We start from the raw sequence: 144,179 nt of genomic DNA, 5'->3' as shown, positions 1-144,179 counted from the left end.
AAGATACATTTTCTGGCTTCAGTAGCAAAATCTATTGGTAATACATACGGTAAGTAATAAACAAATAACAAAAATGACACCTGAACAAAACCATGACAAAAACAAGTGAAAAGGGGCGTAAAGCTTGGGGGACACATGGTGGCACAGTCACTGAATGTTATTAACTAGTGTTGAGCGCGAATATTCGAATTACGAATATTTATCGCGAATATCGCAACCTGAGCTGCGGCAGAAAGGACGCGTCCCCTGAGCTTCAGCAAAAAGGACACGTCCCCTGAGCTGCCTGCTTGATTCAAATCTAGCAGAACAATTGGAGCAATGTATGGAGAGATCTCTGGATCCATCTGAGGTACAGGGCTGGTTTTTTTTTGTGTTTTTTTTTTTACATCAATCATGGGATAACCCCTTTAGGCCTATTTCAAACGGGCGTGTGTGCCCCGTGGTCGTGCTGCGGGCCGCAAAATGCGGCCCGCAATGCACGAGCACAGTCCGTGGGGCAGCCACAGCGGATCGCGGACCCATTCACTTGAATGGGTCCGCAATCCGGCCGTTCCGCAAAAAGATAGGACATGTTCTATCTTTTTGCGGAACGGAAGTACGGAACGAAACCCCACGGAAGCACTCCGTAGTGCTTCCGTAGAGTTCTGTTCCGCATCTCCGGATTTGCGGACCCATTTGAAGTGAATAGGTCCGCATCCGTGATGCGGAATGCCCACTGAACGGCACCAGTGTATTGCGGATCCGCAAACGCGCCCGTGTGAAAGAGGCCATAAAGTGAGGATAGTGTGGTTTGTGACTTGGTATGGTCTTTCCTCTCCATTTACCCCCCCATCCCCCGCCTTTTGTCTTTTAGATTTACTCACCTGGAAGGGATGATGGTCAGCGGGTCCAGTTTCAACCAGTCTGGGACAGTCTTCTGCCCAGCAATGTACTCAAGCAGCGGTCATCTTCAATTGGTTTTCCTGGATGTCCGGATTGGTTATTGCCAGCCTAGGAAGGAAAAGATTAGATTAGGGTGGGTTCACATCATGTTTTTCCCATCCGTTTAACATATACAAAAAACGTACATGTTAAACAGATGCCTCAGACTGATGCCATACAGTGGTATCCGTTCACCATACAGTTTTATCGTAAACAAAAAAAAAAAGATTTGTTTTTTTACTGTACTATGCCGGATACAAGAACGTGGTGTGCTGCGTTTTTGTATCCTTTGGCAGGGAGCAGCGTCCTGGCATTACCTGAAGATACCGTGTTTCCGTCTGGCCCCATTAATTATATTGGTAAACGGTGGAGATCCGGCCGCAAGCCGGCAAATATGCAGAGAATTGGCTGGACAAAAATTCGCTGGGTTGCGGCCAGATCTCCTTCAGGCCCTATTACAGTCAATGGGGCCGGCGGCCATGGGCGTCCGCAGAAATTTTTCCGGGGGGGGGGGGGCATAATTTTATTGACATCCATGCTCTGCTTGTTTCTGAGAATGTAATGAAGGGGAGAGGCATATTCATTATCACAAAGTATAATAACGCATGAGCTGTGCAGTGGCGGATCCAGAGCCTGGTCTCAGGAGGGGCACTTCCAGATTATTTTCTGTCCGCCGCCACAAAACAATGGTGCTTATAGAACAGACTCCACAGTGTAGAGGTATACTGTATATTGTGGGGCACAGTGTGTGCTATATGTGTATAACATAAACATATTTCACATGAAAACTTACAATTATTTGGCCCTTGGGGATCTCGGACACTTCAGCACTTTGGCCGGGGGCTCGGCAGAGCTGATGTTGTGTTTTATCCTAATGAGAAAGATTTCATAGGGGGAGAGGGATAGCAGAGCAGGGAGAGGCTGGTGCTGCTACTAGGGGGTCATACCATGGGGGAGTAATAAAGCCCACCATAATGCCCCCCCTCCCAGTAGTAATAATTCTCCTTATAATGTGACAGTGCAAAAAAATACCCCCTTGTAATGCCCCCAGTTGAGCTAATGTCCCCATAGTGCCCCCATAATGTGCCAGTATAAAATACCCCTATATAGTGCCCCCAGTAAATGTCTCCATAGTGCTCCTCTCCCCCCTTCCTTCTAGTGCCCCCCATAATGTACCAGTATAAAATGCCCCAGTAGATGCCCTCAGTGTCCCCCATAATTTGCAAGTATAAAATACCCCTTCTTAGTGCCCCGCCGTAGATGACCCCATAGTACTCCTCTCCTCCCTTCCTCATAGTACCCACCATAATGTGTCCCAGTATAAAATTCTACTGTACAGAGCCCCCCATATAAAACACCCCTTCTTTGTGGCCTCAGTAGATGCCCTATAGTGCCCCCAATAATGTGCCAGTATTAACAGCCCTCCCATCATGTGCCAGTAATAACAGCCCCCCATCATGTGCCAGTAATAACAGCCCCCTATCATGTGCCAGTAATGACAGCCCCCCATCATGTGCCAGTAATGACAGCCCCCCCATTATGTGCCAGTAGCCAGAGACCCCCATTATGTGCCAGTAATGACAGCCCCCCATTATGTGCCAGTAATGACAGCCCCCCCCCATTATGTGTCAGTAGCCAGAGACCCTCATTATGTGCCAGTAGCCAGAGCCCCCCATTATGTGCCAGTAGCCAGAGATCCTCATTATGTGCCAGTAGCCAGAGCCCCCCATTATGTGCCAGTAGCCAGAGACCCCCATTATGTACCAGTAGCCACCAGTATTTTACACAAAAAAAAATAAACGCTTATACTTACCTCCATGTCAGCTATGCGATGCAGGCCTCTTCCGGCCTGTGTCCCGCGCTGTATGGCTCAGGCGGTGTGATGACATCATCGCGCCGCCTGCGCCGGCCTCTAATAGGCTGCCGGCCTAGTGCCTGCAGCCCATTAGAGGAAAGGGACACGCCTCTCCCTCCCCTGCCTCAGCACAGTCATCTGTATCGCTGTCCTGAAGACGGCGATACAGATGACTATGGAGATGAACGCTTCCACAATGGAAGCGTTCATCTCCCTGTGCCCCGCCGCCGCCCCCCCCCCCCCCCCCTCCACTTTTGAGCAGCTCAGGGGGGGGGGCAATTGCCCCCCTTCCTGGATCCGCCAGTGCTGCAGAGCAGAGGCAGAACTCAGTTCACAGATTTCCAGGGCCCCCCCTGCGGACGCCCATGGGCCGGCCGGTATCAGGTAGCCGGAGACTGGTGATGGTTTATTTAAATCTTTAGCTATTATATGGTTATTATTTATCAAATTATTTAAAAATATTTATTGTGGTTTACTTAGATTTATTTGTAAGGCTAGGTCTACACGGCGACATTTTGTTGCACCAATGTTGCGCGACAATTTTTATAATGGTACTCTATGGTGTCACACTGCAACATGCAACATACTGCGACGCGACAGTCGCAAAAAATCTATTCGAGATGGATTTTTCTGCGACTGTCGCAGTCGCAGCATGTCGCATTGCGACAACATAGACTACCGTTAAAAAAATTGTCGTGTGACATTGGTGCAACAAAATGTCGCACGACAAATGTTGCGGTGTAGTTGTGCCCTATCTGTCGCGCGACTTATTGTCGCGCAACACATGTCGTCGTGTCGACCTAGCCTTAACCCTTAATAAAGCAACAATTTTCATCCAATTCAGGAATGTTTTATTACATCTATTATAACAGTTTTTACGAGGAGTGACTTGTACCAACATGTAAGGCTACTTTCACACTTGCTTTTTTTAATTCCAGTATTGAGATCCTGCAAAGGATCTAAAAAAAACCGGAATTATGCTACTTTCACACACGCGGCAGCAGGGTCCGAGAGGCGGCCAGACAAAAGCCGCAGCGTGCTGTAGTTTTTGTCCTACCACCTCTCGGCATGTTTGCCGTGCTGCTGCCGGACCTCTGGCCCGACCCCATTATAGATCGGGGATAAGCTGTTGTAATGGGACTACCCCTTAATGGACTTTAATCGAGGGCGTCTATAAGATGACTATAAAGGGTTAAACTAGTAGACAGGAAATGACCAGGCTGCTTCCTCTGAACAGCTGTAATGGGTTATAACATCGGTTCTGAGTCATGACTGCCACAGGTTAGATGTAATCGGAGCCCTGCACGGCCGGATCACTGTGATATCAGTCAGCAGGCGATGATTCTGCGGCCGCCAGAGACGCCCTTTGCTGGTTTGGGTTGTGTAATGTATGCAGTGTAACGCTCCGTAAGAGCACATTCACACGACAGTGAAATACAGCGGTCGTAAAAAACGGACAAGTTTCATTGGCATTTTTTTGTTTAAATCCCAAACCCTGCAGTGCCGTCAATATGCGTAATGTCCCCCATAGTGGCACCTATTGTAAATAATGTCCCCCCTTGTAAATAATGTGCACCACAGTGGCCCCCCATTAAAAATAATGTCCCCAACAGTGGCCTCCATTGTAAATAATGTCCCCAACACTGTCCCTCATTTTAAATAATGATACCCACATTGGCCTTCATTGTAAATAATTGTAATGACCCGGAGTGCCATTACCACTCCCGCACCCAGCTACTGTCTCCTATGGTCTAATATAATGTCAACTTCTGTATTTATTTCAGGTCCGTCACAATGTGCATATCTATTTCTTGAAACTGTTATGTTCAGATGTAATATACCTGGTTCACCACAGGTGGCAGCAAACATGGCAGTGCTACTTTTACAGAGGATGGAACCCTTCTTTCCATTCTAACCCTCTCTCTAAAGAGAGGAGGAGACTAGTTAGTTAGAGTGAGATGAGAGTCACCGTCTGCCAAGGGAGGAAGCAGGTCCACGTCCCTGCTGGATGTGTCCTGCCCATGCCAGCTAGATTACCTTCAGCTCTGCTGGATATGGAGGCCACAGCTTGGAGCCTCGTCAGCCAGGAGGAAAAGTTCCCTAGAGTCAGACTACAGAGAGAGAAGTTACAGCCTGAAGCAGAAAGCAAAGATTCCATTTGAGCCTGTCAGCACAGCAGAGCCAGAGAGCAACAGATGTAGCAGAGTTGAGTTTGTTCGCCTGCCACAGTTAATGCTAATGCCTGCTGGAGCCAAGATAAAGTCTGTAATCCGTTTGGAGAAACGTTTATCCCAAGTAAAGCTACTATTGAATTTCACACAAGGTCTGGACTTTATTACTTTTATTTACAAACACCAGGGCACCTTAACAAAAACCCATTCCACTCAGGGCACCTCAAACACTATCTGGCGGGATTCCCTGGACAAACAGAGAGTGCCCCGAAGGAACTGGTGCTGTCCTTCCTATAACTGCATGATGGCCCAGGGAGGCTCTGCTAACCATGAGTAAATTAACTACTACCCCCATCGGCCCACCGTGCCTCACGTGTTGCCCCTGCGCACCTGGTCGCTGCATAATGACACCCACAGTGGCCTCCATTGTAAATAATGACACCCACAGTAGCCTCCATTCTAAATAATGACACCCTCAGTGGCCTCCATTCTAAATAATGACACCCGCAGTGGCCTCCATTCTAAATAAGGTCTCCTATTCTGCTGCTGGCAACAAAAAAACAAAAACAAACCTCATCCACTTTCACATGATGGGATACATGATCCGCACTGGAAGCAACAGGACCTGGTGCACACAGAGTGATCATGTGACATCACTACGCTGTATGCGTCAGGTCTTGCTGCTTCCAGTTCAGAGCAGGCATCCCTAGTGTGCAAGTGGGTGAAGTTTTTATTTTTTATTTTAACCCCTGAGAGGCCCTTTTGTACCCATTTCTAACGGCCAGTAGACGGGTGGACTTTTCACGCGAAATTCCATTCTAGAGAACCTGAAGCGTTTACGCCTCGTGTGGCTATACCTCATTCAGACAGTCCACTAGGATATGCCACCAATGTCTGATAGGTACAGGTCCCACCTCTGGCTCGGCTATTTCTGGAGCCCCCATTAGAGGTGAATGGAGTGGTGACCGAGCTTGCGCAGCGCGCTCCCCTTTCATTTCTATGGGACTTCCGAAAACATGAGGTAACCAACTATGAGGAACCTCTGTGCATATATTGACTGAAGTTCATGCCCTCTCCACTTTAATTTAACCACCTCCGGACCGCCTAACGCAGGATCGCGTTCCGGAGGTGGCAGCCCTGCGCACAGTCACGCATATACGCGTCATCTCACGAGACGCGAGACTTCCTGTGAACGCGCACACACAGGCGCGCGCGCTCACAGGAACGGAAGGTAAGAGAGTTGATCTCCAGCCTGCCAGCGGCGATCGTTCGCTGGCAGGCTGGAGATGTGTTTTTTTTAACCCCTAACAGGTATATTAGACGCTGTTTTGATAACAGCGTCTAATATACCTGCTACCTGGTCCTCTGGTGGTCCCCTTTGTTTGGATCGACCACCAGAGGACACAGGTAGCTCAGTAAAGTAGCACCACTACACTACACTACACCCCCCCCCCCGTCACTTATTAACCCCTTATTAGCCCCTAATCACCCCTGATCACCCCATATAGACTCCCTGATCACCCCCCTGTCATTGATTACCCCCCTGTCATTGATCAACCCCCTGTAAAGCTCCATTCAGACGTCCGCATGATTTTTACGGATCCACTGATAGATGGATCGGATCCGCAAAACGCATCCGGACGTCTGAATGAAGCCTTACAGGGGCGTGATCAATGACTGTGGTGATCACCCCATATAGACTCCCTGATCACCCCCTGTCATTGATTACCCCCCTGTAAAGCTCCATTCAGACGTCCGCATGATTTTTACGGATCCACTGATAGATGGATCGGATCCGCAAAACGCATCCGGACGTCTGAATGAAGCCTTACAGGGGCATGATCAATGACTGTGGTGATCACCCCATATAGACTCCCTGATCACCCCCCTGTAAAGCTCCATTCAGATGTCCGCATGATTTTTACGGATGCACTGATACATGGATCGGATCCGCAAAACGCATCCGGTCGTCTGAATGAAGCCTTACAGGGGCATGATCAATGACTGTGGTGATCACCCCCCTGTCATTGATTACCCCCCTGTAAAGCTCCATTCAGATGTCCGCATGATTTTTACGGATGCACTGATAGATGGATCGGATCCGCAAAACGCATCCGGACGTCTGAATGAAGCCTTACAGGGGCGTGATCAATGACTGTGGTTATCACCCCATATAGACTCCCTGATCACCCCCCTGTCATTGATCACCCCCCTGTCATTGATCACCCTCTGTAAGGCTCCATTCAGATATTTTTTTGGCCCAAGTTAGCGGAATTTATTATTTTTTTTCTTACAAAGTCTCATATTCCACTAACTTGTGTCAAAAAATAAAATCTCACATGAACTCACCATACCCCTCACGGAATCCAAATGTGTAAAATTTTTTAGACATTTATATTCCAGACTTCTTCTCACGCTTTAGGGCCCCTAGAATGCCAGGGCAGTATAAATACCCCAGATGTGACCCCATTTCGGAAAGAAGACACCCCCAGGTATTCCGTGAGGGGCATATTGAGTCCATGAAAGATTGAAATTTTTGTCCCAAGTTAGCGGAAAGGGAGACTTTGTGAGAAAAAACAAAAGTAAAAAAATATATTTCCGCTAACTTGTGCCCAAAAAAAAATATTTCTATGAACTCGCCATGCCCCTCATTGAATACCTTGGGGTGTCTTCTTTCCAAAATGGGGTCACATGTGGGGTATTTATACTGCCCTGGCATTCTAGGGGCCCCAAAGCGTGAGAAGAAGTCTGGTATCCAAATGTCTAAAAATGCCCTCCTAAAAGGAATTTGGGCACCTTTGCGCATCTAGGCTGCAAAAAAGTGTCACACATCTGGTATCGCCGTACTCAGGAGAAGTTGGGGAATGTGTTTTGGGGTGTCATTTTACATATACCCATGCTGGGTGAGAGAAATATCTTGGTCAAATGACAACTTTGTATAAAAAAATGGGAAAAGTTGTCTTTTGCCAAGATATTTCTCTCACCCAGCATGGGTATATGTAAAATGACACCCCAAAACACATTCCCCAACTTCTCCTGAATACGGCGATACCACATGTGTGACACTTTTTTGCAGCCTAGGTGGGCAAAGGGGCCCATATTCCAAAGAGCACCTTTAGGATTTCACAGGTCATTTACCTACTTACCACACATTAGGGCCCCTGGAAAATGCCAGGGCAGTATAACTACCCCACAAGTGACCCCATTTTGGAAAGAAGACACCCCAAGGTATTCCGTGAGGGGCATGGCGAGTTCCTAGAATTTTTTATTTTTTGTCACAAGTTAGTGGAAAATGCTTATTTTTTTATTTATTTTTTTTTTCATACAAAGTCTCATATTCCACTAACTTGTGACAAAAAATAAAAAGTTCCATGAACTCACTATGCCCATCAGCGAATACCTTGGGGTCTCTTCTTTCCAAAATGGGGTCACTTGTGGGGTAGTTATACTGCCCTGGCATTCTAGGGGCCCAAATGTGTGGTAAGGAGTTTGAAATCAAATTCTGTAAAAAATGACCTGTGAAATCCGAAAGGTGCTCTTTTGAATATGGGCCCCTTTGCCCACCTAGGCTGCAAAAAAGTGTCACACATCTGGTATCTCCGTAATCGGGAGAAGTTGGGGAATGTGTTTTGGGGTGTCATTTTACATATACCCATGCTGGGTGAGAGAAATATCTTGGCAAAAGACAACTTTTCCCATTTTTTTATACAAAGTTGGCATTTGACCAAGATATTTATCTCACCCAGCATGGGTATATGTAAAAAGACACCCCAAAACACATTCCTCAACTTCTCCTGAATACAGAGATACCAGATGTGTGACACTTTTTTGCAGCCTAGGTGGGCAAAGGGGCCCACATTCCAAAGAGCACCTTTCGGATTTCACAGGTCATTTACCTACTTACCACACATTTGGGCCCCTAGAATGCCAGGGCAGTATAACTACCCCACAAGTGACCCCATTTTGGAAAGAAGAGACCCCAAGGTATTCGCTGATGGGCATAGTGAGTTCATGGAAGTTTTTATTTTTTGTCACAAGTTTGTGGAATATGAGACTTTGTATGAAAAAAAAAAAAAAAAAAATCATTTTCCACTAACTTGTGACAAAAAATAAAAAATTCTAGGAACTCGCCATGCCCCTCACGGAATACCTTGGGGTGTCTTCTTTCCAAAATGGGGTCACTTGTGGGGTAGTTATACTGCCCTGGTATTCTAGGGGCCCAAATGTGTGGTAAGGAGTTTGAAATCAAATTCAGGAAAAAATGAGGAGTGAAATCCGAAAGGTGCTCTTTGGAATATGGGCCCCTTTGCCCACCTAGGCTGCAAAAAAGTGTCACACATCTGGTATCCCCGTACTCAGGAGAAGTTGAGGAATGTGTTTTGGGGTGTCTTTTTACATATACCCATGCTGGGTGAGATAAATATCTTGGTCAAATGACAACTTTGTATAAAAAAATGGGAAAAGTTGTCTTTTGCCAAGATATTTCTCTCACCCAGCATGGGTATATATAAAATGACACCCCAAAACACATTCCCCACCTTCTCCTGAGTACGGAGATACCAGATGTGTGACACTTTTTTGCAGCCTAGGTGGGCAAAGGGGCCCATATTCCAAAGAGCACCTTTCGGATTTCACAGGTCATTTTTTACAGAATTTGATTTCAAACTCCTTACCACACATTTGGGCCCCTAGAATGCCAGGGCAGTATAACTACCCCACAAGTGACCCCATTTTGGAAAGAAGAGACCCCAAGGTATTCGCTGATGGGCATAGTGAGTTCATAGAACTTTTTATTTTTTGTCACAAGTCAGTGGAATATGAGACTTTGTAATAAAAAAAAAAAAAAATCATCATTTTCCGCTAACTTATGACAAAAAATAAAAAGTTCTATGAACTCACTATGCCCATCAGCGAATACCTTAGGGTGTGTACTTTCAGAAATGGGGTCATTTGTGGGGTGTTTGTACTGTCTGGGCATTGTAGAACCTCAGGAAACATGACAGGTGCTCAGAAAGTCAGAGCTGCTTCAAAAAGCGGAAATTCACATTTTTGTACCATAGTTTGTAAACGCTATAACTTTTACCCAAACCATTTTTTTTTTACCCAAACATTTTTTTTTTATCAAAGACATGTAGAACAATAAATTTAGAGCAAAATTTATATATGGATGTTGTTTTTTTTTTTGCATAATTTTACAACTGAAAGTGAAAAATTTCATTTTTTTGCAAAAAAATCGTTAAATTTCGATTAATAACAAAAAAAGTAAAAATGTCAGCAGCAATGAAATACCACCAAATGAAAGCTCTATTAGTGAGAAGAAAAGGAGGTAAAATTCATTTGGGTGGTAAGTTGCATGACCGAGCAATAAACGGTGAAAGTAGTGTAGGTCAGAAGTGTAAAAAGTGGCCTGGTCATTTAGGGTGTTTAAGCACTGGGGGCTGAGGTGGTTAAAAGAGACAGGCAGTCAACAAATGACAGGCAGTCTGCTGATCACCACAGAAAAAAGATTGTCAGCAGATGAAATGTTATGCCTATGGTATAGCAGCCTCACAGCTGTTTGTTACAGGAAATGTGTCACCAAAAATGTTGTTTGCCAGTTAAAACCAGATAGCGGCACATCTCCTTTTTTCTAAACTGTTTTTATTTTCTGATTTCAGATTTTTTTAAATTCTATTTTCTGAACATGATTCTGGGGGCGGCCATGAAATAGCCTGAGCCTTAACAGCAATTAGAATTTTTTTTACAGAAGGATCACAAGACACAAGGATCAGGGGTTGGACCTCAGTGACTTCTATGGGAGAGTTTTCTAGGCATGCTCTGTGACCTGTGAAGAGGTCATTCTACAAGGAAAAAAAATCGATAAGTAGGGATGAGCGGACCCGTGGATGTTCGGGTTCACCGGGTTCGGCTGAACTTCGGGTCAAATTTCGGGTTCGGGACCCGAACTCGAACCCGAACCCCATTGAAGTCAATGGGGACCCGAACTTTGGTGCACTAAAATGGCTGTAAAATAGTCATAGTAAGGGCTAGAGGGCTGCAAGAGGAAGCAAAATGGGGGTAAGAGCCAGAAAATTGCCCTGCAAACAAATGTAGATAGGGAAATTACTTAAAATAACATAGAATAGAAAAAAATGAAAAAATAATAATCTTGAACTAGGAGGCGGAGGTCAAAGTGGAGTAGGAGGTTGAGGAGGCAGTAGACGTGGCAGTGTAGGTGGAAGCGGCGGTGGAGGAGGAGGAGATAGCCAAGACTGGTTTTGTTTTTTTGTTTTTTATTTTTCCTTTATTTTTATTTTGTTTATAAATTTGGGAAGGCTCCAAAACATTGGGAAATTGAAAAGAGAATGCGAAGAGAAAGCGCACTGGAGTATAACAATTGCTGGGTAAGGCTGGTATACTTGTCTATTCAGAACAAGGTACGGAGAAGTCCTGTGGGATCCATGCCTGGTTCATTTTAATGAACGTGAGCTTGTCCACGTTGGCTGTGGCCAGGCGGCTGCGCTTGTCTGTGATCACCCCCCTTGCCGTGCTAAACACACGTTCGGACAATACACTGGACGCAGGGCAGGCCAGCACCTCCAAGGCGTAAAGGGCAAGCTCAGGCCATGTACTCTTGCACCATGTTGCTGAAATGCAGCCCTCTGCTAAGACGTTCCATATCAGCTGGTGGTGCTGGTTGTTGTGGCGTGCTGACAAGCTTTTCCACATTTTGGCATGCTAACCCTCCCTTCTGAGGTGCTGGCGGTGCCCCAGCTGCGTTGGAGACTTCTTCCTCCTCCTCTGCTGTCCACTGTGCTTCCATTGAGCCACCGCTGTCAGGTGGGAATGCCATCAGCAGCGCGTCTACCAGCGTGCGCTTGTACTCACGCATCTTGCGATTACGCTCCAGTGATGGAATTAAGGACGGCATGTTGTCCTTGTAGCTGAGATCCAGCAGGGTGGCCACCCAGTAATCAGCACTGGTTAGAATGTGGGCAACTCGGCGGTCGTTGCGCAGGCACTGCAGCATATAGTCACCCATGTGTGCCAGGCTGCCCCGAGGCAACGACAAGCTGGAGTGGGCCTGCTGTGTAACCTACACTCCCTGAAGTGTATGGTAGCCGTCATGGCACCTAACAGGTAAAATTATCGTAGGTATGTGGAACCTCACTCCCTGAAGTGTATGGTAGCCGTCATGGCACCTAACAGGTAGAATTTAGCGTAGGAACCCGTCTAACAGAGATCGCCTTGACGCTCAGCAGACGGGCTCAAATAATTTTGTACAAAACGATTTGCCAAGTATCTCGCACTTATAGTGTAGCACTTGTTATTATTATGCAATTTTGTACTCTATATTGCAGTTAATTGTCGCATTGCATGTTTCTGTCTTTCAATGTTGTTCCCTGCCTTAGCAATGTGCTTCTGCGGTTTGGTATGTGCTGACTGACCCCCTTTTTTGGTTTTTCTTTGCAGTTTGTACTGGAGGTGTGGCTGCCTCCTCAGTCATGCACTCCTAACCACCCTGTCTGCCCTATAGGCTGATTTTAATTAGTGTTAGCACATAGTCAGGCCTGCTCCCCTTCACTCACTGAAGCCATGGCACCAGGAGTGGGATAGTTTGTGGACTCTCACTGCAGTCCTTGGTAGCCATTTGGCGCCGGTGATGTCGTGGAGTGGGCCTGCTGTGTAACCTACACTCCCTGAAGTGTATGGTAGCCGTCATGGCACCTAACAGGTAAAATTATCGTAGGTATGTGGAACCTCACTCCCTGAAGTGTATGGTAGCCGTCATGGCACCTAACAGGTAGAATTTAGCGTAGGAACCCGTCTAACAGAGATCGCCTTGACGCTCGGCAGACGGGCTCAAATAATTTTGTACAAAACGATTTGCCAAGTATCTCGCACTTATAGTGTAGCACTTGTTATTATTATGCAATTTTGTACTCTATATTGCAGTTAATTGTCGCATTGCATGTTTCTGTCTTTCAATGTTGTCCTCTGTGGGAGGTGTATCATCTGTGTCCTCTGTATCCCCCCAGCCACGCTTCAGTGATGCCCATGAGCTGCTTTGGGTGCCACCCTGCTGTGAACATGGTTCCTCCTCCTCATCATCCTCCAGAACTGTGTCCTGGCTGGACAGTTGTGTACCTGGCCTCTGTTGGTGCAGGAACCCACCCTCCGAGCCACTTGTGAATGACTGGCCTGATAACTGTGGAAATGATCCCTCTTCCTCCTGTGCCACATCCTCTTCCATCATCGCCCGAAGCGTTTTTTCAAGGAGACACTGAAGTGGGATAGTAACGCTGAGGACCGCGTCATCGGCACTGGCCATGTTGGTGGAGTACTCGAAACAGTGCAACGTGGCACACACGTCCCAAATGGAGGCCCACTCGTTGGTGGTGAAGTGGTGCTGTTCCGCAGAGCGTGCTGCAGCTGAAAAGCCACTATCGCCTGCTGCTACTTGCACAGTCTCTACAGCATGTTCAAGGTGGAGTTCCACCTTGAGAGTACATCGCATATGTGTCACGGATTGGTGGTAGTTTGCTGTTACACTTTCTCTGCGCATGATGGTTGCCGGTGGCAACGTGTTGTATTGCATGCGTGTGTGCTTTCCCTTGAAGGCTGTTGCCCTTCCTTTCTGGTGTGCATAGGGTTAAGGTGTGACCAAGGTGGAGCTGGGTGTGGTCTCAGGTCTCTTCATATACTGTTTCTATGAGACTGAGATCATTGTTATGTCTGCCTGGTATGAGAAGGAGCTTGCTCCTCTCTTGGATGCTTCTGAGGGCCTTCCTAGTTTGACATCTATGTCATCTGCGATGTCATCCCTTGGTCTCCTCCTTGTCCTTTCCCTACCTTATCTGTTGTTATGTTTGGTGTGGGTTTGATTTGGAGATTTGTTGTTATGTCTAGTTTGTAGTTACATGTCTGGTCTGTTTGTTGTTGTCCAGCATGTATGCTAGACATTCCCTTGTTTGTCTATACCTCCGGAAGGGGGTCCCTGGGGTTCCTCGGAGGGGGAACTACAACTCAGTTAAGTAGCGCTGTCTAGGTCCGCCATGCATCTTGCCGCATTGTGGTCCAGGCAGTTACTACTGCTCATGTGTTTGGTGTTGGTACTAAGTTCTTATTTGTGTGTTTGGGCTTCAGTGCTTTTCACAGGATCCAATGGTTGTGGTGCGGACGACTCGTTCCTTTTAGTTGTTGTGGGCAGGTAAGTGACATTGTGGTCCTATGGTCTGTTGTCATGCTGCCACATCCTCTGTTTGCGGGGTGGCAGGTGCCACTGTCACTCCAGAGGGGGAGGAAGAGGCCCAGACTGCAGCAGAAGAGGGAGCAGGAGGAGTCAGATCTTTCATGGTTTTTGAGGTGTGTACTCCACTGCAGCTCGTGCTTTGTATTTAAATGCCTGGTCATGCAGGTGGTACTCAGGTTTAGAACCCTTATACCTCGCTTCAGGCTCCGATTGCACAGAGTGCAAACCACTCGCATCTTGTCGCCAGCACATTGTCTGAAGAACTGCCACGCCAGGGAACTCCTTGGAGCTGGCTTTGGTGTGCTCAGTCCCTGGGTGCGGTGGGCAATAGCAGGCATACTGGCCAGGGTGTAAGCCGTGTACTGGGGTGGGCTCCTCAGGATACAGCGAAGTCACGAACAAGGGAAAACAACTCCACCACCAGCTTTTGCCAAAACAGAATTTTACTTAAATGTGGTAATGACCACAACCACAAATGCTGGGAACATACAATAAATTTACATACACCCAGCCTGAAGGCTGAGACCGTTGTGCTGCACAGCAAGGCGCCCTCCGATGGATGCAGGATGAAAGCGTGGTAATTTACCTACTGGCGGGCACAAGTAAACTGCGACACCTTACCTGTTATTACCCTAAAAAAAACAAGAATAACTGTATGGGTGTGTGGTACGGGCTAGCCTGCGGTGCAGCACAACAACTTACAAACTTACAAAGCTCTACAGGAATCCCCCTCCCATAACTGGTGTTGTAGCACGTGCCTGAGTATTCCTTCTGAGCAAAACGCCAGCCTGGCTTGACTTTGTGGGAAAGTTTATTAGCTCTCCGGTGTGAAATGTCCCTTTAAATTATGGAGTCCTTGCAATGAACAATAGCAACACTTGTGACCTGACACAAACAGAGACCCTATCTAACTAACTACATGCCTGGTCTCAGTCTCTAGGCGCCAACACTGTAATAAGGTGCGTGTACGATCTTACTGACCCGGGTCTGCTCTGCCTCCGCTGGTGACTCTGAACAGAAAAAATGCCTCTCTAACAAGCATGCGGTCCCGCAGTGTATGTCGCTTTGCTCCTCAGCTCTCATCAGTGTTCCTGAAAGCAATCCTCCTTCCTCTGGACAGGATCAGGGTATTGGATACAATCAGCTTCACTTAGCTGCTGCTCTAGTCACTGAGGTATGCTCCCACACCTGGATGCCGTCGGATCCTCTGCTGACACAGTTCCTCAGTCTCACCTCCCTCTAAGATGGTTCCTTCCTTTCCCTTCCTCTCCAGGCTCTGTAACTCAACCTCTCATGAATATGGAAATATAAGCAAGCTGTAGCTGTGTTTAGGAAACTGCCGCATCTTGTGGCCAAACAGCAGAATGTCAGTCCAGATCATTTAATTTAATCTTCACAAATAGTGTTCAGACAAGGAGAGCGGTTTCCCCATCTCACAAGGGAACGGCCACTCTGTGTCACAGATGTAGTAGGGGAGAACACCGAAAGACAACAAGGAAGGGGAAAGATACTAGGCCTCACTGCTAGGGAAGGAAAAGGGTCACCACCTATAAAACCCTTCTCCTGGCCCTAACTCATATCCGTATGGGCACCTCTCGATGGTAGAGATACCCATACACAGGAACCTAGAAAACCCTGGTGACCCTCAGATGCCCTAAAGATAATGACAGGGCAGAGACCACCCGTTCCAAGACCAAATGAAGCTATCCCAAGCAAGGAGTGATGGGAAAAGTCAGACTAAATAGGGCGATGTAAAGGTCACATGATCCACACCTGAACAGGAGGTGTGGACATACCAGCAACATACAGACAAAGTGAAACCGAAAGAGGCTGTCAGATCACTAATGCGTAGATAATCTTTCAGACCTTCTGAGACCTGTCACAGATGTGACACTCTGCTTTTGCTGTGTGACCACCACCTCTTCCTCCGAACTGCACACGTCACTTGCATGATCTTGATTCCATGTGGGGTCTAGGACCTTATCATCCTCCACATCATCTCCCACCCACTCCTCACCCCTGCCTTCCTTGCTGGTCTGCACACTGCAGAAAGCCGCAGCAGTAGGCACCTGTGTTTCGTCATCATCAGAGACTTGCTGCGGTGGTCCTCCCATGTCCACATCCTGAAACATAAGTGGTTGGGCATCAGTGTACTCAATCTCTTCCACTTCTGGGGCAGAGTCATCAAAAAGCATAAGTGACTGCTGCATGACTTGGGGCTCAGACTGCTTGCCTGATTTGCAAGGGGGTGAGGAGAAAGACAGATGCCCATGGGCTGCAAGTGTCAACTCTGCGCTTTCAGCAGGGGACCGGGTGGGAGACAATGTGAAGGAACTGGAGGCACCCACCAAACTAACAGATAAATTAACTATTATATTTTTGTGTCAGCAGCCACAAAAGATCGCTATAGGTCACCCACAGAATTAACAGCCGGATTAATTATTATATTTCTGTGTCAGTGCCCACAGCTTAAAAGCTTGTTGATTGGCTGCCCTGCAGCCTTTCAAAAAGCTTTATTAATTAGCTGAACACTGAACTCGAACGCAAACTTTTGCTGCAAAGTTCGGGTCCGGGTACCCGAACTCACAAAGTTCGGTACGGACCCAAACTTTACAGTTCGGGTTCGCTCAACAGTATCGATAATGTTTTACAATCACTTATTGTGAATTGTGGATCCTGTCTTATCTAAACACATAAGTGATATCCTTACAGGAAGGATTAGAATGACAGATAAGCAGATAACTGCAGTAAAGTGATCTGTACAAACCAAGAAGTGGCGTCTATTATTAGGCTTCATGGCCGTTGGGAAAACTTCAGGATTTTATGTTTTTTGTTTAAATATAGATATTGACATGGAAAAAAAAATTAACAAAAATTTGTTAAATATATGTTAAACATAAAAAATGTGACTTAAACATTACAACAGTTAAAATAAACTGTCAGGTGAAATGCAGAATGTAAAAGTATATTCTCCATTAAAAGTGCCCTGTCTGACCCAGGAAGAAGTACAGCGGCGTCTTAAAAAGATTAAAATAGACAAATCGTTGGGACCAGATGGCATACACCCCCCGTATCCTAAGAGAATCATAGCCAGACCCACATTGTTTAAAGGGAGTCTGTCACCAAAATATGATGTTATACACCACTTACATGGCTCTCTAGCACACCTATCCATGATTCAAATGGTAGCTTTGTAATTTTCTTCCGACTTTCACAGCAGGAAAAACTTAGTTTAATCCATATGCAAATGAGGGCTCGCAAGTGCCCAGGGGCGGCATTCAATGTGTAGGTACCCAGGCTGCCCTGCCTTCTTTTTGTATTAGTCCTTCCCAGTCTCTTCCTCAGCCCGCCCTGCAAGTCCCTTGCATCATCTACAGGACCGGCCGATATCCCTGGCATGCGCAGTGCACCGCCGGCGCGGGCATGTGCACTGTGATGCCTATTGTGGGCACGGCATTGCTACATGTAGTGTGCATGCACCAGCAAATGGCTTGAAACTAGGGGGCGGACCAGAAGCAAACAGGAGGACTGGAGGCCAGCGCAGAATAACAATAACTTATATTGTAGACTTGAATTCTGCTCTAAGTTTACTATGAACGTACAGCTGACCTAGGAAAAGGTACGGAAATGGAACAACACTACAGGTACAAGATCAAAATAAAAGTTTTGAAATGAGGTGTCCTACTTAGTAGCTCAATTATTTCTGCTGATGAAATCAAGTAGTCCCTCAAGTCTACAGTGTTTCTTTTATCTCTAGTGCTAATCGCATTAATCTAGTCAACGCCTGAATAATTTAAAGCGCACATAATTAAAACATGCCCCTGTGCTGCCAACTTTCCATTTGTATAAGTACAGTATCTCGTTTTTTTCCCCCCCTTTGCAGATAATTTGTGCTTTCTTGCAGTTTATGACAATGCATCCCTTGTCAGTTGTTTTATTCTTGGCTCCTTTCATACTGTATCCAAGTACGCCTTTTTTAGATCTCTTTTTAGCTGAGCAGAACTCACAGTTACATGAGATGATGAATATCAGGTAGAAACCACAGCGGAGAGATAGATCACAACAAACCACATATTGGGGCCTGCGGCTGGGTGAGAGTCCAAAATAACATGTACCAGTGGCATGTAGCGCTCTGCAGCAAGATTTTTATTTCTAACAATAAGCAACGACTCTAATCGCACCCAATCCCCTGTAGGGCCCCAACACAATAAGAATGTCCCCTTGGTGCTCCCAGACCGTAATGATGCCCCTTTAGTGCCCCCACAGAGTATGATGCCTCCATAGTGCCTCCCCTTAAAGTATGATGCCCCCTTAGTGTCCCCATGTAGTATGATGCTCCTATGTGGCCCGCTTACAGTAGAATATCCCTTAAGTGCCCCCAAAAAGAATGAGGCCAACATAAATTGTCCCCCACACAAAGTGATGCCCTCTTAGTGCCTGTCACAGAGTTTTATGTCCTCTTAAATGGCTTTTACACACAGCGATGCCCCCTTGAATGCCTCCCTCACAGAATGATGCCCTCTTCAGTGCCCCCTCAAAATAATGACCTCTCAAGTGCCCCCTGACAGTGGGGCCCTCCACACAATTTGATGCCCTCTTAAATGCCCCCTCACAGAGATGCCCTCTCAAGGGCCCCCCGACAGTGGTGCCCCCTTAAGTGGCCCCCCACACAATATGATTCCCTCTTAGATGCCACCTGACAGTGGTGCCACCTTAAGTGCCACCGGCAGAGTCTCCATAGGAACCTATATGCGGCAGCCTTTGATCATTGAGGAGGACCGAGGCTGCCGCACACACTATCCCGATCTCACTAGAGGGAGCCGGTGCACACATTTGACCACAGCATCTGAGGGATTACATGTGTGGAATCGATGTTATCGTCTATCGCATACGTTAGCCCTAGGTGTCTGCTGTTTAAAACAGCAGGCACCTAGCAGCTATGGCGCACAATCTTTAAAGACCAACCCTGCACCATACATGTATGGCACTGGGCGGGAAGGGGTTAATATTCCCTACAATGTATTGGGAAGCATAAAAAAAATATTAATTGGATGGAATTGGAAAAAATACAATTGTCCCAGTACTTTGTGCGGTAATAATGACATGTTATTCAGTTGGCTAGTACTATAGTGCAACAGATGGGGAACTACCAGGGGTCCCTTAAAGTGAAAGAGTTTTGTCGTGACGCCAGTTGCATTTCAGCAACAGGGAATGGGGTCCCCTTAAGTAGATGGTGTTGGTGATAGGTGGTACCCAGATGTAGAAATGCCAGAGTGTGGCAAGGGTAGCCTATAATGTCCCTTTAGGTGTTGTGGCTGTGCACGTGTCACTGTGCTCCTACTTGGATATCCTGGAACCCCAGGCGTTGCCGTCCGAAGCAGTGCAAACAGGGAGAATAGGTGAGGGATTTGTAGAAATGATTGAGTCCAGACTTTGTATTAACGTTGAAAACAGCTTTACCTGAATAAATTTGCATCAGAGAACAAACTTCCAACTTTATCTTGGTCACCAGCAAGCTTTGGCAATAAATTCTGGCAGGCAAACACATTTGGCTCTGCTACATCTGTACTCTTTAGCTCTGCTGTGCTATCAGGATTAAATATAAACTTTTCCTTTATGCTGAACTTAGCTTGGTAGTCTGACTCTGTCTTTATCTTCATTTCTCTTTCTCTTTTTATCTTTATCCAGGGAACCTTTCTTCCTGGCTTGTGAGGCTTGCAGCTTGGGCCTCTATACCCAGCAGGGCTGAAAGTGTGCTCTGCTGGCTTGCACATACCCTTCCCCTTGCAGGGGGTACTCTGAACTCGACCTCTCCCCAAGAAGAGGTAGGTTAGACTGACCTTAACTAACTAAAATTCCTCCCTCTCTAGAGAGGGCTAGAATGGAAAGACAAATTTCATTCTATGTAGGATAGCTCTGCCATAAGTGCCGCCATCTGCTGGTGAACCAGGTTCATTACACTTAAACATCCTAAAATAAGAAATATAATGACACATTATGCAGGACCTGGAAATAAATACACACAATGACGTTACATCAATCATAAAAGATAGTTGAGAGATGTAAAAGGTGGTAATGCACCAATATGGCGTTACAATAGCAGTGATATATACTTTTTGTTAGGCCCCTTTCACACGGGCGAGTATTCCGCACGGATGCGATGCGTGAGTTGAACGCATTGCAGCCGCACTGAATCCTGACCCATTCATTTCTAGGGGGCTGTGCACACGAGCGGTGATTTTCACGCATCACGTATGCGTTGCGTTAAAAATCGCAGCATGCTCCTCTTTGTGCTTTTTTCACGTAACGCAGGCCCCATAGAAATGAATGGGGCTGCGTGAAAATTGCAAGCATCCGCAAGCAAGTGCGAATGCGGTCCGATTTTCACGCACGGTTGCTAGGTGACTATTGGGATGGGGACCCGATCATTATTATTTCCCCTTATAACATGGTTATAAGGGAAAATAATAGCATTCTGAATACAGAATGCATAGTACAATAGCGCTGGAGGGGTTAAAGAAAAAATAAAAATAATTTAACTCACCTTAATCCACTTGATCGCGCAGCCCGGCTTCTCTTCTGTCTTCTTCTTTGCTGTGTGCAGGAAAAGAACCTGTGGTGACGTCACTCCGGTCATCACATGATCCATCACCATGGTAAAAGATCATGTGACGGACCATGTGATGACCGGAGTGACGTCACCACAGGTCCTTTTCCTGCACACAGCAAAGAAGAAGACAGAAGAGAAGCCGGGCTGGGCGATCAAGTGCATTAAGGTGAGTTAAATTTTTTATTTAATTTTTTTTAACCCCTTCCAGCGCTATTGTACTATCCATTCTGTATTCAGAATGCTATTATTTTCCCTTATAACCATGTTATAAGGGAAAATAATACAATCTACAGAATACCGATCCCAAGCCTGAACTTCTGTGAAGAAGTTCGGGTTTGGGTCCCAAACATGCAGATTTTTCTCACGCGCGTGCAAAACGCATTACAATGTTTTGCACTCACGCGGAAAAATCGCGCATGTTCCCGCAAAGCACCTGCACCTTTTCCCGCAACGCCCGTGTGAAAGAGGCCTCATGTTTTAATACTTAAAAATAAAAACTCTGAAAAATTATTTTTTTTTCTTTGCATTGCTATATTCTGACACTCATAACTTTTTATTTTTCTGTCTAGCTGTTTAAGGCCTCTTTCACACGAGCTTGACGGATTGGCTCCGGATGCGTTCAGGGTGCATTCAGTAAAACTTGCACCATTTTGCAAGCAAGTTCTGTCAGTTTCGTCTGAGATTGCGTTCAGTTGTTCAGTTTTTTTTCCGAGCGGGTGCAATGCGTTTTGATGCGTTTTTCACGTGCATGATAAAAAATTTAAGGTTTACAAGCAACATCTCTTAGTAATCATCAGTGAAAAACGCACTGCATCTGCACTTGCTTGCGGATGCAATGCGTTTTTCACTGAAGCCCTATTCACTTCTATGGGGCATGGGCTGCGTGAAAAACGCATAATATAGAACATGCTGCATTTTTCACGCAACGCAGAACTGATGCGTGAAAAAAACGCTCATGTACACAGACCTATTGAAATGAATGAGTCAGGATTCAGTGCGGGTGCTATGCGTTCACATCACGCATTGCACCCGCGTGGAAAACTCGCTAGGGCTCTATTTTGTGAGGCATAGTTTTTACTGACACCATTTTGGGGTATGTATGACTTTTTGATGACATATTAGTCAATTCTTTGTTGGTGGAGGTGAAGTGACCAAAAAATTGAAATGTATCCATTTTGATCTTTTTTTCTGGTTTTGGTATTCACTGAACTGGATAAATACTTGTCACCGCCAGCTCTCTGAGAAGGTCTGACAGACGTTTTTCTGTACCTCTTGCATGATGTTCTTTGTTTTGGTTTCACTTTGTCATCTCATTTCCTTCTCCCAGCTGTCACCTATTTACACTGATTGCCTCCCTTTATATTCCCTCCCATACTGCCTCACTTTGCGGTTTATGCTACTTCCTGGATTGTGTTCACTGCTGGAGGCTGCAACTACTGATTCCTCAGATAAGTCTTTTTCCTTTATTTGTGTTTCCGTGCTGGCTTGATTCTAGGTGACCCTGACTCCCTCCGTATTTAGTGCAGGGAGCCGGTGGTCGTGTCCCCTCACTATTATAGGGTTTTCAGGTGTCACACAGTCTAGGTACGAGGGCATGCCATCGTCTATCATAAAGACCTTTGCATGGGCATAGCAGTCAGGGAGAGCTCTATGTTCCTTAGTTTGGGATCAAGTCAGTCGGATGTTTATTTATAACTTCCAGTTTTCTGCAACACCATCCGTGACATTATAAACCGCCATTACCGTCTTAAGCATGGATCCGGTTTCAGCCTTGATTGACCGCATGCAGGGTCTTTCACTGGAGGTAGCAGATCTCCGTAAAACTGTGTCTCAGTTTCAGGTGACCGGTTCTGCTTGCGTTCATGGAGTTTGTTCCGAGCCTAAGATCTCGCTTCCGGATACGTTCTCCGGGGGTAGTGAGAATTTTGTTCGCTTTAGAGAGGCTTGCAAACTCCATTTTCGCCTACTTCCCCATTCCTCTGGTGATGAGGAGCAGAGGGTGGGGATCATCATCTCGCTGCTCAGGAATAACGCTCAGTCTTGGGCCTTTTCGCTGCCGTTGTGGGCACGGCCCCTCCAATCGGAGGATGAATTTTTTGTAGCCCTGGGGCAGATATATGATGACCCGGATCGTATTGCTTTAGCTGAATCTAAGGATAGTCCAGCAGGGGTACCCTGTTTATTCATAAAGTAACTAAATTTAATAGGTAATTACAGAATTTACATATACACAGACAATACAGTACCATGCAGATGATCCATGTGGAGGCCAGAGTATTTAAACCTAAGATGCCGGTATGCACGGCGGGGGGCCGGGGAAGATTATCCCTAGCAATGATTCCCTGAACTGGTCCTCTGCCCAGGGACGTCTCCAAATGGTGGGGGCGCCCTGTCCCCGTACCTAGACTCAAACTCCTAGATATCCCTGGTGAGGTGAGTGGTGGATAGGGACGGCATACGTGGTGTCTAGCATGGAAAACAGGCACAGAAGAAAGAATAAGTTTAAAAGGTGTCCACTGTATACTGCCCTCGTGGTATAACCAGGAGGTACAGGGCACACCTAGAAGATAAAATACACAAACAAAACGCACAATTGGATATAGATATATTTAAGATAGGTATAAATGACCTACAGACCCCGACGCGTTTCGCCCATACGGAAGGTTCATCAGGGGGTTACGTGTAGTAGGCATGTAAAGATAACGGGACCGTTGCCAATGGTTATGGCCGCCCCGGTTCAGTGATGCGTGTGTGCATATATAACAGGAAAAAACAATCCTTAATGACACTGCAGACCCACAATAATAGACCGATTGCCAAATGGCAGTTTACATACGGTTATGGCAGCGTGATGAGAGAACTCGGCTGCCAACATGCACACTGAAAAAAATAAAAATAAATAGATAGGACCCAGGTTAGTTCAGGTGGGAAAACAAACGATAAGTGCCCATAGCGCTAAGTATTGAATGTAAATAGATACCTGAGGTAGGCAGTAAAATATTGCACAATAGGTCATTCCTAAGGAGGCTCATAGATAAGAGCATACGTAACTGGCTGAAGTGCAGCACGAAAGGTATGCGTGCCCCAGTTTAATCACCCAGTATGCCGGGCTAACCCACCAGCGGATACCTAAAAAAATATATATTGTATGTACCTCAACAAACACTCAGGGCTAAACATGCATTACAGATAATCAAGAGACATGGTCTGCTACTTACATGGTATGGTCAGTGGTGTGAAATAATGGGTCTGAGGTGGTGATCCTCAGTTTAGCCCTCCCGAATGCCCATGCACAGGTGGATAACTAATTAATTAAGGTGTGGCCAAGCGGGGTGGGGCATGCCGGGGGGAGGCATGCTAATGAATGAGATAGTGTAGTTAGTCATGACCGGCAGGCACAAGTTGGAGATACCCCATCCTATACTAAGTTGTTTGTAATCAGGCGTGCTTAGCCCGTACGTCGGTGTGCGTGTCAGTATGGACCGCATACCGGAAGTGACATACCATCGGACCGGAAATGCGGTGTGTGCGTGTCAGCTTGACACGCACACTCACGCTGATGACTAACATGTAATAATACGCCGGAAGCTAGGCCGTCCTGATGTATAGAGACAGTGGGGTGAACATGTCGAAATGGAGATGCCCCATGCTAACCTTCGTTGTTAATAATCGGCCAGCATGTATGTTTGGCCCGCACGCCGGTATGCGTGTCAGCGTGGACCGCATATCGGAAGTGACGTACATGAAGTCACCATCAGACCGGAAGTGCGGGGTGTGCGTGTCAGCTTGACACGCACACTCCCGCTGATGCCTGCCAGATGATGATGCGCCGGAATTGAAGCTGTCCTGGTATATGGAAACAGTGAGGTAAACCTGTATGATTGGTCAACCAGGGCACCTATATGGTTGAGAATAAACCATGGTCCGGTAAGGCCAGGCCACACAGGTTAAAGGTGATGGGCAGAGATATGGGACATAAAAAGAGTGGGGCATGAGGAATTCCGTGCCAGGAGAGATGCACACTGAGCTGTTACTGTATATGTATATAACTACTGAAAAACAAAAAGATATATACCCTGGGCTCCCCTAAAGATAACAAGGAAGCCCCTTACAGGGTATGTCACTGTAAATAGACATCCCATTAAATGTAACATTCGGGTACTTTACGTACCCAGGCTATATGCCAAGGAATAAAAGATATTACTGAGGTCAGAATTGCAGGGGGGATGACCACCTGATAAGAGAGATTCCACTACGGAGACCAGAGCAGCGAAGCAAAGGGAAGTAAATGACAGAATGGAGCTCACCATTCAGTTTGTTGAGGTACATACAATATATATTTTTTTAGGTATCCGCTGGTGGGTTAGCCCGGCATACTGGGTGATTAAACTGGGGCACGCATACCTTTCGTGCTGCACTTCAGCCAGTTACGTATGCTCTTATCTATGAGCCTCCTTAGGAATGACCTATTGTGCAATATTTTACTGCCTACCTCAGGTATCTATTTACATTCAATACTTAGCGCTATGGGCACTTATCGTTTGTTTTCCCACCTGAACTAACCTGGGTCCTATCTATTTATTTTTATTTTTTTCAGTGTGCATGTTGGCAGCCGAGTTCTCTCATCACGCTGCCATAACCGTATGTAAACTGCCATTTGGCAATCGGTCTATTATTGTGGGTCTGCAGTGTCATTAAGGATTGTTTTTTCCTGTTATATATGCACACACGCATCACTGAACCGGGGCGGCCATAACCATTGGCAACGGTCCCGTTATCTTTACATGCCTACTACACGTAACCCCCTGATGAACCTTCCGTATGGGCGAAACGCGTCGGGGTCTGTAGGTCATTTATACCTATCTTAAATATATCTATATCCAATTGTGCGTTTTGTTTGTGTATTTTATCTTCTAGGTGTGCCCTGTACCTCCTGGTTATACCACGAGGGCAGTATACAGTGGACACCTTTTAAACTTATTCTTTCTTCTGTGCCTGTTTTCCATGCTAGACACCACGTATGCCGTCCCTATCCACCACTCACCTCACCAGGGATATCTAGGAGTTTGAGTCTAGGTACGGGGACAGGGCGCCCCCACCATTTGGAGACGTCCCTGGGCAGAGGACCAGTTCAGGGAATCATTGCTAGGGATAATCTTCCCCGGCCCCCCGCCGTGCATACCGGCATCTTAGGTTTAAATACTCTGGCCTCCACATGGATCATCTGCATGGTACTGTATTGTCTGTGTATATGTAAATTCTGTAATTACCTATTAAATTTAGTTACTTTATGAATAAACAGGGTACCCCTGCTGGACTATCTATTGATACATATTGAAACCCTGTCCTAGTATAAGCTCGCTATCTGTATTGCTGGACTTCTTAGCTGAATCTAAACTGCGTCTTATGCCAGGGTAAACAGTCCGCAGAGATATATTGTTCAGAATTTCGGAGATGGGCAGCTGATACTGGTTGGAATGATGCTGCACTCCGAAATCAATTTTGCCATGGGCTTTCGGAGGGATTGAAAGATGCATTTGCCTTTCATGAGAGACCTGCCTCGTTGGAGTCTGCCATGTCTCTAGCTGTTCGTATTGACAGGCGTCTTAGAGAGAGAGGAGACCACTCCTTCCTGTCATATTCAGTCCAAGGACAGTGGGGCGGTCTCATTCAGTGTGCAGGGGCCTCAGTCTCTCTCAATCCCCTCTGAGGAGAAGGCCATGCAGCTGGGTTTGCTTGCTTCTGATAGTAGAGGATTCAGCTCTCAGAGGAGGGTTTGTTTCTGTTGTGGGGGTATAAATCATTTGGCAAATGTTTGCCCCTCTAGGTGATTCAGGGAGTTTTCTGAGGGTAATAAAGAAACAAAAAGAAAAAAACCCTCTAAAAACTTTCCATCTGTTACTATTAGCAAGGTTGATGCGGAAATTGAAGGTTTGCCGTTTGCTTGTAATTCCCGTTTTGTCCTACCTACCAGGGTGGCGCTAGATAGCAAGAACATTGTTTGTGAGATTTTTGTAGATAGTGGAGCAGCTGTCAATCTCATTGATAATCAATTTGCTATAACACATGTTTTTGCTATCGATTCCGCTCGTTAAAGGGCATAGTTCACAATATCCGTTTGACTGTGGCTGATGCTCATGTTGAGGATATGTCATGTTTCGTCCTAAGTGGATTACCTACTGCTCTAGTGTTAGGGCTACCCTGGCTCACTAAACATAACCCCACCATTGATTGGCAAGCAAGGCAAATAAATGGTTGGAGTGACTTTTGCAGTGAGAATTGCCTCACGGCGTCTCTTTCAGAGCTTTCTACCAAGACTGTACCATCTTTTCTCTCTGAATTTTCTGATGTGTTTTCCGAGAATGGTGTCCAGGAGCTGCCCCCTCACCGGGAGTACGACTGCCCTATTAATCTCATCCCAGGCGCCAAGCTGCCAAAATCACATTTATGCAATCTCTCCTAACCTGAAAGAGTCGCTATGCGTACTTATATCTCTGAGAGCCTGAGAAAGGGACACATCCGACCCTCGAAGTCACCTGTTGCCGCTGTTTTTTTTTTTTTGTTAAGAAAAAAGATGGTTCTTTAAGACCATGTCTGGATTTCAGGGAGCTGAACTGTATCACAATTCGTGACCCTTATCCGCTTCCTCTGATCCCGGACCTGTTTAACCAGATTGTTGGGGCTAAAGTTTTTTCTAAGTTGGATTTAAGAGGGGCATGCAACCTAGTCAGGGTCAGGGAAGGGGACGAATGGAAGACGGCCTTCAATACCCCTGAGGGTCATTTCGAGAATTTGGTTATGCCCTTTGGTTTGATGAATGCTCCAGCCGTCTTCCAAGATTTTGTGAACAGCATTTTTTATCATGTAATGGGGAAATTTGTACTGGTGTATCTAGATGACATTTTGATTTTTTCTCCTGATTTCAAAACTCATAGGGACCACCTACGTCAGGTCTTGCTCATTCTGCGGGAGAATAAATTGTGTGTTTGCAGTTCCGGAGATTAAATTTCTGGGTTTTCTTCTCTCCGCTTATGGTTTTCGCATGGACCCTAAAAAGGTCCGCGCTGTGCTTGATTGGGAGCTTCCTGAGAATCAGAAGGTGCTGATGCGGTTTTTGGGTTTTGCCAATTATTACAGGAAGTTCATTTTGAATTATTCCTCTGTTGTTAAGCCACTCACTAATATGACTAAAAAGGGGGTAGATTTTTCCTCCTGGTCGGTAGAAGCGCTTAAGGCCTTTTCTAGTATCAAAGAGAGTTTTGCTTCCGCTCCCATCTTGGTACAACCTGATGTCTCTCTGCCTTTCATTGTTGAGGTGAACGCTTCTGAGGTGGGTGTGGGTGCGGTCTTGTCTCAGGGTCCCTCTCCTGCCAAATGGTGACCGTGTGCCTTTTTCTCAAGGAAACTCTCCTCCGCAGAGAGAAATTACGATGTGGGAGATAGGGAGTTGTTGGCCATCAAATTAGCTTTTGAGGAATGGCGCCATTGGCTAGAGGGAGCCAGACACCCTATTACCGTGTTTACCGACCATAAGAATCTGGCCTACTTGGAGTCAGCCAAGCGTCTGAACCCGAGACAAGCCAGATGGTCTTTGTTCTTTTCTAGGTTTAATTTTGTTGTCACGTTCCGCCCTGGGGTTAAAAATGTGAAGGCTGATGCCCTGTCACGTTGTTTTCCGGGAGCGGGGAACTTTGAAGACCCGGGTCCCATTTTGGCTGAAGGGGTGGTCGTCTATGCTCTTTATCCTGATTTGGAGGCAGAGGTTCAGGCAGCCCAGGCAGAGGCTCCTGATCTTTGTCCTCCTGGGAGGTTGTTTGTGCCTCTCGCTTTACGACACAAAGTTTTTAAGGAGCACCACAATACGGTCCTTGCTGGGCACAGTGGATCTCATTGCTCGGAGATTCTGGTGGCCGGCTCTTCGTAAGACGGTTGAGGGTTTTGTGGCAGCCTGTGAGACCTGCGCTCGTGCCAAGGTCCCTCATTCACGGCCATCGGGTTCTCTCCTCCCATTACCCATTCCTTCCCGTCCTTGGACGCATCTGTCCATGGACTTCATTACGGACCTGCCTCGTTCCTCGGGGAAGACTGTGATTCTGGTAGTAGTGGACCGTTTTAGCAAAATGGCGCATTTCATTCCCTTTCCTGGGTTACCCAATGCTAAGACGCTGGCGCAAGCATTTGTTGATCACATTGTCAAATTGCATGGCATTCCTTCAGACATAGTTTCTGATAGGGGCACGCAGTTTGTTTCCAGATTCTGGAAGGCCTTCTGTTCTCGCTTGGGGGTTCAGTTGTCGTTCTCTTCTGCTTTTCACCCGCAGTCGAATGGCCAGACTGAACGCGTCAATCAGAATCTGGAGACATATCTGCGCTGTTTTGTGGCAGAGAATCAGGAGGATTGGTGTTCTTTTTTGTCCCTTGCGGAGTTTGCTTTAAATAACCGTCGCCAGGAGTCCTCTGATAAGTCACCATATTTTGGTGCATATGGGTTTCATCCGCAGTTTGGGACATTCTCTGGAGAGGGGTCTTCTGGTTTACCTGATGAGGAGAGATTTTCCTCGTCTTTGTGATTTATTTGGCAAAATATTCAGGGTAATCTAAAGAGGATGAGTGAGAGATATACAGTCATGTGAAAAAATTAGGACACCCTTTGAAAGCATGTGGTTTTTTGTAACATTTTTAATAAATGGTTATTTCATCTCCGTTTCAACAATACAGAGAGATTAAAGTAATCCGACTAAACAAAGAAAACTGAAGAAAAGTCTTTTCAAGATCTTCTGTAAATGTCATTCTACAAAAATGCCTATTCTAACTGAGGAAAAAGATAGGACACCCTTGCCCCTAATAGCGAGTGTTACCTCCTTTGGCTGAAATAACTGCAGTGAGACGGTTCTTGTAGCCATCTACCAGTCTTCGACATCGGTCTGAGGAAATTTTACCCCACTCCTCAATGCAGAACTTTTTCAGCTGTGAGATGTTTGAGGGGTTTCTTGCACGTACAGCCCTTTTCAAGTCACCCCACAGCATCTCAATGGGATTCAAATCTGGACTTTGACTTGGCCATTCCAGGACTCTCCATTTCTTCTTTTTCAGCCAATCTTTGGTTGATTTACTAGTATGTTTTGGGTCATTGTCATGTTGCATGGTCCAGTTCCGCTTCAGCTTTAATTTTCTAACTGATGGTCTCACATGTTCTTCAAGCACCTTCTGATACACAGTAGAATTCATCGTGGATTCTATGATGGTGAGCTGACCAGGTCCTGCTGCAGCAAAGCAGCCCCAAACCATGACACTTCCACCTCCATGCTTCACAGTTGGTATGAGGTTCTTTTCTTGGAATGCTGTGTTTGGTTTACGCCAAACATGTCCTCTGCTGTTGTGTCCAAATAATTCAATTTTGGACTCATCTGTCCAAAGAACATTATTCCAGAAGTCCTGGTCTTTGTCAACTTTATCTCTGGCAAATGTCAGTCTGGCCTCGATGTTTCTCTTGGAAAGCAAAGGTTTCCTCCTTGCACACCTCCCATGCAAGTTAAACTTGTACAGTCTCTTTCTGATTGTAGAGGCATGTACTTCTACATCAACAGTAGCCAGAGCCTGCTGTAGTTCTCGAGATGACACTTTAGGGTTTTTGGAGACCTCTTTTAGCATCTTGCGGTCTGCTCTTGGGGTGAACTTGCTGGGGCGACCAGTCCTGGGCATGTTGGCAGTTGTTTTGAAAGCCCTCCACTTGTAGACTATCTTCCGGACAGTGGAATGGCTGATTTCAAAATCTTTTGAGATCTTTTTAAATCCCTTCCCAGACTCATAGGCTGCTACAATCTTTTTTCTGAAGTCCTCTGACAGCTCTTTTGCTCTCACCATGGTGCTCACTCTCACTTCAACAGTCAGGAGCACACCAAACTAAATGTCTGAGGTTTAAATAGGGCAAGCCTCATTCAACATGCAGAGTAACGATCTACTAATTATGTGCACCTGGTGTGATATACCTGTGTGAGATCTGAGCCAATTTAAGAGGGAATACATGTGAGGGTGTCCTATCTTTTTCCTCAGTTAGAATAGGCATTTTTGTAGAATGACATTTACAGAAGATCTTGAAAAGACTTTTCTTCAGTTTTCTTTGTTTAGTCGGATTACTTTAATCTCTCTGTATTGTTGAAACGGAGATGAAATAACCATTTATTAAAAATGTTACAAAAAACCACATGCTTTCAAAGGGTGTCCTAATTTTTTCACATGACTGTAAGTGTGTGGCGGATAAGAGACGTGTGCCTGGTCCGGACCTGAATGTGGGTGATCTGGTGTGGTTGTCTACAAAGAATATCAAACTGAAGGTTCCCTCCTGGAAGTTGGGTCCTAAGTTTTTTGGGCCTTACAAGATCTTGTCCGTCATCAATCCCGTTGCCTTTCGTCTTGATCTTCCTTTAGACTTGGAAGATCCATAATGTTTTTCACAAATCCCTATTAAAACCGTATGTCCAACCCACTGTACCTTCCTCTTTGCCTCCTCCTCCGATTGTTGTTGATGGTAATCTTGAATTTCAGGTCTCTAGGATTGTGGATTCTCGCATTATCCGCGGTTCTCTCCAGTACCTCGTTCATTGGGAGGGTTATGGTCCTGAGGAGAGGATGTGGGTCCCAGTGGCGGACATTAAGGCCACTCGTCTCATCAGGGCTTTCCATAAGTCCCACCCTGAGAAGATGGGCTCTGAGTGTCCGGAGTCCACTCGTAGAGGGAGGGATACTGTCACCGCCAGCTCTCTGAGAAGGTCTGACAGACGATCTTCTGTACCTCTTGCATGATGTTCTTTGTTTTGGTTTCACTTTGTCATCTCATTTCCTTCTCCCAGCTGTCACCTATTTACACTGATTGCCTCTCTTTATATTCCCTCCCATACTGCCTCACTTTGCGGTTTATACTACTTCCTGGATTGTGTTCACTGCTGGAGGCTGCAACTACTGATTCCTAAGAAGTCTTTTTCCTTTATTTGTTTTTCTGTGCTGGCTTGATTCTAGGTGACCCTGACTCCCTCCATATTTAGTGCAGGGAGCTGGTGGTCGTGTCCCCTCACTATTATAGTGTTTTCAGGTGTCACACAGTCTAGGTACGAGGGCATGCCATCGTCTATCATAAAGACCTTTGCATCGGCATAGCAGTCAGGGAGAGCTCTAGGGGTTTTATAGGGCTCACCCATATGTTCATTAGTTTGGGATCAAGTCAGTCGGATGTTTATTTATAACTTCCAGTTTTCTGCAACACCATCCGTGACAATACTTTTACATTTTATTAGTTTGGACATATTTGGATGGGCCTGTACCAAAAATGTTTATTTTTTATACATTTTTTAAGTAATTTGGGGAAAGGGGGTGTGATTTTTTAAATTCTTTTTTAGAATCTTTTAAAACCTGGGTTTTTTTAAACTTGTTTTTTTAAGGTTCTGTTCAACATTACTTTTAGCCTCCCTAAGGGACTCGACCATGCAGTTGTTAGATTGTTTGTACCATAGACTGCACTGGCTTACCATTTCAGTCTATGGGAAAATCTAGGAGTTGTCTCCGATCATGGACACTGCTGGCAGGTAAAGTTACCGGATCGCTGATTAAAAAGCAAGACACAACTTGTTAGCGAACTGAGCTTACGATATTTAATATTTTATGGGTAGGGATAAGCTCCAATCCAGGAAGGGGGGGGGGGGGATTAACCACAACATAAATACAAATAAAACTGCCCTCTAAAAATTCCAATAAAATCCATATCAGTGTGTGAGCCTAATTCATAATAAGTATTGTGGGGATTCGCTCTGGTAGACAGGACAAGCGGACGCAGTTTAGAGGCAAAGACCAGTTTGTAACTTTTAAAAACGTCAGTGTTTTATTCACACCTATGGCAACAAAACAGTACGACAGTCCATTAGCAGTTTTGGTGTTCGTTCACACCTAGACAGTTCATACAGCAACACAGTCACCTGTTATCCTAGGTGTTAGTTCACACCCGATCAGCATTTGCTCAGGACAGAGCAGACCTCCCAAACTCAGGCCTCCAGCCTAGCACAAGGCTCAGATCCCAATCCAGCGATTGCCAGAGCTCCTCTGTCAGAGAGAGAGGTAATCACTCACAGCTGACACTGCTGGCTGGGTTTTTTATAGGCCAGTCAAGACCCGGCCTGGAATGTGGGTGCGGCACCTGAGGGGTTAACTGCCGCTGATCTGCCAGTACCCGCCTCCTGTATTAAGGGGTAAGTATCATTGGTGGCGCAGTGCATGGAATTGCAGACATCATAAAAATGGGTGTGTATACTTAACATGGACAACCAATCCACACAACCCCAAGGGGCATACAAGCCACCTTACCTCCAATCACAATGCCTCTGAGTCTGGCTCTTATGACGTTCTGCGCGGGGCGCCGATGCGCCGGAAACTTAGTAACCAGTGATAATGGACCCACTGAGGCTGTGCGAGAACTCCAGAGTTTATCTCCTTAGCTTGCCATCTAGTGCGCATACCATGCGCTATTTGCAGATGCGCCGGGACTTAACCCGGTTACAATCTTACAAACTCCTGCGCATTGGTGGCAGTGGCCACAGGGTCCACTCCGCTCCTCTTTATTGGTGGCAGTGGCAGCTTTTGATCGGAGCACCAGCAGTGTAATCCTGGGGCTCCGATCGGTTACCATGGCAGCCAGGACGCTACTGATGCTGTGTGCACAGGGCAGCAGGGACAGTGTGAAGTCCTATTCACCCTAATAGAGCTCTATCAGGGTGAATAGGACAAGGGATGAAAAAAATCCCAGGTTCTGGTCCCTAAGGGGAAAAATAGTTATTAAATAAAAAGTATTAAAAAAAAGGTAAAAAAAACCCACCAAAATATTAAGTATGAATCACCCCCTTTCCCAATTTCACATATACACTGCGTGCAGAATTATTAGGCAAATGAGTATTTTGACCACATCATCCTCTTTATGCATGTTGTCTTACTACAAGCTGTATAGGCTCGAAAGCCTACTACCAATTAAGCATATTAGGTGATGTGCATCTCTGTAATGAGAAGGGGTGTGGTCTAATGACATCAACACCCTATATTAGGTGTGCATAATTATTAGGCAACTTCCTTTCCTTTGGCAAAATGGGTCAAAAGAAGGACTTGACAGGCTCAGAAAAGTCAAAAATAGTGAGATATCTTGCAGAGGGATGCAGCACTCTTAAAATTGCAAAGCTTCTGAAGCGTGATCATCGAACAATCAAACGTTTCATTCAAAATAGTCAACAGGGTCGCAAGAAGCGTGTGGAAAAACCAAGGCGCAAAATAACTGCCCATGAACTGAGAAAAGTCAAGCACGCAGCTGCCAAGATGCCACTTGCCACCAGTTTGGCCATATTTCAGAGCTGCAACATCACTGGAGTGCCCAAAAGCACAAGGTGTGCAATACTCAGAGACATGGCCAAGGTAAGAAAGGCTGAAAGACGACCACCACTGAACAAGACACACAAGCTGAAACGTCAAGACTGGGCCAAGAAATATCTCAAGACTGATTTTTCTAAGGTTTTATGGACTGATGAAATGAGAGTGAGTCTTGATGGGCCAGATGGATGGGCCCGTGGCTGGATTGGTAAAGGGCAGAGAGCTCCAGTCCGACTCAGACGCCAGCAAGGTGGAGGTGGAGTACTGGTTTGGGCTGATATCATCAAAGATGAGCTTGTGGGGCCTTTTCGGGTTGAGGATGGAGTCAAGCTCAACTCCCAGTCCTACTGCCAGTTTCTGAAAGACACCTTCTTCAAGCAGTGGTACAGGAAGAAGTCTGCATCCTTCAAGAAAAACATGATTTTCATGCAGGACAATGCTCCATCACACGCGTCCAAGTACTCCACAGCGTGGCTGGCAAAGGGTATAAAAGAAGAAAATCTAATGACATGGCCTCCTTGTTCACCTGATCTGAACCCCATTGAGAACCTGTGGTCCATCATCAAATGTGAGATTTACAAGGAGGGAAAACAGTACACCTCTCTGAACAGTGTCTGGAAGGCTGTGGTTGCTGCTGCACGCAATGTTGATGGTGAACAGATCAAAACACTGACAGAATCCATGGATGGCAGGCTTTTGAGTGTCCTTGCAAAGAAAGGTGGCTATATTGGTCACTGATTTGTTTTTGTTTTGTTTTTGAATGTCAGAAATGTATATTTGTGAATGTTGAGATGTTATATTGGTTTCACTGGTAAAAATAAATAATTGAAATGGGTATATACAGGGAGTGCAGAATTATTAGGCAAGTTGTATTTTTGAGGATTAATTTTATTATTGAACAACAACCATGTTCTCAATGAACCCAAAAAACTCATTAATATCAAAGCTGAATATTTTTGGAAGTAGTTTTTAGTTTGTTTTTAGTTTTAGCTATTTTAGGGGGATATCTGTGTGTGCAGGTGACTATTACTGTGCATAATTATTAGGCAACTTAACAAAAAACAAATATATACCCATTTCAATTATTTATTTTTACCAGTGAAACCAATATAACATCTCAACATTCACAAATATACATTTCTGACATTCAAAAACAAAACAAAAACAAATCAGTGACCAATATAGCCACCTTTCTTTGCAAGGACACTCAAAAGCCTGCCATCCATGGATTCTGTCAGTGTTTTGATCTGTTCACCATCAACATTGCGTGCAGCAGCAACCACAGCCTCCCAGACACTGTTCAGAGAGGTGTACTGTTTTCCCTCCTTGTAAATCTCACATTTGATGATGGACCACAGGTTCTCAATGGGGTTCAGATCAGGTGAACAAGGAGGCCATGTCATTAGATTTTCTTCTTTTATACCCTTTCTTGCCAGCCACGCTGTGGAGTACTTGGACGCGTGTGATGGAGCATTGTCCTGCATGAAAATCATGTTTTTCTTGAAGGATGCAGACTTCTTCCTGTACCACTGCTTGAAGAAGGTGTCTTCCAGAAACTGGCAGTAGGACTGGGAGTTGAGCTTGACTCCATCCTCAACCCGAAAAGGCCCCACAAGCTCATCTTTGATGATACCAGCCCAAACCAGTACTCCACCTCCACCTTGCTGGCGTCTGAGTCGGACTGGAGCTCTCTGCCCTTTACCAATCCAGCCACGGGCCCATCCATCTGGCCCATCAAGACTCACTCTCATTTCATCAGTCCATAAAACCTTAGAAAAATCAGTCTTGAGATATTTCTTGGCCCAGTCTTGACGTTTCAGCTTGTGTGTCTTGTTCAGTGGTGGTCGTCTTTCAGCCTTTCTTACCTTGGCCATGTCTCTGAGTATTGCACACCTTGTGCTTTTGGGCACTCCAGTGATGTTGCAGCTCTGAAATATGGCCAAACTGGTGGCAAGTGGCATCTTGGCAGCTGCACGCTTGACTTTTCTCAGTTCATGGGCAGTTATTTTGCGCCTTGGTTTTTCCACACGCTTCTTGCGACCCTGTTGACTATTTTGAATGAAACGCTTGATTGTTCGATGATCACGCTTCAGAAGCTTTTCAATTTTAAGAGTGCTGCATCCCTCTGCAAGATATCTCACTATTTTTGACTTTTCTGAGCCTGTCAAGCCCTTCTTTTGACCCATTTTGCCAAAGGAAAGGAAGTTGCCTAATAATTATGCACACCTAATATAGGGTGTTGATGTCATTAGACCACACCCCTTCTCATTACAGAGATGCACATCACCTAATATGCTTAATTGGTAGTAGGCTTTCGAGCCTATACAGCTTGGAGTAAGACAACATGCATAAAGAGGATGATGTGGTCAAAATACTCATTTGCCTAATAATTCTGCACGCAGTGTATTAGTTTTTTGTTAAATTGCCTAATAATTATGCACAGTAATAGTCACCTGCACACACAGATATCCCCCTAAAATAGCTAAAACTAAAAACAAACTAAAAACTACTTCCAAAAATATTCAGCTTTGATATTAATGAGTTTTTTGGGTTCATTGAGAACATGGTTGTTGTTCAATAATAAAATTAATCCTCAAAAATACAACTTGCCTAATAATTCTGCACTCCCTGTAAAATGTATAAACAATAAATAAACATATTACATATCACCACGTCAGAAAAGTCCAAACTATTAAAATCTAAAGGGGTATTCCCATCACAATGATCACTGTTAAATCTGTTAATGATTTGACATTGATAATTTTTCTAAATACATTTTATTACCCAATTCCAACCCTTTTTAAGAAAATAAGTCCCCTCTTAGGGTACTTTCACACTTGCGGCAGGACGGATCCGACATGCTGTTCCCCATGTCGGATCCGTCCTTCCGCTATTTCGCCGTGCCGCCGGACCGCCGCTCCGTCCACATTGACTATAATGGGGACAGGGGCGGAGCTCCGGCGCAGCACGGCGGTGCACGGCGAAAGCCGCCGGACTAAAAAGTCGGACATGCAGGACTTTTTAGTCCGGTGGCTTTTGCCGTGCACCGCTGTGCTGCGCCAGAGCTCCGCCCCCCTCCCCATTATAGTCAATGGGGACGGAGCAGCGGTCCGGCGGCACGGCAAAATAGCGGAAGGACGGATCCGACATGGTGAACAGCATGTCGGATCCGTCCTGCCGCAAGTGTGAAAGTATACCTGATTGTTGTCTTTCGTCTCCCCTGGTTACGGACACCTCTCCTATCGAATCCCGCCGGGCCGTGCTTGCGCAGAAGCTTGAAGATTCTCTCCCGGCCGGGCCGCGCAATGTCCTGAACGCGCACGACGCCGCGCATGCGCCATGATGACTTCTTCCTGGCCAGTATAGTACAGTGCCGCCGCGGCGTGTGCGTTCATGATATTGCGTGGCCCGGCCGGGAGAAAAACTTCAGTCTTCTGCGCAAGCGTGGCCCGGCTGGCAGAAGACGTCAATCAAGCCCAGCCGAATCCAGGAAGTGAACGTCGCGCTGAACTAAGCTAAGTATGAAAACTAAAGATGGGAATACCCCTTTAACTAGCATATTTTTTTTAAATTGCACCAGAAGGAATGTTAAGCCCACTGTCTGTTCAGGCATCAAGGATCACTCTCACACTCTCCCGGAGTATTGCTAGGCTCCTGGGGATGCTAAAACAGAACAACGGGACCGCACATGCGCCCGCCACCCCTGTATGCTACTGATACTTGGTGCACTCTAGTGTGCAGTTCCATAATGTGTAATATATTTTTTTTACATAAACATCCCTTATCAGAAATCCATCCAGAATAGGTAATAAATGTATCCTGACTAGGTGTCCGACTACCGGGACCTACAGCAATCACGAGAATGGAGTCGCCTGTGTGAATGGAGCAGTGGTGAGCAAGCTGTTTACACAGGCAGGGTCACATGCACTACAGCAGCCAATAACTGGCCTCAGTGGTGACGTGTCCCCAAGTAGTACATCACTGCTGGGTCAAGTGTTGCTTGAGGACATATCACTGCTGAGGCCAGTCATTGGCTACTGCAAGCATGGGACCACATCTTCCGAGGTTCACAAGCAAGGACCAGAACTGCAGTCAAAACAGCTGAGGAGCAAAGGGGCCGGAATGGAGCGGTGGGGAGCAGAAAAGTAGATATCTTCAAAGGTACTGTACCACTGGGTGAAGGTGGGATTTAAAAAAATTCTGGACAATCCCTGTAAGGCCTCTTTCACACGGGCGTTGCGGGAAAATGTGCGGGTGCGTTACAGGAACACCCGCGATTTTTCCGCGCGAGTGCAAAACATTGTAATGCGTTTTGCACTCGCGTGAGAAAAATCGCGCATGTTTGGTACCCAAACCCGAACTTCTTCACAGGAGTTCGGGCTTGGGATCGGTGTTCTGTAGATTGTATTATTTCCCCTTATAACATAGTTATAAGGGAAAATAATAGCATTCTGAATACAGAATGCATAGTAAAATAGCGCTGGAGGGGTTAAAAAAAAATATAAAAAAATTTAACTCACCTTAGTCCACTTGATCACGATGCCGGCATCTCCTTCTGTCTCCTTTGCTGAACAGGACCTGTGGTGAGCATTCATTACAGGTAAAGGACCTGTGGTGACGTCACTCCGGTCATCACATGATCCATCACCATGGTAAAAGATCATGTGATGACCGGAGTTGCGTTGCGTGAAAAACGCAGAATATAGAGCATGCTGCGATTTTCACTCAATGCACAAGTGATGCGTGAAAATCACCGCTCATGTGAACAGCCCCATAGAAATGAATGGGTCGGTATTCAGTGCGGGTGCAATGCGCTCACCTCACGCATCGCATCCGCGCGGAATACTCGCCCGTCTGAAAGGGGCCTAAGAGCTCATGCACACGAACATATTTTTTTTGTCCGCATCCGATCTGCATTTTTTGCAGGTCCGATGCGGACCCATTCACTTCAATGGGGCCCACAAAAGATCCGGACAGCTGTGTCCATTCCATGGTATCCGCAAAAACATTACGGACAAGAATAGGAATGTTCATTTATGGGCCAGATGTTCCATTCCACAAAATGCGCCAGACATGCGGCCGGGATCCGTTTTTTGCTGATCCGCAATTTGCGGACAGCTAAAATGGCAGTGGCCGTGTGCCTGAGCCCTTAGCGTGTAAGGGTGGTGTTACACATAGGTTTTCTTGGCGTTTTGCTGTTTTTGTTTTTTGCTGACATTTTTTGCTGCCAGCTCCAGATGATGCATGGAAGTCTATAGCAAATATTAAACGTGGGACAAACAGGAGTTGTTGTTTTTTTTTGTTTGTTTTTTCAAAAAACCTCCATTTATTTTATTTATTTTTTTGCTGCTTAAAAAAAAAAGCATGTGCAAAGTGTGTTAGGGCCAGTTCACACGTGTTTTCACATAAAAATCTGCTCCAAACAAATGCCTCAAAACAGTCTTCCATTTGTTTTAATGAGAAGCAGCACAACAAAAGGTGAGTGGAAAAAAAGAAGTAGCATGCCCTGTTTTGGGGCCGAATCAGCGCTGAATCTCCCAGTGAAAATGAATTAAACAAACATTGGTTAAAAAAAGTGATAAAAAAACAGATGAAAAACGTACAACAAATTGTGCAGGAGAAAAACATGTACATATTCCGCGCATTGCTCCTGCTCCTAGAGGCTCTGTTCTCCCACCTCATTACACGCCCTCCAAGTCTTGATTGACAGGGCCAGGCAGCGTTCGCATCCTTCTGCCGCCCCTGTGCGCTGGGGAAATCTTGCGCTGTTCAGTATTTGACGCAGGCGCGGTGAGGAATCTGGCAGCCGATGAGCGTCCTTCCCTCACCGCGCCTGCGCTGAATACTGAACGGAGCAAGATTTCCCCAGCGCACAGGGGCGGCAGGAGGATACGAACGCTGCCTGGCCCTGTCAATCAAGACTTGGAGGGCGTGTAATGAGGTGGGAGAACGGAGCCTCTAGAAGCAGGAGCAATGTCCCCCCTGCTCCTAGAGGCTACCGTAATTTGCATATTATAAAAAGAAGAATTTGGCAGTAACGGGGGCATGAATAATCACAAGAATAGCGTTCACACTAGCGTTAGGGATTCCGTTATGGCTTTCCGTTATAACATGGTTATAACGGAAAATAACCATCCATAAGACGGAAGGACGGATCCGTTCTTCTGCCCATAGACTTGTATTGTATAGACTTGTATTATGACGGAATGCAAAATGGAAGCCTTTAAAAGGCATTACGTTTGCTTTCCGTCCTAATAGAAGTCTATGGGAAAGCATAACGGATCCGTCTGGATCCCGTTATGCAAGACGGAAAACAAAGTCCTGTCAACAGGACTTTGTTTTCCGTCTTGCATAACGGGACTTAGACGGATCCGTTTTGATTCCCATAGACTTCGGACGGAAAGCAAACGTAATGCCTTTTAAAGGCTTCCATTTTGCATTCCGTCATAATACAAGTCTATACAATACAAGTCTATGGGCAGAAGAACGGATCCGTCCTTCCGTCTTATGGATGGTTATTTTCCGTTATAATGGAAAGCCATAACGGAATCCCTAACGCTAGTGTGAACCCACCCTTAGGGGCAGCTGACATTAGCACATCGCTAATGTCAGCCAGTTTAATAGTGAAAATTCTAGTGACAGAAACCCTTTAAGGCCTCATGCACACGGCCGTTGCCTGGCCGTGCCTGTATTGGGCGAGTCTACAATATACGGGCACCGGCCATGTGCACACCTTATCACGGATGCGGACTCATTCACTTAAATGGGTCTGCAATCCGGGAGATACGGGGCGGTGCGGGATGGGGGAATGGATCGGAAGCACCTCGGAGTGCTTCCAAGGACTTTCTGTCCGTGCCTCCGCACCGCAAAAAAGTAATGAATGCACTACTTTTTTTGCGGTGTGGACGTTGGATGCGGATCACGGACACAATTCAAGTGAATGCATCCGCGTCTGCAGACAGCGGCTACATGACCGGTGCCCATGCATTGCGGACCACAATTTGCCGTCCGCAGCACGGACGAGGCCGGCACATGGTTGTGTATGTGAGCCTTAAAGGGAACCTGTCATCAACTTTATGCTAACCTCACTGAGGGCAGCATAAAATAGTGACAGAAATGCTGATGTCAGCGGTGTGTCACTCATCAGCTAAAAGAAAGGCCCCTTTCACACGGGCGAGTATTCCGCGCGGATGCGATGCGTGAGTTGAACGCATTGCACCCGCACTGAATCCGGACCCATTCATTTCTATGGGGCTGTTCACATGAGCAGTGATTTTCACGCATCACTTGTGCGTTGTGTAAAAATCGCAGCATGCTTCTCTTTGTGCGTTTTTCACGTAACGCAGGCCCCATAGAAATGAATGGGGTTGCGTGAAAATCGCAAGCATCCGCAAGCATGTGCGGATGCGGTGCGATTTTCACGCACGGTTGCTAGGTGACGATCGGGATGGGGACCCGATCATTATTATTTCCCCTTATAACATGGTTAGCAGGGAAAATAATAGCATTCTGAATACAGAATGCATAGTACAATAGCGCTGGAGGGGTTAAAAAATAAATAAATAAAAAATTGAACTCACCTTAATCCACTTGTTCGCGCAGCCGGCATCTCTTCTGTCTTTATCTGTGAGCAATAGGACCTTTGATGACATCACTACGCTCATCACATGATCCATCACCACAATAATAGAACATGTTCTATTTTTTTTGCAGAAAGGACATGTGGACACGGACCGCACACAGAGTCATTTCAGTTTTTTTGTGGTCAGAGAATGGTTCCGCATACGGGCCGCAAAAAAAACGAAAGGGACACGGACAAAAAGTTTGGGCTCATGCATACAAACGTACTTTTTGTCCGTGTCCATTCAGTTTGTTTTTGCAGCCTGTATGTGGAACCATTCACTTCAATGGGGCCGCAAAAAAACGGAAATGTGTGTTCCGTGTCTGCATGTTTGTTCCGCAAAAAAAGCATAACATGTCCTATTATTGTCCGCATTATGGACAAGGATAGGACAGTCCTATTATGGGCCGGCTATTCTGTTCCGCAAAATGCGGACTGCATGCGGCTGGTATCCGGACGAGCCCCATCACGGGTGACGCTAGGGAGGCTCGTCCCCGTCACCGCCTGCCATTGCCTGCTCCCCCCCCCCCCCCCCCCCACGCTCCAACATCGGATGTTTTCATCCGCGCACGGGGAGAAGCAGCAGCGGCGGTGCGGGGACCCGGGGGAGTAGATTCAATGTAAATCCAATGACTTATAGGAGCCGTCTCCACGGCTTTCCGTTGTTTTACTTTCCTTTTCTTCTCCATGCGCAGACATCTTTGGCCAAGAGGGTATGACCCCCACTGCTATATAAGAAGACACCAGGATTTAATGAACCAGTTACAGATTTTGCACTAGGGCCCTGGTGATTACGCTACACCTCTGACTCATTGCTTCTGCAGTCCATCCCCACCCACCATAGCAGCTCCACACCCTCTACAGCTGCCATCCTGTAACTTCCACCAATACTGTGTGCTGCTACCCCGTGGGCCCACATTACTGTACTGATAGTGCTGCCAATGACCCAAAATACTGCCAAAATAAAAGAGCCAAAGGACGCACAAACAGAACTAGAAAATGATGAGCCGAAGACTTTAGGCATCAAACTCCATACCAGACTCCAATATTAATACAGATTCCAGATTAGTCACAAATTCATACAAAGCCCAGATAAAACCCCAAATGTATACAGACTCCAGTAACAGGATCAGACCCTAAATTCATTTGGCCCCCCGATAACCTCCTTCCTTTAAATGCAGATCTCAGATCAGAACCCAAAATTCAGGTGACCCCTTAAATCGTCAGATCCCTGCACATTAGGATCAGACTCCAAAATTCATGTGGCCCCCTAAACCCCTTTTCCACAGATCCTTGCAAACCTCAGATCAGACCCCAAAATTCATGTGCCCCCCTAAACCCCCTTCCCACCGATCCCTGCAAAACTCAGATCAGACCCCAAAATTCATGTGCCCCCCTAAACCCCCTTTCCCATCGATTCCTGCAAACCTTAGATCAGAACCCCAAAATTCATGTGGCCCCCTAAACTCCCTTGCCTCGGATCCTTGCAGACTTAAGATCAGACAAAAAAAAAATAATAACTCACCTCTCCTGCCCCGGATGGTGTTGCGGCTCTGCGGATCAAGGGTTCTCTTCATGCAGTGCTGCACTGTGACTTGACATCACACAGCATCAGATCAGTCAGTCCTGATACTGTACGCAGTGAGGACGTAGCGCAGCGACCGGAAGAAGACCAGGGAGCGGTGAGTAATGCCAGTGCTACCTTCACCGCTCTCCACACCTTCTGTTTACTAATGACTTGAGCACTTCCACAATGGAAATGCTTATTAGGGCTCATGCACACAAACGTGTGCCGGCCGTGCCCGTATTGCGGCCCGCAAATAGCGGGTCCGCAATACATGGGCACAGGTAATTTGCCCCCAGCATCACGGATGCAGACCCATTTACTTGAATGGGTCCGCAATCCTGATGGTCCGGTGCAGAACGGAGGCACAGAACCCCACGGAAGCACTCCGTGCCTCCGCACAGCAATAGAATAGAACATGTTGAATGGGTCTGGATACATCTGCGGAATCCGCAAATTGCGGTCCCCAATGCGCAGAAAGGCTCATGCACACCAACATATTTTTTTTCCATGTCATCTGTTTTTTTTGCGGACCATATGCAGAAGCATTCAATTCTATGGGTCCGCAAAAAAACTGGAAGTTACTCCGTGGGCAGTCCATTTCCATATGTCCGTATTTCCGTTCCGCAAAAAAATAGAACAAGTCCTATTATTGTCCGCATTACGGCCAAGGATAAGACTGTTATATTAGAGGCCAGCAAAATACGGAATGCACACGGACTTCATCCGTATTTTTTGCGGATCTGTTTTTTGCGGACCGCGAAATACATACTGTCATGTGCATGTGCCCTTAGGCAGTGCAAAGGGCAACATCATTAGTAACTCTGCCCCTGTGTCTGTGCCTAAAATCTTCCTAAAAAGTGCCACCAATTGGCACAAGGGTTTCTACGCTTTGTCCCTGACTTGCTTGGTGAGGTTTATCACAAAGGGGTGGGGTTTGGTTGGAAAGAGGTGTGGTCTAATATGCGCCATTTTGTGCAACAATTCTGGCATAAAATTCCTTACAAATTTTGCCAACCAATAGTTGATGTAGAGTCAGAGAAAAGTGTCTTTCCCTGCACCACATTTATCCTCCAGCCTGAGCCCCGGTGATACATCCGGTGCAGGTCTAGACAGACTGACTATGGTTACACCATCTATAGGATTAGCAAATCTGGGCCATTTTGTCCAAAACACCGTAAACCCCAACGTTTAGTGACATAACTGCCCAGAGGCTCTATGTCCTCCAGGGGCGGAAGGGCCACAGATCCTACAGGGAAATTTCCATGGGTGGGCCAATGCCAAGGGAGCCACCAGCCAAGTCCATAAAGATCTGATGCCCTCAGCGTTAAATAATGTAGGAGCATCTTATGCACCTGGCCAGCACCTTGGTTCTGTTGGGGCGGTATATTGTGCTGCACTGTGGTATTTGGTTCTGTTGGGGCGGTATATTGTGCTGCACTGTGGCATTTGGTTCTGATGGGGCAGTATTTTGTGCTGCACTGTGGTATTTAGTTCTGATGGGGCAGTATTTTGTGCTGCACTGTGGTATTTGGTTCTGATGGGGCAGTATTTTGTGCTGCACTGTGGTATTTGGTTCTGATGGGGCAGTATTTTGTGCTGCACTGTGGTATTTGGTTCTGATGGGGCAGTATTTTGTGCTGCACTGTGGTATTTGGTTCTGTTAGGGCAGTATATTGTGCTGCACTGTGGTATTTGGTTCTGCTGGGGCAGTATATTGTGCTGCACTGTGGTATTTGGTTCTGCTGGGGCAGTATATTGTGCTGCACTGTGGTATTTGGTTCTGATGGGGCAGTATTTTGTGCTGCACTGTGGTATTTGGTTCTGATGGGGCAGTATTTTGTGCTGCACTGTGGTAATTGGTTCTGATGGGGCAGTATTTTGTGCTGCACTGTGGTATTTGGTTCTGTTAGGGCAGTATTTTGTGCTGCACTGTGGTATTTGGTTCTGATAGGGCAGTATTTTGTGCTGCACTGTGGTATTTGGTTCTGTTAGGGCAGTATTTTGTGCTGCACTGTGGTATTTGGTTCTGATGGGGCGGTATATTGTGGTGCACTGTGGTATTTGGTCCAGATGGGGCAGTATATTGTGGTGCACTGTGGTATTTAGCCCAGATGGGGTGGTATTTTGTGCTGCACTGTGGTATTTGGTCCAGATGGGGCAGTATATTGTGGTGCACTGTGGTATTTAGTCCAGATGGGGTGGTATTTTGTGCTGCACTGTGGTATTTGGTTCTGATGGGGCGGTATTTTGTGCTGCACTATGGTATTTGGTTCTGATCTCCACATTCATTGCTCTAGAAAGATTTATGTCAAGGTGAACATTCAGAGGGCGTGTCCATTCTGCTGCAGCTCTCTCCCCATCACAGCTCAGGGGGCGTGCCCATGCTCTCCCTATCACAGCTCAGGGGGCGTGTCCATGCTCTCCCCATCACAGCTTAGGAGGCGTGTCCATGTTCTCCCTATCACAGCTCAGGAGGCAGTTGAAGGATGAAACTGAGCATGTGCGGCCACCTCAGTGAGAAGGATGAAGAAATAAGAATATAACAAACAGCAGGTGGCGCTATACAGATAGATTTTATTGAATAACTCAGTGGCTATGCTAAATTTTAAATTCAATGCAATTACAAAAGTATTCAGATCCAGGTGCTGGTTTGAAAACTGTAGAATATTTTTCTTGGGACATCCCCTTTAACCTCCTCCCGTCACACTAACGCCGATAGGCATCAGGGCGGCGGCTCTCTAAGGTCTCAGCGACGCCAATAGGCGTCATCTCGTGAGACCCGAGATTTCCTGTGAACGCGCGCTCACAGGATCACAGGATCGCGCAGTTCAGAAGTTCATCTACAGCCTGCCGGCAGCGATCATTGGCTGGCAGGCTGTAGATTTTTAAAAGATCCAATGAAATGGGTATGTCAGACAAAATAGCGTCTGATATACCTGCTACCTGGTCCTCTGGTGGTCCCTTTTGCTTGGATCGACCACCAGAGGACACAGGCAGCTCTGTAAGTAGCACCAATCACCACACATACACTACACCCCCCCCCCCCTGTCACTTATTAACCCCTGATCACCCCATATAGACTCCCTGAGTGATCTTAATAGCGCCGCAGCGATTTTACGGTGTTACGGCGACTCCCCCGTCGCAGCCACAACGTTCACTATTGGTGTAGGGATCGCGTGACACAGGACAGGCACACAGGGGTCTTAGGGCCCTTTCACACAGAGCTGCCACAAACCTCTCCTTTCACCTGAGACAAAGTGCATAATGTACTTCGCCACATCTCTGGGCACATTGCCCCATGGGGAAGGAGAGGTTTATCCTCTAAAGGTAAAAAAAAATAAAACAAAAAAAAAATCACAGGTAAGCAAAAAAGTTAATGTTCTGTTTCAAAAGTTCAATAAAGTTTATAAAAGTTAATGTTCTGTTCAAATGTTATATAAAGTTAATGTTAATAAATTTATTGCGCTGCGGCCTGTTTTTTTTTTTTTTACCTTCTAGGTGGACCAACCGATGAACGAGCTGCAGCACTGATGTGCATTCTGACAGAAGCATGACGGAGGTACTGGTTAATACCACTCGACCCCTATAGACATACCTCCAACCCACCTCTAACAATCTGCCTCCCTCAACCCTCTCTACCCCAATAAAGACACTGACACTGCTTTATTGGATTAATTTTGGCCACAGCAGCCTATTTATTACAAACATACATAAAATATTATATCAAATATTATAACACTGTAACCTCATAAATGCCAACCACAAAACACATGTCCCTTTTTTTCCGAGGGGGAGGTCCTTGAAGCCCTAAACCCAAAACCGTGCCCAGGTGAGCCAACTTACCCCCAGCCGTTGACCACTAGCTCGGAGGCACCCCTGATGGCTCACCCTGACAGTTCCGGCACATCCACCCAACAATCCTGGGAGTCCAGCCCCACCTGTAGGGCACTCCCATCCTCATTACCCTCAAATCACACCGACTCCAAGGACCTCCCACCGCCGTACTGCCGTGACAATCTTCCCTTGCCCACTGACTTCACCCCACTTCTCAACTTCGCCCTTACCCCCCCTTTTATACCTTCTCAACAGGGCGAGTGGGTGGGCGCTTGTTCCACAAAATGGCCCCTGACCGGCTGCTGCTCACTTCTTTTAACCCCTTAGCCACCCCCACTAACTCAAATTCACCAATCCCTACCCCGGGGAGAAGGGAAGGGGAGTCTCGCTAACCACCCCCCGTCATGGTCGCCTCCCCTAAAGGCTCCCGCCCCCCAGTCCGGCTCTACTTGACGGAGGTACTGGTTAATACCACTCGACCCCTATAGACATACCTCCAACCCACCTCTAACAATCTGCCTCCCTCAACCCTCTCTACCCCAATAAAGACACTGACACTGCTTTATTGGATTAATTTTGGCCACAGCAGCCTATTTATTACAAACATACATAAAATACTATATCAAATATTATAACACTGTAACCTCATAAATGCCAACCACAAAACACATGTCCCTTTTTTTCCGAGGGGGAGGTCCTTGAAGCCCTAAACCCAAAACCGTGCCCAGGTGAGCCAACTTACCCCCAGCCGTTGACCACTAGCTCGGAGGCACCCCTGATGGCTCACCCTGACAGTTCCGCCACATCCACCCAACAATCCTGGGAGGGCTCTCCCATCCTCATTACCCTCAAATCACACCGACTCCAAGGACCTCCCACCGCCACCAACGCACAGGCTTGACTTCCCTCAAGCCCGTGCGTCCCTCCACACCTGTACCGCAATCTCCATGCCCTCCTGTATCGCCAAGCTCCACATATCCAAACCCAGGGCGTTTAGGTGCACCCCATCACTGCGCCAAAATCCCCCAACACCCCCTTCCAGATCTCTATGTCGCACCGCTAATCCCCCATTCCTTACCATAAACCTCCCAATAGCCCTATCAACCTTCACCCGGGCCTTGTTGAAACTCTCCACCGACCGAGCTCCCCGCCAGACCGTCCGCGGCACAATATCTGACCATACAGTGATCATTCCCGGATACAACGCCCATAAGCTTAACAAATCGGATTTAACATCTCTCACCAACTCCCTAAAGGGCCGAGCCCCCAAATCATTCCCTCCTACATGTAGCACCAAAACATCAGGTGCCCTGTCTTGCCTAACAAATCTATTGAACTCCAGAAGAACCCCACTCCACATCATCCCCCTTCTGCCAATCCACCTTACCACCGCCACGTCACGAGCCAACCCGAGCTGTAAACCGTCTGGCCTAACCGCAGCCCCGGCAGCTCCCCACCACACATACGAGTGACCCAACAGCCAAACCAATGCTGGGTCCGAACCTGCAACGACAAAGAAAACACAAGAAAACAAGAAGCAAACCACGCCACCACTACAGACCACCAATTCCACTTTACCCTCACCCAATCACACCCTCTGGTCTTACGTATGACCTAAAACGTATCGATTCCCATCTACCGATCCTCTTTATGTCATCCCCTAACCCCCATCTAGCTGCCTCCGTCGCTGCCCCAATTCTAAACGAGTGGCTGGAAACTCCCCCACACCCAACCCCACCAAACACCTCTTAAAAACTGCCGCAAACTGGAATCGAGAAAGAAAAGAACCATCATCATGAACCAATAACGGATTGAACCCCTCACCCACCCTGTCCCCCATAAAATTCCGCGCGTAACGCACCGGGCACATCAAACAACCCGGAATTGCAAACAAAACTACCCGCCGCCCTTTTCCTTCCATATCGCCTGATCACGAATTCAACCCTATCCGGCCACACATCAACGTCATCTCTAAACAACCCCCCTTTTCTACGCATTGTCGGGCTAACCAGTTCCCAACGCCCCAAAGAACGCCAATGAAAACGACAACCTGAATAACTTTACTTCCCCCACTGACCTGCACACCTTCCCCAACTGCTCCCCCATCCTAACCAGCAACATAAATGACACAGGCCGCCGGGAGTCTACCCCTGCCTTCTCCCGCCGCCAACCCTTCATGGCTCGCGCCACCAAAAACGATTTACTCACGTTCCTCAAATTCCTGAGCCTAAAACCAAAAACCAGCCCTGCCAAGCAACTATTTATCCTAGAAACGGACCAACCCTCGTCCCTGCAATGCCCAATGAACAACAACATCGGTATCTCCAAATCCTCATCGCCCACCCCCAGACTCCCCTTCCACTGTTTCCAACACTCCCAGGCCTTTGAATACCGCTCCCACGTAGCAGGTGCCAAAGATGAACGAATCAGACCCGCCACTGCTACTCCAGAACGTTCCACAGCAAGGCTGGACACTCCACCCCCACCTCCGCCGCGCCGGGAGCTAGCTGACGAAAACGGTCCCACTGTGAACGAGAGAGAGCATCAGCAATACAGTTGTCAACCCCAGGCACATGCACAGCCACCACCCAAGCATTAAGTACAAGGCACTCCAACACCAACCTCTGTAACAACCGAACCACCAATGGCGATGAGGCCGACAAACCGCTAATCGCCTGAACTACCCCCGGAAACACTCGCCCCACAACATTACCGCCACCACAATCGGGAAAAGTTCCAATAGGGCCAGGTTCCATACCCATCCCCTCTGCACCCACCTATCCGGCCACACTCCTGCGCACCATTGCCCCCCACAGTACACGCCGAACCCGCAACCCCCAGCCGCATCTGAAAACAACTCAAAATCTACTGCATCAACAACCTCCCCCATAAACAAAGACCTCCCGTTATACTTATCTAAAAACGAACCCCAAACCGCTAGATCCGCCTTCAACTCCCGCCCCAACCTAATGAAATGATGCGGGGCCCGCACCCCGGATGTTGCCCCAGCCAATCGCCTACAAAAGATCCTGCCCATAGGCATGATCCTGCAAACGAAGTTCAGCTTACCAAGGAGCGACTGAAGTTCCCTAAGCTTTATCTTTTCCAACCGCCCCGCCTTAGCCACCTCCTTCCTCAAATCCTCCAATTTAACTGATGGCAGCCTACACTCCATCCGCTCTGAATCAATCACGATCCCCAAAAAACTCAATTCAGTTGTAGGCCCCACCGTCTTCTCCCCTGCCAACGGAACTCCAAACCTCCCAAACACCCCGCACAGCGTATTTAGCAAAACTAAACAAACCCTCGAACCCGCTGGGCCCACGCAAAGGAAGTCATCCAGGTAATGGATGACGGAGTCACAACCCGACGCATCCCTAACCGCCCATTCCAAGAAAGAACTAAAGGCCTCGAAATACGCACAAGACAGGGAGCAACCCATCGGCAAACAACGGTCCACAAAAACCCCCCCCCATCCAAAAACACCCCAACAAATGCAAACAATCCGGATGCACCGGCAACAGACGAAACGCTGCTTCAATATCTGTCTTAGCCATAAGCGCCCCTTTCCCAAGCAGCTTCACCCATGCCACTGCCGCGTCAAACGACGTATAAACCACGGAACACAAAGCCGGGTCTATGCCATCGTTGACCGACGTTCCCCTAGGGAAGGACAGGTGGTGAATCAGCCAGAATTTATTGGGCTCCTTCTTCGGGACCACCCCCAGCGGAGACAGACGCAGGTCCGCTAGAGGCGGCACCGAAAAGGGGCCGGCCATCCTTCCTAACTTAACCTCCTTCCCCAACTTATCCGTAACAACCACCGGGTGCTCCAACGCCGAACGCAAATTCTTTTTAACTAAACGAGCGCCTGACTGAACAAACGGTATCCGAAAACCTGACGCAAACCCCGCTTCCAACAAAGCTGCCGCCTGCCTATCTGGGTACCTATCGAGGCCGCATCCTTTCCAGCCGCACTGGCGTCTCCCCTTTTTCCAAAACCATCTGCTCCTCTCTGCTTACCTCCCCGGAAACAACGCAAGGCTCCGTGTGACCCGCCGCAAGTAGAGCATTCGTGCTTGAACTTGCACTTTGCCCCAAACTTGCAACTCCCTTCGTTAAAAAGGAAGCACAGCCCCTTTGCGGATGCCACCGCAAATCCGGACTGCCCCCCACCACTAGATTCCCCCCGAAAGGACTGCCCAGCCCTAGCTGGTGCTGTCACCTTCAACCACAAGGCAATATCTTTGTGGTCCCAATTGATCCCCGGGCGCACTGCCTTCCGCTGCCTGAACTGCTCGTCGTACCGCAGCCACGCAACCCCCCCATACACCCTATACGCCTCCCCTATCGAATCCAGATAACAAAAAAGCGTGGAGCAGCACTCCGGCTCTTTTTCCCCGATAACACTGGTCAAAATCGCAAACGCCCGCAACCAGTTGGCAAACGTCTGCGGAATTAGCCGGTGTCTCCGCCTCTCCTCCTCCTCCTTCTTGCCCTCATCCCGCTTCGCCCTATCCAGATTAAATTTTTCCAAGGGAAGCAGGGAAAAAATTAGGGATCGACCGATATTGATTTTTTAGGGCCGATACAGATAATTTGTGAACTTTCAGGCCGATAGCCGATAATTTATACTGATATTCTGGGTATTTTTATTTTTGAGAAAAAAATAAATTTCCTACACAAATCTGCTAAAAATTTATGTTTATTGTTAACGTGTATTTTTTTTTAAATCTTTTTCATTTATACTTAATATTTTTGTGTTTTTTTTTTTTTTTTTACTAACTTTTAGCCCCCTTAGGGACTAGAACCCTTGTCCCATTCACCCTGATAGATCTCTATCAGGGTGAATAGGATCTCACACTGTCCCTGCTGCTCTGTGCTCTGTGCACACAGCAGCATGGAGCTGAACATGGCAGCCAGGGCTTCAATAGCGTCCTGGCTGCCATGGTAACCGATCGGAGCCCCAGGCTTACACTGCTGGGGCTCCGATCGGAGGAGCAGGGGAGAGGGGATCCTGTGGCCACTGCCACCAATGATTAATACTGGGTGGGGGGGCGCACTGCGCCAACAATGTTTTTACTATTGTACTATTGGGTTTGGGATGGGGGTGGGGGGCGCACTGCGCCACCAATGATTAATACTGGGGGGCTTGGGGGGGGGGGGGGCGCACTGCGCCACCAATGAAGATAAGTCTCTCAATCATTCATATACAGGAGGCGGGAGCTGACTGCAGAATCACATAGCCGGCTCCCGACCTCTATGAGCGGTAGCTGCGATCCGCGGCACCTAAGGGGTTAACTACCGCGGATCGCAGCTACCGCTCATAGAGGTCGGGAGTCGGCTATGTGATTCTGCAGTCAGCTCCCACCTCCTGTATATGAATTAATGAAAGACTTATCTTCATTGGTGGAGCGGTGGCCACAGCCCCTCCCCTCCTCCTATCTTCTCTCCTCTCATTGGCGGCAGCAGCAGCACAGGGGGAGGAGACACTGCTTCCTTCTCCCCTGTGCCATGGTAACCGATCGGAGCCCCAGGCTTACACAGCTGGGGCTCCGATCGGAGGAGCAGGGGAGAGGGGATCCTGTGGCCACTGCCACCAATGATTAATACTGGGTGGGGGGGCGCACTGCGCCAACAATGTTTTTACTATTGTACTATTGGGTTTGGGATGGGGGTGGGGGGCGCACTGCGCCACCAATGATTAATACTGGGGGGCTTGGGGGGGGGGCGCACTGCGCCACCAATAAAGATAAGTCTGTCAATCATTCATATACAGGAGGCGGGAGCTGACTGCAGAATCACATAGCCGGCTCCCGACCTCTATGAGCGGTAGCTGCGATCCGCGGCACCTAAGGGGTTAACTACCGCGGATCGCAGCTACCGCTCATAGAGGTCGGGAGTCGGCTATGTGATTCTGCAGTCAGCTCCCACCTCCTGTATATGAATTAATGAAAGACTTATCTTCATTGGTGGAGCGGTGGCCACAGCCCCTCCCCTCCTCTTATCTTCTCTCCTCTCATTGGCGGCAGCAGCAGCAGCACAGGGGGAGGAGACACTGCTTCCTTCTCCCCTGTGCTGCGGAGGGAACACAGAGAGCGCTGAGAGCAGCGCGTTCTGTGCTCCCAATACGTTATCGGTATATCGGCAAAATAGATGCCGATAACGGTCAAAATCCTCAATATCGGCCGATAATATCGGTAAAACCGATAATCGGTCAATCCCTAGAAAAAATATCCACATACTCCCCTTTCCATATTTTTTCCCTCAACTCCTGTTTTAAATGGGCGCCCAACGGTCCCTCAAAACGGACATACATCTCACCCTTAGCCCTGTCATCCAACCTTGCCACCTCTTCCTCCCCCCCCCCCCCCACCTGCGTTTGCACCGAGACCGAACTCGCCCGCTCCTCTGGAGCCCCTGCCCCAGCAGCCCCCACTCCGCCGAGGCCCCCAACACCCCAAGCCGGTAACGGGGACAGCCCCCCCCCTACCTAACCCCGCCAAGCCACCCAGCAACTGACCCAAACCCCTACCTAAATCCAGCTGGGACCCCCTACCTAAATCTGACTGGGACCCACCATCCCTGCCAGCTAACTCAACCCCCAACTGTACTAAAGAACCCACGGGGGCCTCACCTGGCTGCGTGGGTGCTGTGACCCCACCAGCCGCAGATCCTGAATCCTGACGTCCCGGCCTCCTTGAATCCTCTTCAGCCAGGTGTCCCCTGACCACGCTGGAGCCAGGGACGTAGCTTGCAGAGCACATCCGTCCATCTTCAGAGGAGGCGGAGCCACCCTCCTCCTCCCTGCCTGTTCCCGCCGAGGGCCTGCTGGAGGCGGTCCCCTCACCTGCAGCAGCCCCGTTCAGACCTCCATCCTTTCCCTGCAGAGGGCCCCCAGCCACCGATCCGTGGGCTGGGGCCGCCGATCCCGGTCCGGAATCCAAACGCCGGGCAGACCTGGCCCGGCCTGCAGGTGGGCTCCGCCGCATCCTTAGATTCCTTCCACGCCCGGGGGTGCAGGGAGGAACAGTGTCAGCTGTCCCCCAGCGTGAAGGGTCCCCGGTGGCGCTCCGTTTTCGGCGCTGAGCCTGAGGGGACGCCATGTCAGGGCTGGGGCGCGCCGGCGGCCTGGCCCGCCGTGGCCAGGATGCCACAGGCGGAGGCACAGCTGGAACCTCCGCCTCCCCTCGCAACAGCTGCTGTACCCGCTCCTGCAGCCACTCTTCCCCCCCGCTCCTCCGCAGCTCTTGAATTAACGCCTCCATACCGGTAAGTCAGGACCTGGCGCTCGTCCCGCTTGTTCCACAAAATGGCCCCTGACCGGCTGCTGCTCACTTCTTTTAACCCCTTAGCCACCCCCACTAACTCAAATTCACCAATCCCTACCCCGGGGAGAAGGGAAGAGGGGTCTCGCTAACCACCCCCCCGTCATGGTCGCCTCCCCTAAAGGCTCCCGCCCCCCAGTCCGGCTCTACTTTCCGCTGCTGTCAGATTATACTAAAGTCGGTGTATGCGGTGCTGCAAGACGAGATTTCTCCTCTGCAGTAAAAGATACGTTTGCCGAGGCATATGAGCTGAGGGGCGGTGTTCATATACTTTGGCAAACACTTTGTATAAAAATTTCAAAAATTAAAAATCCTGGCAATGATTTATTCATCCACATCAATTGATGTGAATGGAGAGATCGGGTTTGCCAGGGCATACGGGCTGAAGTGGGTATGGATGTTGGGCGGAGCTCCTATGTCCTGGCAGACGCCTTTCCCCTCCTTTTTTTTTTGCACATTTTTTGGCAGAGATTTTTTCATCCACATTGATCGATGCGAATGAAGAAATCTGTGCCGTTCATTTTTTCTTTCAGCCCAGAGGCTGAACGGAAAAAAAAAATCTCATTACCCGTATGCTCAATATAAGGAGAATAGCAGAAACTCCTAATGCTGGGCATACATGTAATGATTGCGGAGACCCTCAAATGCCAGGGCAGTACAAACACCCCACAAATAACACCATTTTGGAAAGAAGACACCCCAAGGTATTCCGTGAGGGGCATATTGAGTCCATGAAAGATTGAACTTTTTGTCCCAAGTTAGCGGAAAGGGAGACTTTGTGAGAAAAAAATAAATAAAATCAATTTCCGCTAACTTGTGCAAAAAAAAAAAAATCTTCTATGAACTCGCCATGCCCCTCACGAAATACCTTGGGGTGTCTTCTTTCCAAAATGGGGTCACATGTGGGGTATTTATACTGCCCTGGCATTTTAGGGGCCCTAAAGCGTGAGAAGAAGTCTGGGATCCAAATGTCTAAAAATGCCCTCCTAAAAGGTACTCATTGGAACTTGGGCCCCTTTGTGCACCTAGGCTGCAAAAAAGTGTCACAATGTGGTATCGCCGTACTCAGGAGAAGTAGGGCAATGTATTTTGGGGTGTCTTTTTACATATACCCATGCTGGGTGAGAGAAATATATCTGTAAATTGACAACTTTGTATAAAAAAATGGGAAAAGTTGTCATTTACAGAGATATTTCTCACACCCAGCATGGGTATATGTAAAAATACACCCCAAAACACATTGCCCTACTTCTTCTCAGTACGGAGATACCACATGTGTGACACTTTTTTGCAGCCTAGGTGGGCAAAGGGGCCCATATTCCAATGAGTACCTTTAGGATTTCACAGGGCATTTTTTACGCATTTGGATTCCAAACTACTTCTCACGCTTTAGGTCCCCTAAAATGCCAGGGCAGTATAAATACCCCACAAGTGACCCCATTTTGGAAAGAAGACACCCCAAGGTATTTTGTGAGGGGCATGGCGAGTTCATGTAAAATTTTATTGTGAAAAAAAATTAAATCATACATGAACTCACCATGCCCCTCCGCGAATAATTTGGTGTCTTCTTTCTAAAATGGGGTCATTTGGGGGGTATTTATACTATCCTGGCATTCTAGCACCTCAAGAAACATGACAGGAAAGTCAGAGCTGCTTCAAAATGCGGAAATTCACATTTTTGTACCATAGTTTGTAAACGCTATAACTTTTGCGCACACCAATAAATATACACTTATTGGATTTTTTTTTATCAAAGACATGTAGCACAATAAATTCTGACACAAACTTGTATAGAAATGTAATTATATTTGAACAATTTAACCAGAGAAAGTTAAAAATACACTTTTTTTGAGAAAATTACGGCCTATTTTGATTAATATCGGAAAAACAAAAAAATGTCAGCAGCAATCAAATACCACCAAAAGAAATCTGTATTTGTGAGAAGAAAAGGAGGTAAAACTAATCTGGGTGCCAAGTTGTATGACCGAGCAATAAACCGTTAAAATTGTGAAGTGCCGATTTGTAAAAAAAGGGCCTGGTCACTAGGGGGGTATAAACCTGTGGTCCTGAAGTGGTTAAATGGGTTGTGTCACCTCAGACATTGGAGGCATGTCGCTTAGATATGCCCCCAATGTCTGATAGGTGCGAGTCCTACCTCTGGGAGCGGCGCCTATCTTTAGAACGGAGCCTGCACTGCGCAGCCGCCCTCCCTTCATTCCTAGGGGGGAATCTCTGAAAATAGTCGGCTATTACAGTCAGCCCCATTGAAGTGAATGGAGCGGGGGCCGCGCTTGCGTGGTGCGCCTTCCATTCATTTCTATGGGAGCGCTGAAAATAGCCGAGCGGCTAGGAATAAACGGAGGTCGGCCGCACATGCGCAGTCCGCTCTTCTTCTCTTTTGCGGGACCCGTACCTATCAGACATTGGGGGCATATCGTAGTTATATACCCCAATATACCGAGACCGCCCCTTTAAGTTTTCTGATGTCCACAGAGGTGTAATGTCCAAGGACATCGCAGTCACATGACCCCGCGTCATTATGGACAAGATGCCACCACAGTGTAGGCGGTGGGGGAGGGGTAACCCATAGCAATGCAGGGGGACACTGCTGGGGCTCATAGGGCCCCTTCCAGTCTCTCTGTAAACCTCCCTCAGAGGCCATTGCAGCTTCCCCAGCAGGCACCGTCATGCAGCTGCCATGACAGCTTTACGATTCGTCTCCAGTCACGTAGAGCTTCATTCACATTATGTAACCCGACGCGTCAGCCCCTCGCCCTGTACGCGCGCTCCCCCCATGAATGCCGTGCTCCCATCCAGAGTACACAATGCTGCATCCTGGATCAGCACACAGCAGCATCTCCGCGAGCCACAAAGACTCTACTTATCCACTCGGAACCTACCATCTGACCAAATAGGGGGCACGTGTCACGTCATTCAGACTTGAACTTGACTAACCCCCGCATGACGTATGACTCGCACCACTTAAATCGGAATCATCATCTAATTGGAAGGTTCAACGCCTTCGAGACGACCTTTAGACCAAGGAGCCTACGTGACATTTTTTTTCAACCTACCCTCCTCCGCCCCCCCCTGGTGACACAATGGTTTAGCCCGCAAGGTGTGCGCGCGTTGGCGTGGAGATGGACGCCGGGTGCAACCTAACCCTTTGCGGTCCCGTTAGCCTAGCTCTCTGATTGGGCGGCATCCAAATCCCTGGCATTTCATTGGCCGGAGCGTGTCAGGGTTTGGAGTGGTCCCGTATCAAGCTCGGTTGCTCTGCAGCGTTGATGCTTTTTTTGTAGAGGAGACAGGGCGAGAAAGAGAGAGAGAGACGGCAGGAGAACGAAGAGACAGCTCCAGGGGCTGAGGCTTGGGGGAAATCTTGTTGACAGGAGTGAGACGAGACGGGTCAATTCAAGAACTTACCGTGACGGGAATTTTAAGAGACGGCTGGGGAGAATGCAAAGAAAAACAGACAGTCGCCGAGAGGAATAATAATAATAATTTTAAAAAAAGAGACGCCCGGGCATTTGAGACACCTGTGGAATGCAAAGGACTCCTGTCGTGCAAAAGAATCATGTGAAGGACAGCCGGGCAGAGAGTGGCCATCCTCAGGAGATCTGGTGAGTGACCTCAGACCGGGCCCTTCACAGGGTGAGGGGCACGTGACCAGGGTGTTCGCCTGCACGGACAGTCGGCGGTAGGTGTCTGTGGCAGGGCATGTCTCCTGGCTGTCTGGACTGCTGCCTGCCTGCTTGTCATCCCTGCTCCAGATGTCTGGGGATTTGCATTTGCTGCTCATCCTTCTAAAGGCTGCTTTCACACTAGCGTTTTAGTTTTCCGGTATTCAGATCCGTCATAGGGGCTCAATACCGGGAAAAAAACACATAAAACGCTTCCGTTTTGTCTCCATTCATTGTCAATGAGGACAAAACTGAACAGAACGGAACGGAGCGCTCCAAAATGCATTCCGTTCCGTTCTCCTACTGGAGATCAAACCGCAGCATGTTGTAGTTTGCTTTCCGTCCTGGGATGCGGAGCAAGACGGCATGACCCCCAATGCAAGTCAATGGGGACGGATCCGTTTTCTCTGCCACAATAGAAAACGGATCCGTGCTCCATTGACTTTCAGTGGAGTTGATGGGTATATTAAACATAATACAACCGGATCCGCTCATAACGGATGCAGACGGTTGTATTATCAGTAACGGAAGCGTTTTTGCTGGATCCAGTAAGAACACAAGTGTGAAAGTAGCCTTAAGGATATGGGTGCAGAAAGGACAATTCCTTAAAAAAAAAAAAAATGATACCGTATTACTCATCCTTCACTGCAAAATGTCATAGAAAGGGTTAATTTTCACTCTGTCTGCCCGCCAGTAATAACAAACTTTTTCCTAATGACAGGTCGTATCCAGTAGTTTGGGCGCCACAGACTGGTTGGCATTGGATGTGCCATCGGTGCCCGCTTTCTAGTATATTTTACTCCTCTCCTGTTCAGTCCCGTGTAGGTTCACACAGAGACGTAGAAATCTTTCCTTTTATATTTCGGATTCCTTTTTAATCTGCTTCTGGCTTTGGCTGAAAAACCTGCAGGAAAAATCTTATTTAAAACCTCCTCCCAAAAAAACCCCTCTGTGTGACCCTACCCTGAGGCCTCATGCACACGACCCTATGTATTTTGCAGAACGGAACAGCTGGCCCCTAATAGAACAGTCCTATCCTTGTCCGTAATGCGGATAAAAATAGGACATGTTCTATTTTTTTGCGGAATGGAAACACTGACATATGGAAACGGAATGCACACGGAGTAACTTCAGTTTTGGTTTTTTTTGCGGACCCATTGAAAAGAATGGTTCCGCACACGGTGCGCAAAAAACCCCCAAAAAACGGAACAGACACGGAAAGAAAATACGTTCGTGTGCATGAGGCCTAAGAGTAATATTAATCTGGGGTTAGCTCTTCCGGGCACCATGAAAATGCAGCCTTATGGGAAAATATTAAATCTGTAAAACTTTTAAATCTCTTTGCTTTCTGACTTCATTGTTCACGGGGAAGGTATTATCAGTCACTGACAGCCATCTATGTATACACACTTAGGACTCATGCACACAAACTTATTTTCTTTCCGTGTCCATTCTGTTTTTTTTTTGAGGACCTCATACGGAACCATTCACTTCAATAGGTCCGCAAAAAAAATGGAAATTCCTCCATGTGCATTCTGTTTCCGTATGTCCGTATATCCTTTCCCCATGTACAGTTATCAGTGACTGACTGGTATCCCTGTATACACACTTACACAGAGAACGCTATCAATCCCTAATAACACCTCCCCCATGTACCGCTGTTAGTGACTGACAGCTATCTCTGTATACACACTTACACAGAGAATGCTATCAATCACTGATAACACCTCCCTGTAATGCTATCAATCATTGATAACAGCTCTCTGTATACATCTATCAGTGACTGACAGCTATCTCTGTATACACACTTACCCAGAGAATGCTATCAGTGACTGATAAAACCTCCCTGTGCATGACTATCAGTGACTGACAGCTATCTCTGTATACACACTTACACAGAGAATGCTATCAGTGACTGATAACACCTTCCCCATGTACAGCTATCAGTGACTGACTGGTATCCCTGTATACACACTTAAACAGAGAACGCTATCAATCCCTAATAGCACCTCCCCCATGTACAGCTATCAGTGACTGACAGCTATCTCTGTATACACACTTACACAGAGAACGCTATCAATCCCTAATAGCACTTCCCCCATGTACAGTTATCAGTGACTGACAGCTATCCCTGTATACACACTTACACAGAGAATGCTATCAATCACTGATAACACAGCTATCTCTGTATACACACTTACACAGAGAACGCTAACAATCCCTAATAGCACTTCCCCCATGTACAGTTATCAGTGGCTGGCAGCTATCCCTGTATACACACTTACACAGAGAATGCTATCAAACACTGATTTCAGGTCCTCTTTAAGCTCTTCACTGGGACACAATACAAGTCTTAATAGTTTTCTGATGCCATGTCTGTCCAAAAAGAGGCTGCCAGATCTAATGGTATTGTATACCCAATGCCGCCTGCTATTATTTGCCCCCTTGTATCCTTTTATGTTGAGTTTGTTACCTTGTGTCATTGCTCTGTGTAAGGTATATCTTTGTATAGAAGGGATACATGTTCTTCTCGCCCCATGTGACGTCTGACTGTATTTCTCCTCTACCATTGACAGACAACCCCCCTCCTCTTCGGCTTGATGAGCTCTAGAAGTGTGTGAGGGAGGCCAGCCCGCGGCCCCACCGCTGCGCCTGGTGATGGTGCCGGCAGGATGCCTTGGTTGCCAGTGAAGAAGATCCGTAGGCAATTTAAACTGCTCCTCTTGTTAGTGCTGCTCACCTCAGCCGTCTGGGTCACCTACCTACATATCAGTCTGGCAAGGCAGGGCAAAGCTCTTCGGCTGCCCTTCGTCTACAGTAGAGGTAAGTGTCTTTGTATCTTCTTGCGGCCGTGAAGCTGAAACCTGTCCTCTTTTCCCGCAGGGTCTTCATGCATCGCAGCATATTTTCATACCCATGTCCTCCTTCACCTTTTTCGTTAAGCCGGATTAAAACTCTGAGCTCCTACGACGCTGTATTTGGCAACAGAGGCGCAGTTACTTGATAGACATACAAGATTAGGGTACTTTCAAACTTGCGTTAAACTTTTCCGCTATTGAGTTCCGTCCTAGGGGCTCAATACCGGAAAAAAAACTGATCAGTTTTATCCTGATGCATTCTGAATGGAGAGCAATCCGCTCAGGAGGCATCAGGGTGTCTTCAGTTCAGTCACTGTACGGTTTTTGGACGGAGATAATACCGTAGCATGCTGCTGTATTTTCTCTGTCCAAAATTCCGGAACACTTGCCGGAATGCCGGCATTATTTTCCATTGAAATGCATTAATACGGGATCTGGCCCCAAGTGTTCCGGAAAAACGGATCCAGTTTTGCGGTCTGCACATGCGCAGACCTTTTAAAAACGTGAAAAAGATAAATACCGGATCCGTTTTTTCCGGATGACAACCGGAGAGACGGATCCGGTATTGCAATGCATTTGTCAGACGGATTTGCATACAGATTGCCGGATCCGGCAGGCAGTTCCGTCGCCGGAATCAGCAACGCAAGTGTGAAAGTACCCTTAGGCCTAGTTCACACGAAAGTTTTGTTTTTTTTGCGAGTGTACGGGCCGTTTTTTTTGTGCTCCGTATACGGAACCATTCATTTCATTGGTTCCGCAAAAAAAACGGAATGTACTCCGTATGCATTCCGTTTCCGTTTTTCCATTCCGTTGAAATATAGAACATGTCCTATTATTGCCCGCAAATAACGTTCCGTGGCTCTATTCAAGTCAATGGGTCCGCAAAAAAACGGAACACATACGGAAATGCATCCGTATGTCTTCCGTATCCGTTCCGTTTTTGCTGAACCATCTATTGAAAATTTTATGCCCAGCCTAATTTTTTCTATGTAATTACTGTATATGCCATACGGAAAAACGGAACAGAAACAAAAACACAACGGAAACAAAAAACGGAACAACGGATCCGTAAAAAACGGACTGCAAAACACTGAAAAAGCCATACGTTCGTGTGAACTAGGCCTTAGACAGGTGTAGCGCGAGGTGAATTTGTGATTTAACCCTTGCATTTCATCAGGTAGCCCTACGTAAGCCACAGCTAACAGTCACTTCTGCGACGTCGGCTCTGCTACATAAGGAACGTGAAATGCCTTTTCAATGATCCCGAATCTTCAACTCTGTAAAATGTAAGACTTGGGAATTGGGTTTCTTTTGGCAGCCGTCTTGTTGATGGGAGGAGCGCTGTAATTGGGGATCTCAGTGGCTTGTTATTACATTAACGCGCAGTATTGACTTGGCGAGCCCCTTCGCTCCCCTCCCTTTGCAGTTTCTGTGACTCAAGCATGGTTTTTCCAGCTGGCAGAAGAAAAAGCACCAGGGAGGAGGTGAAGCTGTGGGATCCCCTCGCTCACGGAGGGGTGTGCGCGCCCAGGAGAGCCGGCAGCACTGTACACGTATCTGTATTGTAGCGCGCTGCACTTTATGCCGTGATATGCCTTATATAAGAAGTAGATGTACATCTCATTAGTCCTAGGAGATCTAATCCTCCTGACCTTCACACTGTTCTCTCAGTGCGGCGATAAGTGTAGTCAGGGTGTTCTTTATACGGAAATTAGCTTCTGTGTACTTCCCTTCTTGACCTTCCTCGGCTTATGTTGTGACACACCTGACAGTTCCCAAATGTGAAGCGTTTTAAAGGGGTTTTCCAGGCTCCCGAAATCGGTGAGGGTCGGACACCCTGCAACGCCACCCCCCTGCTGCTGTGAATGCAGAGGGAACCACAGCGCCGTCCAAAGTTTAGTGGCCATGCTGGGTTACTGCACCTCAGCTCCCATTGACGTGAATGGGAGCTGAGCTGAGCTGAGGTAACCTAGCCCAACCATTACACTTGGAACGGAGCTGTGCTTCCTTCTCCATTTACGGTGCCAGCACCAGGGACTGCAGGGAACATCTAGGAGTTGGGGTGCAGGGTGTCGGAACCCTCACTGATTGGATATTAATGACCTATCCTGAGGATATATCATCAATATCGGGAGCCTGGAGAACCCCTTTAAAATTCTAGATCTTAGATTCCTACACAAATCCGATACTTCCCATAATGACAGCTGTTTCAGTGCCCATACATGTTATCGCCCACTTTTCCACAGCAAATGGCCTATTACGTTCTCTTTAGGGTACGGCCATGTGTGCAGGTTTTTGGATGTAGTTTATACAGCCACAATGATGAGTAGGTTACAAAAAGGAAATAATATCTGTCTTTAAAAGGGTTCTCCAGAAATTAAGAAAATTAAAATACTTAAATATTACTTTATTATAAATATATTCCAAAATACCGTTCATTAGTTATAATGGCTTGTTTTGTCTGGGGAGCAATCATTAGAAGAATAAAATGGCTGCCGTCCTATTAGTACACAAAAAAACTGTCCTAGTCATACAGGAGCACTAGTAACTTCAGGACACTGAGCTAAAGAGCTGCCTCATCCTCCTCTCTGCTCCACTTATCAGGAATTATGATCCTGAATACAGATAAGATCTTCAGCTCAATCACTGTGGGAATGGAGTTCATGAGGAGACATGAAGTACAGAGAGGTTGGACAGGACACTGTGGTAATGGAGACTGCATACAAGAGCTGCTGCTGCTGCTGATTACTACACAGACCCTCCTCTCTTTACTTCATGTCTTCTTATGAACTCCATTCCCACAGATATTCACCTGAAGATGTTATCATCTGTATTCAGGATCATAATCCCTGACAAGCAGAGAGGATGAGGCAGCTCTTTAGCTCAGTGTTGTGAATACACCTATACCAAAAAAGAACTGAGACTAAACAGGTATATCATCAAAATATAAATATCTTTATTGAATACAAGTTACATATATAAAAGAGAGAACATGACACATCAGATAAAAAATGGACTAGACCTGAGGAGGCATAACAACGTGTACATGTAGAGGAAAAAGAAAACAGGGGAACAGAGATGAAAAATAAGTCATCTGGCTTATTACTTATTTTTCATCTCTGTTCCCCTGTTTTCTTTTCCTCTACATGCTCAGTGTCCTGAAGTTACTAGTGCTCCTGTATGACTAGGACAGGTTTTTTGTGTACTAATAGGACGGCAGCCATTTTATTCTCCTAATGTTTGCTCCCCAGACAAAACAAGCCATTATAACTAATGAACGGTATTTTGGAATATATTTATAATAAAGTAATATTTAAAGGGGTTGTCCGGGTTCAGAGCTGACCCCGGACATACCCTTATTTTTACCCCGGCAGCCCCCCTGAGCCTAGCATCGGAGCATCTCATGCTCCGATGCGCTCCCGTGCCCTGCGCTAAATCTCTTTTGTTTTCAATAACGCACTGCCGGGCGGTGACGTCACCGGCTCTGAGGAGCGGGCTTTAGCTCTGCCCTAGCCGTTTTACTGGCTATGGCAGAGCTAAATCCCGTCCATCAGTGCCGGTGACGTCACCGGGGTTCCTGACAGCCCCATGGAGAGCCCCAGTACGTCACCGGAACTCCTAAAAATGCCTTTGCCCTGCGCAATTTAGCGCAGGGCAAAGGAGAGCATTGGAGCATGAACTGCTCCGATGCTCATGTCAGGGGGTCTGCCGGCATTAAAATGGAGGGATGTCCGGGTTCCGCTCTGAATCGGGACAACTCCCTTTTTTGAGTATTTTCATTTTCTTAATTCCCGGAGAACCCTTTTCAAGACAGATATTATTTCCTTTTTGTAACCTACTCATCATTGTGGCTGTATAAACTACATCCAAAAACCTGCACACATGGCCGTACCCTAAAGAGAAGGTAATATTGTATTCAATAAAGATATTTATATTTTGATATACCCGTTTAGTCTCAGTTCATTTTCGGTATAGGTGTATAAGTAACATGTCCTCCTGTCTGTTTAGGACAGGTTTTGTGTGTACTAACAGGACGGCGGCCATTTTATTTCTCCTAATGATTGCTCCTTGGACAAAACGAGCCATTATAACTTGTGAAAGGTATTTGGGAATATATTTATAATAAAGTAATATTTAAATACTTTCTTAATTCCCGAAAAACCCCTTTAAAAGCCGTGGAAAAAAAACACAAAAAAACAAAAAACTCACCTGCTTTGGTTGTCCCAGTTTCTGCATCTCCTGGTTGGAAATGTAACGCGTTTACTACTTGCAACGTCAACACTGCCCCAGCCAGTCGATTGGCCTCAACGGTGACATGAGAGGAGTTGACATGCTGCATTTCCAAAAGTATTGACCATAGCAGGTGAGTTTCCCCCCCCCCTCACGGTCTGTACTCTGCAGGTCAGTTGCTGCAGAATTTATGATCAATGAAGACAAGTGAAACAGAGCTGAATTAGTGTAAAGAGGACCCGTTATCTCTCCGGACATGTCTATTCTTTGTAAAAATCCCTGTAGACGGGACAATTCAGGAGGCGACGGTCTGGAAGGAACTGCTCCTTCCCGAAAAGCGCCTGCTCGTCAGTGTAGGAGACACTTTCATGCAGCAGTCTACTCCGCAGTATGGGGAGGAGTGATCACTGATGCCATCGCTTGTTCCCATACAGACCCGTTGTTTGCCTGCTGCAGAGCGTGTTTAGACATCACAATGATAATTTAGGTGCGTACACAAACGATCAATTATCCGAAAAATAATTTGTTTTGCTCATTCATCGGGTAATCGGCGGCACCTTTACACCACCAGATAATCCTATGAACACTTATTGGGCGTTTATCTGGTGGACTCTTGGCCTAAGGTAATGTCGGATTGTGTTGGCACATACCACCAACTCGTAACACCTAGTTGTCAATTTACTCCTAAAAATGAATAATAAAGAAATGGCGCAATGCAAAGTTCTAAGAAAAGATACTCACTAATCCATGGGGAATACAAGTATTTAGACAGTCGTGTCAGGAAAGAGGACAGCTCCTCTGTAAAGTAAATGTGTGATTATCATCAGCAATCGCTGCTGCATCCCATCACTGCAGTCTATGAGGGCTCCTGGGTTAACTCCTTAAAGGGCATCTGTCAGCAGTTTTGTACCTATGACACTGGCTGACCTGTCACATGTGCGCTTGGCAGCTGAAGACATCTGTGTTTGTCCCATGTTCATATGTGCCCTCATTGCTGAGAAAAATAGTTATAATATATGCAAACGAGCCTCTAGGAGCAGTGGGGGCGTTGCTGTTACTTCTGGAGGCTCTGCTCTCTCTGCAACTGCCGCGCCCTCTGCACTTCCACAGGGACTGGCAGGCGTAATGACGTTTTCACTGCCTGGTCCTTTCAATAAAAGTACATAGGGTGTAGTAGTTGCAAAGAGAGCAGAGCCTCTAGGTGTAACGGCAACGCCCTCGTTGCTCCTAGACCCTAATTTGCATATCTTATAACATAATCTTTCTCAGCAATCCGGGCACATATAAACATGGGACCAACACAGATGTCTTCAGCTGCCAAGTGCACAAGTGTCATAGGCACAAATCTGCTGACAGATGCCCTTTAAAGGGTTGTCTGTGCTAAATAAAAACTCTGGCATCCCATGTACATGTGCTGATGTAATCTGTCTGGCTGCTGTGGCGTACCGTGCACACAGGTCTCTCTGCAAGCCAATCGCTGGCCTCACTAGTACATGGAACTTCACTGATGAGGCCAATGATTGGCTGCAGCAATGACCTGTGTGCACGGAACATCATTGCTGCAGCCAGGAAAAGAAACAGTGGTCGGGAGGACCAGATGCAGTGACCCAGTGGTTCACTGCTAAAGGGTTTCTACCTGGTTCACTGTAAAGGGTTAATGCTATGTTCACTGAAGACCTGTTTAGTGTGTGCTGCTGCCAAGACAGATGCTTCTCCAGGAACACGCCATTCCTGTGAGTGAAAGCTACCAGAAACACAACTTTGCTGGGAACTACCTCTGAGAGAGAGAGAAGCACTGAATTATTGCAGAGGGTTGAGGACCATGAGGGTTATGTTTGGACTCAGTAAAGGTAACGCACGCCTAAGTATGTAGACTTTACCTCCTGTGGTCTGGGTATATAGCTTCTGGCACCAGACACACTACTGTGACGGACTGGCCATCCGATCTAGGACTGCACGCCCTTGGTCATCTGGGAAGATGCTATCTATCGAAAGAGACTCAGTGAGGACCACCATGATAGCCACCTCCTGTACACAGCTTTTTGGGATAAGCCTCCTCTATGAAGCACTTCAGGACTGTGCCTGCTGCATGTATTTGTAGTACTATGACTCCTATCATCTATTCAGTGAAGGAAAGACTTTATACTGATATAATCAAACCGGTTTGTGGTCTCTATACCCGACCATCATCCAGCAGCGGTGGCCGTGCCTGCACACTATAGGAAAAAGTGTCGGCCACTATGGTGGCTGGGACAGTGGGAGTGCGTATAGTTTGGAGCTTATCCTATAGTGTGCAAGCACGGCCACCGCTGCTGGATTGCAGGGTGGTCGTCACCATGGAAACGAGCAGGGCTTAATGTGATGGAAAAATGAATCCATCCTCACATGGAATTAAAAAAAGCAAAGTGTGCATGCGATTTGTCTCTTCTCACGCACACTTTGCCGATACTGTATGACTGCGGTTTTTCCACATGAGATTCCGCTCAGAAAAGCCGCATGTAATCTGCGACGTGTGCAGGCAACCTAAGGTTACCCGCACACAGGTGCAGGTTAACGCAAAGAAAATCCGTACTTTTTTTTTTTTTTTCTTGCGGATTTCTGGGTGTTTCCACACATGTGTTAATTACGTTTTTTGGTACAGATTTTCCGCAGATCTCACCCTTCTGTTGAAAAGGGTGAAAAACAAACAAAAAAAATCGCACAAAAATCCTCATGCAGGTCGGTTTCCACACGGGAAAGTGCGCAAGAGGTTTGTCTAATCTCATACACTTTGATGGTAAGGTATCATTCAGCGGTTTTTCCGCACGTAAATCCGCAACAGGAGTTTTCTTGAAGGAGATTAAAATCCTTTGACATTTCTATTCTTGCTGTGAGCCACGGCTTTGAACTACAGTTGCTATGTTTTGGGGACATGGCGCCACGTCTTTCGGAGGTCAGTATTACAATGGCTGCAGCTAATGAACAGCAGCCACGGGGAGCGGAATCGGCACTTGGCGGTATCGTTGGAAAGTAGAATGTGTTTTTATTTCACATGCGGTGCGTACTTCAGAATAAGACACTTCCACAGACTAGGGCTCATGCACACAACCGTATGGCTTTTTTTCAGTGTTTTGCGGTCCGTTTTTCACGGATCCGTTCCGTTTTTTTTAATGTTTGTTTCCGTTTTTCCGTTCCGTATGGCATATACACTATACAGTACCGTAATTACATAGAAAAAATTGGTCTGGGCATAAAATTTTTAATAGGCGGTTCCATGAAAACTGAACGGATACGTAAGACATACAGAGTACATTCCGTATGTGTTAAGTTTTTATTTTTTTTGCGGACCCATTGACTTAAATGGAGCCACAGAATGTGATTGGCGGGCAATAATAGGACATGTCCTATCTTTGAACGGAAATACGGAAACTGAATGCCTACTGAGTACATTCCGTTTTTTTTTTTTGTGGAACCGTTGAAATTAATGATTCCATAAATGGAACACAAAAAACGTTTGTGTGAACGAGCCCTAAAGTCGAATAAATCGGACGCCGTGTATGAAGCAGCCGCACCTTCTTTCTTGCAGCGGCGCTGGGCGGATGGGGGTGACTGTCCGGGCAGTTTATTCTTAGCACCGTTAGGTTTGGATTTACTCAGCAAGTGCTGACATGTTGTACTTTAGGAGAAATGTAGGTCTCTCTGGTCATGCGCGGTAGTCGCTCCGCAGAAGCGGGAGATGTTCTGCCTTTGATGTGTATACTTGGGGTTGGGGGATCTTCGGTGACTAGCTGAGCCCCTTTTAGAAGTGATTGGCTTCACGGTTCCTGGTTTATGTTTTCCAAACTGAGACTGGAGGGGGTTTTACGATGAAAGGCTTCCATTCAGAGCAGTCTCTATTTAGTCTGGGCACGCTCACAGTCTCTCCGAGTGCCAGGAAGAGACCGCCTATGTGTTTGGGATGCCTCATTTAACTCCTTCCTGGCTGAAGAGCTGAGCTTTTGCTTTTTCAGTGCATTTCGTAGGGCTGGTTTAGTGTTTACTGAGCATCGGACCATAAGACACAGCGAGGTTTTAGAGGAGCAAAATAAGACCTAAAAGAACCCCCCCATGTTAATAGATCAGACCCCCCCCCCCACTATGTTAATCAGACCCCAGATCAGAGATCCCCAATGTTAAGGATACCTCAGATTTCCCCCACTAGTGTTAGGGCTCATGTACACAAACTTATTTTCTTTCTGGGGTTTTTTTTTTGCGGACCATAGGCGGAACCATTCATTTTAATGGATCTGCAAAAAAAACGGAAGTTACTCCGTGTGCATTCCGTTTCCGTATGTCCGTATTTCTGTTCCGCAAAAAAATAGAACATGTCCTATTATTATCCGCATTAGGGACAAGGATAGGTCTGTTCTATTAGGGGCCAGCTGTTCCGTTCCACCCAATACGGAATGCACACGGACGTCATCCGTATTTTTTGCAGATCAGATCCACCCCCCTCCAGTGTTAATCAGACCTCAGATCAGACAAAATTAAATAATTTCCCTCTCCTGCTCCGGACACCACCACACCGCACCCGTCATAATACACCACATCCTGACATCATAGGGCCTGCCGGATCCTCACTACTCACGTGTGAAAGTTCCCTAAATCTGCACTGTTTATTGTGGTTTTGGTGCTGTTTTTATGCATATTTTTATTTATTTTTTTGTTACAGGTTTTTCGCTTCTATTAACAACCACATTTAAGTCCATAAAGAAAACCTCTCTACAGAAGATGCACAGAATGTACAAGAGATTTGTCAAATTTTGTTCACCTTGCTGGTACTGTCCTATGCTGCGTTTTTTCCGCTCAAAAATCTGCATTGGAAAAACTGCCCGTCATCTGCATTGTGTGCAGGAACACTAAGGCCGCTTGCACATGTTGTGGAATACGCAGATTTTTGAGTGGAAAAACGGCAGCGTAGTACAGTACCAGCAAAGTGTATGATGTTACACTAATCTCATGTAGACTTTTCCGTACGGAAATTGACCATTCGTCCGGATTTCCAAATCTGCAGCATGTCAATTATGTTTGCAGTTTTATCTGCGGATTTCACCCTTTTTTAACAGAACGGTGAGATCTGCATCCAATCTGACCTAAAATCTGCAACTAGTAATAGGGGATTTTGGTGCAGATATGCTGTAGAAACGCACAGAAATTTGTGCGGATCTTATGTGCGTTCACCCGCACTTGTGTGCAGGTGGCCTCAGGCTACTGCCACACGTCATAGCTGTGCTGTGTTTTGGATCAGGTGTTCTGTCAGAAAACTTTACCTAGTCAGATTCCCTTACCCCGCGTAACTTCCGGGACGGGGTTGGGGGGGGGTAAGCCTCGGCGCAAGCGCAGAACCAAGGCACGGCACCTCCACGCAAGCGCAGTACCAGGGCATGGGTGAGGTAAAATTACAGTGAGCGTTGACTCATGGACACGTGCACCCTCAGGGGTAAGGAGGTCTGACGGTCTTTTGTCTTGTTAAATCTCCTTACCCTCACACTGCGCACGCGCGGATTGTAAAAATCTCCTTACCCTCACTACACAGCGCGCTTCAGATTCATTGCTGGCTGGCTTCGATCAGGTCGGTTTCTCCATGCTCCCAGCACTATCAGCCATCCGCGGGGTGCATGGAGAGACCGACTGATCCTGATCGAAGCCAGCCAGCAATGAATCTGAAGCGTGCTGTGTAGTGAGGGTAAGGAGATTTTTACAATCCGCGCGCGCGCAGTGTGAGGGTAAGGAGATTTGACAAGACAAAAGACCGCCAGATCTCCTTACCCCTGAGGGCGCACGCAGCGCCATGGTACTGCGCTTGCGCGGAGGTGCACACCCCTGGAAGTCACATGAGGTAAGGTTTTCTGACAGAACATCGGCAAAAAAACAAACAAAAAAAACACATCCCGTTTTTCCCAGCAAAGTAACAAAGCAGACTTGGGGCTCGTTCACACGAACGTTTTTTTGCGTTCCGTATATGGGGCGTTTTTGCATTCCGTATATGGAATCATTTATCTCAATGGGTCGGCAAAAGATGCGGACAGCACATGGAGTTGCTCCCTTCCGTGGTCTGCAAAAATTATCAGACGTGTCCTATTCTTGTCCGTTTTGCAGACAAGAATAGGCATCTCTATAATGGGCCCTCTGTTCCGTTCCGGAAATTGCGGAAGGCACACGGACGGCATCCGTGTTTTGCATGAGGCTTTAAAGTGTAACTGTCATTCTTTTTAAAATTTTTGTAATGTGTAGGGGCGGTGATACTGACCAGTTTTTTTTATATACTTTAATTACTGAAATCGTACATTTCTATTAGAAAAATAGCTGTAAAGTGGCTCATATTGAGCCTTAGCAACGTCCCCCTGTCTTCCGTTTACATAACTGTGGAGACTTGCTGAACACTGACTGTTTTATGTAAGCAGAAGACGGCTATATCTCCTGATACCACCATACACATGCATGCTTGGCCGAGCACGCATGTCTTCTCTATCGGGAGAGAGGAGAAAGCTGCTGCAAGGCTTATGTCCTGTCAGAACAAAAAGATTGGGCAGTCCACCTGCCTGATCCTGATCTTCCCTGACATCCGCTGTGTTACATGGCCAGCTACTCCTGCCAAAACTGGGGGGGTTTGGACTGATGTTTGCCGTACTGCGGCCGGATCTCCGTCCCGTCCCCATTGTAGTGAATGGGGCCAGAGCGGACTTCCGGCGGCACACGTGGGCTAGTGTTAGTACCGATGGTCCGGCAGGGGAACAGCCTGTCGGGGGTCTGCTGGACCCTGCTAACGCTAATGTGAAAGTAGCCATATGGATGGACAGCTTTGGGCTAGGACCACATGGCCAGGGCACAAGTCGTGTGAATGGTTTGCGATTTGCTGCCTTGTGACTGTTTTAGATTTGTGATTTGGCTGTAAAAAAAGAAAAACCAACAAGATGGATCTTCCAATTTGGCAGCAATGAAAGCACAACTATAATTACAGGCAGATTTGGAACACAAATAGGCCGGACTTTCTTACTGTTTAGAAGAAAAGTATCCTCTACGGAAATGAACTGCATTACAGAACCCTGAGGGCCATGATCGTACAGGGCGCTGCGCCCCATAACCCAGGATCCCGATGATTTTTGCCTATTAAAGTTTGCGGGTGCTTTCACACCTTCACACATTTTTGCTGGCGTCTTTCTTCACTTTTAGTGTTGTTTTTCTTTGGTTTTTTTTTGTTTGTTTTTTTGCTGTAAAAATTCCACAGCAGATGTTATCTGTAGGTCTATGGAAAATATATAATGCAGGATACACAAGTGTTTTTTTTTTTTTATGCTACTGGTATTTTTGTTCATTTGGTGGTGTGTGTTGTCTTTCTGGCTTCTTTTCCAAAATATGTGTAGGGACCCTAAGAGGGTCTCCAGTTTTTAATCAGACCTTTTTCCTACATCCGGCTCCTGGTTTTTAACCTCCCAGGTCAAATGTGACCACGGCATCTGAAGGGTTTAAAGTTAGCGATCGGCATTACCACCAGTCGTGGACTTTAGCCTCAGGTGCCTGCTGTTTAAAACAGCAGGAACCCGGCAGCTATGGCTCCTGCTGCTCGTGCAAGTGGGTGCCATTTTTAAAGTCTTGACCGCCGACGTATATATAGATGTAAGACCTCATGCCCACGATCATAAGGGCACCATGCCCGTGTTGCGGACAACAAATAGCTGATCTTTTTCCGAACACGGAAGCGCTTCGTTGTGTTTATCTAGGTTTCCGATCCCTGCCTTCGCTCTGGCCGTATCTTGCGGATCGCGGACCCATTCAAGTCCACAATACAGGCACGGAGCCCTTACGTTCGTGGACGTGAGCCCTCAGGCAGTCGGGAACGAGTTAAGCTTTTATTGCTGACAGTCCGTTGCAAGCAAGATCCACTCTAGATTGCTTGCTTTACCTTATCGGCCTCCTTGCTGCTATATTCGTGTATTTGCGTTGTGTCTTTCAGTTGCAGTTCACTGCACACCGTCATCTGCAGATAACACACTGACCCATTCATTTCTAAGGGTCCATGCACACATCGTTTCTTTTCTGTGGGGTCATTCTGCAAATTATCGAGCAGGTCCTGTTCTTTACAAATAAATATTTTATATGATATTTCAAATGAATAACATTTCATAGAATATTTCTAATAATAATTTTCCATATTGTGGATGAGAATAGACCTTTCTAGTGATGAGTGAGAAGAATACGGCATGCCCACGGAAGGCTTCCATATTTTACAGATCCATTGTTTGTGGACTGAAATACGGACACGGGTGTGTGCATGAAGCCTCACACGTCTACATGTAAAAAAAAAAACGCCAGGTGTATGAGCTCGCCTCTTCTGGGTGCACAGGAGCCAGAGCAGCTTCTCACTCTTTGGGCTCATGCACACGACCATATTTTCTTTCCGTGTCCATTCCATGTTTTTTGCGTACTGTATGTGGAACCATTCATTTCAGTGGGTCAGCCAAAAAAAACGTAAGTTACTCAGTGTGCATTCCGTTTCCTTATGTCCTTTTTTCCGTTCCGCAAAATAATAGAACATGTCCTATTATTGTCCACATTACGGACAAGGATAGGACTGTTCTATTAGGGGCCAGCTGTCCTGTTCCGCAAAATACGGAATGCACACGGACATCATCCGTATTTTTTGCAGATCCGTGTTTTGCGGATCGCAAAATACATACGGTCGTGTGCATGAGACCTTTACCATAAGTAATCCAGTTGTGATCCAGCACTCCAGTTCCAATAAAATTTGACTTTTTATTATTTTTATATTAAAACCGACAGCAGATGGGAAACATGAAAAAAAATTCTGATGCATTTCTGACCACTACGGGTATGCCCCCATTGTCTCCCACCGCTGGGACCCGCACCTATATCAAGAACGGAGCCTCCGAAGGTGGTGGCTGGAGGACTCCGTTCCGGCCACCACAGAAATGAATGGGAGCGTACCACGCATGCGCGGCTCCCGCTCCCATTCATTTCTATGGGGCCGACAGAAATAGCCGAGCCAGCGCTCGGCTAATTTCACCGGCCCCATAGAAAATAAATGGAGGGCGGCTGCGCATGCGCAGTGCGCCCTCCTTCACTTGTGAGGCCCTGTTCTCGATATAGGTCCGGGTCCCACACCTATAAGACAATGGGGGCATATCCTAGCGATATGACCGCTTTAATCAAAGACGAAGTGTGTTGTGGTGTGGTCTTGTTGAAACATACCATTGAAAGGAGGACCCGCTTCCTCATTAGTACAAAGAGGGAGTAAAAAGCCGGTCTTTGTAAGTGGCCCCCAGTGTGTACAGCCTGCACTTTGTCCTGTGTAGGATGTACGAGGTGGCAATTAAAATGCAGGATCGGAGAGCACATTCATGGGGCGGGAAACACTAATGTGACAAAGCACTTCACAGAAATACACACTGGCGATTTTATCCAGTTTTCGTTTTTTCTGGTATAGAAAGGGTCACAGTTCCCCGGAGATGTTGCGATATCAGAAGGCACTGTTAATGTTAGATACATCGTTTCCAAAGACACTCGTCCATGGACATGATTTGATCTTGAATGATTGATTTTTTAACACACGTTGATTTTATCTTTATAAACCTTTTTGTCGTCTTTATACTAATCGGGGGCCGCGTCCTCCTTTCACTTCGAATCGATATGTTTCTGAACACCACAGCACACGTCATCTAGTGGTCAGAAACTCGTCAGAGAAGTGTTTTTGTTATGTTTCCCATCCCGTGGACGTGCCGATTGTTGTTTTTAATGAATAATAAAAGTCAGGTTTTATTGGAATTTCAGTTCATGTCCGTATGTGTGTCTAATATGGCTCGCTGATCTCCTAACACAGGACGGTGGTGTGAGCGGACCTGTAGTGTCAGGAATAATCTCAGTCCTGCCGGCAAGGAGTTGCTCAGCAATAAAAGCTTAGAAGGGCAGCACAGCGGACGCCAGCAAAATATACAGCGATCAGCCATAATAATTATAACGGCATGGTGGCTCAGTGGTTAGCGCTGGTGTCCTAGGTTTGAATCCGACCAAGGACATCTGCATGGAGTTTGTATGTTTTCCCCGTGTTCGGTTGGGTTTCCTCCGGGTTCTCTGGTTTCCTCCCACACGCCAAAGACATACTGATAGGGACCTTAGATTGTGAGCCCTATTGCGGACAGCTTGATGCTAATGTCTGTAAAGCGCTGCAAAATATAGTAGGGCTATATAAGTGCATAAAATAAAAATTAAAACTTCTAATATTGTGTGGTTCCCCCTCAACCTGCCAAATCAGCTGTGACCCCACAAGACCTCTGAGGGTGTCCTCTACTACCAGGAGGGGTTATCTCCTGATTAATGTAAAAAAATTAAAATCAGACATCGTATAGTACATGACAGTCTCTTTCTAACAAAGCTAGAACCAGCCCTGTACCTCACATGGATCCAGAGATCTCCCCATTCATGGCTCTGCTAGATTTATATCAAGCTGGCATTCAGGGGCGTGTCTTTTCTGCTGCAGCTCAGGAGGGGCGTGTCTCAGCTCTCCCTATCACAGCTCAGGGGGCGTGTCTCAGCTCTCCCTATCATAGCTCAGGGGGGCGTGTCTCAGTTCTCCCTATAACAGCTCAGGAAGTAGTTGAAGGATGAAACTGAGCATGTGCCGCCATCTCAGTGAGCAGGACAAAGGAATAATAAAATAAAAAAAACCTCAAACAGCAGGTGGCGCTATACAGATACATATTATTAAATAACTCAGTGGCCATGCTAAATTTGTAATTACATGCAATTACAAAAGTATTCAGATCCAGGTGCTGGTTTGAAAACTGTAGAATATTTTCCGTGGGACAATCCAGTCCAGTAAGTTGTGAGGTGGGACTTCCTTTTGAATGGGCTCCTTTTTTGAGCACATCCCACAGACGCTCAATCAGCCCCTCACCGATCTGATACTGATGATCTAAGTGCTGGAAACCCCTTCAGTCACTCGGGTCCTTACACTTGCCCATTTTTTGTTCTTCCAACACTTCAACTTCAAGAACTAACAACAGTAGAATTTTGTACCTATTGAAAAATCATGCTCCCACCGCTCCGTTTTAGCTCCCTGGCACCCTTCAGCAGCCTCCTGGCCCTCAGCTGGTGAACTCCTTTTTGGATGGGGTCATGTACGCCACTGCAGCCAAAGAGTGGTCTCAGTGGTGAAGTATCCCTAAGTGATACGTCATGTGCTGGATCACTTGCCACTTGGGGACACGTCACTGCTGAGGCCAGTCATTGGCTGCAGCAGAGCACATGACTCCGTCTAGCTAGAAGTTTACAGGCCAGGGACTGGAAGACCACTGAAGGAAAGGCAAGTATGATTTTTTTTTTTTCTACAGGTACAACAAGCTGCTATCGATGGTTAAAGTCCACAAAGCTGGACAATCCCTTTAAAATTCGGTGCAACATATACCGTATATGCAGTCATCAGTGTATTGGTGCATTAAACGATCATTCTCTTTTGGCGCGTTAGATTAACCTTGCTGCAAATATTTTATTTGACCAGATGGAGAAAGAGTTGAAGGAACCGATCCCGCCCGAAAGACAGGGAAGGTTCAGGCCTCTCCTCCTCACTCCCAAGCAGGGGACTCTAGTGAGGAACTTCCTACGGTAAGAGGCATCAGGTTGGTTTTCTAAGGGCTCTTTCACACGAGTGGATGCCGTGCGGGTAATCCGCTGCGTGAAAGAAAGCCAAGCCCCGCTCCAGACAGCAGAGACATGGAGCATTAACATGATTGATAATACTCCGTACCTCTCTGTGATCTTTTTACTACAAAATCAAGGTGACAACTTGATCTCACTGTGATTTTGTAGTAAAAAGGTCACAGAGGCACGGAGCGTTATCAATCATGTTAATGCTCCGTGTCTCCGCTGTCCGGAGCGGGGCTTGGCTCTCTTTCACGCAGCGGATTACCCGAATGGCATACACTCGTGTGAAAGAGCCCTAAAGGAGATTGTAATCTTTTGGGCCGTCAAGACTATTCAACCATTCTCTCGTCCCTTCAGGTGGACGCCCTCGGGTGGAAGAGAAGCCACCACTTGTACCCTAGCCTAGAACAGGTGAACCTCACTGACACTCCTTTGCCTTGGGATGAGAAGGTAGGTGTTTGCATGGTACAGATAATATTGTAAAGAAGGGTTGATGTGATCTGAGCGGTGGAATGAAGCCGTGGTCTACCGTATGTGACCTAGATGTCCTGTGTCCTTTCTTAGGAAGACTGTAGGGAACCCTAATTACAGGCAGGTAAATGGTGATGGAAGAGCGTTTCCATCTAGATTTCCAGTAAATGTGTGTTTTCTGTCAAGGTTCAGTGAAAACGGGTGGACGACAAATATGGATGCCATGACATTGTTCTCGCTGAGTTTTTCCAAACTCTTCCCTAGCTACGTATCAAAGCTTGTACATTTGGTGGCACATCACCAGGACATGCCACCAGTGTCTGATCAGCGTGGTCCAACCGATGTAACCCCAGCCACAGGTTGCACTATGTTTTTTCCGGAGGAATAATAATACTCTCTTTAGCATTTTTGAGGAGTATGAAATGAAATAAGACTCTGGGTGATTGTTGGTTTTTTTTTTTTCTCTGACCATAACTTTTTTATTTTATTTTACTGTCGATTTAGTCACATAAGGGCTTGTTTTGTGGGGAGAACTGCACTTTTTATTGACACCGTTTTGGGGGGCCTATAGCTTATTAACTTTGATTACCCTTTTTGGGATGGTAATGGTTCTGCCACTGCTTTTTGCACTTTAAAGTTAAGATGTTCACTGTGTGCCATTCTCCTAACAACTAGCCTGTTACTCTTATTCTATGGCTCAGTGAACGCCATGATGTCAAAACCCCCCAAAAACTTGGCAGAATTGTGTTTTTTGTTTTTTTTAAGTTTTTTTTCTATTTAACCCCACAAAGAACCCCCCCCCCCCCTTTTTCCAATAACAGACATGGTACATTAAATGCTGCCATGGGGAGAGAAAAAAATGAAAATGAAAACCAAAAATTGCCTCGGTACTTAAGAGGTTAAAGCTGGATAGCATTTAAAGCTTTAGGCAGTGTTATGAATGCGGGTATTTGTTCTAGGGGGTCAGTCATTTGCTGTAGCATCAGTAATGAAAGGAATTGTCCTCCATCGGAAGCAGATTCAACTCTGAATGAAATCCTTTTTCTCCTCAAGTACAAGGGCAAAGTGAACCTTCATGTCTTTGAGGACTGGTGCGGTGGATCAGTGCTGCACCTGAAGGCCAACCTACATTTCCCCCTGTATCCTCATGTAAGTATTCTTTCACCAAAGATCTCCTCTTTTCCGACCCTCCGTTCTCTCATCCCTCGGTCTTTGTTTTTTTTTTCTTCTCCTTCTGTAGACTCGCACCACCGTCACTAAACTAGCCGTGTCACCCAAGTGGAAGAATTACGGACTGAGGATATTTGGGTACATTCACCCTTTCAAGGATGGTGGGTGTGACCTGTGAAATATTTCTAGTAAGGGCTCGCGATGCACACGACTGTACGCCCTCCGAGATATACGGTCCGTGAGCGGGGCCCTATGTCCCGGAGCGGCATACATTGTGCGCACGGGCCACCACTATTGTCCCGCACTCATAATATCATATCATAGTAACCTATGATGCTGTGCGCTCCCGGGCGCACGACATATGCCGCTCCGGGACATATGGCCCCGCTCACGGACCGTATATCTTGGAGGGCATATGATCGTGTGCATGACCCTTAACCCTCTAACTGATATCGCCTCTTGTCTTACACAATGAAGAGCCGTACAAAGGTGCTGTATTTGATAGAAAATGTGGCAAAAACCACGGACATGACTTTTCTCTTATGTTTTATGTGCGTATGAAAGACAATCCTGTATTGATGCTTGAATCGCCTTTCCTCCACATGTAGTGAATGTAAAGTCCTTGGAATCAATAAATCCTGGACTAGTTCTTTGTGGTGACCACTCATGTATCTATACATGTAATGAGATCACTTCTAAAATATTTCTTTTTTTCCAAACTGGGCAACCCCGATTTTTTTATTATTTATTTATTTATTTATTTATTTATTTTTTCTTTTAAAGTGATTATCCAGGAAATAATATTGATGACCTATCCACAGGATAGAACACATTAGTGGGGGTCCAAGTCCCGGAACCCCCGCCAAGTAGCTGTTCGAAGCTGTGTCTCTCTCCGGAGCTCTGGTGGGCACGGTGCCCTCACGGGCGCTTACCAAGCACAGCGCAGTACGTTGTATAGCAGCTGTGCTTGGCATTGCACTGATTTGAATGGGTCTGAGCTGCAATTGGGCCACGTGACTGATGTATGGTGACGTCACGTGGCCTAGGTAGAGGCTGCGTCGCTATCGGAGTGTCTGGCCTCTTCTGACAGCTGATCGCTGGGGGTTCCCAGTGTCAGACCCCCTCCGATCTGATATTGATAACCTATCCTGAGGATAGGTCATCAATAGTAATTCCTGGATAACCCCTTTAAACCGCTCATTATAACTCAGACCTTTTTATCCCATTTAATAATGTATTTGCGCACCTTTTCTAGCTCCCCTGTGTCCTTTGTTATATGGAGCTCAAAACGGAATCCCATATTGAAGGTGTGGCCTTAGGAGGGATTTATAAAGGGTGATATTACATTGGGATCACAGGTTTTTATCTTTCTTTTTCTGCACTTAAATCTGCTTTTGCAGCTGCTGCCTGACATTGAGAACTGCTCCGGTGCTTATTTGCCACCAGAATACCCAAATATATACACATTTCCTCTCCAGTGGAGGTATATTAAAGACCCCTCTGGAGAATTCTCCACAATGGATTTCATTAACTCCTTATATGCACCCTAGTTGTTGTTCATTTTTTGGAAATCCTGTATCTTTGTGCCAACGCATCCCGTCCTCAACCCCTTAGGACCCTGGTAAGACTGGGTACCAAAATTGTCAACACAGGGGACCACAAGTAAAGGACTGGAAAGAAATAAAGACCTCAGTTGGAGAACATCCTGAGTCATATAGCACTTTTGGAATGTTTCCTCAAATTCTATATCTGGGGGTGTAAATTAGTTAAATATTCTGCTCATAATTTAAAAAGAAAAGGGTCATGAAAATTACAGAAATGATGCTCACCTCACTGATCCCCCCCCCACTGCTCACACTTCCAGGGTAAAAAACTGATAGGACGATCTCTTTAGGGCTCATGCACACGGCCGTGGTGCCCATGTTGCGGACTGCAAACTGAGGGTCCACAATACACTGGCCCCAGCCATGTGAACTCTGTGCTATGGGTCTGCGATCCGCAACATACGGCAAAAGACAGGACATGTCCTACCTTTTGCGGAGCGGAGACACGGATCGAAAGCCCTTTCTCCGCACCGCAAAAGATACGACCTGTCCTGTCTTTTGCCGTATGTCGCGGATCATTGACCCATTCAAGTCAATGGGTCCGCACCGCAGCTTGGAGTTCACATGGCCGGTGCCTGTGTATTTGTGGACCCCGCACCCATACGGTCGTGTGAATTAGCCCTTAAAGTGATAGTTTGCAGCAGTAACATGGGCTCTATGTGGCTGCAGTGGTGGCTTTGTTAATTACCGACATGTTGTCCCTGTAGGAGATATTGGCCATGTCTGGATATCTAAAGGTCTCTTTAATGATCCCTCCACTGGCTTTCTAATTGATTCTGCAGAAAGCACACCGAGTACAGTCATCGCCCGCTCTGCGGCACACGGGGATTGATTAAGAACTGAAGATCTTTTTAGTACATAAGGATGTTCTTCCCTCTTCTCACCTAGTTATAAAATCCCGAAGGTAGCCTGTTATTCAGAGCCTGCCGTACTCATCACTTCTTGTCTCACCTGCTTCTTTTGTCTCCTGCAGGGGACTTTCAGTTTGCTGTGTCCTCAGAAGATAACTCTGAGTTTTGGCTGAGCACGGAGGAAAGCCCATCCAGTGCCCAACTGATTGCTTCTGTTGGGAGGGTGAGTGCTAGGGTTGTACATTATCAACCGCACATGGGGATGTGGTTTATATTTTATTATATATTTTTAGGGTACTTTCACACTAGCGTTGCCGGAACTGCCTGCCGGATCCGGAAATCCGTATGCAAACGGATATCATTTGTTTCCGGATCCGTCTAACAAATGCATTGCAATACCGGATCTGTCTCTCTGGTGTCATCCGGACAACCGGATCCGGTATTTTATCTTTTTCACAGTTTTAAAGATCTGCGCACGCGCAGACCGGGAAACCGGATCCGTTTTTTTCCAGAACACTTGGTACCGGATCCGGCATTAATACATTTCAATGGAGATTATGCCGGATCCAGCATGTTGCGGTATTTTCTCCGGCCAAATACTGTAAAAAGGTACTGAACTGAAGACCTCCTGATGCACACTGAACGGATTGCTTTCCATTCAGAATGCATTAGGACAAAACTGAAGCGTTTTTATATAATTTTTTTTTTTTCTGGTATTGAGCCCCTAGGACGGAACTCAATACCGGAAAACTTTAAAGCTAGTGTGAAAGTACGCTTAGCTAGTTCTGCTTTTGCAGGTTTTCTAAATGTGAGCTGCCCAGTATCGAGCAGTGGTTTCCAACCTGTGGCTCTTCAGCTGTCGTGAAACTACATTATGCTGAGGGTTGTAGTTTCACTGCAGCTGCAGAGCCACAGGTTGGAGACAATTGATAGCGTGTCACTTGTATAACCCATTTCAACAGAAATGTGGACAGGTAGAATGGGTGATCCTTCATCCCGAATTTTAACACCCCCCCCCCCCCCCCCCCCCCATCCCCCATAATATTACTGAATTGTAAGCGTTCGTCCACATCAGACATATATGCTTCAGATATTTCATTCTGGCTTTGTGGGCAGCAAAGTGGATAAGATTTAAACAAATTTCATCCTCACGCTACATAAAACTTTATGCTGACATTTCCACCATGGATTTTATCCTTTGAAATGCACAGGGTGACATTTTCAGCAAAATCGGCAACAAATCCATATGTGACGCACTTGTATTTCACGAAAGATTTGCTGCATATTTTTCAGTTGCAATTTAAAGGGCTTTTCTGGGACTTGTTATTGATGAGCTATCCTCAGGATAGGTCATCAATATCAGATCAGCGGGGGTCCTAGACTTGGCACCAACAGCGTCCGGCTGTTCTGGTCAGATGCTGGCACTGTATAGTCGACATGCCGGACTACCGCAGCTTAGCTCTCATGTGTGTGAATGGAAGCTGAGCTGCAGGACAGAGGTGTTGGAAACTACCACACACTGTACGGTTTACGACACTGCCAGAAGCGGCTGATCAGTGTAGCCGCTGGGAGTAGGACCCCCACTCCTCTAATTTTGGTGACCTATACCGAGAATAGGTCATCCATATCTATGTGCTTAAAAACCTCTTTAAAGGGCATCTGTGACACTGGCTGACCTGTTACGTGTGCTCTTGGCAGCTGAAGGCATCTGTGATGGTCCCATGTTTATATGTGTCCACATTGCTGAGAAAAATGATGTTTTATTATATGCAAATGAGACTCTAGGAGCAACAGAGGCGTTGTCGTTACACCTAGAGGCTCTGCTCTCTCTGCAAGTGCCACGCCCTCTGCACTTTGATTTACAGGGGCAGGCATTATGCCATTTTCACTGCCTGGTCCTGTCAATCAAAGGGCAGATGGTGCAGCAGTTGCAGAGAGATCTGAGCCTCTAGGTGTAATGGTAACACCCCCATTGCTCCTAGAGGCTCGTTTACTTTCAGCAATGAACATGGGACCAACACAGATGTCTTCGGCTGCCAAGTGCACATGTTACAGGTCAGACAGTGTCATAGGGACAGATCTGCTGATGCCCGTTAAGCTGTGGTGCAGATTTTAAATCCACAGCTTGTCACATTATGCTTTGGATTTCCACTGCGGATTTTCACCCTTTGTGATGAATAGGGTGGTATCCACGGCATATCCGCACTGAAATCCGTGATAGAGCCACATGTAACACACTCAGATTTTGCCACCGATTCCGCACTTGATTTGATGTGTTTCCCCAGCGAACCCGCAGCAGAAAATAAACCTTGTGTGGTTTTACTCTGTCCTAAAGGAGCACTGCAGACAAAACTGCTACAAATGTTTCAGTGTCTTCACCACTGTTTTCTTGCACAGTGCATGGGTATTACTTAAAGGAGAGAGGATTAGAGGGGTATTCCCATCACAGACAATGGGGGCATATCCCTAGGATATGCCCCCATTATCTGATAGGTGCAGGTCTCACCTCTGGGACCCACACCTACACCAAAAACTTGAGCGGGGAAAGGTGGTGGAGGGCGCAGCCATCCTCCATTCACTTCTATGGGGCCGCCGAAAATAGCCGAGCGCTGGCTCGGCTATTTATATCGGCCCCATAGAAATTAACGGGAGAGGTGGCCACACAAGCGCGGTGCACTCCCATTTACTTGTATGGGGAGAGCGATTGGCGGTGGCCGGACCCTGGTAAACCCAGGGCCCTCCAGCCACCGCTCTCCCTGCTCCGTTCTCGGCGCAGGTGCCACCTGTGCCCCCATTGTCTGTGATGGGAATACCCCTTTAATCCTCTCTGCTGTGTTATGCCTCTTTCAAGGTCTAAGGGAGCGGTGCGTGACACAGGAATTATCCCTGACTCCGGCAGGTTTGAGCCAGACACAGTGCATACTTTTTGCCTAGAGCGTTCCTTTCCTTTAAGTTCTGTCGGCCGCAGCAGATATGTGTACGGTGTTTTGTACGTAATACTTATATGTGTCCCAGTTTACAAAGGGGGCCTCCATCTGATTTAGTATTTCTACTCTAGGTATGTTCTAGCTCGGAGATTTGCCGTGTCTGCAGGCCCATGCTAATAGCGAGGGCACCCTGGAAGCATTTTTCATTAAAGAAGATTCATTCCCGATGCCAGCGTAACACAATCAATTCTTGTAATAAATTGTGTATGTCGCTGTAATTGGTGTAGGACACGGCAGGGATTTATCCCGAGAGTTGATCTGATTGAATTTTCTAGAGTATGGCATGAATTTCTTATGAAACGGGATTTCTCACCACTGTCTCGCTGTGCTTTTTGCTTTTGCCTTTCTTTGGAGCAAGGCAATTAGTGTTAATCAAGAAATGCCGTTTGTAGACCTGCGACTTACACCCCCTAGAAATCTATAACCATATGCCGGGCGTGATCACGCAGCAAGATTTTTTATTTTTTTACATGTGATGTAGAATACAATGTCTGCAAATTCCACCTACAAACTTATCCAACACAATCTTCTTAACCCGACTCCTTTCTTGCATACCTTAGGTTGGAACTGAATGGACGGCTCCAGGGGAATTTACAAAGTTTAGCTCTCAGGTTTCTAAACCTTTCAGGTAAGGCCGAATCCTGCATCCATTAAAGTTGTTTTAAACCTGCAGTCCAGCCGTCTAACGCCTTTATATACATGACGTCTGTGGTATCGGCCTTTTGTTTGATTGCATCTATTGTATATGTCTTAATGGGAAGCGTTATTCACCTCCCTGGCGGTCTGAGTATGTCAGTAACTTTGTACCCAAAGCGGTACATTGTTTTGCATGGAAATGTGTTGCCTTATAGTGTAGGCCTGTCATTCTTAGGAATTGGGCTACTTTCACACCCGCGTTTTGGCTTTCCATTTGTGAGATCCGTCACAAGCGGTCCAAAAAGGATCAGTTTTGCCCTAATGCTTTCTGAATGGAAAAGGATTCGCTCAGAATCCATCAGTTTGCCTCCGATCCGCTTTGGAGGTCGACACCAAAAGACTTCTTGCAGCGTTTTGGTATCCGTCTGACGAAACTGAGCCAAGCGGATCCGTCCCCACTGACTTACATTGTGTGCCAGGACCGATCCGTTTGGCCCAGTTTTCTATGACACAATCTGGCACCATAGAAAACGGATCCGTCCTCCGTTGACTTTCAATGGTGTTCAAGACGGATCCGTCTTGGCTATGTTAAAGATAATACAAACGGATCCGTTCTGAACGGATGCAGACTGTTGCATTATCTGAACGGATCCGTCTGGGCAGATCCATGACGGATCCGCACCAAACGCGAGTGTGAAAGTAGCTTTACTCTCTTAAATCCTTCTAAACTAAAGTCTAGTAAACATCCCAGGTATGATGAAGTTTGAAACACAAAATTTAAAATATTTTATTCAATAATGTAATCAAATAAAAAACACTGCAATTTGTCAAACAAGGTGCGTCCTCACTAGTCCCTTTAATAATGGACACTGCATACTGGTTCAATAAACCTCCAGGGTGTGAAACATTTTGAAACGTGGGACTGCACAAAGTCCGACGTCACAATCGGGACAATGGAACCTGGTTTCCTTTCGGATTCTCTTTCCGTTATCTCGCTTTGAGCAACAAACCACGCACAATTTTTTTCGGTTGGTGGGATGTAGTCCATGAACTGACGACCAGTCGGGCGTTGCGGGTTGACAACATCAACAGCACGACGTCCAGGTCTGTTCACAGCCATTGATGGTGTTTGGTGGCTCACAAAGATCTGTTCAGCAACTTTCCAAATGAAGTCAGAATGAACCAGAGGCCTCGTCCCTCTGTTCTCGGTGCAGAATGTGGGCATTCCACAAGCATTGCTCAAGGAGATGCCTGAAGATCTTCTTGTAGCACTTCTTTTGCTGTTTCCGCATTGCTGGGAAGAATGTAATTGCTTGGTCGGCTCTATCGACACCTCCCATGGTTTTATGGTAGTCTATCACTACGTGTGTACATAACAGTCGAGGTATTATGAACAGTACTCAATAGGCACACGTCTTTTTTGTCATGCCAACGCAGTGCCATCATCTAGCCTTTCTGCCAGGCAACCATTTCTCCAGTTTTCAGCTTCTTCTTGCCAAACATTGATGGCATGTCACGGCGGTTAGCCCTAACGGTTCCATAGGCATCGGTTTTGTTTTTTAGAAGAAACTCCTAAAGTTCAGGAGATGTATAAAAGTTGTCGGTTGTTACACAATGGCCCTGATTTAGCAGTGGTTCAACGAGTGTGAGGACGGAAGATGTTGACGTTCCATAATCGCTGTAGTTTTTGTACCTTTTCCAGTGTATATAACTGAATTCCAAATGTAGCCAGTTGACGATTCGCAGATCATATAGGATTTTATGCCAAATCGTGCTCTCTTTGATGTATTGTATCCAGCTGAGCCGTCCCTTGTAGGCCATTAGACTTTCATCTATGCTGATGTCTCTTTCTGGCACATAGGTCTGTTGGAAATTCTTTACAATCATTTGATATATTTCCCAAATTTTCTTTAGTTTTGCCGCAGGATGAGTAGTTTCCTCAAATTCTTCATTGTTTTGAGAAGTGAAAAAATTTCATAATCGGGGAAAATCTCTACTCTGACACGATGGGGCCAAAAAAATGGAGTTGCAAGTAATTTATTAGTGGTCCAGTACCATTTCTGAAGGGGTTTTCCCACCGCTCCCTGAAGTATTATTAGGCCCAGAAATTTCCAATTGTCACCTTTTGGTCACCGGTTCCCACTTTCTGCTTCTTGGAAACTTGTGACACAGAGTAAGCGGATTGTTGCTCTTTGTACCGGTTTGTCTCCGTAACAATTTGTTCAGAAATAATTGTAGGTAGGTGTGCCAAAGGGCTGTTGTGCTCACCGTCTACTTCGATACCAGGTGTTCCAGTAAACGGGAAACTTGTGACACGCTGCCTGACCCGTACCACGGTCAATAGGGCACCAGGTTCGCACATCGCTGAGCTCAGGTGCAGGTTCGTCACTTGTCTGATCAGTGTCGGATGAGGAATTTCCCCATGAGTCGCTATCGCTCAATTCGGCAACTGTCGCTGTCATTTATCTGCTTTTGCACTCAATTGACGCCTTTTGGCCGAAAAATTTCCAGTAAAAAGGGCAGGAAGGCCACTGGAGAGTGATCCCTAGGGACAAATCTGAGGTGATTTGGTTTGATGCAGTGTAATCCTCACAGATTACACTGTATCACTGTTTGTGTGTGTGTGTACGGTATGTCCGTTTATTGATTTCTGCCTCATGCGCCGCCCGACTTGCAGGGAACAGGTAAAGGACTTTTTGGTTCAGATGTCAGTATCGGACCCATTCATTTTCAATGGGGGAAGGAATGGATGCGGACAGCGCACAGTGTGCTGTCCGCACCTGCACTTCCGGAGCGCGGACGCAAACTTTTGGTCCACGGCTCCGCAAGAAAATAGCTGAGGACTTCTCTATGTAAGTGTCGGCCGCGTCTGTGTTTTGCGGTCCGAGTGTGGTTCGGGGTTACCGCTTCTGGCAGTAAAAGTTAACCCCGAGCCACACTCGGGATTACCGCCAAGGGGGGGGTTAAAGGGGCCGTCTCACTTCAGCAAATGGCATTTCTCATGTAGAGAAAGTGAATCCAGGCACTTACTAATGTATTGTGATTGTCCATATTGTCTCATTTTGCTGGCTGGATTCATTTCTCCACCACATTATACACTGCTCGTGTCCATAGGTTACGACCACCCTGCAATCCAGCAGCGGGGGACGTGCTTTCACACTATAGGAAAAAGCGCCGGGACTGTTAGAGCACACATAGGCACACGTGTGCAGCAGCTCCCGTCCCGGCCACCTCGTATCTGCACTGCAGCATTGGCCGTAACCCCTGGAGATAAGCAATGATGTGATGGAAAAATGTGCGTGAAATGTTCACAAACAACATCTCCTAGCAACCATCGGTGAAAAACGCATTGCATCCGGATACAGTGCGTTTTATACTAAAGCCCCATTCACTTCTATGGGGCCAGGGCTGCGTGAAAAAGGCAGAATATAGAACATGCTGCGATTCTCACGCAACGCAGAACTGATGCGTGAAAAAAAAACCCACTCATGGATTCAGTGCAGGTGCTATGCGTTCACGTCACGCATCGCACCCGCGCAGAAAACTCGCTCGTGTGAAGCGCGGCCTCCTCAAACAGCTGATCAGCAGGGCTGCCGGGAATCGGATGTTGATGACCTATCCATCAGTTTTAAACTCCTGGAAAACCCCTTTAAGGAGTGTTCTTCCTGTGGTTTTGTATACCTAGGGCCACGTACGATTAGTTATTTCTTGCCGCCATTGGTCTGGGTACCGTCGTCTTTAAAATATTATAATGTTGAAAAGGAAGGAAGACTGAACCACAGATCCGCCCTGTCTTACATATGCCGTGGTACAAGTGAGTGATGTGGTGTGACAGCGACTGACGTCATGTTCTTAGATCAGCCCTCTAGTTCCAGATTGAAATTTTACATTACCTGGGCAATGGAAAGTGCACTTACCTGGTGCCAGGGGTGCACCTAGCCTTTCTGCTGCCTGAGGTGAAAAGTGAAATGACGCTCCTCCCTCCCCAATGCCAGTTTCCCAACCTAACCCCTTCCCTTCAGCCCATGGCCTTTCAGCTGCCCCTCTCTTGTCCCTACCTGGTGCTGCCTGAGGCGATCGCCTCATTGGTGATGCGCCCCTGCCTGGTGCCCTCAGTTTTCACTTGAATCTAAAGAAGCGATTGACATATTCACTATTTGGAGGTGGGGAGTTAAGAGTTAATATCGGAGTATGGCTAAGTAGAGAATTTGGGTCCATTATGATGCTTTTCTGATTAACTGTTTCTCATACGTTTTGGGGTACTTTCACACTGGCGTTGTTGGTTTCCGGCTGGGACGGCAATCTGTATGCAAACGGATACCACAAATGCATTGCAATATCGGATCCGTCTCTCCGGTTGTCACCTGGAAAAACAGATCCGGTATTTTATTATTTACATTTTTAAAGGTCTGCGCATGCACGGACCGCAAAACCGGATCCGTTTTTGCCCGATCCGGCATTCCGGCAAGTGTTCCTGAATTTTGGACCAAATACCGTAAGAGGGGCTGAACTGAAGACATCCTGATGCATCCTGAACGGATTTCTCTCCATTCAGAATGCATTAGGATAAAACTGATCAGTTTCTTTTTCCGGTATTGAGCCCCTAGGACGAAACTTAATACCGGAAAAGTTTAACGCAAGCGTGAAAGTACCCTAAGGGGTTTCCTTGCACAACAACTTATGCCCTAAGAATAGGAGATAAGTGTGTCATCGGCGGGGGTCCGATGTGCGGTGGCCTCGCCAACCATTAGAACATGGGCCCATGTTCCCCCATTTGACTGGAGCAGCGGACACACCTATTCGCTGCTGCTGTATTCAACTCTATGGGGCTGCAGTAGACAGCCGAGCACAAGTACCCACCGATCTCCAGCCGTCCAGTAGAGTCCACCACTCCATTCAAACGGGGGAACGCAGGCCCCCATTCCAGTAATGGGCAGAGGCCACGTCCTGTGGATAGATGATAATTTGTGTTAATGGGACAACTCTTTGACATGTAAGAAGAAGGGTTAGACAAATTGCCTTTCTTAGTGGCCAAGCAGTTAGAATTCCCATAGACCTCAATCAAAAGTCAGGCTTCAGCTGCAGATGACTTAAAGGGGTTCTGCGCTTTCATTTAACTGATGATCTATCCTCTGGATAGATCATCAGCTTCTGATCGGCGTGGGTTCCGACACCCGGGACACCTGCCGATCAGATGTTTAAGAAGGCAGCGGCGCTCCAGTAGCGCCGCGGCCTTCTAACTGTTTACCGCCGGCCCACTGATGTCACGACTAGTATCAACTAGCATGGGCGGGGCTAAGCTCTGTTCACTTGAATGGAGCTTAGCCCCGTCCAGGCCAGTGATACTAGTCGTGACGTTAGAAGGCCGCGGCGCTGCTGGAGCGACGCTGCCTTCTGATCGGCGGGGGTCCAGGAAGCTGATGATCTATCCAGAGGATAGGTCATCAGTTAAATGAAAGTGCAGAACCCCTTTAAAGGGGTTTTCTGAGACTTTTATAATGATGACTTATCCTCTGGATGGGTCATCAGTATCTAATCGGCGGGTTTGGATACCCAGGAGCCCCACCAATCAGCTATTTGAGAAGGCAGCGGTGCTTGCATAGTGCAGCAGCCTTCTTGCAGCTCACCAAGCACAGCGCTGTACATTGTATAGTGGCAGTGCTTGGTATTACAGCTCGGCTCCATTCAATTCTATGGGGCTGAGCTGCGCCTAGGCCATGTGACCGACAAACAGGACATCCATAAACTGCGAGAAGGCTGCGGTGCTACTGCAAGCATCGGTGCCTTCTCCAACAGCTGATCTGTGGGAGGGGTCCGTCATCGATCAGATACTGATGACCTAGGTCATCCTTATAAAAGTCTTGGAAACCCACTTTAAGGTGCTTATAGACATTAGAGAAACTTCGTCTGAACCCGCCAGATGTCGGGGGTAAGAAGGGTTGGGTATGTTGAATTTTAGCATGAGCCAAGGATGCATGTGTTTGGGGGAGTCTTTACGAAAATGGCTGCCTGCTATACTAGCATTTGGCCGACAGTATGAAGTGGCTACCTAGCTGGGTGACTGGGAATATCGTTGGTGATCTACCATTGATGATAAAGGAGAAGTTCAAGATCTGCTCTCTATTTCAGTTTTCATAGTTTTACCTACTCATGATTTTTAAATTGGTAACACATTAGTAAATGAGCATATAAAAGGTGGGAATGTATTGCTGATAAAGTATAAGAGTTCTTGCAGTTTATTTATTGGGCCGCATATACAGTAGAAGTCAAGTCTATGTGTACGCATTGGGATAATGCTGCCCCCGCCTAGGTTTCCTCCTCGCTTTTCTTCCCCCAGATCTGCTGCTTCTCCCTGCTCAGGCGCTCCTCAAGCAGCAGGACACGCTCGGCTAAGGCATTGTTCTCCTGCATGATGTCGGAGATGTGCGTGGCATGGTGACTGACTGACAATTCCACTTCATTGAGCAGCATTTCCGCCTCCTGAATACGTGGAGAAAAACCTTCAATTTTCTTGTCTAGCGCAGTCAGGGCTTCCCCCAGGGCATGCAGACGATCCTCTAATGGATGCCAGCACTCTCGAACCCCTTCTGGGGTGATGGAATCAACATTGACGTATTCTGCAGACGTTGTGGCGAGGGGCACAGAGTCCATGCTCCACGTCTCCCAATCAGTGGGTTCTGCTGGCACCCTCCCTATGCTGGTTGTGAAAGGGTTTATAATATCTATGGTGCCAGGTGACACCCTGGGGATCACACTAATTCCCATTGTGCCCAGTGTCAGAGACGCAACATTCACTGCCCCCGTTTCCAGGCATTTGACTGGCAGCAAAGCCGTGTGCCAGTCAGCCCCTGTGATACCAAAGTTTAGTGAGCAAAAAGCTGTAGCTCCTGCACCAAGTTCAGTCAACATCTGCGATTCGTTGCTTACCAAAGAGACATGTGGCGACTCCATTGGCACCAGGCCGAAATCTTCCATCCCTCTATCACTTGTTTCCATGAACTCTATGTCGGAAGAGAGAGAATCACGGGGCAGCAGGTATTCTCCATCAGTCTCCACCTCGGGCTCCAACCCTTCCACATCCAATATGAAGGAATCGCTGCCTGCCAAGCTGACGTTGGAAGCATCTGTGGACTCTGCTCTTACTGTCGACAAGTCGCTGTAGTTTCTTTTCCTGACGATTTGGACGTAGTCTTCCTCCGTATCGCTGTCACATGTCATTTGCTTCCATGATTCTTCACTCTGGGTTGAATCGCTTAGTTCCCTGTCAAGGCTGTCGGCGTCCTCCTCTGTGAAGGACTCTGGAGATTTTGTGGCTTCATGTAAGTAGTGACAAGACCCGAACGTTGCCTCAGATGCATCATGCTTCACACCCTCCACATCCAGCATCTTGCTGGCTTCTTGGTTAAAACCACCTGAATCCTTTTGTACGGTGTCGATATGATCACATTTAGCTATTTGGGAGTCCTTTTCTTCCAAACCGTCACCTGCTGTGACTAGCGGAGGACAGTGTACTTCTGGTTTCAGAAGTTCTCCGTGGTCCACGCCTTGAATATCCTTCTTATTGATTTCTTCTAGTGCATCCATCTCTTTTCCCCTACGTCCTTCCTGTAGATCGTGTGATTTCCTTCAGAAGTTTAAATCCTCCATTGCTTAGTCAGTCCCTGTGTCTGCAGCGGTGGTCAAGCCACCCGACGTTTGATTGATGAAACATGAGCCTCTATGCCAATCGCCAGGCAGTCTGCGCCCCCCGTCACAGCACAATATGCAGCGTCTCTGTCATGCCTGATGCCCTCCCCCCTCCTCCTTGCACTTCCTAATAGTCCCGTATCTCTTACAGCCGGTTTCCGTTGCCCTTGTCCAGGTATTACTTTCATTCGGAAAATCCTCTTATCCTTATTATGTGAGTCATGCAGATGGTGTCGGAGGACACATGTAAAATGCATTCTCCTCTGCACTTCCTGCGCTGATTATCAGCATATGTTTGCTTCCACGTTCGTGCTTTTATAGGGAATACTAAAACTATTTATAGCTGGGGGTTTTTTATAAGCGTTTTTTTTGTGGCGAAGTCTTTTATTGGGCTCCAACTCCTTGTATTGCAGATTCCATTGTAAAACTTGGTAACACCATGACAAATGGAGCAAAGGGGGAGGGAAGAATTGAAGATGGCTGATCTGTTGCAGCTGAAGACATCTGTGTTGGTCCCGTGTTCATATGTGCCCGCATTACTGAGAAAAACTATGTTTTAATATATGCAAATGAGCCTCTAGGAGCAACGGGTGCGTTGCCGTTACACCTAGAGGCTCTGCTCTCTCTGCAACTGCCGCATCCTCTGCACTTTGACAGTGCCGGGCACTGAAAATGTGATCACGTCTGCCTGTTCCCATCAATCAAAATGGAGAGGGCACGGCAGTTGCAGAAAGAGATGAGCCTCTAGGTGTAACGGTAACGCCCCCGTTGCTCCTAGAGGCTCATTTGCATATATTAAAACATCATTTTTCTCAGCAATGCGGACACATCGGAACATGGGACCAACACAGATGTCTTCAGCTGCCAAGTGCACATGTAACGGGTCAGCCAGTGTCATAGGTACAAAACTGCTGACAGATGCCCTTTAAGGAGTTAACCCAGGAGCCCTCATAGACTGCAGTGATGGGATGCAGCAGCGATTGCTGATGATAATCACACATTTACTTTACAGAGGAGTTGTCCTCTTTCCTGACACGTCTGTCTAAATACTTGTATTCCCCATGAATTAGTGAGTATCTTTTCTTAGAACTTTGCATTGCGCCATTTCTTTATTATTCATTTTTATGGATGGCCTTTAAAGGGAATCTATGCCCATCTGTAACCTCATCAAACTGCCTGTAATAATGCACAATCACTTATTCGAGATATGTAAATGACACATAACTAATATATATGTGTGTATATAATATGTAATACATTTCTTTTAGTCAAACTCGCTGGTATTCCCCCGCAGTTTGACATGTGCAACGCACAGTCATTTCTGACAATCACAACTAAACCATGCCTTCTCCTTCCCTGCACTCTGCCCATCTCTTGAATATTCATGATCTGCAGCTGCTGGGCTGGTATATATCAGAGAAAGTGGGCGGGTCTTAGTACTGCTTATTTGCATAACAGGACTGCTGATCTCCTGCACAACCTTAGGAGGGCTCGTCGGGACTTGTGGGGTTAGAAGGTGAGTTTGGCTCAGGTAATTACATTTTCAGAATCTTGGCTTTCCCAGCGGTATTAGCTGGGGGTGCCCAAATGTAACGGAATATAATGCATAATACATTTCTTTTAGTCATACTCCCTTGCCTTCCTCCACAGTTTGCTTAAAAAGGTTCTGAGTTGCACATGTCAATTGTGAGTAAAATGTACCTTTTCCTCCTCTGCACTCTGCCCGCCTCTAGAATATTGATACCATGCAGCTACTGGGACGGTATAGATCAGAGAAGGTAGGCGGGTCTTAGGACTGCCTTTTTGCATAACAGGACTGCTGAGCTCCTGCACATCCTTAGGAGGGCTCATTGGGATTCAGGGAGGTAAAAGTTAAGGTTTATTTAACAAGCAATTTCTTCTTGATTCTCAATAAAGTGGACCTAACACCTCATACTGTATCTCAGGTTCAGGAGCCGATATCCTGCAATTTTTTTTCATCTCCTCAGGTGCGCCGCTATGCCCTCTGTTCGGTTTTGGCGCCTAATATATGCTAATTACTAGCATCGATACAGGCAGGAGGAGACGTCTGCTCTTTTCAAGGGGGCTTCACCTTCTCGCTGTCCAATCGCAGTGGAACTGTCACGAGGGTATCTAGAGCCACGTCTGACTCCGTTATACCCGGGGTCAGGAGGTCGCAGCGGGTGGCTGCGCGCTCTATATCTAAAGATCACGTTGTTTCTTAGTGATTGTTTTCTGTGTTTGCCTTGCTATCCTTTTTGTCTCAATCAGGGATCCGTAGCTTCTCCTCCTCAGCTGTTTCTTGTCTGCCACTCCCAACCTCCTTATATTCTCCCCTCACACTTCTCTAGTTGCCAGTTATAGAGCTTCCTGCCTGGACATCTATACTGACCCACTGGAGTGGTTAATCCTGGTTGTCGTTCCAGAGTGCTTCCCTCCGGATCCCTGTTGGGCTTCTTGTTGTCTCCTGTTGTCGCCCACCTGGGATTATATGTTGAGTTTGTATTGTCTGTCCTTCCCTTGGTGTTTTCCTTTAGAGCTAGTGGTGCGGACTAGTGTTCCCACCGCCCTGTTCACTATCTAGGGAAAGCTTAGGGAAAGCCAGGGCTTTAGGCACGTGATCGGCGTACGGGTGAGGAACCCGTCTAGGGACGTCAGGGCAGCCAGGTGCCAGCCGCTAGGTGAGTCAGGGGTCACCACCTTCCCTCTCACTTGGGCAGGGCCTTCCTTGTTCCCTCCCTCTGTGTCACGTATGTGATAGTCACGCCGACCGTGATAGGACCGCTTCGCAGCCAAGGTGGAGACCAGCTGTTCTGCTGAGGTAATTCTCGTGAGAACCAGCTATGGAAACCAGCATTATGCTCGCACGATTTACCACAGCTCGTCTTCTCCCTGGCTCCACTGCTATCGGGCAGCGTCCCAGCCGGGGAGAAGGAGACGCCCCCTGAGAAGAGCAGAGGACTTCTCCCTCTCCCTCCTGCCTGTACCGATAATAGTAATTAGCATATCAGGCGCCAAAACCCAACAAGGGGCGTCGCGGCGCAATGGAGGACCAGATCGTGAAAAAAATAAAAAATGTCGCTGTTTTTGTCGACTCTTCTGATATTAAAGGGAACCTATCGGCACCAAAGTGGCCCCTAAACAGCCCGCAGTTCCTTACAGCTGATGTCATCTGGTTCCTAGTGACGCGTTTGTCTAAGTCGTCTGGTGGGCATGATCGCTGTAAAGCAGCCTTTATCCCGCCACAGGCCGTATGCAAATGAGGATCTTGAAGTCAAGGGGGCGACGCCTTTCATACTGGAAGTCAAGCTTGCCACACCCCCTTCCCTTTTGATTGATGGGTGTTTTCGTTTCCTTCATGCACCATTCCTTCTAGAGGTCTCACCTGAGATACCATTATCATATGGTGCGTGCGCGAGGTCTCGGGGAGGAATCGCGCATAAAGGAAATGAGAGCGCACCAATCAAGCGGGAAGTGGCGCTAATCGTGACTTCAAGATCCTCATTTGCATACAACTTGCGACAGAATAAGGCTCCATTCACACGATTGTGGAATGGGTCCGCATCCGTTCCGCAATATCCGGAACAGGTGCGGACCCATTCATTCTCAATGGGGCAGGAATGGATGCGGAGAGCACACAGTGTGCGCTTCGCATCCGCATTTCCGGAGCGTGGCCCTGATTTTCCGGTTTGCAGCTTCGGAAAAAATTAGAACATGTCCTATTCTTGCGTATTGCGGATCCGCAATACACCACGGACGTGTGAATGAAGCCTAAAAGTTACTTGACAAGGGGATGGTAATGCCCAGTGCTTCATTTATCTAAACTTTTCTAAGTGGAATAACCGAGGAACCGTATAACAGAGTTCTAAGACCAGACGCTCCACCAGTTTATATGAGGACAGGATTTTGTTCTGAACTGTAATGACCATATAACTAGCACTTTAACCCTTTCCTACCCTGCACCATCATGGTGCAGACTCAGGAGCTGTGCCCTCTCAATCACCTGCAGGTGCCAGGTGTACTATACAGGTGGCACCCTGAAAAAACTCAAATCTTGGCTGTTTAACCCTTCAGATGCTGCCACGGTCTGGAACTTACTTTCTGGCACAGCTTGAGACCGCGTTACAGAGCGGCTGTTTGTAGGAGCAGCAGCGCCAGTCCTTATGAACAACTGCTGTAAATTCCAATCCCACCCTCCCCTCTACCACTCCATTCCTTTGTCAGATGGGCGTTTATGATGGGGATAGGCTTTCAATGCTCTTCACTCTTGCATAATTTTTAATAAGAGTACCTTTATATTAGTAAATTGCAGGTAGTGCTATAGTGTTTCCTGCACATTGGTTAAAATAGACTAAACCTTTTTACAATTTTCTTTTAAAATGTTCTAAATAGGCCAAAAATCATTTTTGTAATATACTTGAATTAATTAATTAATTATGCTGTTTTCCATCTTAAAAAAGGACCCAAAGTCCTGGATTTTACCGCTTCTTAAAATCATCATTCTGGCTTGTCAGCGCTGTACTGGTGTGCGGATTACTGGCTGCCGCGGAGGACGGTGCACAGGACGGAGCGCAGATCGCTGCTCCTGCCTGAGCTCCCCTCAAGCCAATTCTGGCTCAGCACATCGGTACCCTGTACCCTATACTGATGTGCTCTGCCAGGATGTAGCTGAGCGGAGCGGGCTCCTGCCTGTGCACTCCTCTGGTGTGCTATAGAGAGCCTTGAGCTGAGAGGAGCGGGCACAGGCAGGAGCCCGCTCCGCTCAGCTACATCCTGGCAGAGCACATCAGTATAGGGTACAGGGTACCGATGTGCTGTGCCAGAATTGGCTTGAGGGGAGCTCAGGCAGGAGCAGCGATCTGCGCTCCGTCCTGTGCACCGTTCTCCGCGGCAGCCAGTATTCCGCACACCAGTACAGCGCTGACAAGCCAGAATGATGATTTTAAGAAGCGGTAAAATCCAGGACTTTGGGTCCTTTTTTAAGATGGAAAACAGTATAATTAATTAATTAATTAATTCAAGTATATTACAAAAAAGATTTTTGGGCTATTTAGAACATTTTAAAAAAATGGTTAAGTTCAGTTACTCTTTGAAGTGACCAACTGCCTTTGAAGGGGTTTTCCGAGACATTAATACTGATTTAACTATCCTCTGTATAGGTCATCAGTACCTGATTGGTGGGGGTCTGAGACCAAGGACCCCTGCCAATCCAGCGGTTTGAGAAGGCACCGGCTCTCGCAGTAGCGCGACGGCCTTCTCACAGCTTTTTCCTATTGACACGTTCATCGGTCACATGGCCTAGGCGCAGCTCAGCCCCATTGATGTGAATGGGACTGGGCACGACGCCAAGCACTGCCACTATGCAATGTACTTGGTGAGCTGCGAGAAGGCAGCAGCGGAGGTCCCATGTGTCTGACCCCCACCGATCAGATACTGATGATAGGTCATTAGTATTAAAATCTCGGAAAACTCTTTTGAAGCAAATAACGCTGAATCATTTAATAAATTTGACGTTTTACAACTTTCTAATGTAGTTTTTTCAATTCATCCATTTTCTAGATATTTGCTTGCCGTCAGTGAATGAGAACACTCTTGTCTACATTTGCATAGATAGTCTCTGCATGCTTTATAAAGTTATTAAATAGTTACTGTTCCAGGAGTTTTATTATATAGAAAAGTTAAGGTTTTGTCCCATCTGAGACTTCCTATTAACATGCCATAAATGTCCGATAGGTGCTCTGCCTGAAGAATGGGGCCCCTCAGTGAAACGGAGAGCACACCCTGCATGCACTGCGTCCTCTCCATTTACAGCTATGGGACTTAAGAAAAAAAAAAAATAGCCAAGCGAGCACGCTCAGCTACTTTTGAATGTCCAATAGCAATGAATGGAGCGCAATCTGTGCATGCAGCCACTCCTCCCTTAAAGGGGTTATCCCACGATTAATGTAAAAAATGAAAGTCAAACATTGTATAATACATGACAATCTCTTTTTAACAAAGCTAGTACCAGCCCTGTACCTCACATGGGTCCAGAGATCTCCCCATTCGTTGCTCTGCTAGATTTCTATGAAGCTGACAGCTCAGGGGAGTGTCTTTTCTGCTGCAGCTCAGGGGGCGTGTCTCAGCTCTCCCAATCACAGCTCAGGAGGGGCGTGTCTCAGCTCTCCCTATCACAGCTCAGGGGGCATGTCTCAGCTCTCCCGATCACAGCTCAGGAGGCAGTTGAAGTATGAAACTGAGCATGTGCGGCCAGATCTGTGAGTAGGGCAAAGAAATAAAAAAAAGAACAAACAGCAGGTGGCGCTATACAGATACATTTTATTGAATATCTCACTGGCTATGCCACATTTTTAATTACATGCAATTACAAAAGTATTCAGATCCAAGTGCTGGTTTGAAAACTGTAGAATATTTTTCATGGGACAGTCCCTTTAAACTGCACTTTATTTTCGCAAGGCCTATAGCAGTGAATAGAAGGTGGCTGCACATATGCGGTTTGCCGTTCATTCATTTAGGGGCCCAGTTCTTGAGATAGGTGTGGCTATCAGACATTAAAGGCATATCCTATGGCTATGCCATAAATGCCCCAGATGGGAACACCCATTTAACACTCCTGTTCTCCTGAATGCTTTCTTTTTATCAGATTGATGAGCTCTCGGAGGTATTACTTTGAGCTTCTTCACAAGCAAGATGATCGAGGCTCCGACCATGTGGAAGTAGCAGTAAGTATTGTAATTTATGCCTGAATGTAGTTCAGCGAGCCCCTGGGGAGCCAATGCAGAGGATGGGAGTGGTAGATATTTAAACAAATAACAGTCTCTCTTTACCTAGTGCAAAATATAACTTATGATCAAATCACTGTGTAATGCAGACTTTGAGTTGGTCTGCCCTGGATGTTACCTAGGCCAGGGATGGGCAAACTGCGGCTCTCCAGCTGTTGTAAAACGACAACTTCCAGTATGCCCAGTCTGCCTACAGCTATCGGCCTACAGCAGGGCATGATGGGATTTGTAGTTTTACAACAGCTGGACAGCCGCTGTTTGCCCATCCCTGACCTAGGTGATGGGTGTCTGAACCATAGACCCTCACCTGCAGCAGGGCTTGTAAAGCTGCGATTTTACTGATCATTCTGCTGTATTCTTGATTTACAATTTTCCTGGAGTAAGGGTCTCACAGGAGCGCTAGTTGGGGATACCTGGAGGAGGTGCTTACAGGAACTTTCCCTCCTGGCAGGAAGTAGGACCAGCCCACTCTTACCAAAAGGGGAGGAACAGGGTGGTTAGCGCTGTTCCTGCCAACCATACCTCATTTGCTGGAGTACACATAAGAAACAAGCATACACATTTAAGAGGAGCTGTCCCCTTCCCTCACATGTCTCTTTTAGTTACTACTTGCATTCCCCATGTAATAACAATTCTGGAGCTTCTATTCTTATGACTCTGTGCAATGCTATTCTTTTATTATTCCTGCTAGAAGTTATGAAGGAATTGTGAGCGGCTTGCAGTAAAGGTACAGATTGGTGTTGCCAGTTGGGGGTATGTCCCTGCCAGTCTGACACCAGCAGCTCTGATTGGAGTGAGACACACCCACTACTGGTAACACCCAGCAGTACCTTTACTGCAAACTGTTGGCAATTTATCTATAAACCACTAGCAGAATAAAGGAACGGCACAACATAAGAGTCACAGGAATAGATGCTCCAGAATTGCTATTACCCGGGGGATGCAAGTATTTACTAAGACCGACATGTCAGGGGAGGGACAGGGGCTCTTTAAATAACAACAATGCATAACTAATAATTGCAGATACCCCCAGGTCTGGGGTACTGAACAAGCTAAGAAATGCCCCCTCTAAATTCAAAGCTTCAGAAATTTCTATTGCTGATATGAAACCCAAATCCCCTTGGACATAAATGTATCTTGAAATCCATTGTAGATGCGGTGCTCTTCTTTAAGGTCCTTTTGCTGGATTGCTGTCCACATGCTCACACAAATGTCTTGGAAGTATGGTCACTGGTAAATGTATTTCCCTGACCACCATGGTCATAGCTCTACAGCGTCCTACTGACCACCCTCAATTATATAGTAAGCAGTGAGATTGCGATGCAGTCCTTTCAGCGCCAGGAACTTTATTCCCGTTTTATATCTGTATTTTCAGTGGCGCCTTTCTCTCCCAGGGACGAAGTTTGAAATAGTGGATGCTCCGCACTTGTCTTTATATACAGGTAAGACGATGGTGTGTCCAATCTGCCCTTCCACAATGTAGAATTAGCTCAGGACGTTTCTCAGCGAGCCGCTCTCTTCCAGATGAGGCCTCTCGCAAAATGAATGAGATCGCTCACATCCCACAGACTCTGTCCAGTGTGATTGACCATCGCTTGACCAGAGAGGAACCCACTGTAGATATGCTGAGACAAGATCCTCGAGACACTTTTTACATGAGTAAGTGCTGCATAAAAATAAGATGTTTTACTGAATTATATGGGTAGGTAAGAGGGCCTTGAAATATGTGAAATCAGTGGAGGGTCCGACACCCAGGACCCCGTGAATAGCTGCTAGTAGGAGCCAGTTACTGCAGCTCAGCACCCATTCTAGTGAATGGGGATGACCACTGATTTTAGTAGGCATGACGTACAACTTGAAGGGTTTCTCTCCAGAGACAACCAGATTTAAAATGCTCACCCCCAGCTAACAGCTAGGAAGGATGGTGCATGGATGGCACATGTAGTATTTACATGGCAACCGTTTAGGTGAACGGCCGTCCGTGAAATACGTACAAGGATGGCTCAAGTCCACCAGAACAGAAGCCGTTGGTCCAGAGCGGCTCTAATAGAGGTAGGTCCGAAGTGCAGATTCTCATCTATGATGTCCATGTGCCCTCAAAGGCGTTAGGACAGGAGTTATCTTCATGAGACGACCACCTTTTAATTTCCCTGCACTCTCCTCAGTTCTCTCATAGCTGGAGGTTTAACACCTTGACACCTGTCTACTGAAAAGAGGTCAGTCAGATTGAAATACATGTAAAGGTGGTATGTCATATGTTGATAAATTAAAGAGGTTCTGCAGTTCTTTTTAACTGATCTATCCTCCGAGAGCACCACGGCCTTCTCTCTGTTTCCCCTCAGGCCCAGTGACATCACGACTAGTATCACTGGCCTGGCTGGGGCTGAGCTGTGGCCAGGCCATGTGACATAGCTGTGACGTCACTGGGCCTGAGGGAAACTGAGAGAAGGCCGTGGCTCTCCTGAAGTGCCGCTACCTCCTCAAACAGCTCATTGGCGGGAATCCTGGGTGTCTGACTCCCACCGATCAGTCCAGAGGAGAGATCATCAGTTAAAAAGAACTGTAGAATCCCTTTTAATTTTTTACCAAAATATGTACTGTCAGGAGCCACAGCTTAAAGGGATTATCCAGTTTTGGGGGCCTTTCTGCCAGACTCAACCCCCTCCCCCATCTCCCCCAGCCAATGACTGACAGCAGCAGTGACATGCCCATCATGCATCATGTCACTGTGACACCTGGTGGACACGTCATTGACCCAACTCGGAGGTTTCCATGTGGGGACTGGAGCTCATCAGTAGCAGCAAGGGACTGAAGGAGCCGAAAGCCATTGGCAGAGAGCCGGTTAAGTACTGGTCGGCCATGGTGCAGGGATCTGGCAGAAAGCCTCCCAAAGCTGGAGACCCCTTTTAAGGTGTCCATACACATTAGCGGAAAGTTATCTGAATTTTGACAGGATAGGCTGACTATCTGTTGTGTATCCCAATTCTCCTCCTTCCCCACTAACAGATTTAGGAGATAAGAATGGGGCATGTTGGATTTCAACTTCCCAATCTTTTGTTGCCACAGGAGAAAATTGTCTGTCAGTGGCCTTTTCCCCTCTCCCCATTGTACATACGTGCACATGTATGGGGGATTCGGGGAGAATCGATACCGGACAAACACCTTTAGGGCTCATGCATACGGCCGTAGCCGTGTGTGTTCCGCATTTTCCGGAACGGAATGTCCTGCCTCGTAGAAATGTCCTATCCTCGTCCATAAAACAGACAAGAATAGGACATGTTCTGTTTTTTTGTGCGGCTGCGGAATGGACATTGAAGTGAACAGGTCCGCAAACAATGCGGGGGGGGGAGGCTGTTGTGTGCTTGGTCCCAAGATGCGGTTCTCTGGTCCTCTTCTTGCACAGTGTGTGAATGACCCACGTCATCTGCTTGTGTGCACAGAGCCAGAATCTGGGACCTTCCTTGTGTGTGGAGCATAACTCCTAACATCTCTCTGCAGCCCCTATGATTGAACAATCCAAAGTGGAGAATGTGCTGGTTCCTTGTGCGTACAGCCCCACTTACGTGGTGAAGGACTTTCCCATCGCCCGCTACCAAGGCCTGCAGTTTGTAAGTAGACCCTGAATGTCTTTCACCACCTGCAGTGTCGCACTCCTTCACCTCGTCCCTTGCTGTATGCGTTTTCTTTTTCTGTAGGTTTACCTTACGTTTGTCTACCCCAATGATTTTACCCGTCTTACCCATATGGAAACAGAAAACAAATGCTTCTACCGAGAGTCCCCGGTGTACTTGGAGAGGTAAGTTCCTCGCTGCTTCTGACCCTGATGCAATACCTGCGGGTTTTTCCCCTAAAATCACCATGTCCAAAAAACCACGGTTTCTGTCCCTTTTATATTCACTGTCGTCTGGAGCAGCTTTTTATTTTATATCTTCTTCCTTAAGGTTTGGATTCTATAAATATATGAAGATGGATGACGACGATTCCCCCCAAATGCCGTTCCTCTTCTTCAATCGTCAGCGTATGTACAGATCTGCCCTCCTCTCCTCGCAGGCACATGAGAAATGCATGACTCATTTGCCCTTTTCTGCGGTTTTTTGCCTCTGCTGTAACAGCCATTTATAGCTAAAGGTTGTCAGATTTTGACACAGGTTTTCGCTATATATGTTAAGTGACTCATCAGACGACAGAGGGAAAAAAAGGTCTTTGCCATGGCAGCGTGCACCTGCGCACTGGGAGGTGCTGACTAACCCCCTTTTTTTTCATCAGACGACAGCCGTTTTAAATGGCTAACACCCCGCAGATTGGGGTATGAGGCACTGCAGGTTGCTTCCACACCCTTTATGAACCATGTAAAATCCTATGGGTCTTTCTGCCTAATTGACAGACCCCTGTGAAGCTGTGTTCAGTCCTTTGTGCTGAATTTTGGGGGGACTCGGCAGTAGGTACACTTACCACCTTTTTAAAGGTGTTATCCGGGTAAAGATAATCATGACCTATCCTCTGGATAGATCATCATTATCACATCAGCGGGGGTCCGAGTCCTGTGACACCCCCACTAATCAGCTGTTTCAGGGGGCCGCTAAACTCACAGGCACTGTATAGCGGCTATGCTTGGTCTTGCATTGCAGCTCAGCCCCATTGACTTGAATGGGGCTGCACTGCCACTAGGCCACGTCACCAATGTACAGGGACATCACATTGCCTACGGAGCGACCGGCCCCTTCTAATAGCTGATTGGCGGGGGTCCCGGTTGTCGGACCCCTCGATCAGTTATTGATGATCTATCCAGACGATAGTTCATCAATAGTAATTCCTGGATCACCTCTTTTTAAAGCAGTTTTCTATTTTGGAACCCAGTTTGTAAACCCTATTAGGGACTTATGAAATAGAGGGTGATCCGGTGTTCAGGACCCTCACCTCTAGACCAGAGTGAACACCATGACAAAGAGCATCTCTCGCCCTGGATGACCTGTCCTGTCCTGCTTTACACAAATAGTCCATTGATTTGAATAGACATTGTGTAATACTTCATTTCCCCTGTGGTGGCGCTGCAGGGAAAGTGAACACACACTGCTAGGTTTCACCATAGATCAGGGATGGCCAACCTAAGGCTCTCCAGCTGTTGCAATACTACACCTCCCAGCATGCCCACACTGCCCAGAGCTATTAGTCTACAGCAGGGCATGGTAGGAGTTGTAGTTTTTGGGCATCACTGGCTGTCATACTATATTGGCATTTTTAATGTTAAATATATGTAGCGAAAATTTCCAGGGTTCTGAATTCTCGATAGTTCGTCATGGGATATAATTAAGTCCTTGGGGATCATCGGTAGAAATTGCCGTCACCGGCGCACATTTTCATTCAAAATAGGCAAAGGGTTTTGTTCTTACATTCCATTGCATTTACATTATGGAGAGCAGATTTATTTTTTATTTTTTAGCTTTTAATTCAGATTTTGCATTTTAATAAGTGAAATGGATCAATGAAGAATTCAATGAACATGAAATGAATTCCAGCAGGAACAGATGTCAGATAGGCAGTCGGCTTTTGGAAAGACTGGGGGGAGGGGTTGCTAGCCGTGCTGTCTTCTACCACCTTATAAAGCCCTCATGTTCCTGCTGTCTATCCCAGTGCTCAGGGGAACGCAGCTTCATGGGGGGCAGGAGCTTTGCGCTACGCCAAGTGCTGTGTCCTGTCATAGAAAGCAGAAGAGCTGTCATCTGTTTTTCGGTTATGAGGGCACCGTGTCATTATTCTCACCTCTAACAGTGTGATTGTCTGTCTGTGTATCTTTATATGAGCTTGTTTATATGGCAGGGTTTTTTTTTTTTTCCCGCCATGTTTTTTTTTTTCGTTTTCTTAATCCAGACCTGTATTTGGCGAGAGAAATTCCAGACCACAGACTATGTGGACATCTGTGTGTCTATGTGTTTTATGTACCATATTTTTTTGGACTATAAGGGTCCTTTTCAGACCACTGTAATTCTGCTTCTGCAAAATTGCGGAACGGGTGCAGACCTGTTCATTTAAATGAATATAGAAATGATAAAAATATAGAGCATGCCCTATTCTTGTCCACAATCGCAGACAAGAATAGGCATTTCCCTATAGGATTGGCCGCATGCGTTCTGCACACGGAAGGTATCCGTGTTTTGCGGATACCCAATTGTGGATCGCCAAACACTAACGGTCATATGAATAGACCCTGAGATGCAGTTATTAGCCATCTTATACTCCCTGACCGATTCATTAACCCGTTCGCTACGGCGCTGGAGCCATAGGCAAACATGGCGCCAACCCGCACGTGCAGCTTCCGACTGACATCCCCTGCGACCAATGGGGATGTCAGTAGTTGCTTTGAATGCTGTGAGTCTCGCTGAAAAGACCCACAGTATTTATGCTGCAATTCTTATTTTGGCCACCAGACGGCAGGCCAACATAAGAAATGAGCAATTGACAGTAATAGACTCATTTTAAAAATGCATGATGGTTCAAAATGAAAAATAAAAAAATAGATTTTTTAGGTTCATATATGAGCTTCAAAATCATTACAAAAAAATAAAAAAAAGTTAAATATATATAAAAAAATATATATATAAAAGTTTCAATCACCCATCTTTCCGTAAATAAAAAAAATAAATACCTAAATAGCAAACAATATAAATATCATGGGTATCAATGTGACCGAAAACGCCCAAACTATTAAAATATATTTTAAAAAATTTCCAATATGGAGTAATTGAAAAAAGGGTCAAAATGTCCAATTTGCCATTTGTTTATTGCTTTGCTTACCCAAAAAAATGTAATACAGTGTGATCAAAAAACACTCCAAAATGGTATAAATAAAAAGTAAAGATTGTCCTGCAAAAAATTAGCCCCTATGCAGCTCAGTAGACATAACTATAAAAAAGTTATGGGGGTCAGAATATGATGATTTACATTACATTTATTTTTACACTATTTAGACATAAAAAACCTATACATATGGTGTATCGTTGTAATGGTACTGACCCAGAGAATGAAGGGCATGGGTCAGTTTTGCCGCAAATACTGTGGGGGGAAAAAAATCTGTGTGAGAGGAGACACCTGAAAAATGGGTATTAAGCTGGCTGACATTAGCGATGTGCTCTCCTCCCACTGGCCGTGTCTGCAGTGTAAGACTCGCGCCATTCAGGGAAGGGCGCCCGGCGGCTGCTGGATTCCTCACTGCGCCTGCGCCAAATACTGAACGGCGCGAAATTTACACTGCAGACACGGCCAGTGGGAGGAGAACAGCGCTCTGTTAAAACACCTTCAACAGGAGCTGACAAAACGATTACTCCCTCTACGCAAGACCCCGTGCATGGTGACCTTGACACTCTGCTTCATTCAACCAGTAGGGAAGGTTTAATAAGTAGAATTTATTTATTTATTTATTTATTCAAATTTTTTTTGTCTAATCCTGGGGTGTGTCTTATATGAAAGGTTCCCCTGTTCTTACCTATTTTTGAAGTGTAGTCCTTTGATGGAGTTAAAGGGCCACATTTGAGTCCCCTGCAATGCATCAGTTAACCACCACTGCTCTGAGGCTTTCTTTAGACATACTGGGGGGATAGTCATTAATGCCTCTATGCCACTTGCATAGATAAGTGACAGATGTTTGCACAAGACCCATTTAATATGTTGCTTTTCTCCCTTTTACACCACACATTCCACTTTTTTCTTAAAAAAAAAAAAAAAGGGTCAGAGGACGTCTGGGCCAACAAAATTAAGAGACGCTGAAATATACTGTAGCTCCTAACTGCCATCATTTTCACCCTCTGGTTCCCTGACCTCCCTTGATACACCAGGAAGAGAAGGATTGGGTGCGTTAAATTTCAGTGCCCATTTCTTTTGTTCTCGAAAGACATAAGCCACCGCCAGAAGTGTCTAGTATTGTCTCCTCTCTCCCCGTTGAACATGCATACATGGGGATATCGGGAGAGATAGCGGACTGCAGAGTTTTCTTCTCTTCATTCCTCTTCTTCTTTTCTCTGTTAAATGTGGTGTGTATTTGGAGAATATGTCTTGCCTTTCGCTTGCTGATTACGATATTTTTGAAAAGATATGAAAGGTATTTCCTCATTGGCTACAAAATACAGAATATAATATTTTTTTTTTTTTTTTTTGATCAGTAGTCATCAATTCTCGCCCCGATTTTTATAACTTTCTTTTAGATTTCATGGATGAGGATGAGGATGACCCACTGTTGCCTGGCATGTCACTGAAGAAAAATGCAGAGATAGTGACTGATACCGTGTCACCTGCCCCTGTGGTTAATCAGGACACCAACATCCATTATAATGATTCACTAGAAACTATACCTATAATAAATTACAGCATGAAGTCTTCTATTAGATCTCTCTTGTGGGCACCTAGGGAAAGCCCACCTTCTGCTCACCGGGGAAGTAGGAAACGCTTAATGCCGTTGCTTAGAGTTGGTGGACAAGGAATTGGAGATGATCCAGAACCCACAGAAGGAAAATCTGCTTTAAGAACTAGAGAAGAAATTTATATTGATCATAGGACAAAGAGAAAGAATTCAGAAAGTAAATCAAGAGTCAGAGGAAGGTCAGGGAGTCAGAGGCGAGGAGAGAAATCTGACGTGAGAAATAAACATGGAAAGTTAGAACTTACAGAAAAGCGGGACAATGTCGACGTAAGACCTAGTGACGAAAGCAAACCAGAGGTCACCACAAAGGCAGAGAATGTAAAACAAAACTCAAAGAACTCAAATAAACAAGAATCAGATAAAGTATATGTGACAAGACTCCTTTCTGGAGTTAGAAAGTCTCGAGGTCAAGTCTTCCCTGGGATGTTGCTGCCAAAACCTAAACCACGAAGAACCTTTAGAGTTCACGAGAACCATCATTACCCTACACCCCCAAAACTTTTACATGGGGGAAGGCGATCTAGACCCTGGACTCCACCTGATACCTCAGAACTTGGACTTTTCAGTTGGGAAGGCCAAACTGAAATCCCTGGACTACCCCTCCCTACCTTGTCTAGTCTTCCTGGTGGCCCTCCCTTGCTTAGTTTGTCTTCAGAAGCCCCAGCTGAAGAATTACAGGACTACAGCTACGAGGACGCAGAGCCTCGGCAAAGCTGGCCAGAGGATGCCATTAACTGGCAACGTACATTCAGCGTAGGAAATGTAGATTTTGAAATGTTAAGGTCGGACTGGAACGATCTTCGCTGCAACGTGAGCGGTAACCTGCAGCTTTCTGAAGCTGAAACTGTGGATGTGGTGGCTCAGTACATGGAAAAACTAAACGAGAAGAATGGAGGGTTAGTGAAATAGTATTTTTTTTCAGTCTATTCATGCTTGTGTGCATTGAATCCATAGTATCTTCTGACTTTCACTCACATAGTAATTGCAGAAATGTCCTTTTTTCTCTGTTCTTATTAATTCCTGTTTTTAGCGTTTACACTTTGCTTCGTATAATCAATGTGGAGAAGCGTCGGGACTCTGCAAGAGGCAACAGATACCTCATAGAACTGGAGCTGGAGGAACGAGGACGTAAAAAAGTGAGACTGGCGGAGTATGTGTATCTCCTACTGCACCGTGGTTCCGGTGGAGACAGTGATGAGAGCCCTCCTGCAGAACCACCAGAAGTTTCCCCCAGTCCTTCCATCTACACTAAACCAATCTTGTGCCGACCAGTTAGTCTAAACTGGAATCCTCGTGCCACAGTGCACTTCGTGGTGCCTGGTGAGTTTGCATCTCGTTGACATGCATTATAGACGTTTCCTTTTTTGGGTAATTTTGTATTGCACCTTTTTTATGTTTTTATTTTTATTTTACTAGGCAGCATTTTAGAAATTGCTGTAGGATAATAAGAAAACTTCACATATTTTGCAGAAGTAGCCAAAACCACAATAGCTTAATTGTTCCAATCAGTATTATGTATTGCAGTGTTGGTATGGTAAGTTAAAGGTATTGGAACACAGCCAAATACCATGTGTTCTGCTGTTTCAAGGGGTTGGCCTTACTAGGATATGCCACCAATGTCAGGTAGATGCCTCCTCTGGGCCCCACTCCTGTTTTTTAGACAGAGCCCCCAAAATGAACTAGAGTGCAAGCATGGCGACCCTTCATTCACTTCTGTGGGAGTACCGAAAATATCCGAGCACTGGCTCAGTTATTTCCGGAGCGCCCATAGAGGTGAATGGAGAGATGACTATGCTTGCGTGGTGAGCTCTCCATTAACTTCTGTGGGACTTCTGGAAATAGCAGAGTTCAGTTACTTGGTCCTATTTGGAACTTCCATAGAAGTGAATGGAGAGCATCCTCTCCATGTGCGGTGTGCTGTTGTTTTGCTTTGGGAGCCCCTTAAAGAAATGTCAGATAGGATCTGCACCTATCTGACATTGGTGGCATATCCTGGGGTTACCCCGTCTCGCACCAATGTGAGAGATGGGGTAACCCCATTAACAGGGCTCCAGATGGCGACCAAAATGGTCGCCAATGCGACTTAGAATTTACAAATGGCGACAAGACTTTTTAGTCTTGTCGCCATTTGCGACTAGACCCGCCGCCGCAGCTCTGCTCAATACAGCGGCGGCACAGGAGATGATCGTTCTCAGCAGCGCAGGAGGAGTCTCTCCCTCCCCCCTGTGCTGCTGCCCCCGCCGCCTCCACCAATAAGAAGAGACGGGAGGAGGAGGGGAGGGGCTGTGACCACTGCGCCACCAATGAAGATAACTGACCTGTAATACAAATACAGGAGGCGGGTGCTGGAATCAAATAGCCGACACCCGACCTCTGTGACAGGGAGCTGCGATCAGCTGCAGTTGAGTTAACCCTTCAGGTGCGGTACCTGAGGGGTTAATTGTAGCTGATCGCAGCCCCCTGTCACAAAGGTCGGGTGCCGGCTATTTGATACCGGCACCCGCCTCCTGTATTTGTATAAGAAACGTTGGTGGCACAGTGCGCCCCCCCCCCTTCCCCAGTATAAGAAACGTTGGTGGCACAGTGCGCCCCCCCCCCCCCCAGTATAATAAACATTGGTGGCTCAGTGGGAAGTGCCAATGAGGGTTAAAAATAATAAAAGAAAATTTACTCACCTCCTCCAGTTGATCCGTAGCTGCCGGTCTCCTGTACTTACTTCTTTCTTCAGGACCTGTGGTGACGTCACTGAGCTCATCACATGGCCCATTACCATGGTGATGGATCATGTGATGAGCACAGTGATGTCACCACAGGTCCTGAAGAAAGAAGTAAGTACAGGAGACCGGCAGCTACGGATCAACTGGAGGAGGTGAGTAAATTTTCTTTTATTATTTTTTAACCCTTATTGGCACTTCCCACTGCGCCACCAATGTTTATTATATTGGGGGGGCACACTGCGCCACCAATGTTTATTATATTGGGGTGATGGGGGGGCACACTGCGCCACCAATGTTTATTATATGGGGGGGGCGCACTGCGCCACCAATGTTTATTATATTGAGGGGGGGCGCACTGCGCCACCAATGTTTATTATATTGGGGTGATGGGGGGGCGCACTGCGCCACCAATGTTTATTATACTGGAGTGTTGGGGGGGCACACTGCGCCACCAATGTTTATTATATGGGGGGGCGCACTGCGCCACCAATGTTTATTATATTGGGGTGATGGGGGGGGCACACTGCGCCACCAATGTTTATTATATGGGGGGGCGCACTGCGCCACCAATGTTTATTATATGGGGGGGCGCACTGCGCCACCAATGTTTATTATATTGGGGTGATGGGGGGGGCACACTGCGCCACCAATGTTTATTATATGGGGGGGGCGCACTGCGCCACCAATGTTTATTATATTGGGGTGATGGGGGGGCGCACTGCGCCACCAATGTTTATTATACTGGAGTGTTGGGGGGGCGCACTGCGCCACCAATGTTTATTATATTGGGGTGTTGGGGGGGCGCACTGCGCCACCAATGTTTATTATATTGACCTTCTACTTAGCAGTCTGTATTCAGAATGCTATTATTTCCCCTTATAACCATGTTATAAGGGAAAATAATAATCATCGGGTCTCCATCCCAATCATCTCCTAGCAACCGTGCGTGAAAATCGCACCGCATCCGCACTTGCTTGCGATTTTTACGCAGCCCCATTAACTTCTATGGGGCCTGCGTTGCGTGAAAAACGCAGAATATAGAGCATGCTGCGATTCTCACGCAACGCACAAGTGATGTGTGAAAATCACCGCTCATGTGCACAGCCCCATAGAAGTGAATGGGTCCGGATTTAGTGCGGGTGCATTCCGGTATTCTGAATGCCGGATCCGGCACTAATACATTCCTATGGGGAAAAATGCTGGATCCGGCATTCAGGCAAGTCTTCAGTTTTTTTCGCCGGAGATAAAACCGTAGCATGCTGTGGTTTTATCTTTTGCCTGATCAGTCAAAATGACTGAACTGAAGACGTCCTGATGCATCCTGAACGGATTACTCTCCATTCAGAATGCATGGGGATTTGCCCGATCAGTTCTTTTCCGGTATAGAGCCCCTGTGACGGAACTCTATGCCGGAAAAGAAAAACGCTAGTGTGAAAGTACCCTAAAATATTAAGTTTAAATCCCCCCTTTCCCAATTTTACATATAAAATATATAAACATTAAATAAACATATTACATAGCGCTGCGTCCGAAAAGTCCAAACTATTAAATTATTAAAAAGTATCTCCTATGCGGTGAGCATTCGCCATTTTTTTAGTCACCTTGTCACCCCAAAAAATAGCATAGGACTGTTCTATTATGGGCCGAACGTTTCATAAAATGCTAAATGCACGCAGCTTTTTTTGGTGTTTTTTTTTTTTTTGCGCGGTATTGAGTATCGCAATACTTTTTTATGGTGACGAAAGCGAATCAAAATTTTGGTTTCAAAACAACCCTACGCCGATCTGATCAGCGTAGCGTTGTTACGATAGCAAAATTTTGATTCAGTTTCGATTTGGCGACTAAAAATTTGATTTGGCTCCTAAATTTTTCAGTTCAGGAGCCAATGGCTACTAGGTATTTTTTTTAGTCTGGAGCACTGATTAAGGGATTTCCAGGGACTCATTGGTTCCCACAAATCCACATTAATTGCACATAGGAGAAAGTTTGTAATATAGCCTATTCCAAGGTTGCATGGGATCTCTGTCACTTGACACTACTCTTCTGAAAATCCAGCAGAGGTCACATCCTTGACTATGTTTCCAGCCTGGACTATGGACAGGGCATCTCTTCCAATTTAAAAGGAGCCAGAACCATCCCTGTCTCTGGCATTTGTGCAAACTCCGGAATTCGACTCATCTGGCCATGCGCCTGGGAGAGGGTTTGCTCTGGTCCTCTTTCTTTTGTGGTTCTAAGCAATGAGTTGGATCGTAAAACAGGTCAGCAGGGAAGCACAGTGCGGCGCTCACTGTATTCTTGGTTTTAGCAATTTGGCTCACACTGTATTGAGCAGTAGTATGGTTCAACCTTACAGAAAAAAATAAAAAAAATCACGGTTTATTGATTGGGTATTTTCCATGTTCATAGTCTGCTACATTGCTTTGATTAAAGGGATTCTTCACATTTTACAGCCATGTCTTACATTGCAAGTACACCTACAGTAAACTGATCTCCCACTTGGGGAGGGTCAGATTTTGCGGGATGTGCTTTTTTGGACTTTGTCCACTCTCTACACAGTCTTCCATTGAGGGTTGTTTGAGTTCAAGTAAATGTGGCCAAACCTTTCGATTTCAGGAAGAGAAGGGTTGGGCATTTGGGGTTTGAACATGACAGATTTCTTGTTCCCTTGGGAGATGAGCACAGTCGCAGTGGTTGCTGTCCGCCAATGTTCCCCTGCTTACCGCCTCAGTCCTGGGCTCCGTGTTCAGCGATGATCTGCTGGCGGTGTTTCCCCATTCACCGGTGCAGCCCTGAGCTCTCTCCTTGCAGGCATCGTCTGTCCTGGAATTCGCTCCATGGTTTCCTTCCAGCCCTGGGCACAGCATGCTTTCCAGCCTGTTCCCTGTAGCACTTCCTTCAGGGCCGACACTCATCACTTCCTGTGATTTATGGGTTAGCACATGTGACCTTGCTAACCAATCCTAGCCCTCCTGCACCTATATAAGTGGGTTCAGCCCCCTTCCCAGGTGCCTGAGAGTCAACGTCCTTGTGTCCTGCAAAGGTTGCTGTTATGTCTGCTTGTGTTTTTGTTTCCCAACCCGTTGTGTTTCTGGACCCCGCTACCTGTTTGATCCCTGCCCGCTTACTTCGACTCTCCTGTTGCCGATCCGGGTTGACTGACCTGTGCCCTGACCTATTACTTGTTTGACTTCGCCTCATCCTACGGTCTTGCACTGTTGTTCTTGGTTACGACTCGGCCTGCTGACTATGTCTGTATCTTGCACTGGTACCCCCTGGTCCCTCTGGACCAGCTGCCTCGTGTGCCAGTCCTCTTCAAGAAGTAGTGACCTGATGTTTTCCTCTGGAAAGTCTATCCCCATCATCAGGGGTACTGCGAGAAACAAGGTGTTCTCTTAGACGACGCCCTTAGAGGAGGTAGGACACGTGGCACAGTGGGTTCACACCCGCTGGTTCGTGACCAGCACTACCTGAGCTGTCTGCCAGCATCTTATTCCTCTTTTCCTATTAAAATAAAATCCAGCACACTTTGGCGGGAATCCATGTTTATCGAAAGTTGGGGCGTTAGCTCTTCTTTGATGTCCCAATTCAATGGCCAACTTTGGGATCTTGAAAGTATTAGTTTACTGTAGAATATTGGTGACCTATGATCATGCCATTTTTCAATTAGACATTTGTTTTTATACCCCTAAAAAATGGTGTTTACGCTACTTATCACCCCACAAAATGATATACAGTGTAGTTGTACACCAAAACAAATAGAGAACGCACGTGCGAAAGATGGACCCTATTAAATGCCCACCCTGGCTGGTGTCTGCTAACTAATAGCAAGAATGAAGTGAATGTTCTAGTAAATTCGACATCATGGGAAGCCCTAAATCTAAATTCCACAAGCAGTTATATAAGTTTTATGGGCTATGATAGAAATCCAAATATGTCACCAAATTGTATGCCATAGTTGAGAATGCTCCATGCCAAGCCGTTCAGACAATTTATATATCTGAATAGGTCATCAGTATCTGATCGGTGGGGTTGGACACCTGGGACCCCCGCCGATCAGCTGTTCCATCACTCGCAGTAGCACCGCAGCCTTCTCGCTGCTCTCCCTAGTTGCCGTCACGTGGCCTAGGCATTGAAGTGAATGGGGCTGAGATGCGATACCATACATAGCCGCTACCAAATGGACGACTGTGTGCTTGGTGAGCTGCGAGAAATCTGTGCTGCTCCTACGAGCACCGATGCCTTCTGAAACATCTGATCGGCAGGGGTGCCAGGTGTCGGATGCCCACCGATCAGATACTGATGACCATCAGTAAAATATCTAAGAAAACCCCTGTAGACCTTTCTGCTCCTCAGTGCTGCCTAATGTTGCAGATTTATGACCCAGTATTTTTTTTTTTTTTTCTATTTCGTTTTCTTATCTGACAGTTAAGAATCAGGCGCGTTGGGTCCAACAGCTGATCAACGATCTGGAGCTTCTGTACCTCAAGACTCACGACGACCAGTTCAGCCTCATTCTAGTGGATTACGACAGCGAGGACATGGATGTAGAACAGGCTTTGCGTCGTGCTAAACTGCCAAGGTACTTATCTATAGTTTGTCGTGACCTAGTGTAAGCGCACCTCAGAAGATAACTTGTGGCCAATCCTCTTTTTAATACGGCTGACCAGATCTCTATATCCGTGTTCACAACGCTTTCCTGCACCTTCCCCCATATTCCTCCCCCTCTAATCAGTATATAGACCTCTCACCATTGTAATTGTAAGCTTATGCAATACTGTTTTCAGTGGTCACGTCCCCCGCCACTTCTCTTTTCCAGAAAGTGGCGAGGGGGCAGCGTAGAAATGCCACTTGCTGTGGTTTGCGACTTTTTTTTACGTCAGTTTCTGGCGGACAAGGGCATGGTAAATGACCCCCAATGTCTTTTTATTTTATTTTTTATTTTATAGCAAAGGAAAAACAAGAAGTGGTACTTCTTGTGCAGACACCTGTTTTTAAGGGAACCTGTCGCCCCCAAAAACCATCCCAAGCCGCCAGCAGTACCTGACAGTAGCCAGCTGCGTATGTCCGACGATAATTTTCTTCCTGAAGGCCGATGCGGCTAAAGCTCAGAAAACGTTCCTTTATCCCCTGCTGGCGCGCTTTTCTAGTCATGCTTGAAGTCATGGGGGCAGCGGCCTCCTTGCTTCATGTCAAGATAACCGTGCCCCCTTCGCTGTGACTGACAGCCGGCAGTTTGGCTGGCTTTGCCGAACTCTCTGCATAAGCGCTGTCAGTTACAGCGATGGGGCAGGGGAGGGGGCACGGTTATCTTTACTTGAAGCAACGAGGCCGCTGCCCCCTTGACTTCAAGCATGACTAGAGAAGCGCGCCGGCAGGGGATAAAGGAACGTTTTCTGAGCTTTAGCCGCATCGGCCTTCAGGAAGAAAATTATCGTCGGAAACACGCTGCTGGCTACGGTCAGGTACTGCTGGCGGCTTTGGATGGTTTTTGGAGGTGACAGGTTCCCTTTAAAGCTGGTGCACATGGCATGTTCCTGTATGTCTACGCGGTGGTCTATTCCCTTTGTGCATGGTTTAATTTGCTTTATTAAATTAACTCTAGATGTAAAGTTTGTGCATTGATTTTCTGTCACTGTATCCACTTCTGTGGGAGTCCTGAGAGCAGCCATGCTGGGAGATGTAGTGTAACGACAGCTGGCATGCTGGAGGTTGCCGACTCTTGGTCTGCTGGATCAGTAAAGACTGGAGTCCGTAGGAAGGAAGCAGCCTGTTACAGAAACATGTCGTTCAAATACATTTCTTAATATCGTCTGATTGAAGTTCAGCCTCTCTTGCTACCTACTCCGTATGCATTCCGTTTCCGTATTTCTGTTTTTCCGTTCCGTTTAAAGATAGAACATGTCCTATTATTGCCCGCAAATCACGTTCTGTGGCTCCATTCAAGTCAATGGGTCCGCAAAAAAACGGAACACATACGGAAATGCATCCTTATGTCTTCCGTTTCCGTTCTGTTTTTTGCGGAACCATCTATTGAAAATGTTATGCCCAGCCCAATTTTATCTATGTAATTACTGTATAGTGTATATGCCATACGGAAAAACGGAACAGAAACGGAAACACAACGGAAACAAAAAACGGACCGCAAAACACTGAAAAAGCCATACGGTCGTGTGCAGTAGGCCTAAAGCTGTTGAATCATATTCATCTTTTAATAATACAAAAAAATATGAATTTGGGGTTATTTAGGCAGTAATTATGCCATTATTTGCTGTAAAAACACGTCTGATGCTACTGGCACATAGTGGCTTGTAGTGCACACTTCAAAGGGACTTTCTGAGATTTTGATACTGGTGACCTATCCTCAGGATAGGTCATCAGTGTCTGATCGTGGGGGCCCGATGATTAGTGGGGTGAGTCAAGATGGCAGCCCGCATGTGTTCGCAGGCAAACACTGCGAACAGGCCATCACTGCTGATGGGTATGCTAGGCAGAGGTTTCTGCTTAGCAGTAAGCCCGGTAATGTCACTGGCACTAATAGGTGGTCTTTAGCGCTGCCCTAGGCTGTTTTACAGGCTCTAAAGCCCGCCCATAAGTGCCAGTGACGTCACCTGGAACACTGCTAGGCGGGAGCCTCGGCCTAGCAGTGTGTCAAGGTGAACAAAACGGCCCTTGTCCTGTGCTATACAGGGCAAGGGGGAGCATCAGAGCATGAAATATTCTGATGCTTCACTCATAGGGGCTAAATGGGTGAAGAAGGGGCTATGTCCGGGTTCAGCTCAACCATTTTAAGTATCTTATTTCATCTGCAGCAACCAAACCAAAGAATTTGGAATAATTTGGACTCGGATGATAAAACTACTAAGTAACAATGGGGAGATTTATCAAACTGGTGCAAAGGAAACCAACCCTGGTCACCAATCAGATTAAACCTTTAATTTTCCAAAGGAGCACTGAAAAATGAAAATTGGAATCTGATTGGTTGCTATGGGCAACTTAGCCAATTTTCCTTTTACATCAGTTTTTAATAAGTCTCCCGAAATATATTTCATACATTGGTTTCATTTTATTTAGGCTGCATGCTGATTTTTATTTTGTTCCTGTCGTCTTGGAGAATGTCTACCATTTTTATTGACTTCCTTCTGTCTGCGAGCTTCGCTGTAATGGTCGGGGACATATCACATTGAATTGCTGATCTGTTATGATGTGCACACATTTTTGGGGCATTTTTCACTTTAAATATCATGCACTCGGTAGTAGGGTTTGCATTTCATTAAGTGCAGCAATCCTTAAAAATGCTGAAAATACAATTGGCAAGACTTAGACGGTTGATGGCAATCAAATTAAGGGTCCGCAGCGGTGCACGTCACTTGGTTACAGATCTTCAACCATTTCTCCTCCGAATCTTTCACATACACCGCAGTCATGCCTGGCTTTGAAGTCTCCCGGCTGCGTGTTTGGCGCACACGCAGTGCATGGATGGAGATCACCTGGCAGATGGTGCGTTAGTGTTCTACTTTATTTTAGACAGCCCCTTGCTCTCTGCTAATTTAACTTTGCCAAGGAAACTACCTTTTCTTCTCACGAGCTGTCCAAGATTCTAGACCCATATGTGTTCCCTACTGTAAATGTAAAGCAGGGGTACATTATTCCTACACACCTCAGCTGCCGCAGAGTGGAAGGGAAGCTTCCTGTCTACCATTTAAAGGGGTTATCCAACCCCTATAATGACCCCCACCAATGCCTGGCCCCCTCATATAGATTATACTTACCCCGTTCCCCGGCAGCCAAATCACTCCCGATCCCCACACGGCCACTGTAGGATCGCGGATGATGCTAGGGAAGCTCATCCCCATCACAGACGGGGAGATGCAGTGGCGGCCGTGTGAGGATCAGGAGCAACGCGGGTGTTGGGAAGCGGGTTAAGTATAATCTATATGGGTGGGGGGGTCATTATAGGGGTTGGATAACCCCTTTAATGATTTAAATTAAACACTTTTCAAAAACAAGATTATCAGCATCTGCGGTGTGCTTTATGTTGTATTGTAACAGCTCATACAAAATAGTATAAAACACACTTTGGCTGTTTTTTAAAAGGAGTTCTGTCTCACTCCTCCCACCTCCCCTCTCCATAGACTTGTATTGGCATGTGTAATTTGATCCCTCTGTAAGCCGCTCTAGTTCTGGATGGATTCAAAGCATATTTCAAATAGAAATTTGCATTTAGCAAGAAGAAAGGAGAGGTAAACAGCTTATTTTAAGAGCTGAACATTGACTGACTTATAGGATAGCTGCCTTACATCTGGCGGCATCAGAGGCGGAGCTTGTTAAGAGCTCATTTGCATCCCTTCCCTCCCAGAATTCCAGAGGAGCATGTATGGCCTATAAGTCTCCTCACACTGATTAAGGTGTTCTCTCCCCAAGGAGAGTTAGTTCCCCCCTGTCACTGATGAGACATATTACAAAGTTTCTCATGGTCGTTTGTTCTGTTGATTTGTGCTAAGTTGTGTGACAGATGTCCTTTCTTACTTTTCCTCTTGGCTCAAGATACCTCAAGGTGACTGGCGCGAGATGGCCAGCTTGAGGGAGGGGAGGGGGGGGGGGGGGGACGCCTGAGAGATTAAAGCAAAATATGTCTCATCTTTGGGGTATGTCGAGTCAAGAGGAAAGGTGTGGTAGGACACATCTGAATATTTATGATCCCTGTTCTCACAAGAAGGTGAAAAAGAAACAAAAGCTGAAATGTTATGTGAATTGATATTTTATAGAAATCGGGTTGTCCTCTAGGCTGGGAGCAACTTCTGCGTATGCAGATCCTGCACATCCTTATATCGCATGGTTTGGCCCTTTATTTGAATAGGTGTCATGTAATACTACATTTCCCGTGAAGTGGCCACTGTAGGGAAAATGTATAGCTGAACAACAAAGCTTCCTCGGCGATGACCACTGATCGCCAGGTTGACTCTCATCAGTCAACCTCATTAATCCCATGTTACCATACGTAGATACGTATACATGAGTTCAGCAATTTATTTCCTGCATCTGTGTCATATTTAAGTGGCTGGAAACATGTATTGTGTAGTCTTAGAATAGACTTTATATCCACATTTTATATCTTTTCAGCTATCAGTATCTGAAGAGAAGTGGAAATTTTGAGAGGTCAGCAGGACTACAAGCAGGAGTCGATACTATACAGGTTAGACGTGACTGCTGCACAGAGCTTTCTAGTGCTAACGATTCTTTTCATGTAGATGACGCTGTTCATCCCTTCATTGGTGTGTTTTTGCAGGACAATCATAGCATTGTGTTCCTGTGTGACCTGCACATACACTTCCCTCTTTCAGTGCTGGACAGTGTGAGAAAGCATTGTGTGGAAGGAAAGTTGGCGTTTGCTCCTATTGTAATGAGACTGAGCTGTGGAAGCTCCCCACGGCAGCCCAGAGGTGAGAACATGGCAGTAGGACTGAATCTGTAGGGCCAGACTCTTTCCACAGGCCCTACACCTGTGGGGTTTACTCTTCGTGTTCAGATTAGTCCACTGAATTTGTAACAAAAAAAAAACAAAACCGTCGCCCATTGTTTTAATTGGAAGGTTACACTGCTGTCCATGCAGCCGCGGTTTATTTCTACCACTGTGTCAACAAAAGACGTGTTGTATCTTGGCGTGGTACCACTGGAAATCGCAGCGGGTGCCCTCTCGCAGTTGGGGTGGATCCGCCACATCCAAATTGAAGCAGTGGCAGAAACCAGATGGTTTCTTCTGTTGAATGCACAGCCGGTTTTGACAGAGGCATGTGTGTTTGTCAGCTGAAGGCATCTGTGTTGGTCCCATGTTCGTATGTGCCCAAAAACTGATCTTTTAATATATGGAAATGAGCCTCTACGAGCAATGGGGGCTTTAGCATTTTCTCTGCTATCTCGCCCCCTGCACTTTGACCGGACCAGGTGTGGTGGCGTTTACACGGTCTGGCCTCGTCAGTCAAAGTGCGGAGGGCGTGGCAGTTGCAGAGAGAGCAGAGCCTCTAGGTGTAATGGCAACGCCCCCGTTGCTCCTAAAGGCTCATTTGTATATATTAAAACCTCATTTTCTCAGCAATGCGGGCACATATGAACATGGGACCAACACAGATGTCTTCAGCTGCCAATCAGGTCAGCCAGTTTCATAGGTACAAATCTGCTGACTGATGGCTTTTTAAGAGAGCTCCAAGGTAGTGCTCAAAAAAAAAAAAAAAAGCAAAAAAATGTAAACTCTGCCTGAGGAATACTGTATATCCCTGATCCAGCATTGTATCCCGCTCAGCAGCTTTTTATTTTTCTTACCGCCAGGCTTAGAACTGCTAGAGGTGATTATGACAACACTGGACGCGCCAAAATGTTAGCTGCCTAGCTATGAAATTATTAATTAGATGCCGTAATAAATTATAAAAAGTGAAAGTGTAAAAGAATATAAGTAAAAATAGTTTTGCATTTCTCCAGGTGTCTTAATTTAATAGGGATATTCAGGACTTTTGATGCTCTAAGTCATCGATTTATAGTTGGTAAGGCCAAGCTCTGCTACCAGTGGGCAGACCTGAACTGTAAGCACAGCCAGACTATTCTGCACAGCGCTCTTCCCCCTCTGATCATAGTCCTGGGCAATCCCCTATGTTGGAGCCTTTTCTCATTTTCTAAAATACTCAGTCTGCACATCTGCATTCCCAGAATTACGGAGCTGTGCCTGAAGAGGTTAAAGGCTATGTACACCTTTTGGGGCAATTTTTTTATTATTGTATTGTACTCATTTTGAGATAAAAATAAGTTTTTCAATTGGTCTTTATTAAACGTTTAGAGCCCCTTTCTCTATGCAGCCTTGAGATTCTCTAGTAGCAGGGTCTGAAAAGTTTTTTACTTTGTTCAGTCAGGCAGCTCATCGGTCTGCTCCTGATGTCTTAAAGGGAACCTGTCAGCAGGATTTTGAGTATAGAGCTGAGGACATGGGTTGCTAGATGGCCGCTAGCACATCCGCAATACCCAGTCCCCATAGCTCTGTGTGTTTTTATTGTGGGGAAAAAAACTATTTGATACATATGCAAATTAACCTCAGATGAGTCCTGTCCCTGAGATAAGTTCAGCGTGAAGGAGCCCAGCACCGCCCCGCATCCTCCGAATCTCCTCCTTGATCCCCGACGTCAGAAAGCTAGAGCGGCGTAATCTTGCAATGCGCGAGCTAGCGCATGCGCAGTTCGTTCCCTAAGGCTGATGCCAGCACAGGAAAGGAACACTATGACGACACTGCGCATGTGCTAGCTCGCGCATCACGAGATTACGGCGCTCCAGCTTTCTGACATCGGGAAGCATATGGATCAAATATTTTTTTCCCGGTGACAGGTTCCCTTTAAACACTCATTATAGCTCAATTCTTATCTTACTGATAAGAATGTGGACTAAATATGTGTTATGACCTTTATACTAATTTAGAGATTAGGTTTATTAGATGACCAGCTTGTAAGTAAAATTACATTCAAACCCTTTGTCACAGAACATCTGAATATTTTTGATAAAGGCCAACTGAAAAATGTATTTTTAGCCCAAAGTGAGTAAAATGCAATCATTAAAAAGAAAATTGCCCGTGAAGGTGAACATAGCCTTTAAATGAGTAGAATGCAAGCGTGGTATGAAAGGTATATAAGGGACAGACAGGTACACATCTCTTCCAAATCTCCTCATCGCTCCGTTCTGTACGTGCACGGTTGTGAAATGTTCTTTATCATCTCTCTGCGTTTCTCCTTGTAGGCTACTGGGAAGTTAATGGTTTTGGTCTGTTTGGGATTTACAAGTCCGATTTTGATCGCATTGGTGGAATGAATACAGAGGAATTCAAGGACCGCTGGGGAGGAGAGGACTGGGAGCTGCTGGACAGGTACTATTTATTATGTCTCCTATGTGCTGTACGTTACATTTCGTTTAGTCTAGACATGGGGGGGGGGGGGGGATTATTTATCAAGATCAGTGTTTTTTTTTGTTTTTTTTTTATGGCAGTCTTAGTATTTCCTGCATCACCAGAGGATGTGATTCATTTACATCTGCCGATCACAGGGGTTCCTCTCTCAGTTTAGCCGCTGAGTTATTCGACAAAATGTATCTGCATAGCGCCACCTGCTGTTTTCTCTCCTTTATTTCTTGTCCACCTCACTGAGGTGGTCACATGCGGTCAGTTTAAATCAACGGTCACCAGCCATATCTTCTGTTAGAAACGGTGGCAATTACAGGAAAAGAGCTGCAGCTGAAAGGACACGCCGTCTGAGAAAGATGCCAGGCTGAAATAAATCTAGCAGAGTAATGGGGAGATCTCTGGATCCATGTGAGGTACAGGGCTGGTTCTAGTTTTGTTAGGAAGAGGTTGTCATGTACTGTACTGTTCTCTGATTTAAATTTTTTACATCAATCGGGGTGTAACGATGTTTTAAATGAGTGGACATCATCTCCTTTATCCTGAAACAATCTTAAAACTCACCAGATGCCAGAGTCCTCGCTCAATATCAATGACTCCTACACCGTGCACTGGGTTATAAGCATGCTAAAATGTATGGCAGTCCACTAATTGCTGGCATAAAAGGGGTTGTCTCATCACAGACAATGGGAGCATGTCGCTAGGATATGCACCCATTCTCTTATAGGTGCGGGACCCGCACCTATATTGGAAACTGAGCCCCGCAGGGTGTTGGCTGGAGGACTCTGGTCCGGCCACCACCAAGCGCTCTCCCCATAGAATTGAATGGGAGTGCACCGTGCACGTCCGACCACCGCTCCCATTCTCTTCTAAGGGCCTGATGGAAATTTTTGGTGGCCCCATAGAAAATGAATGGAGGGCGGCTGCATGTGAAGTGCGCCCTCCAACTCTTTCAGGGCTCAGTTCCCGATATAGGTGCGGGTCCCGGTGGTGGGACCCGCACCTATAAGACAATGGGGGCATATCCTAGCGATATGCCCCCATTGTCTGTGATGAGACAAACCCTTGAAGTTATAATCCATGTCAGAGTTATACTTTATGCCAGCAGTTACAGTATGAGGCAGGCACTATTTAAGGCTACTTTCACATTGGCGTTTTGGTTTCCGTTTGTGAGATCCGTTCAGGGCTCTCACAAGCGGTCCAAAACGGATCCGTTTTGCCCTAATGCATTCTGAATGGATAAGGATCCGCTCAGAATGCATCAGTTTGCCTCCATTGCGCTCTGGAGGTTGCTTGCAGCGTTTTGGTGTCCGCCTGACGATGCGGAGGCAAACGGATCCGTCCTGACACACAATGTAAGTCAATGGGGACGGATCCATTTTCACTGACACAATACGGCACAATAGAAAACGGATATTTCCCCCATCAACTTTCAATGGTGTTCAAGACGGATCACTTTTGGCTTTGTTAAAGATAATACAAACGGATCCGTTCTGAACAGATGCAGGCGGTTGTATTATCTGAACGGAAGCGTTTGTGCAGATCCATGACGGATCTGCACCAAACGCAAGTGTGAAAGTAGCCTAACCCATAAATGGCTGTATTATTACGTACTACTTGGGTCTTCACAATAGGATGTGATGGTGCAGGAACAGAAGATGTGCCCACACGGTCACCACCAGAGCCCTACTTTGTATCTTCCCTTTTGCACAGCATCTTTGATTTCCGCACGAGTTATTCTTTGCCTGTCCTTGGGTTTTAGATTTGCTGAGAAGAATCGGGTGACTGCACAGTGGGTGCATTTAGTACCCGTCACGTTTATCAGATAGGGAAGCTTAGGGAAATATATCAATTTGCAATTCCCCCCCCAAATGTGGCATTAGACATCATGATGCGGTACAGTCCTCTTTACCTCAGGGTTTAAATTTGGATGGGATGTCCTTCTGAAGGTATTTTCCATTGCCTCTTCTTCGTGGTCTTTTTAATGGACAATAGGCATATACAAGTCTACTGCACCGGATTGCTAGAAATTGGCATGACTGGGAAGACTATAGGATCTTGAGGACACTAGAAGCACATGGAACAGCTGTGACTACAAACGACTTCTTCCAATATCCTTGGCATTATTGGCAAAAACAACCCTCAGAACATTGTATTTGTGTACTCGGATGGTGTGAGGGTCTGAACAGTACAGGCCCAGTTTCTACATAGTGTTTGCACCATCCTTATATTTGGCATAGAATTTCCTTGTAGCTAGTAATTCCTGGAAAGCTCAACGCGTCTTTGCACTTATGGTATTTCTTTGATGTGAACTTCCTCTGGGGCATTTGTTGCTTCTACATTTAGTAATGTTTCCGTAGACCTGATGAAAAACAAGATTTTTGTCCATTTAAGCCTACTTTTTAGTTAAAGGGGTTATCCCATGATTTAAAGGGGTTCTATACCTATTTTCTTTCTGATGATCTCTCCTTTTGGATAGGTCATCAGCATCTGATCGATGGGGGTCTGACACCCGGGATCCCCGCCAATCAGATGTTTGAGAAGGCAGCGGCGCTCAGAGCAGCACCGCAGCCTTCTCTCCACTTCCCGCAGGCCAGTGATGTCACGACTATTTCACTGGCCAGGGTGTAAATGAACCCCATTCATTTCAGTGGGCTGCACTGCGCCCAGACCACTGGCCTGCGGGAAGCAACGAGAGGGCCGCGGCGCTACTGTGAGTGCTGCTGCCTTCTCAAACAGCTGATGGCAGGGGTCCCGGGTGTCGGACCCCCACCAATCAGATGCTGATGACCTATCCAGAAGATAGATTATCAGTAAGAAAAAGGTATAAAATCCCTTTAACCCCTTAAGGACCGGGCTCATTTTCACCTTAAGGACCAGGCCATTTTTTGCAAATCTGACCAGTGTCACTTTAAGTGCTCATAACTTTAAAACGCTTTGACTTATCCAGGCCGTTCTGAGATTGTTTTTTCGTCACATATTGTACTTCATGACACTGGTAAAATGAAGTCAAAAAAATTATTTTTTTTGCACAAAAAAATACCTAATTTACCAAAAATTTGGAAAAATTTGAAAAATTTCAAAGTTTCAGTTTCTCTACTTCTGTAATACATAGTAATACCCCCAAAAATTGTGATGACTTTACATTCCCCATATGTCTACTTCATGTTTGAATTGTTTTGGGAATGATATTTTATTTTTTGGGGAAGTTATAAGGCTTAGAAGTTTAGAAGCAAATCTTAAAATTTTTCAGAAATTTACAAAAACTCAATTTTTAGGGACCACTACAGCTCTGAAGTCACTGTGTGAGGCTTACATAATAGAAACCACCCAAAAATTACCCCATCTAAGAAACTACACCCCTCAAGGTATTCAAAACTGATTTTGCATACATTGTTAACCCTTTAGGTGTTGCACAAGAGTTATTGGCAAATGGGGATGAAATTTGAGAATTTCATTTTTTTGTCTAATTTTTCATTTTAACCCATTTTTTCCACTAACAAAGCAAGGGTTAACAGCCAAACAAGATTGTATCTTTATTGCCCTGACTCTGCTGTTTACAGAAACACCCCATATGTGGCCGTAAACTACTGTACGGGCACACAGTAGGGCGTAGAGTGAAAGGTGCGCCGTTTGGTTTTTGGAAGGCTGATTTTGCTGGACTGTTTTTTTGACACCATGTCCCATTTGAAGCCCCCCTGATGCACCCCTAGAGTAGAAACTCCATAAAAGTGACCCCATCTAAGAAACTACACCCCTCAAGGTATTCAAAACTGATTTTACAAACGTTGTTAACCCTTTAGGTGTTGCACAAGATTTTATGGAAAATAGAGACACAATTTCAAAATTTCAAATTTTTGGCAGATTTTCCATTTTAATATTTTTTTTCCAGTTACAAAGCAAGGGTTAACAGCCAAACAAAACTCATTATTTATGGCCCTGATTCTGTAGTTTACAGAAACACCTAATATGTGTTCGTAAACCGCTGTACGGGCACACGGCAGGGCGCAGAAGGAAAGGAATGCCATATGGTTTTTGGAAGGCAGATTTTGCTGGACTGGTTTTTTTGACACCATGTCCCATTTGAAGCCCCCCTGATGCACCCCTAGAGTGGAAACTCCAAAAAAGTGACCCCATTTTAGAAACTACGGGATAGGTTGGCAGTATTGTTGGTACTAGTTTAGGGTACATATGATTTTTGGTTGCTCTATATTACACTTTTTGTGCAGCAAGGTAACAAGAAATAGCTTTTTTGGCACGTTTTTTTTTTTTGTTATTTACAACATTCATCTGACAGGTTAGATCATGTGGTAATTTTATAGAGCAGGTTGTCACGGACGCGGCGATACCTAATATGTATACATTTTTTTTTATTTATGTAAGTTTTATACAATAACTTCATTTTTAAAACCAAAAAAATGTTTTAGTGTCTCCATAGTCTAAGAGCCATAGTTTTTTCAGTTTTTGGGCGATTATCTTGAGTAGGGTCTCATTTTTTGCGGGATGAGATGACGGTTTGATTGGCACTATTTTGGGGTGCATATGACTTTTTGATCGCTTGCTATTACACTTTTTGTGACGTAAGATGGCAAAAAATTGCTTTTTTTACACTGTTTTTATTTTTATTTTTTTTACGGTGGTCATCTGAGGGGTTAGGTCATGTGATATTTTTATAGAGCCGGTCGATACGGACGCGGTGATACCTAATATGTATACTTTTTTTATTTATGTAAGTTTTACACAATCATTTCATTTTTGAAACAAAAAAAAAATCATGTTTTAGTGTTTCCATAGTCTAAGAGCCATAGTTTTTTCAGCTTTTGGGCGATTATCTTGAGTAGGGTCTCATTTTTTGCGGGATGAGATGACGGTTTGATTGGTACTATTTTGGCGTACATGCGACTTTTTTGATCACTTTTATTACCTTTTTTGGGAAGTAAGGTGGGCAAAATTTCAATTTTCTCATAGTTTTTATTTTTTTATTTTTATGGCGTTCACCGTGCGGGGAAAGTAACATGACCGTTTTATAGATCAGGTCGTTACGGACGCGGCGATACCTAATATGTGTAGTTTATTTTATTTTTTTAATTTTTATTCAGTGATAAATGTTTTTTTTTTTATCTTAACTTTTTTCACTTTTTTTTTACATTTTTTTGACCCAGACCCACTTGGTTCTTGAAGATCCAGTGGGTCTGATGTCTGTATAATACAGTACAGAACAATATATATTGTTCTGTACTGTATTTTACTTACACTGAACAGATCTGTGCTTTTAGCACAGATCTGTTCAGCACCATGGACAGCAGGACGCCTGAGCAGGCGTCCTGTTGCCATGGGAACCCTCCCCGTCTGCTCAGAACTTCGCAGACGGGGAAGGGTAAGCACGGGGCTGAGGGGGGCTCTCTGGGAGCTCTCTCCCTCTCCATCGGGGGGCTGCAAAGGCACAGCAGCCCCCCGATGGAGAGGGAGGGAGCTCCCTGACGATGACAGTTAACTTTTTCCATACAGCGGTCCGTACGGACCGCGGTATGGAAAGGGTTAAACGGCTGACATCTGCACAGATGTCAGCCGTTTATACCAGGGTGCCAGCAATGTGCTGGCACCCTGGTATAACCACTAGACACCAACGATCATTCATGGGGAGGCGGGCGGGGGATCGCGATCCCGCCTGCCGCACCGCCCGCCTCCCGCAACGCCCCCACCGCATGCGACACCCCCCCTGCACCACCCGCCGGCATCAAATCATGCAGGGGTGCAGGGGGGGGTGAATAATAATGATTTTAGCCACTCTAAAGTTTCTGATCCCCGCGGTCAGGGACCGCAGGCATCAGAAACTGCAAAAAGCGCAGCAAACCGCAGGTCTGAATTGACCTGCGGTTTGCTGCGATCGCCGACACGGGGGGGTCACATGACCCCCCCTGGCGTTGTCACAGGATGCCGGCTGAAGAATTTCAGCCGAAATCCCGTTCCGTTTAACCCCTCGGGCGCCGGAATCCCGATTTAAAAGTTAGGACGTACCGGTACGTCCTTGGTCCTTAAGGACTCGGGAAATAGGGCGTACCGGTACGTCCTATGTCCTTAAGGGGTTAATAAAAATCAGATATCGTGCAGTGCATGACGATCTCTTTCTACCAAAGCTAAAACCAGTCCTGTTCCTTACATGAATCCAGAGATCTCCCCATTCATTGCTCCGATTGCTCTGCTAGATTTATATCAAGCTGGCAGCTCAGGGGGCGTGTCTTTTCTGCTGCAGCTCAGGGGGCGTGTCTTTTCTGCTGCAGCTCAGGGGGCGTGTCTTTTCTGCTGCAGCTCAGGGGGCGTGTCTTTTCTGCTGCAGCTCAGGGGGCGTGTCTTTTCTGCTGCAGCTCAGGGGGCGTGTCCATTCTGCTGCAGCTCAGGGGGCGTGTCCATTCTTCTGCTGCTCTCTGCCTATCACAGCTCAGGAGGCAGCTGAAGGATGGAACTGAGCATGTGCGTCCACCTTAGGGAGGTGGACAGTGAAATAAGAAAACGAACAAATAGCAGGTGGCGCTGTACAGACACATTTTATTGAGTAACTCAGTGGCTATGCAAAAATTTTTATTACATGCAATTACAAAAGTATTCAGATCCAGGTGCTGGTTTTAAAACTCATGCACATGACCGTATTTTTAATCCGTGTGCTATCTATTTTTTGCAGATAGCACTATGATACATTTCTATGGGGCAGTGCACACATCCAGTCTTTATGCAGGTCCATGTGGCCGTTCCACAATCTATGGAACGTGTCCTGTTCTTGTCAGTACAGTGGACAGGAATAACCCTTTCTAATGATGGTAGCATGAAACACAGAATGCACATGGAAGGTATCCGTGTTTTGTTTGGACATGGCCGTGTGCATTAAGCCTTAGTATAATTTTATGCCAAATAAATGAGGCTCTTTCTCTGACTTCTGTATATTATTAGGAGTTGTTTTCTGTGTAATAGGCATCTGCCCGTCTTTCTTTAATCCTCTTTCTTATTGACGTTTTGTAAGCGGTTGCTAGTTTTCCATAGAGTTATGTTCTCGGGTTACAATTAGTTTTTTAGGTTAACAATGGTCGTCCTGGAATAAATGAATCTTGTAACTTGAAGGACCGCTGTATTATATGGTTGTGCAGTGGTATGAATAAGCTTTATGCAGTGCCATATTTCTCCTGTAGTGGGCACTGCTGAAGATGTGTGGCTCCCCAAAGCTTCCCTTGGCGATAGTGGCTCATCACTGGGGGGTTCATTCGGCAGATCTTCAGGGTTCAGCTAGTCACCATTGGGTCCTCCATTCAGAGAAGTGGCCGGTTGGATAAATGGAGACTGGACACTTGTCCTACTTTTGAATCATTGTGTTAATTTATTTTCTAAAAATACCTTCTAATTACTCTATATTCTTGTATGGACAAAAATTAAACCTGGACTCTGCTCCCTAAAGGGGAATTCTTACCTCCCTACAGTCAGTGATACGCTGTTTCCGTAGCCGCCATACTATTGAATAGGAGCTACAGAAACACCGTAGTACGGTGAGTTACATTGTTTCCACATCTCACAAGTTACAGATACAGCGTAAGGGCTCATTCAGACGACCGTATTAATGGGTCTGCATCTATTCCGCAATTTTGCAGAACAGGTGCGGACCCATTCATTTCAATGGGGCCACAAAAGATGCGGGCAGCTCACTATGTGCTATCTGCATCCGTTGTTCCGTTCCGCGGCCCCGCAAAAATATAGAGCATGTACTATTCTTGTCATTTCTATAATGGGCCGCCCGTTCTGGTCCGCAAATTGTGGAACGCACACGGGCGGCATCTATGTTTTGCAGAGCCACAATTTGCAGACCGCAAAGCACGGCATGGTCGTGGTTCTAGCGATATTCCCCCAATATCTAAGATGGTACAACCTCTTTAAATGGTGTGAGGAGTCTTATAGCCAAGGCAATGCTCTTCTGGAATTCTGGGAAGAGAGCATGCAAATGAGCTCCGACTTAGGCCTTTTACCCAGTTAAGCCAGTTCTCTCTGCTCTGCGCTGATGAGGAGCAATCACCCCGAAACAGCTTTCAGCAGATGAGATGCTGGCTTATTTATTATCCAAGTCATGTCTTTAAAAGGCTAAACATTGACTTACAGGACAGCCACTTTACATCTGGTAGCATTATAGGCAGAGCTTGTTAAGAGCTCATTTCCATACTCTGTTCCCAGAATTCCAGAGAAATGTTGTCTGGCCTATAGGATTCCTCACACCATTTAAGGAGCTCTCCATAAGTAGATATTGTATTCCCCAAATCCTGACCTAAGCCTCTCACCCAGTTAAGCCAGTTCTCTCTGCTCTGCGCTGATGAGGAGCAATCGCCCTGAAACAGCTGTCTGCAGATGAGATGCTGGCTTAATTATTATCCAAGTCATGTCTCAAGGCCTATTAAAAGGTTGAACATTGACTTATAGGATAGCTGCCTTACATCTGGTGGTATCAGAGGCAGAGCTTGTTTAAAGTCCATTTGCATATACCCCCTTACTAAAGTGTATGAAATGCTCAAAATTAGTATAATCGAATTGCTCTCTTACCAAGTAAAGCTGGCCATACACATTAGACATGTAATCAGCGGGTATAGCTGACCATCTAATGTGTATGGGAGCTCCCAATACTCCACGGAGGACTGATGTCGGGGGAGATGAGGATTGGGCATGTTGGAGTCAAATCCTTTTATTAGCAGGAAGATTAGCCACTGCCAAAGAAGTCTGACAGGGGTTTCTCCACTCTCACATTCCTACATATGCATGCTTGGCCGAAACGAGCTTGCATATGTATGGTCGGATCGGGAGAACCATTGTTATTTTATTTTTTTTCCCGACAGCTATTTCGTGTTTGACCAGCTTAATAAATGAAGCAGAAAATGTGTAAGATTCAGAGTCCAGATTCTCAGTAGTTTTACATTCATCAAGCACAGTTGTTTTATGACCACCTGCCTTTTGTACAGAACACAGATGGCCATAAACAGCAGCATATGTTCAGGTGAAAGATTTGCGGGATAAGGCCCTGTGCACCCGACCATATTTATTTTGTGGTCCACAAATTGCGGATATTCAAAACTTGGACTTCCGTTCCACATTTACCCATTCCATAAATCCCACCCTATGATAAAAAGGCCTACTCTTGTCCACAAAAACTGACATGTTCTATCTTTTTTGCCGAACATGCATACAGATATGGACAGAACATGTTTGTGGCCTAGTTAAATGAATGAGTCCAAATCAGATCCGCAAAAAATGCAGATCGGATGCAGAACAAACATACGGTCGTGTGCATAATTTTATGTGTTTACAATATACAGCGAGGAACAGAAGTATTTGAACACCCTGCGATTTTGCAAGTTCTCCCACTTAGAAATCATGGAGGGGTCTGAAATTCACATTCTAGGTGCATTCCCACTCAGAGAGAGAATTTTAAATAAATTATCAGGAAATCACATTGTATGATTTTTAAAGAATTTATTTGTCTTGCACTGCTGAACATAATTATTTGAACACCTGAGAAAATCAGTGTTAATATTTGGTATAGAAGCCTTTGTTTGCAATTACAGAGGTCAAACATTTCCTGTAGTTCTTGACCAGGTTTGCACACACTGCAGCAGGGATTTTGGCCCACTCCTCCACACAGATCTCCTCTAGACCTGTCAGGTTTCGGGGCTGTCACTGAGCAACATGGAGTTTCAGCTCCCTCCAAAGATGTTCTATTGGATTTTGGTCTGGAGACTGGCTAGACCACTCCAGAACCTTGATATGCTTCTTACGGAGCCACTCCTTGGTTATCCTGGCTGTGTGCTTCGAGTCGTTGTCATGTTGGAAGACCCAGCCACGACCCATCTTCAATGCTCTGACTGAGGGAAGGAGGTTGTTGTTGAAAATCTCACAATAAATGGCCCCATTCATCCTCTTCTTAATACAGTGCAGTCGTCCTGTCCCCTTCGCTGAAAAGTACCCCCAAAGCATGATGTTACCACCTCCATGCTTCACAGTAGGGATGGTGTTCTTGGTTTGTAACTCATCCTTTTTCCTCCAAACACGACGAGTGAAGTTTAGACCAAAAAGTTCTACTTTGGACTCATCTGACCACATGACTTTCTCCCATGCCTCCTCTGGATCATCCAGATGGTCATTGGCAAACTTCAGACGTGCCTGGACAGTGGCGTACACACAATCCATGGGGCCCCGGTGCAAAACTGAACCATGGGGCCTCCCTCCCCGTCGCCATTTGGATCCGCATCGCCAGGCAGACACCAAAACGCTGCAAGCCTAAGGCTACTTTCACACTGGCGTTTCTGGGTCCGCCTGTGAGATCCGTTTCAGGGCTCTCACAAGCGGCCCAAAACGGATCAGTTTAGCCCCAATGCATTCTGAATGGATAAGGATCCATTCAGAATGCATCAGTTTGCCTCCGTTCAGCCTCCATTCCGCTCTGGAGGCGGACACGAAAGGCGCCTTCTCCCTGCTGCGTCTCGGCGTCGTCGTGCGCCTGCGCAGCCTAGGGAAACGTCCTGTCCGGTGCGGCTGCCCAACAGGAAATGACGAGGCACGCTGCACCCGCAAGGGGAGGAGAATGAGGGGGAGGAGACTCAAGGAGGGTAGGGCTGGCCTGGCCTGGCACTGCAGCGCAGAAACGCAACACTGGGCGGCGGGCCCCAGGTCGGCTGCCCGGGTTATACAGGCAGGCGCAGCACACACAGCACTACTGCAGCGTGGGGCCAGGGGTCCACAGGCGGCCGGGCCCGGTCGCAACTGCGACCCCTGTATGTACGCCCCTGGGCCTGGACATGTGATGACTTGAGCAGGGGAACCTTCCGTGCAATGCATGATTTGAAACCATGACGGCGTAGTGTTCTACCGACAGTGATCTTTAAAACTGTGGTCCCAGCTCTCTTCATGTCATTGACCAGCTCCTCCCTTGTAGTTCTGGGCCGATTCCTCACCTTTCTTATCAGTGATCTTGCATGGAGCCCCAGTCCGAGGGAGACTGACAGTCGTCTTTAGCCTCTTCCATTTTCTAACAATTGCTCCAACAGTTCATCTATTTTCACCAAGCTGCTTGGCAATTGCCCCGTAGCCCTTTCCAGCCTTGTGGAGGTCCACAATTTTGTCTCTGGTGTCTTTTGACAGCTCCTTGGTTTTGCCCATGGTAGTAGTTGGCGTCTGACTGACTGTGGGGTGGACAGGGGTCTTTAAAGAGCTCAGACAGTGCTACTAAGTTAGATTAATAAGTGGAGTAGAGGTAGACCTTTTTAAAGGCACAGTAACAGGACTTTGAGAGTCAGAATTCTTGCTGTTTCTCAGGTGTTCAAATACTTATGTTCAGCAGTGCAAGACAAATAAATTCTTTAAAAATCATACAATGTGATTTCCTGTTTTTTTTTTTTTTTTTTTTTTTTTTTTTTTATATATATTTTTTATTTTATTCTGTCTGAGTAGGAATGCACCTACAATGTGAATTTCAGACCCCTCCATGATTTCTAAGTGGGAGAACTTGCTGTTCCTCACTGTATCTTCATCATGGCCACCTATCCACTCGTCTTCGTTGAAATGCATCTCCACCCCCAGTGTTGCAAAATTGGGTCGGAAGATCAACATTTTCCTCTTGGGTGGGAGCCCCAGAGGTTGCACTCCCAATTATCATATGTTTGTGGCACATCATGTATCGGAGAATACACATTTACTGCGCAGTGCACCCAGTACTCATTAGTGCAGGACAGATGCAAGTCATTATTTTTTTTCCAGTCTCGTATATCTGAGAAAATTATATTTTCAGCAAAGTAATAAAAATATCTGTCTAAAAATACTTATAATAGAACATCAGTCCTCAAGACACACATTACAGCTAGAAGAAAACCAGTACATGAGGATGTTTGTGACTAATTGGTTCAGACACTCTTCCATTGCAGTTTATGGAAACTTAAAGGGAGTCGGTCATCAGCATTTCACGTTTGTAACCCTTCCCATAGCTTTCAAGCATGCTTACAGTTAATAAAAACGTTACCTTTAGCATCAATCCTGGACTTATAAAACCGTCAAAAAACATCTTTGTAGCATATGCAAATGAGGGCTCGCAAGTGCCCAGGGGCGGCGTTACCCTCGTAGGTGCCCTGCTAGATCAGCCTCTTCTTCTCTTCCCCCCCGCCCCTTCCTTCCCTCCGCCCGCCCATCCTTTCCCTCTGACCTATCTACTAACTTGTTGTTTCGCCGAGATCCCGCACCTGCGCACTCAGGCTGGCGCATGCGCACTGCGATGCCCATTCCTTGTACAGCACCACAGTAACTATTGCGCATGCGTCGGCTAACGGCGCTAAAAAAACACAACAAAGGAGGCGGTCCATCGGCGCATGCACATTAATTACTGTGATGCCGTACAAGGAATGGGCCTCGCAGTGCGCATGCGCCGGCCGACGGACTGAGTGCGCAGGTGCGGGATCTCGGCGAAACAACAAGTTAGTAGATAGGCGGTCAGAGGGAAAGGATGGGCGGGCGGAGGGATGGAAGGGGCGGGGGGAAGCGAAGAAAAGGCTGAGCTAGCAGGGCACCTACGAGCGTAACGCCGCCCCTGGGCACTTGCGAGCCCTCATTTGCATATGCTACAAAGATGTTTTTTGACGGTTTTATAAGTCCAGGATTGATGCTAAAGGTAACGTTTTTATTAACTGTAAGCATGCTTGAAAGCTATGGGAAGGGTTACAGACGTGAAATGCTGATGACAGACTCCCTTTAATTTCACTTTGGCAGAGAAAGACCTGAAGTCTTTCTAGTCTCTTTACGAACATGATTTTTAAGGATCAAACAGGATTCCCTGAGCAAAGTCTATGTTTATAAGGGCTGTCTATCCCCGCATATATACATTCCGTTGCCCCGCCAAAAAAAAAAAAAAAAGATAGAACATGTCCTATTCTTGTCTGTTTTGTGGACAAGAATAGACCGTTCTAACAGAGGGCAGGACATAACGTTCCACAAAATACAGAATGCACGCGGCCGGTATCCGTATTTTGCAGGTTGTGTGCATGGGACCTTAAGATGACGGGGTTTATGAGATCACCGAGGGATCAGGTTACATGTAGCCCATTAAAGTCCATAGAGAGGGAAGAGAGGAGGAGGAGGAGTGGTGAGCTGGGGGACAGAACACAGACACACACAGAAATTGTTAAAGGCTTTAGTAAGTTGTCTGTCTCTTCCCAGTTCTGGATTCACAGCTACACTGCTTCGTACTGCTATATAATTTCTTCCATGCCGTTGCCAGATGTAGTACGCATACATGACTTAACCTGAATAGGGATGAGCGAACCCGAACTGTATAGTTCGGGTTCATACCAAATTTTGGGGTGTCCGTGACACGGACCCGAACCCGAACATTTTCGTAAAAGTTCGGGTTCGGTGTTCGGCGCTTTCTTGGCGCTTTTTGAAAGGCTGCAAAGCAGCCAATCAACAAGCGTCATACTACTTGCCCCAAGAGGCCATCACAGCCTTGCCTACTATTGGCATGGCTGTGATTGGACAGTGCAGCATGTGACCCAGCCTCTATATAAGCTTGGGTCACGTAGCGCTGCACGTCACTCTGCTGATTCAAGCATAGGGAGAGGTTGCAGCTGCGACGTTAGGGCGAGATTAGGCAGATTAACTCCTCCAAAAGACTTCATTCTGTGATCGATCTGCAGCTGTGGATCATTGAAGTGCTATTATTGACTTGCTCACTTTTTTGAGGCTGCCCAGAGCGTTTTTAGATCACTTTTTTTCTGGGGTGATCAGCGGCCATTTTGTGACTTGTAGTGCGCCAGCACGAGCTATCACCAAGTGTATTTAACCATCGATAGTGTGGTTATTTTGTGCTATATCCTACATCAGCTGCAGGCTGAGCCTGTGTCACCGAAGTGCATTTAACCATCAACAGTGTGGTTATTTTTTGGCCATTTATTACATCAGGGGCAAGTTGAGCCTGTCACCCAGCGCCTAAAAAATAGACCTGACATTTCTATTCAACCAAATCTGCACAGTTTTAGCTGGTCAAGTTATTTGTAGTGACCGTAAAAGCAGACTTTTTGTTCTGGGTTGAAAAAGCATTCCCAAATTTGCCATTCTGAAAATAACTAGTTTGTGGTATTTCAGGCCTACTTGAAATCTATCCCAAAAAGAAAATCTTACATTGAAGTTATTGATAGTGTCATTCAGAAAAACCTAAGACGCACGCTAGCGTGCTGATAGAAGTGTCATTCTGTGATTAAACCTATAACTGTCACACAGCGCAAAAAAAAACAGGTCTCACATCTCTATTCAACCAAATCTGCACAGTTTTAGCTGGTCAAGTTATTTGTAGTGACCGTCAAAGCAGACTTTTTGTTCTGGGTTGAAAAAGCATTCCCAAATTTGCCATTCTCAAAATTGTGGTGAACGGGAACAATGAGGAAAACATCTAATAAGGGACGCGGACGTGGACATGGTCGTGGTGGTGTTAGTGGACCCTCTGGTGCTGGGAGAGGACGTGGCCGTTCTGCCACAGCCACACGTCCTAGTGAACCAACTACCTCAGGTCCCAGTAGCCAGCAGAATTGACAGCGATATTTGGTGGGGCCCAATGCCGTTCTAAGGATGGTAAGGCCTGAGCAGGTACAGGCATTAGTCAATTGGGTGGCCGACAGTGGATCCAGCACGTTCACATTATCTCCCACCCAGTCTTCTGCAGAAAGCGCACAGATGGCGCATGCAAACCAAGCCCATCGGTCTGTCACATCACCCCCATGCATATCAGGGAAACTGTCTGAGCCTCAAGTTATGCAGCAGTCTCTTATGCTGTTTGAAGACTCTGCTGCCAGGGTTTCCCAAGGGCATCCACCTAGCCCTTCCCCAGGGGTGGAAGAGATAGAATGCACTAACGCACAACCACTTATTTTTCCTGATGATGAGGACATGGGAATACCACCTCAGCACGTCTCTGATGATGACGAAACACAGGTGCCAACTGCTGCGTCTTTGTGCAGTGTGCAGACTGAACAGGAGGTCAGGTATCAAGACTGGGTGGAAGACGATGCAGGGGACGATGAGGTCCTAGACCCCACATGGAATGAAGGTCGTGCCACTGACTTTCACAGTTCGGAGGAAGAGGCAGTGGTGAGACCGAGCCAACAGCGTAGCAAAAGAGGGAGCAGTGGGCAAAATCAGAACACCCGCCGCCAAGAGACTCCGCCTGCTACTGACCGCCGCCATCTGGGACCGAGCACCCCAAAGGCAGCTTCAAGGAGTTCCCTGGCATGGCACTTCTTCAAACAATGTGCTGACGACAAGACCCGAGTGGTTTGCACGCTGTGCCATCAGAGCCTGAAGCGAGGCATTAACGTTCTGAACCTTAGCACAACCTGCATGACCAGGCACCTGCATGCAAAGCATGAACTGCAGTGGAGTAAACACCTTAAAAACAATGAAGTCACTCAGGCTCCCCCTGCTACCTCTTCTGCTGCTGCCGCCTCGGCCTCTTCTGCTGCTGCCGCCTCGGCCTCTTCTGCTGCTGCCGCCTCGGCCTCTTCTGCTGCTGCTGCCGCCGCCTCGGCCTCTGCCTCTGGAGGAACGTTGGCACCTGCCGCCCAGCAAACATGGGATGTACCACCAACACCACCACCTACGTCACCAAGCATCTCAACCATGTCACACGGCAGCGTTCAGCTCTCCATCTCACAAACATTTGAGAGAAAGCGTAAATTCCCACCTAGCCACCCTCGATCCCTGGCCCTGAATGCCAGCATTTCTAAACTACTGGCCTATGAAATGCTGTCATTTAGGCTGGTGGACACAGACAGCTTCAAACAGCTCATGTCATTTGCTGTCCCACAGTATGTTGTTCCCAGCCGCCACTACTTCTCCAAGAGAGCCGTGCCTTCCCTGCACAAACAAGTGTCCGATAAAATCAAGTGTGCACTGCGCAACGCCATCTGTGGCAAGGTCCACCTAACCACAGATACGTGGACCAGTAAGCACGGCCAGGGACGCTATATCTCCCTAACTGCACACTGGGTAAATGTAGTGGCGGCTGGGCCCCAGGCGGAGAGCTGTTTGGCGCACGTCCTTCCGCCGCCAAGGATCGCAGGGTAACATTCTTTGCCTCCTGTCTCCTCCTCCTCCTACTCAGCTTCCTCCTCCTCTTCTTCCACCTGCTCATCCAGTCAGCCACACACCTTCACCACCAACTTCAGCACAGCACGGGGTAAACGTCAGCAGGCCATTCTGAAACTCATATGTTTGGGGGACAGGCCCCACACCGCACAGGAGTTGTGGCGGGGTATAGAACAACAGACCGACGAGTGGTTGCTGCCGGTGAGCCTCAAGCCCGGCCTGGTGGTGTGCGATAATGGGCGAAATCTCGTTGCAGCTCTGGGACTAGCCGGTTTGGTGGTGCAGAAGTTCATTCGCAACTACCCCGACATGTCAGAGCTGCTGCATAAAGTGCGGGCCGTCTGTTCGCGCTTCCGGCGTTCACACCCTGCCGCTGCTCGCCTGTCTGCGCTACAGCGTAACTTCGGCCTTCCCGCTCACCACCTCATATGCGATGTGCCCACCAGGTGGAACTCCACCTTGCATATGCTGGACAGACTGTGCGAGCAGCAGCAGGCCATAGTGGAGTTTCAGCTGCAGCACGCACGGGTCAGTCGCACTGCGGAACAGCACCACTTCATCACCAATGACTGAGCCTCCATGCGAGACCTGTGTGCCCTGTTGCGCTGTTTCGAGTACTCCACCAACATGGCCAGTGGCGATGACGCCGTTATCAGCGTTACAATACCACTTCTATGTCTCCTTGAGAAAACACTTAGGGCGATGATGGAAGAGGAGGTGGCCCAGGAGGAAGAGGGGTCATTTTTAGCACTTTCAGGCCAGTCTCTTCAAAGTGACTCAGAGGGAGGTTTTTTGCAACACCAGAGGCCAGGTACAAATGTGGCCAGACAGGGGCCACTACTGGAGGACGATGAGGAGGAGGTGGAGGAGGATGAGGATGAAGCATGTTCACAGCGGGGTGGCACCCAAAGCAGCTCGGGCCCATCACTGGTGCGTGGCTGGGGGGAAACACAGGATGATGACGATACGCCTCCCACAGAGGACAGCTTGTCCTTACCTCTGGGCAGCCTGGCACACATGAGCGACAACATGCTGCAGTGCCTGCGCAACGACAGCAGAGTTGCCCACATTTTAACGTGTGCGGAATACTGGGTTGCAACCCTGCTGGATCCCCGGTACAAAGACAATGTGCCCACCTTACTTCCTACACTGGAGCGTGATAGGAAGATGCGCGAGTACAAGCGCACGTTGGTAGACGCGCTACTGAGAGCATTCCCAAATGTCACAGGGGAACCAGTGGAAGCCCAAGGCGAAGGCAGAGGAGGAGCAAGAGGTCGCCAACGCTTCTGTGTCACGGCCAGCTCCTCTGAGGGCAGGGTTAGCATGGCAGAGATGTGGAAAAGTTTTGTCACCATGCCACAGCTAACTGCACCACCACCTGATACGGAACGTGTTAGCAGGAGGCAACATTTCACTAACATGGTGGAACAGTACTTGTGCACACCCCTCCACGTACTGACTGATGGTTCGGCCCCATTCAACTTCTGGGTCTCCAAATTGTCCACGTGGCCAGAGCTAGCCTTTTAAGCCTTGGAGGTGCTGGCCTGCCCGGCGGCCAGCGTTTTGTCTGAACGTGTATTCAGCACGGCAGGGGGCGTCATTACAGACAAACGCAGCCGCCTGTCTACAGCCAATGTGGACAAGCTGACGTTCATAAAAATGAACCAGGCATGGATCCCACAGGACCTGTCCATCCCTTGTGCAGATTAGATATTAACTACCTCCCCTTAACAATATATTATTCTACTCCAGGGCACTTCCTCATTCAATACTATTTTTAATTTCATTTTACCATTATATTGCGGGGCAACCCAAAGTTGAATAAACCTCTCCTCTGTCTGGGTGCCGGGGCCTAAATGTGTGACAGTGGCCTGTTCCAGTGGTGGGTGACGTGAAGCCTGATTCTCTGCTATGACATGAATACAGATTCTGCGCTGACATAAGGCCAGATTCTCTGTTACGGGACCTCTCTCCTCTGCCTGGGTGCCTGGGCCTAAATGTGTGACAGTGGCCTGTTCCAGTGGTGGGTGACGTGAAGCCTGATTCTCTGCTATGACATGAAGACAGATTCTGCGCTGACATAAGGCCAGATTCTCTGTTACGGGACCGCTCTCCTCTGTCTGGGTGCCGGGGCCTAAATGTGTTACAGTGGCCTGTTCCAGTGGTGGGTGACCTGAAGCCTGATTCTCTGCTATGACATGAAGACAGATTCTGCGCTGACATAAGGCCAGATTCTCTGTTACGGGACCTCTCTCCTCTGCCTGGGCCTAAATGTGTGACAGTGGCCTGTTCCAGTGGTGGGTGACGTGAAGCCTGATTCTCTGCTATGACATGAATACAGATTCTGCGCTGACATGAAGCCAGATTCTCTGCTATGGCATGAAGAGACTGATTCTCTGCTGACGTGAAGCCAGATTCTCTGCTATGGGACCTCTGTCCAATTGATATTGGTTCATTTTTATTTTTTAAATTTTTATTTTAATTCATTTCCCTATCCACATTTGTTTGCAGGGGATTTACCTACATGTTGCTGCCTTTTGCAGCCCTCTAGCTCTTTCCTGGGCTGTTTTAGAGCCTTTTTAGTGCCCAAAAGTTTGGGTCCCCATTGACTTCAATGGGGTTCGGGTTCGGGACGAAGTTCGGATCGGGTTCGGATCCCGAACCCGAACATCCAGGTGTTCGCTCAACTCTAAACCTGAAATGACAGACTTTAAAGGGTCGCTGAGTACTCAGAAAACCTTTTATTGTGTCATAGCGACATAGTAGGTGTGTTGATCAGTGGGGTCTGAGTGCTGAGATCCTAACGATAGGGACCCACACCTATCTGACATTGATGCAGTAAATTTGTAGGTTTCTACCTGTCGAACATGTACCTTCAGGCTCCAGATACTCTGCTCTGAGGCACTGTGGACTACACTAGGCATAAGTTGTACCTAAAGGGCTCTTCTTAAACCCAGGGATGTGAATAATAATGCCATGCTTCTTTTTAATGAATATTATTAAATTAGGCATTTCATCTAGAATTTTAGAAATAACTCCAAATCTGGAAATTCTTGCAGGGTGCTGCAGAACGGGTTGGAGGTTGAGCGGCTGCGCCTGAGAAACTTCTTCCACTACTATCACTCCAAGAGAGGCATGTGGAACACCCAGAGCCAGGAAAACGCGGCCAAGGACTGAAGTTGACTTTCTGAGCATAGTCCTGTATGGAGAGACTTTTCCCTCAGTTTGTGGTTTGCACAGAGGCTGTTCTGTCCAATAAAACAAGGTACTGCCAAGAGTAACCTGCAGAGCCTGTCCCTTGCACATTTCACCCTCTGCAGGCTACTCTAGCCGTCAACTGAGGAGGCTGCAATGTTCTGCAGAAGATGACTGATGAGATTATGCAGCTGCTTCAATGGAGGATAGACTTGTCGTGCACAAGCAGAGTCTGCTATACAGAGCAGCCGATTAGTAGGAGAATAGCCCTCAGGGCCCTGCTGCCAAAAGGCTTTACTGTTCGTGTTTACACTCGTACATCAAATGCATTTAAGTCTTGGGACAAACAGTATTCTACACATGTAAGAACAGAAAATGTGTTTGTATAGTGTACGCAGAAGGGTACTTGAACCAAACTGCAGTGGTTGGAATATTTCCTGTAGTATAACATCTGGCCACTGGGTGGCGATCAATGACCTCTTTACCTGTTTATTGAAGATGGTAAGTTATTCCCAAGGGATCACTGGAGTAACTAGGAGTAACAACATCATTTTACAAATGTATGTTTAAATGCAGATGAGGGAGTAAATATTCACTGCTCAGTTTAAAACTGTCCGTATCTTGGTGCTATATCATCGTTTTAGAGTGTCGCCTCTCCGCGTCCTTCCTTTAGCGATGGTCGGCGCAAAGTCTGCATAGTAACTGATGTTTAGCACTTGAAGTTATAATGTAATTTCAAGCCTAAAGAAGGGTCTCAAATGTATAAGCAGCTCTCGATTTGCACTTAGTAGCATTATTTATTATAAGGCCCAATGCCAAATCTAAAGGTATATTCACATGTAATATTTCACTAGAATTTGGACCTATGCCCGGTTCTATGGAAAGGCAATGTCTAGTGCAGGAGTCCTTGACTCTGGCGCCAGGTAGCAATGCTCTACACGTAATCTGCTTCCCTAAGGAGAAAGTACCAGAACGTGCGGTCGTCATCTTCTGCAGAAGTCCAGCCGTGCTCAGCATTTACAATGATTTCTGTGAAATTAAAATGTAGCAAGAGGTTTCTAGAAGTTTTTAAATATTTTTTTTGTTTTCTTTTTGAACTAAAATAAACCAATTTTCAGTTTGGCTTTTATTGTTGCCTCTTGGTGATTTTTATCTCAAACCATGTCAGCTGGCAGCGAGTTTATAAAGAGGATGTCCGTTTTCCAGAAGAAATTGGACCACCCTTGGGATCGGCTGGGATAAAGAACTGGTAAGTACTTGACAGATCACGCACTGTCGCTCTGGTTCTCCTGGCCGGGCTCTATTTATCTGGCTGCAGCATTGACGTCACATTGACAACACATTACCATTGGAGCCAATTACTGGTGTCTTTGAGCCTCAGATCAACTAAACAAAAACAGCGTTGGATAGGGAGGTCGCTGCTGACATATTCCTTTTTAAAGGGGTTGTCCTGCCATTTATATTGATGACCTATTGTCAGGATACGTCATCAGTATCTGATCGATGGGGGTCCGGCACCTCTGCCCATCAGCTGTTTGACGAGGAGTCAGCGGCGCTCCATTACACTGTATACCGTCTCAGAAGATTTGGCGGTGCAGTGTAATGACAAGTACTCGCTCCATTCACTTGAATGGAGCCGGTACTTGTCATTTACACTACATCACTTCTCCAAAAGGAGACAATGTGTAGTGTAATGAACAGGAAGCAAGCGCCATTTGCTCTTCAAACAGCTGATCGGCAGGGGTCCCGGGTGTTGGATCCCCACTGATCTGATATTGATGACCTATCCTGATGATGGGTCATCCGTATAGATGCCAGGACAACCCCTTAAAGGGAACCTGTCATGTGGATATTTGATTATAATCTAACTAATTATATACAATCATTAACTACTAAAAAGTGCCTTAGATGTATTCACTTACTGGTGTGACAGATGGTTACCTCATAATATACACACAAAGATGCCGCATGCTAATGAGCTGATTTGAGTCCAGCGTGATGTCATTGGGTCCAGCGTTTATTTAATTAACGGCTATAGCCACTCCCCTGCCCATCTGCTGCTGATTCATATGGAAAATAACTGTCAATCAGCAGCGGGTGGGCGGAGAGAGTCAGGAGCTCAGAAATATTCAGGACTCATCATTATCACCTGGAGCTTTTCAATACAAGATGTTGGCAGATTGACTGGGTCAATTAAAGAAAGTGACCCAGTATTGTGCTAAGAGAATCAGTCACTTATTTATGTTGCCCTTAGTTAGGACACCATAAAACTGGTGACAGGTTCCCTTTTAAAGGGTTTCTGTCACCCCACTAAAGTGATTTTTTTTTTTTTGGGCTAGTTAAATTAGTTATATAGCGATATATTAAAATATAATAGTGTTCCTTACTTTGATCCAGCAGTTTAGTCAAAAAACGAAGTTTTATCATATGCAAATCCGGTCTCTACCAGCAAGTAGGGCGGCTACTTGCTGGTAGCTGCTGCAGAAATCCGCCCCCTCCTCTTGTTGATTGACAGGGCCAGACGGGATCTCCTCCTCCGGCCAGCCCTGTCGGCATTTCAAAAATCGCGCGCCCGTGTTGAATCTGCGCAGGCGCTCTGAGATGAGGAGGCTCGTCTCCT

At 46.6% G+C, this 144,179-nt stretch overlaps 1 protein-coding gene and 1 long non-coding RNA gene across 3 annotated transcripts; one reads left to right on the top strand and one right to left on the bottom strand.

The window, feature by feature from the left end:
* Window positions 1–57,861: 57,861 nt before the first annotated feature.
* B4GALNT4 (beta-1,4-N-acetyl-galactosaminyltransferase 4) lies at window positions 57,862–142,601 on the top strand. Of its 2 annotated transcripts, XM_040410317.1 has the most exons (22): window positions 57,899–57,931; window positions 58,054–58,160; window positions 60,797–61,043; window positions 76,842–76,945; window positions 77,342–77,434; window positions 78,509–78,604; window positions 78,696–78,786; window positions 81,203–81,303; window positions 84,628–84,695; window positions 99,033–99,111; window positions 100,547–100,613; window positions 100,696–100,830; window positions 102,670–102,779; window positions 102,867–102,967; window positions 103,113–103,189; window positions 107,367–108,477; window positions 108,612–108,901; window positions 114,724–114,877; window positions 119,419–119,491; window positions 119,585–119,738; window positions 122,068–122,194; window positions 141,424–142,601. In XM_040410317.1, the coding sequence occupies exons 3-22, from the start codon at window positions 60,893–60,895 to the stop codon at window positions 141,539–141,541; spliced, it is 3,300 nt and encodes a 1,099-aa protein (XP_040266251.1). In that variant the 5' UTR covers window positions 57,899–57,931; window positions 58,054–58,160; window positions 60,797–60,892; the 3' UTR covers window positions 141,542–142,601. The 2 variants fall into 2 exon arrangements, with proteins under 2 accessions (XP_040266250.1, XP_040266251.1); XM_040410316.1 differs by having other exon boundaries at window positions 57,862–58,160.
* LOC120980930 lies at window positions 59,917–60,311 on the bottom strand. The gene is made up of 3 exons (XR_005774591.1): window positions 60,230–60,311; window positions 60,088–60,145; window positions 59,917–59,959 (listed from the first exon to the last, which is right to left on the bottom strand). It is a non-coding gene; the product is annotated as an uncharacterized LOC120980930 (long non-coding RNA).
* Window positions 142,602–144,179: the final 1,578 nt, after the last annotated feature.

This window comes from Bufo bufo, chromosome 10, assembly GCF_905171765.1.
Source record: "Bufo bufo chromosome 10, aBufBuf1.1, whole genome shotgun sequence".
NCBI lineage: Eukaryota > Metazoa > Chordata > Amphibia > Anura > Bufonidae > Bufo > Bufo bufo.
The sequence above is the reverse complement of the archived record's forward strand: the minus strand, read 5'-3'. Positions and strand labels throughout refer to the sequence as shown.

Bases quoted from the DNA above. Each gene is read 5' to 3' on its own strand.
- B4GALNT4 (XM_040410316.1), top strand. From the start codon at position 60,893: ATGCCTTGGTTGCCAGTGAAGAAGATCCGTAGGCAATTTAAACTGCTC. The intron at 78,787-81,202 runs GTGGGTGTGACC...TGTCTCCTGCAG, and splicing joins CATTCACCCTTTCAAGGATG to GGGACTTTCAGTTTGCTGTG. The intron at 114,878-119,418 runs GTACTTATCTAT...ATATCTTTTCAG, and splicing joins CGTCGTGCTAAACTGCCAAG to CTATCAGTATCTGAAGAGAA.